Source organism: Carettochelys insculpta, chromosome 4 (genome assembly GCF_033958435.1).
Source record: "Carettochelys insculpta isolate YL-2023 chromosome 4, ASM3395843v1, whole genome shotgun sequence".
Taxonomy (NCBI): Eukaryota; Metazoa; Chordata; order Testudines; family Carettochelyidae; genus Carettochelys; species Carettochelys insculpta.
In genome coordinates, this window is record NC_134140.1 from 120,538,798 (window position 1) to 120,682,976 (window position 144,179).

At 43.9% G+C, this 144,179-nt stretch overlaps 1 protein-coding gene across 1 annotated transcript; it reads right to left on the bottom strand.

Moving 5' to 3' along the window:
- Positions 1 to 44,071: 44,071 nt before the first annotated feature.
- Positions 44,072 to 104,656, bottom strand: MMRN1 (multimerin 1). The gene is made up of 8 exons (XM_074993601.1): positions 104,149 to 104,656; positions 86,212 to 86,331; positions 80,936 to 81,042; positions 72,642 to 72,740; positions 65,289 to 65,459; positions 60,288 to 62,273; positions 52,889 to 53,035; positions 44,072 to 50,846 (listed from the first exon to the last, which is right to left on the bottom strand). Exons 1-8 carry the CDS (start codon positions 104,544 to 104,546, stop codon positions 50,425 to 50,427), a joined length of 3,450 nt encoding a protein of 1,149 aa, XP_074849702.1. The 5' UTR covers positions 104,547 to 104,656; the 3' UTR covers positions 44,072 to 50,424.
- Between the last annotated feature and the right edge of the window lie 39,523 nt (positions 104,657 to 144,179).

Below are 144,179 nucleotides of genomic sequence, written 5' to 3' on the forward strand. Positions count from 1 at the left end.
GGCAAGTTGCAGAAAAACAGCAGAGGGTTTCTACCATTTAATGAGCTGTAAAACTCAACCTTTCTCAACCATGCTTTAAATTCTGGCTGGTTCCTCTGATTGCTTGGAAATCTGCCTTCTGGGGAAGCAGAGCAGCACCAGTGATCCACATTCGGGGTCATTTGAGCAAGGGACCCCTGAGTTACAGTCTGCATCCAAACCTGCTCCCATAACAGATATTGAGGTACTATTTCTGGATGAATCACAGAGTTCACTGAGTGTTAGCCGATGGCCAGGTGAGATGCCACTATGCCCTTGTATTAATATGAGATTTTAACTGCCAGGGCAGAGCTCACTAGTGACCAGGCTGAGAGCCGCTGAAAAGCAGCTAGGTTCTTCCCTTTGTGTTCAGTTTGCACAGTAACAGGAGGAGTCAGGTTACCACTTAATCAATTACTTTGTTTATTTGTCTAACAAGTTAAGCTCTTACTGTTACAATGTTGCTTTATTTGTTTACCAAGCGAGTTAAGCTATTGTGGTTACAATTGTTACAAGGTTTATACTTTGATTACAAATAGCTAGCATGCACTCTAATTCATAGATCTATACTTGTTAAATGCGCACAAAAGAAATAAAAAGTAAAATACCTAGCAGGTCTTATCCTCACCCCTGTGTTACCAATGTGGCTTGGCCAGTTTTCCTCTCAATCCCTTGGGAAGAAGTCCTTTGTCCCTTTTTTCCAGGAGTCGGGAGTCCAGCAGGAAAGGTGATTGGAGCTCAAATAGGGGGTCTGCCGGACCCCTCTTTTATACCCATTGGGTCACGTAGGCTTCTTCCTTGGTTTAATTGAATTAAACTGTCTGATGCTGGTTCTCACAGGCAGTTCAAGGGCATAGTTCACACCTATGAGGTAGACCATTGAGGGCATTTGTTCCTTAATGGGCCTGGAGATTTTCCTCCTATCTGGGACAAGTGTCCTGGTGAATCAACTGATGGTAATTAGCCAAGGGCAGTCCAAGGCCTGGCTGTTAATTAGCCCATTGTTCTTAGCTTTGCTCCGGAGCTTCAAAGACGGTGGCTAAAATAAGCCCATCTGAGCTCTTGGACATTCCAGGGCTGGGCTATTCCTTTTAACCCTTTCATGCTCTGAAGCACCTAGGGAAGGCAAGATGGAGTAGAGCAAAAGTGGGGGTTCTGTCTGGCTACACTGAGATACACTGTTGTGAACCAGGGCTGCCCAAGATGCATGGGATGGGCCCAGGGCAACCTCCCCTAACCCCAGGTGCAGGATCCCAGACACTTCCCCCCATGCTGTATGCCCTCCCCCTGCCCCCCGAGCCCTGGCCCCTCCCTGGCCAGCCTGCCAGAGATTACCTGAAGTCAGGATGGCAGGAAGGGATGGATAGCAGCAGCCCCGCAGGGGGTCACGTCCCTTGGCCTCCCTTCCCTGGCACTTTCCATGCAGTGCTCCGGCTGGGCACTGCTTCTCCGTTGGCTTCTGGGAATGGAGGCCTCCCAGCCACCTGTGGAGAAGTGTGGGTCAGCAGCCTAGGAGGCAGTGGTGGAGCAGAGCAGGCTGCTCCTTGCTTTATGAGGTGAGTGCAAGGTGGGTGGGGGAGGCCAGGGAGAGGCAACCCCCTGTGGCCGCTGCTGCCCCCCCATTGTCCAAGACACCTGCTCCCTTCCCCACATAATCCCCCCCATCCATAGGTTGGTTGTAGCAGCCGCCACAGGGACCCCAAAAGTGCGGGCTTGGCTGGCTGCCCCTCTTCGTCCTCTGGATAAGATGGCTCTGTTGTGAACTGCCCCCCTCCCCCCCCGCCAGCTAACATAGCTAAGGATAAATCAATCACCGCATTAGGCACAAGAAGTTTGGCAACAGATGCCTGGAGGGTGCTGCACTTTGTGGCTCATGGGTGGTGGCAATTTGATTGTGATGAGAATGTCATCTGTCTGTGGGGCTGGGGGGGAATGAGGTGTGTGAATGCTTCCAGGGCAGGGGCTGGTATTAAGAGTCTGAGAAGAAATTAGAGGGAGTGGTGTGAGGCCGGGGTAGGGGTGTGGCAAGTAGGGAGATGAGTGGGGATGGGTAGGAGGGGAGAAAGATTGGGGTTCAGGTGAGGATGACATCGCACCACCCAGCTCTTCCAGTGTACCTCAGACTCCCCTACTTCTCATCCCTGCACTCTGCTGCTCCTCCAGGGGCCAGTGCACCTCTCTCTTCTCACCAGCACACCTATGCCCCCAGGCCGATGCAATGGCTAGCACCAGCAGGCACAGAGACAAATGGCAAACATACAGCTTTGTGTGCTATGAGAATTCATTCCTGAGAGAAAAACTAGTAGTGCCCTTCATGCCCTCCTGTTTCTTAAATCTCTGCCTTCCCGAACACAGCAACAGCATGCTGACAATCCCAGCCCCAGTGGCTTCAGGGGAGCAAAGATTTTCCAAATTAAAAGTTATGAAGAACTACCTGCAGCCAGCTATCTCTCAAGAGGGGCTGGGTGGACCTGCCATTCTGTCCATTGAGAAGGATGTGGCATTGACTCAGGATTACCAGGGTCTGATAGCAGAATTTGCTACAAGGAAGTCCAGGAAGATGGATTTCAGAATGTAAGTGGTGTGATACTGAGCATGATTGGTGAGAATTCTTATATAATTGTAAAAAAAGAAATACAATATAACATTATAATTATACTGTACAGCTGGGCATCATCAATATTTAACCTGCAGCCAGCAGCTGCCCTTGAAATCCACTGTAAACAAATTTGACCTGTATAAAAATATTAAAGGACTGGGGCGGATAGGTGACTTGCCATGGGCCCCACCTTCTCCTTGGGACAGCCCTGAGGGCAGTTACTATGAGGTAAGAAAGAACAGCCCTAAGCAAACAAGGATTACATCAGGGCCTTCCTTTGTCCTTATGCATGGTTCTCAGCAAAGACCAGTTTGGCTGCGCTGAAAGATGAGGGACTAGTTGTTTTAGAAAACACAACTCAAGCCACAAAGAGTTTTCTCCAGAATTTCCCTCTCACCTTTTCTACACAGGCTTTGCAAAGATGCAAAGAAATCAAGATAACATTCAATGCTTTCATTTGTGACTTGTAGTGTTTATACTGATCTCTACAGGAAACCTGATGGGAAGCAAATGAGAAATGCAAATGAAGCCACCCAGTACGTAGAAGCATGAGACATATTAGGAGAAAAGGTCATTTGGTCATCTGAGCTGAGTTTTAACTTCCATATCTCAGTATACCCTGCAGTGTAGCAACTAGCTATAATTGTTTCATGAATTATCTTTGCTTTAATAACTTTGCCTCATAAGCTTTTCTTTACCTTTCTTTTTCTATCGATGAAAAACAAATCCTCATCTCTTCTCTGATGTTCATGCTTTGACTGTTATTTACCATCTATTCATTTTTCCCCAGCTAAAAATAGTATCTCATTGGCAAAATGAGTGCCAGTTTAATTTTTATGCTTTGTCATATTAAACTTTTTTTCTCACTTTCTCCATTTCTGATTTTTTTAATATTTAAAAATTTATTTTTTCTATTGTTCTAGCTTCGAGGTCCTTGTTTGGTCTGGTACATATCATATCCTCATTTCTGAGTCTTTAATGTTCTAAGTTAACATATTTCTGTGTTTTTCCTCATGCAAGGGAGAACCAAAAACAAATCCAAACTGAGAAGGGAAGTCTTTACCACAGAATGTAATTGTTTCACTTCCTCAGCCTTACTGTATGGCTCTGTAGTGTTGCTTTTTTGCAGGATGTTTAACTGGTTTGTACACCATCTGAATGCTCTCAGAAAAGGAAACAAATCCATAAACTCCTCAGAACCTTCATTAAAACACAGTCACAAGAAATATCTTTCCCTTTTGACTATTATTCCTTCTTTTCTTCCTGAAGAACAGCTATACTATGTGTTTTCAGAGGCAGGATTTAACAGGCCACGTTTGAATGGGTTTTCATTTTAATAAGGCTCCCTCAACTGGCTTTTCATCCACATTAGAAGCACTGCAGTAGATGTTCAATTAACTGAAGTCTAAGTCAAAGATAGCTCTTCTAATGTAGTTACAACCCTGGGCATATAACTGAAATGTGTACACAGGCTTCATCAGGAATTATTCGTGAGTAGGAGGACTATTATTTTGAATAGCTTGTTAATTTTGCCTATGTGATGGAAGGATGCTGAAACATGAGTTTTTTTCCCCTTTATACAAAAGTTACATGAAATTCACAGAATGTTTCTGGTCAAATCATTTTAATTTTAATTGTTATTTTTAAGTTTTAGAGAGTTTTCACTTACATAAAAATGTAGAAGTGAGAATAATAAATAATAGTAAATAGAGGGCTAGTTTCTTAGCACTGCACTATTATTCTGCATAGCTGAGAAGGAGATGGAATAAAAGTGGTTTTATGACACTTTTTTGTCTAATTCTGGGTTACCACTACTACATGACCTAGAGATAGCTACAGGACAGAATTATCTCTATGTGGCTGATTAAGGCACCTTCTCAGAGGCCTGAATCTGGGCAGCCATGTAGATGGGATGCAGGAATGCAACTCAGCAAAGCTGGGTTCACTTGCTGGGCTGCTGAGTGACCTGAGCAAGTCACCTTATGCCTCTGTTTACCTGCCCAGGCTTTGTTTTTTCAGCCAATTTAGACTGTCAACTCTGCAAGGCAAGTCCTGTTTTTCAATATGTTTGTACAGTGCCTAGAACAAGAGGGACAGGGCTTTGAGATGAAATTGTAATACAAATCTTTTGCATTTATATAGGTCTCAAAACACTTGGCAATCATTCCTTAATTATGGCTGAAATGTTGCAGGGAGGCAGGTCAAATATTAAAATATACCTGCTGCAATATTAAAATACTTTAATCAATACTGTGCCTGCAGGTAGAATACTCATGTCATGCAGAATCAGTTATTGCACAGATTAAGAGATCTCTGATAATATGCATTGACAAGAACCGTCACAGCCACTCATCAGATATGTTTAAACTGTTGTGTAAAAGACTCACAGGTTAATGGATCTTTGCAAGTCATTGACACAGTGTAGAACTTTGGTACAATTAAGTACTTCACCTCTTGCACACCTGGTGCACAGGGCTACGTGCTCTGCAGTGTGTTAAATTTCCACCTTTGAGCATATTTTATGATTGTACTTATATTCTCACTAGCTTGACCATGCTTTGAGATGCATTGAATCCTTGGCACACACTACCATAACCCAGAGATATTTTACAGCAAGTATTCTTGACCAAAAAAAGAAGGGTGTGTGTGTGGAATCCAGTGATACAGGCTGTAATTGCTTTAAGAACACAGTAAGACCAAAACTCTACACAAAGGTGTTCCAGGACAGTTCACCACAGTACCCCTTATAAATTCCATATAGAGGAGCTGTAAAAGACACTGGTGTTAATTTAACTTGAGAGAGGTTATAGAGCCTTAAAGACCCATCCTTGTGCAGAATTTAACAATTAGTCAGAAAAGTGACAGTATGTACTCCAGGCCTCATCAACAGAGACGGCTTTTGTCTACTATGAGCACAGAGCCAGTGCAGCTCCAGGAATCTGTTTTGCTTTATGTATCACCAGCAAAATTGTTAGCCGAACTCTACAAACAGGATAGTTTTTAACTGGTGACAATATAAGAAGCTGAGAATTTCAGCTTGACTTGCCTATCACAGTCTTGAGTTTATGACACAAGAAATTAGAAAAAACAACCCCCTTTTCTGATTTGCAAACTGAGACGGGTTAGGGATAAATCAATCCCACCAAGATTTAAAAAGGAAGCAAACCAAAATTCTGTGAGTTTCCACATGGAGGGTTCATCACATTGGACATGTGTGATTTGTTGAGAACTCATCCCATTAAGGGTCCATCTCCAAACCGGGCTGGACACCAGAGCTTTCTGCATAGTGTCCCATATACCCTACCAACTCTGTTACCTCACAGCATCTCAGCTCCTTTGCAGTTGTTGCATGAGACTCCCGTTGGCTGTAGTTGTTCCCAGGAAAGACTGAAGAACACATTCCCAGCAGAAATGATAATTTAGTCCCAAGCCGAGTTTCTCTAAAAAAACTTCTGAAGGAGTAGCTCACTCTGGTCCTCCTCTCCCTAGGCCCTCTTATTCAGGAAGCATCTCCTGTACGGTCTGGAAGAGAAGAATGATGCCAGAGAGGTAGGGGAGTGCACTGTTCTCAATGAAATGATATCCTTTTTACTTACGTGATGGCCACCGTCTTAGCCAGCACTCTGAGGACTGAATATGCGACCTCCTGGGCTTCGTGCATGAACCACTAAAAATTTCAGCTAAAGTATTCTAGCTGAGGTGGTAACAGACCCTTATCTCCTCTGCCGATCAGGCACAGTGAAAGCCCCTTTACACCCACTCACCATTGGATTACACATGGATCTAAGAGCAATAATCTGTGCCTTGTTGTGGAATCCACTGAGAGAAAATAATGTGCTTACAGCTGTTTTTCTCAGTTACACCAGGCCCATATTTCAATAAGGTAATATATTGGTTTGGTAAATACATTTTTAACAGTTTTGGAAATTTTATTTAAAACACTACTATTATATGTGGAAAATTGTGTGTCAAAAGCAGAAGTAGCCTCTTTTCAAACCTGGCAGGACAGAAACACCTTTGAAATTTCAAAATATGTCCTAAGATTGGCTGGAAATGACAGAACAGTCCTTACGTGGATCAAAACATCTCAACTCTGACGTGGAGTGAAAAAACTAGTTCAGTCTCTGTGTCTGGCAAAACACTGCACTGAAGGGTGCTAAAGATGAGGGTGGTTTTTGTGATATGGATTCAGCTCTCCATAAAGAAATGGACTAATCCTATAAGGTCACTTTTATATAAGCTCCTGTATCAGATGGTAATGACTTCTTCTGATCAATAATGGCCCAAGCAGATTTGGAACTGATGACCTAGAGGCAAAAAGGCTTTGACGCCTGTTACTAATCTCCTGAGCTATCCTGTCCCCTCTGAGGTGTAGCTTTTTAATGAATATATTCCACATTCAAGATGATAAATGGTTTCAATTAAAAAAATCTGTAAGAAAACATTCTTGTTGTTTAGAGAATGACTATACAGTATTATTCATTTATCCTCTTAGGCCATTGGAGTTAATGCATCAGTTCTGTAAATTAAATGTTTTTGTGTGAATCCTGGGGAAAAGCTGCCTAAAAGCTACAGAACCTTGGCAAGCACGCAGTTCCTTTCCCGCTAACAATTAAATGAGACGTATGGGTTGGTTAGGGATTGGGGGAGGGGAGCTACTTCCCCATAATACGTGTCTCAGAGAAAATTGCACTGATATTTATAGAGTAAAAGCTCTACCTGCTCTTATGGTTTTCTAATTGTTAAAGATGTCATCTATAAAAAAGAACGATGCCTGTAAATGCTGTGAAGCTGAGGAAACTGGATAACCTTAGTAACTGTGAGAGGAAAGCCCCAGTGTTTTTCTCACTTCTGTGAAGCTGGGGAAAAGGCAGCTGTTGCAAAATTGAGGTTTTAATTGTAAATTTGCTCCCTTCATCCTTATCTCAGGGCGTTCTCCTACTGCTACCTGCTGCTGTGAAAGGCAAGTGCATTCTTTTCAACCCTTGTTGCTGGAAACAGATGGAGAGCTAATTCAAAGGTCAGAGTACACATACTGAGACAACAGCTTTCTTTGTGAGTACCCAACCATTTTATGTATGGTATGTTTTTCAGAATTAAGCCCTTTAATCCATCTATTCAGGGCCAAATCTTGAAGTCCTTGTTCAGGCCAAACTCCTAATGATGTCAGGCAAAGCCTGCAGGACCTATGATAATTTTAGCCAAATCTCATTCTCTCTCAGGCTACTTCAACATTGCACAATTTTTAAAAAATACTTTATGCAATTTGCACCATGCAAATTGTGTAAATTATTTCAAAATACCTTATTCTGAACTTGGTGCCTTCCAAATGGCACCAAATTTCAGAATAAGGGGCGATTCCAAATGTTCCATTATTCCTCATATGACGAGGGGTACCGGAACTGGAATAGCATGCTCAAAATAGCAGTGCTATTTGGGGCGCTGTGAAAAGCCACAACATTGCTATTTTGGGATACCTTTGTGTCCCTAAATAGCAGCTGCAGTGTAAACATAGCCTCACTGACTTACGTCCAGACTTGAAAGAGCTGGTACACAGAGGCTGGGGATTATAAAGACTTTCAAATCCACCTGAATGTATGCTAGGAACAGCAGAAAAGAGAGACAGAGAGGGAGAGCATAATTTTACGTAGGAATATGAACAAAGATGACTTATTCTCGATCAATATAATCCAAATGTTGCTAGTGCCCTATTTACATTGAGCTGTAGAGTGAGAAAGATGTGAAGTCACAGAAACAGTTATCACCCATGAGAGTTGTAACTCACAGGACAGTAAAGCAGTCAAGTAGCACTTTAAAGACTAACAAAATAATTTATTAGGTGATGAGCTTTCGTGGGACAGACCCACTTCTTCAGATGAAGATGAAGAAGTGGGTCTGTCCCACGAAAGCTCATCACCTAATAAATTATTTTGTTAGTCTTTTAAGTGCTACTTGACTGCTTTTTTGTTTTGATAATATATAGACTGGTACAGCTCCCTCTCTGTTACTATTCACAGGACAATAGTTTAAGTCAGCAATGGGCAACCAAGATGGGTTATTACCTCGAGGGTTGACTGGTCCTTGTCCCAGGATCAGGCCCAGTATTTAAATTCTATTTTATTTTATGGCTGGAAACCCTGATGAGCTCAGTTGGAACACTCATGCTATAGGGACTCGTATATTTTTCAGTATACTTTATTAATACATTTAGCACAGTTTCCAACATCCCAAGTTAAGAAGATAGATGGGGAAAGTACATATATATTTCTATACACTCACACTGTTCTTTTCAGAGCAACCTATAGTGTTAGCCACCATCTTCCTCATCACCTTCCTTGTCATCACCAGCGGCAAGGACAACAACCCCTTCTCCTGCTCCCTAGGCTGAGATGCCTCTTTGAAACATGTTACGTTAACATTGTTTTATTTGATTCATATTCAATAATGGATGTTTCCCTTTCTCCTTATTTGAACGTCTTCCCTTCCTAATGGTGAAATGTCTTTTTTCCTCTAGGTCAGGTAGATCATTGATCTTAGCTTATTGTTTCATCTGTGTCAATTTGTTATCCTATTCCCTTTTGCAGTTATATGTCCCGTTTATTATTTTTGTCCTATCTGGTTACTTGGTCTAGTTTTAACCAGTTATTTCAGATTTTTCCAAGTAGTGGTGTACCTGTTAAGTTTGAGGGTATTCTTGGAAGCCCCTATGCCACTGAAGGTGGTTTATCTAGGTGACAGGTCCTGAATATAGGCACATTGACTTTGCTCAGTAGTGCTGCGTCTACACTAGCAAGTTCCTTCAAAAGATTTTTTGAAAGAAGTGGACTCTTTCAAAAAATCCCACAGAGCTTTTACACACAAAAAGCATTCTTTCAAAAGTAAATGGAAAGAATGTGGCACTCCTTTCAAAATCACTCTTCCTTTCCCGTTTCAGGAAGAGCACTGCCTTCCAAAAGCTTCTGTTGAAAGAAAACGTGTATGTATGCTCCGCAGGCCCTTCTTTCGAAAGAACAGTCTTCATTTTCGATCCCTGGTCTGTTCTTTCAGAAGAGCAGGGGCTGTGTGAATGCTCTCTTTCGAATGAGCAGATCACTCTTTCGATCTGCTTTTTTGTGTGCGGAGGCACCCTTTCAAAAGATCTCTGTAGTGTAGATGTAGCCTAGGTGAAAAACCCCAGGCACGGATTTCCTAGCTTTGCCTTAGCTCAGCATAGAGGATGAGGTTATAGGCCAAACTACTTTAATAGAAACCCACAGCAACCAATTATAATACATGTGTAATCAAAACTATGGGAAAAAATAAAAGTATAAGAATTATAAATCACGATTAGCCTTATATACTACATTTTCCTTTTTGATGGGGCGATTTGTAAAATGAACCCTGTCACACAGGAACAGATGTAAATGGTCAGATGATGGTAAGGATGCTATCAACACTATTTCCCACAGTTTAGAGTGGAGGAACAGTGTCCTAAAGATGATACTTTTGACCCTGGTGCACTGTGTATCTATCTTCACTGTCCTCAATGTTTGTTACCTGTCTAAATCTCTGTTTATACCTGTTAGATTACCACCGTGCATCCTAGAATGATGAAAATAATCCCGAATCTATAACCCAACCTTTTAATCCAACATCCACACCAGGGATGGTTAAAGACTAATTATCTTCCTTCATTAATTGGGAAATAGCTTATTTGGCTTTATTCGTGTTGTTAGTAATTTCTATGAGGTAGGTTTGTTTATGAGCTAATAGTGATTTTAACTATAATTCTAGAGCAGGGAAAAGAAACCAGAAATGTGGGTGTATTTCAGACAGTTAAACCCTGATAGTCTGTAAATAACCAGCAGTTTACACAGAAGAGTGTCTGTCTCAAACACATTACATCTGCCGTTGCATTGAACCTCCACAGGTTGAACATCAGTGCTCTGGCAGGACCATGGATATTGCTGGACTAGAGAGCCCTGGTGGCTGTGAGCAGGGGCTATCTTAGAGTCCAGGCAGCTGCAGCCAGGGTAGGATGCTGGCCAGGGCTGGGAAGCCAGAGGGGGCTGGGCCACAGCTGCTGGAGACTGGTAAGCCAGCAGCATCTGGGGAACTGCGGCTGGGGTCAGAAAGCTGTCAGCAGCTGGGGCCAGGGCTGGGAAGCCAAGAGCAGCTGAGAGAAGGAGTTGAAACCAGTGCTGGGAAGCTGAAACTGAGGGTCCAGGGGCCATGGCTGGTGCCTGAGAGCAGGTCAACACCCCAGATGGGAGCCTTGAAATGGGATCAGTGGCCAGGAGGGGAGCATTGACCTCTGGCCAGGGAAAAGCCCTGGTTTGGGACCACTTAGGTGCCAAGGGTGCTGGACCAGGGAGGTCCACTTGTATTTTCTGCTCCCTAAAATTTGGTGTTTTCCATTGGGCTGTTAGTATGTACAAAGCTTATTTGTTTCGACAGTATAGGTCTCAAGACTTACACTGTCATGCTTACAGAAGGGGTAGGCAACCCTTTTCATTAAGGGAGGGGGCTGCCAGAAAGCAGTCTTGGGTTTGGGGTTTGAGCAGGAGGAAGGGTACCAGAGTGGTCTGGGGGCTCAGGGTCCAGCCGATGGCAGGGTATTTACCTGTGCAGCAACCCAGTAATGCATATGGGTCCATCTCCCCTGCTGCTCTGCTTGGCTGCAATTCTGGCCAATTGGACTAGTGGGGCGGAAAGCCTCTCCAGGAAGAGCTGTGCTGCAATTCCTCCAGCTGGGGGATATGGAGGGGGAAAGGGAGCGGTGGCACGCAAAGCCACTTCCTACCCCACCAGGTGGAACCCATGGGCTGGATCCAGCCACAGCTTACCTTCCTCCAGCTAGCAAGACTTGGGGCTCCCCACCCCACCACCGTAGGCTGGATGCTGGGGAGCGGAGCCCCAAGCCTCAGTGACTGGATCCAGACCTGCCTCACAGGATATTAGCCTGTAGGTTACTTGCATTACTGCTGAATCTAATGCAAAGCAGACTGGAAATTGAAGCTTCCATTCAGATTTACATCAAGCCTGATGTTTGTGGTTGGTAGTTCATTAATCTATGTCAAAGGCCTCTAATATCGTGATAGGCAAGCAGTAAGCTTAAGAGAAATAGGTTATTGTCCCTGTCAAAGAGCGGAACTGCTTGGGGGCAATAATCGAGCCCATTTGAAAGTCCCATACTCTAAAATGGATTCATTCTTTAAGTGCAAGTCTCAGCACATTTTCCTGCTGGATCTGGTAACTGTGCTAGTCTCTGGCATATCTGTCAATAAATTAATGTTACCATTAAGCATCTGACAGAAACAGCCCCCCTGTGTCATTTCTGAGGGACATAACAATGTATACCAACAAAAGGATGAGAACTCAGTGGTAAACCTGTTCATTTTCATTTGAAAGTGACTGTAGACAGCAATCTCAACACTAATGTATAGATGAGATAGGGAGCATAGAGAGGGTTTTACACAGCAGAAGCTCACCAATTAATTCTAAAACCAAATACATAGTACAGACTGTACCAGGCATTGTCTTTTAAGGTAATTTAAGCTTTTTCTTCATGCTTAGGTTCACTGTTGGTTAATTATATTTGGGTGTCATGTAGTCTATGTTTTCTAATCAGATTATTATTTATTAAGGGTCTAGTCAAGGCTCAGAATCTGACGTTAAATGCAGAGAAATATTATACGCAGTTGACTGGTCAGTGGAGATGTTTTTATTAATGAACTAAATGGTGAATTTTTATATTTAATTTTTACAGAAGCTAATTACTATATCAGAAAGGTGGTAATAGCAAATCTTGTTCCCCAACAAATTTGTCCCCGGGATACATTCAGAAACTTGCCTGTAGAGTTTCTTGACCAAAAATATGTTTTTTTCTACACTTCGCTCATGTTCGAGTTACCAACCATCGGAGCTGTGTCAAAGAGAGAAGAATTCTATTCTGGCTCATGGATCACTAAAAGCAATGCTAAATTTTATCTGTAAAAATCTTTGCCTACTGCTAACATACACCTCAAATGCACCTTATCAATGTCTTTAAGAAGCCTGCATTGGGTCAGAATTATTGGGAATGAATGATGATTTATTTGGGTTGTGAAGGCTTTAGGGAGGGCAGTGTGTCGTCATCTGTGTCTGACAGGCATTAACAAATAATAATGATTAATAATGATTCACAGCAATCATAACCACTGAGCCAGGTTACCTTGACTTCCAGATTCCACACTGGGGCTGGAGTGCTGGCACTGAGCTGAAATCAGCTTTACACGTCGACTGAATACTCTTTGGTGCTCATTTTCACATGCCTCAGAACAGCTTTGTATTGCTCTGTAGGGGACAAAGCAACCTAACTGTCAGCTTCGCCAGCCAGTGGATGAGTTTCCCTGTCTAGGTCAGGGTGTGCAAAGTGGGGGGCTGGCTTGAAATTTCATAAGGAGGATGCAGCACAGACAGCTGCTGGAACCCAGACTCATCTACCTCATTAAAAATGCTGAAATACATTAGTGTTTTTATACACGTGTATTCACATTTATACACGGATTATGCATTCTACATATTTTCTTACACAAACCAAAAGGGTTTTTTCTTTTCATGTGAACAGAACCAAAATTTCCATCAGTTTGGATTACATTAGATAGGTGGGGAGGAGGCCTTGCTAATTGCAGGCGTGTCAAGTGTGGCCTGATGTAAAAAGTTTGCTCACTCCTCGTCTAGGCGATCCACAGGTAGTGCTGAACCTCTGCAGTGGCTCTTACATTGCCCCCTCCCCAGTTCCCCCTCCAAGTCCAGGGGGCATAGCTAGAGAAAGAACTATGTGACCAACACATTTAGACACTCCCAGTTGCTGGCTGGCCCTTCACAGATATTTGCAGCTGAAGACTGTTCTGTTTGGCACTGGGGACCACACCAACACCACCATGGCCCCAAGATCCAGGGAGTGGTGGCTTAGATGGCTTAAAATCACTTTTGCTAACCCCATTCTTCGTTACATCAAGCACTCTTCAGTTATAGCTCAAGATCTAACACTCCATCAGTATGATCAGAGTGAAGCGGACTGCTCAGGTGTTAGGCGCACATGACACTTGCAAATCACTAACTGAAACTTGCCTCCAAAAGAGACAGAGGAGACTAAAGGTAGTTCAGTGATCCCCCTAGGACAGGGCTGTGGAAGCTGATATGGCTGCTGACGATACTGTGCCTCCTATAACCTAGGGCAGTAGTTCCCAACCTGTGCTCCATGGACCCCTGAGGTTCCGTGAGGGTACTGCAGGGCATCTGTGAAGAAGTAGAAGAAAAAAAAAAAGATAAATAAAAGTCATCATAGAAAATAAGTTTTAAATAAATTGCAAAGTTAGAATCAATTATTATTTTTAAATTAAATATCTTCCAATAATGTTATTGATTGCCATCTGAAAATCTGTGTTGTGGTTTCCTTTTTCATTTAGTGAAGTGTACATAGCGGCTAGAATTGGCTTTGAAGGGGGCAGTTTGTGAACAATATGGGAGGTGATTGGGGTCCATGAACGGTTTGTGGTGGGGTGATTGGGGGCCCACACGAGTGAAAACGTTGGGACTCACTTACGTAGGGAATTGGTAGGTAAGGCATAGATATAAGTGAAGGCATTAATGAAACTAAACAAAAGTCTTGTAAGACAATAGCTTAGCTAAACAGGACACAAAGCTTAAAAGTCTTAGCATAAGCAGCTAACCAGAAGTAACCTTAGAGCGGATGATAACACAAGACAGAATGCTATAATGTCTTAACAATTGACAGGATGCCAGCTGATACCAATTTTAGATATTTTGAAGACAGAAGCATCAGCAAATGTCTGACCACAAGAGTGCCATGGTAGCTAGCTGACATAATGGCTAAGAAGTCAGAGGTAAAGGCCTAATAACATATGGGAGAAGTGGACCCTGACAGTCATCAGCTGTGAAAACTGAAATGAGGGAAAGGGGCTGAAGCCCCCCCCTGAGTATGCATTCGGTTTAATGGTCTCAGTGTAACCTCTATCCTAGCCTGCCTGCCATGGGAGAGGCCAGGATGATGGCCACTGGTGAGGATGAAGGGGAAGATAATGACTTGCATTTCAGGTTTTCTTTCGAGGCATGGTGTGAGTATATGAATGCAGAAACACTGATTCTGTATTTCCCTGACTGAGTTGCAATGAGCATGATTGTGTTAGCTATTAAGAAAAAGAAGTCCTGTGACACCTTATAGCCAAACAGATTTTTCTGGAGCATCAGCTTTTGTGGGCAAAGACCCACTTCGTCAGATGACGTATTTGGATGCTAGGGTTTTCAGATGATGAAGTGGGTCTTTGCCTACAAAAGCTTATGCTCCAAAAAAATCTGTTAGGCTATAAGGTGCCACAAGACTTCTTGCTGTTTCTGTGGATACGCACTAACACAGTTCCCCCTCTGATACTATATATTAATAAAACTATTGCAAATGCAGAAGGTTCTGCCTAAGTGTAAGTATTGTAACTGCAAATGCTAAGATTCCCAGATCAACAACACTACCAACACTAGGCCTGGTTCCAGGACTAAAATCTACCAAACCTCAGTGTGTTAATTGGGAATTCTTTGGTAATCAATAAAATTAATACACGATTGATATGTAAAACTGTTCTATGGATAAACAGAGTCTTTCAGTCCCCAAAGCCATCTATCACCAAGTGTTGACTAAGCCCTTCCCAGAATTCAAATATGCCACAAGTGTGATAATGATACACCTCCATCCACAGGAATAACCTCTGCTTCCAGTTTCATTTAGCATTACAAAGCAGCAGCGGGGAAGAGGAGTGTGCACACACTCCTTTTCTGAAATGCTTATTGTGTGCCATTCCACAAGCCAATAGGACACAGTGGAAGAGATACAGCTGTGTTGCCACATTGTTGAATTTCACATGCACTGGAAGTGTGTTCTCAATGGCTAACCTGAGCAAGGAATGACAGGGAAATCAAAAGGTGCTGATGTATATATCGCATTACTTGTTCTACTCTTGTGTAGTCTGAGTAACAGATGCTACAATAGACTGAGAATATGGGCTTGCCTGTTTTGATTTTTATTTAGTGTCTGTAGTAGAGCCAGCCTGTTATTTCTACGGCCAGTTCTGGACAAACGTACGCTCGTCCTCCTCAGGACGGCACAGTAGGTACTGGAAATGCTCCTTACCCCCTCCAGAAAGAAAAATGCTTTGTGAAAATTGCCTTATGTCTGTTAAAACATCTAGTGCTGACTGCCCACCATGGTGCAGGTCCCCCTCTCTTTAGCCCCGCTTATAGGGTAAATGAAGGAACTTTTATATCTTCAGGCTGTCTATTATGATCCACAGTGTGGTGCCCTTAAATAGCACCCTTTGTGTGAAGGTGTAATTGGCCAATATGAAGTAGTTTCTATTGACTCCTTTTACTAAATGTACAGCACACAGAATGTGTATGCATGCAATTTATCATGTCAAAGTCATTTTATTTTACCCAGTATTGTGCCTTTCTTTTCTTTCTCCCCACAAATTATTATTCTGTGTGCATTTCCTACATAATTAAATGCTTTGGTTGCCGTTCCAAGGTCTATAAAACAACAAAGGGAAAACTGAAATAGCTGGCTCTGAAATTGGTTTACATTCAGCAGTGTTGCCTACCATTTGCTTAGACCAGCAGATGTCAGCCTAAATTGAGAAATGGAAAAGAAATACTGTATCATAACGTTAGTGTCTCAGGTGCCAGACAGGAGTTCTACACAACACGGCAGGAGCAGTTAGCCAGCAGTGGTTAAAATTCAAGTGTTTTGACTGGCAATGGTGATACTTCATGCTCTGATTACGTTTTTTTTTTTTTTATTATGGAACTTAATGTATCAGAGATCAATGATAGTTTAATTTATGAGGATTGATTTTGTTAATTCAAGCAGTTCAAAAGGCATTGTTAAAGCTTCAATCCATTTAATTGTATCTGACTTGAGCTTGGCTCGGAGTATCAGAAGATAAATGACTGTATGTAGCTGATACCTTTTAATTTTTCCTCTTTTTGTCCATTTATTTCAACATCTGTCATTTACTATAAGTTACACTTAAATGTTAACTGTTGGTTATACAGGATACAGTTTGGGCTTCTCCTATTTAGAATAATAAAAGAGTAGAACTGGAAGGAACCGCAAGAGGTCATCAAATCCATTCCCCTGCCCTCCCGGCAGGACCTATCACCATCTAGATCATCCCTATTAGATATTTGTCCACCCTGTTCTTTAACATCTCCAATGTTGGAGATTCTACAACCACCCTAGGCAATTTTATTCCAGTACTTAACCACCCGGACAGGAAATTTTTCCTAATGTCCAGCCTAAACCTCCCTTGCTGCAATTTAAACCCATTGCTTCTTGCCCTAACATCAGAAGGTAAGGAGAATAATTTTTCTCCTTCCTACCTGTAACACCCTTTTAGGTACTTGAAAACTGTTATCATCTCCCCTCTCAACCTTCTCTTTTCCAAACTAAACAAACCCAATTCATTTAATCTTCCGTAATAGGTCATATTTTTCTTTATACACTCTTTATACGTTCTTTATTTGCTCGTCTCTGGACCCTGTCCAATTTCTCCACATCTTTTCTAAAATGTGGTGCTCAGAACTGGACACAGTACTCCAATTAAGAGCTAATCAGCACAGAATAGAGCAGAAGAATGACTTCTCGTGTCTTTATCACACCACTCCTGTTAGTGCTTCCCAGAATCACATTTGTTTTTTTGCAACAGTGTCATACCGTTGACTCATACTCAGCTTGTGGTCCACTATGACCCCTACATCCCTTTCTGAAGTATCCCATCTTAGGGAGTCACTTCCCATTTTGTGTGTGTGACACTGATTGTACTTCCCTAAGTGGAGTACTTTGCATTTGTCCTTCTTGAACTTCATCCTATTTTGTCTCTGGCCCATTTCTCCAGTTTGTCTCGATTATTTTGAATTCTGACCTATCTTCCAAAGCACTTGCAACTGCTTCCAGCTTAGTATCATCCCCAGACTTCATAAGCGCACTCTCGATGCCATTATCTAAACCATTGATGAAGATATTGAACAGAACTATCCCAAATCTGACCCCTGCTCTAATGGCAACCTTCCTTCTGGTGTCATTTTAGTACTAATATGTATCTATAATAACTATTTAACAATTAAACTTTTATAATACGTAATGTTTTCGGGCAGCTATATTGTACAAGATAGTTTCTGCTCTGGGAATGGTTGTGTGTGTATGAGACACACACACACCCACCCACCAGGATTCTCCAAGAGATGATGGTTTCAAGGTATCTCGGGTTATCAGGGAGACCATAACTTCCCAAAAGCCACAGACCTGTGCCTTGCTTGCCTCCAGTTTCAATAAACACAACTGTTGCCAACTCATATGATTTTATTGCAAGCTCCATGCTGTTTGCTGTTTTTCTTACAGCCCTGAGTCCTTTTCTGAGGAGCTCATTTTTCATTAACTATTAATCCATCAATGAATATGAGGCCTATAAGGTTGAAGAATAAAGCCTGGACACTTGAACCAGAAAGTTTCAAAACCCAGAAGCAAATCAAAAGAATCCAGAATGTTTCATTTTTAAAATTCTTCTGAATGTTGAGACCTCCTTGGAGACTTTGGAATGCTTGGGCTTAGCAGTACTAAGCACAGAAGCAAAGATCATAGGCAATAATAAATAAAATCAGTGCAGGAGCTCCTTGCTTGCTTTAACTAGGTTGTTTTTCCCAGAGAAATCCTTTTCAGACCCTCTTTAGCCTAGGATCAGTTCTTTGCTGCCTCTAACTCTTGCCTAGCTCAACAAATCACAGAGAGGTAGCCATGTTAGTCTGTTTCTTCACAAAACAGAAAAGCAGTCTTGTAACACTTTAAAGACTAACAAAAATTATTTATTAGGTAATGAGCTTTTGTGGGACAGACCCACTTCAGATCTGAAGAAGTGGGTCTGCCCCATGAAAGCTCATCACGTAATAAATTATTTTTGTTAGTCTTTAAAGTGCTACATGACTGGTGTTTTGTTTAGTCTAGCCCAATAAATGGGTTAAACAGCAGTGTTAATGGAGAGCCTGCATCCCTGAACTCACTGGTGCATGCATTACACACTGGACCCAGGCTTGCTGCAACTTGTACCCTCTGAGCTTAAACCACTACAGCCAGGCAAATCAATTAACAGAGGATTTTTTCTTTGCTTGCATCTTTAATTCCAAATTTACCCTAAGTCACTACCAACTAGAGCCATGCCAAGTGTGCATTGTTAGTTAGGTGATAAACTTTGTGTGGGAGTGCAAGGAAGTAGTAAAGCTTCGCTATGTGACAGGCACTGCTGCAAGCACTATTCCAAAAGCAAATGAAACATCATCATACAGTAAACAAATGTCATGTCACAGGCAAATACAAATGAAAAGCTTTCTGAATGTGTGCTTTGTTACAACAGTACAGACAGTGAGATGCAAGAGTAGACATGCACGTATTGCTATTAAATTTGGCATTATCACTTTCAGCTAAAGACAACAGCAGGCCAGATTCTCTACTGGCTCAACCGTGGCAAATTTGACCTAATTTCATAGTGTAGACATACCCCCAATCAGAGTGGGCACTTTCTGTCCAGCAGCACTGAAATTCCGACAAAAACTAGAGAGTCTTGATATCCTGAGAATGGGTTCAGCTGGGGCCAAAGTCATGTAACTTGCAAGGAAATCAAGAGAGTTGGTAATCCTGTGATTATGCTCCAGAACAAAACAAATTGTTTGATTTGCCCGCTTAATATTAGTCTTGTCTCATGCTCTCCACAGAATTTCACCAGTTCTGGATGTCGACTCTTCTCCTCTGGAAGTAGCTGTCTCAGCCCTTCACCTCACTGTCTCTCCCCTCTTCAAATTTCAGCTGAAAACATTATTATGTTTTTCTCTTTGCTTCTGACATAAGATCCATCCATTCTCTGTATTTTGTATTAGACCCTATTTAAATCGCAGTGGGATACAATTTATGGGAAAGGGACAGTGCAGTAAAGAGTTATATTGTATTTTTGGGATGAAAAACACCACATGAAAAAAGAAACTATTTGGCTTTAAAATAAATAAATGAAGAGCTGGAAACATTTGTTCCTCTCCGTCCTCTAAAATCCTTCAGTTATACATCATGAATGCTTGATGCGGCAAACCTTTGTGCAAATGACTAACTTTGTTTATGTGCATCATTCCAGTGAAGTTAATGGCACTAATTCCATAACTGAAGTTACGTCTGTGCTTCAAAATTTGTGGGATCAGGTCCTAAATGTCTGATCACTGCATTAGAATCATACCACTAACGCTCACAAGTTCAGTCAGCAATTCACACTTTTTCTTATTTGCTGCTTGTTTTCCATGGAATCAGGAAAATAATGAGCTAAACAAGCATCTCAGATTGACTGGTGGGTCATAGCATGTCATCTTTTGTCAAAGGAAATGGCCTACCAAATTACCTGAGTACAGGGAACATCTACCCATCGTTCCATGGGAAAGAAAAATGAGCTGGAGGTAGCTGTAGTAGCTGGACAATAATTAAAATCCAAGCAGAAGTGTTTTAAGTTGTTAAGACTAAACTGCTAAGAGAGGAAGAATAGGCAAGTGGTTAGGGCAACAGACTAAGACTTGGTCTAAGTCCCTTCTGTGCCATGGACTTCCTGTATGTCGTTGCGCAGATCACTCACCTCTTTACGCCTCAGTTACTCCCTGTAATATGGGGATGGTGCCACTGTCCTACCTCATAAAGATGTGGGGAGGTCAAATGTACTAATGGTTCCATCTACACTTGCTGGAAGATCAACATGGTTGCCGTCAGTTTTCTGGGGTTTGATTTCACACACCTTGTGAGCCACCAGGCCACCACTGCCAACCCTGGTACTCCTCACTGTTGAGGAGTAAGGGAAGATTTTCTCCCATTGACCTCCCTCTATGGGGACGACTCAATAAATCGATTTCCAGTACATCAACTCCAGCTACACAATTCAAGTAGCTGGAGTTGTGTGTCTTGAGTCAATTTTTCTTCATAGTGTACATCTAGCCAAAGATTATGGGGTACTAATACCACAGTAGACTAAGTTCCCTACAGAGGTAGCTGAAGGATGAAATCATTTCTAATTTATTTGTTTCTGCCACTGTATTCCTCTGCTCTAGTTTGCTAAACACTTGTAATCACTCCCCATGGTTTCCAGAGGCTTGTGCGCATTATGAAATGGACCTCCAGGTAAGCTTTAGCCCTCCAAGAGCAAGCTAATGAATCAGTCACCTTTCTTTGTGTTTCCTGTTTTTCTTCTCACTCCTGCTGTTTTCTGTAGTCTTCTCCCTTTTCACATCTGATTCAACATTGCCTGCCAAGTATTGCTTTCCCTTTGTCACTTCCTGTTTTCCAGTTTTGCATGTTATAGTCTGTTGGCTTTGCAATATTCAGATTACATTGCAGTTTCTTCCCCTTCCATTTGATGGCTGCCTTCCCCCTACATCTTTTCCACCTTCCCCACTCCTTCTTTTAAAGCTTTTTGTCCTGAATCTCTCTCATACACGCTCCCCACATCTTGCATGTACATTCGTAGGCTCTGATCTTGCCATGCAGCCTCCTGTTACAAAGCAGAGCACAGAACTCTCTGGGGAATAGCCTGTCAAATTCATGTATTTGGCGATCAGTTACGATGGGTTGGCAGGTGGTGTGTAACTGATCACTGCATGAGCAGAAACACATAGGACTGATAGCAATGTTGCGACAATCTAAGATAGAGATGCTGTAAGAGATAGAGGCTGCAAGTCTGAAATACAGAAGGGTATGAACGCTGGAGAAACACAGAAGTGAATGCTGTTGCATAATAATTATATGTCCCAGAGTATCAGGCTTATTATAATTTAAATGTTATCTTTAATTTACTTTTTAATTGTAAACAGAGAATGCCCTTTCAGGGGCACTGGAATGAGGGAACAATACATAACATAATGTAAAGCAATCCCCCACCCCTTTTGAATGTTTACATTAGATTTTTCTTTTTAAAGACTTGTGTTATACTCTCATTCCATGGACAACAAATTGCTGGTAATATTATTGACAAGAAGGCAAAATATAGTTGGGGAAAGGAATTCTTGAGGATTGTGCTCATGTGAGAGATCACTGTTGTTTGTGTAAGAATTTGTGGATTTGATTTTTATGTGCAGTTTTTTCTTTTTCCCTGCTACTTTTTGCTATATTCAGGCCAATTAAAGTAAAATCACAAAAGTGAGATTTCCCCACATTACTACAGGAAATGACAACATTTCACAAGTAGTATTACGTTTTCCAAAATGGACGAAAGAGATTTCATGTCATGCTTTCAATTAGAATTAGTGGGAATTAAAATGCTAAAGAGATTTAAAAATTTTCAGCTAGAACTTCTGCATTGCATGGTGTTAATAGTTAGAAATAGATGTGGCCAAGTTCAGGAGCCTGCTTACTGGTGAATGGGGCACGAAAATAACATTTTGTGAATTTTTCTTTGACATGGCTGAAAATGCTTAATAGAGAAAACTAAATACTTTGTACAACTGACATCTTGGAAAGACTTAATTAACTCACTTTGTTTTTCTGAATTCATGAGGAAATGTAAAGTCTCTAATTCAGGGGTGGGGATAGCTTGCCTGGATCTGGACCCCAAGGCACCCCCTCCCCAGCATCCAGCCCATGAGAGGTTGTGGGGTGAGGATGCCCGAGTCTCATGGGCCAGATCAGGTAAGCTGAGGCTGGATCTGGCCCAGAGGCTCTGCCAAGGAGGGAGTAGGAGGTGGCTCTGTGCAGCGCTACTGGCACTCACCGCTGTTCCCCAGCCAGAGACAGTGGGGGAGTGCCACTGAACTGGTGCTGCTATGTCCCGTGGCAGCCCAGAGGGGAACATAAGAACAGCCATACTGGGTCAGACCAAAGGTCCATCCAGCCCAGTATCCTGTCTGCCGACAGTAGCCAATGCCAGGTGCTCCAGAGGAGGTGAACCAAAGACAATGATCAAGTGATTTGTCTCCTGCCATCCATCTCCCGCCTTCGACAAAAGGCTAGTCACCATACCTTACCCCTTGCTAATAGCCATCTATGGACCTCACCTCCAAATATTTATCGAGCTCTTTTTTAGAGTCCTGGCCTTCACAGCGTCCTCTGGTAAGGAGTTCCACAGGTTGACTGTGCACTGTGTGAAGAAAAACTTTCTTTTATTAGTTTTGAACCTGCTACCCATTAATTTCATTTGGTGTCCTCTAGTTCTTATATTATGGGAACAAGTAAATAACTTTTCTGTATTCACTTTCTCCACACCATTTGTGATTTTATATACATGATTTTATATATATATAGGAGGGGGGCAGGTTTTGAAGATACGATTTTATAACCTTCAGCGACATATTAAAGCAAATTTTAAGCTAAGGGCCTGTAGACTAACATAGTCAATTCACATTCACGTGTTTGTCTGTATCTTCACAAAACAAACCAGCAGTCCTGTAGCGCTTTAAAGACTAAGAAAATAATTTATTAGGAGATGAGCTTTCGCGGGGCAGACCCACTTCTTCAGATCTGGCCCAAGAAAGCTCATCACCTAATAAATTGTTCTGTTCGTCTTCAAAGTCCCCCCCTCCCTGGCTCTAACTTCAACAGGTTTTTTGTTTTATTTGTGAATATTTGACACTGGGGTAATAGAGGGTTTTTTTCAAAATGATTCCCATATGCTTCTGAAATTAGCTAGTTCCTTTCCTTTCACAGTGTCCCATGTTAATCCCTTACTTAGTCAGGTCCAAATTCTGCAATCTTTGTTAGAGCAAATCTCTACTAAATATAATGAATATATGTATATATATATATAGATAGATAGATAGATAGATAGATAGATAGATATATGAAAAAATGTAGTAGAATTTGGCCCTCAGTGTTGAATGCTTGTGTGGACTGATCTGATGGAGGGTGTGGGGGCGGACTGATGTGTTGAGATGCAATTGTTTCCTAGCTGTTGATCATACTCAAACCCATTTAATCAGTTGGCTAGATTTTGCTTTCAGTAATTCTGGTCTAAATCTGGGTGGATTTAGTCTGGCACAATGAAAAGCAGAGTCTGTTCTGAGAAGAGTTAAGGGCTTTCAGTGCCTTTGAAAAGAAGCTCAGTACCTCCTTTTGTGGCAGGAATGCAGTTGAGGGAGTCCAGATATAGACTTGAGGGGAAAATGCATGCATTCTGAATGAACCACTGACCTTGCTGAAACAAAGTTCTTGTTATATGTCAGTGTAGATCATCTGATTGAATTGTATCAGAGGGGTAGCTGCATTAGTCTGTGTACTCAAAAACAATGAAAAGTCCTTTGGCATTTTATAGACTAACAGATTTTTTGGAGCATAAGCTTTTGTGGGCAAAGACCCGCTTCGTCAGATGCCCACAAAAGCTTATGCTCCAATAAATCTCTTAGTCTACAAGGTGCCACAAGACTTCTGTTGTTTTTGATGATTGAATTGGTTTCAGTAGCACTGGTCCACTACGTAACAATGTAACACTCCCATCTTGGCATGTATATATCCCTGCCAACTTTAAAGTTTCCACATTTTGCCTCTGATGAAGTGGGAGCCATCTTATGCCCAAATAAATGTGTTTATCTTTAAGGTGCCACAGGACTTCTCAATGGCTGAAAAACAGACTGCTGGTTACTGAAGGAAAGATGTGGACTTGGAACAGTGTTGATTTAAGGACAGAGTCTTGTGGGACTTCACAGTCCCCTTGTAGTGACCTGGCAGCGTGAAAAAAAAAAGATCTTATGAGGCTGGAACTATGATGCACTAAATAAGAGAACCAGCTCTCTTCAGAGTGGGGAATAAGGAAACCTGTGCAGAAATGTGCTCCCATGATGAATTCCATCCCACTCAACAGATAGGTCCAGCAACATAAGATGTGGCAGCACACTGTTATCAGCGCACATGTGCATATGGCTAGTAGGATAACTCTGCAAAGAGCGGTAAGCATGCTCTAGGAAGATAAAAACCCAGAAAGAAATTCCTCATTTCAGTTGTTAGCTGGGAAGCAACTTCATAATTTTGTTGTTCTATCGGTAGTTTTATAGCTAATCATCAGAAAAGTAGAAATTTGGCTTTTGGTAAAAATGCTGAGTCTTCAGTTTTTCCCACCTGCCTTCCCCATCAGACTTTTCTGCTATTTTTCTCACAAGTTGAGAAATAAAAAATCATCCTGTTTTAAAAAGGTGAAAGCAGAGAATTACACGCAATATTGTCATCAGGCTAAAGTACTGATCAACACCACTCTAGTGCTATTCACCTTATTTAACTAAATAGTTCTCATAATACTCCAATGCTGGAGATTATCATTACCCACACTTTACAGATGAGGAACTGAGGCTCTGATTCAGCATCCTAGCTCTAATCAGCAACACTCAAACTGACGTAGGATCAGAGAGGGGGCTGTGTTAGTCTGTAGCTTCACAAAAACAAAATCAAAGACGAAAACAAAAAAACAGAAAAGCAACCAGCTCTAAAGCACTTTAAATATTAACAGTTTTGTTAGGTAATGACCTTTTGTGGGTAAGACCCACTTAATCAGATTTATGATGAACTAGGTCTTACCCACAAAAGCTCATTACCTAATAAATAAAATTGTTAGTCTTTAAGGTGCTACAGGATTGCTTGGCTGTTTTGTTTATTTGTTTGTTTGTGTATTTTTTTTACTAGAGAATGTGGAATGCATGATTCTGTAAATTCCTTGATATAGGGCTTTATTGGGATGTGACAGAATGAATAGAGAAGTCCAGTGATTAACTTCAAAGGTGTCAGGATTTCATGTATAATCTGTGGAATCTATGTACAATGTGATTTCCCCACATTTTTTAATTTGCAGATATGCGCACCTTGTGTGTGTGTGCACCTATAATGTGTTAGTTCCTTCATACACCATACCCTTCTCAGATCTTTGTTTTAAATCTGCTCACATAAGGCTGTCTTTTCAGCATAACTAAGCTAAAGTACCCTTGACCTAGGGTGACCACATCCCCCATCCCAAATACAAGACTGGGGAGCAGCTCCTTGGCTGCAGCTGTAAAGGGCTGCGACACTGGGGGAACCTGCCCAGCTGTCCCAGACCTCAGAGCATTGGGAACGGGGTGCCAGTCATGCTGGTGGGCTCCCAGCTTCCCCATGCCTTGGGGAGCCAGGAAGGAGGAGGCAGCCACCCCCAGTGCCCCAACATACCCCCTCACTCTGCAGAGCCCCCTGCTGTCTCCCTCTGGTGTGGTTGGAGAGCACGAGTCCATGCTCCCCACATGTTCTCCAGCCAGCAGCTGCACCTGCGCGCCAGCAGTGGGCCGAATACGGTGCAATTAGCCCCTTTGTTAAAACAAGTCGGTACACCTTCCTGGAACCTGAAATATGGGGCTAGCCCACCAAAACCAGGGCAGATGTTCACACTATCTTGACATGAGATGCTGTTGTCATTTGGCATAGATCTCATACACATGGAAAGTGTAGCTGTTTGAACAATATTTTTTACATTTATTCACAATTTTTTTTAAAGATGCCTCTATATACTAGCAACGAAGGGTCCTGTGGCACCTTATAGACGAACAGAAAAGTTTTGAGCGTGAGCTTTTGTGAGCAAAGACTCACTTCGTCAGATGCTGGTCATGGAAATCTGCAGGGCCAGGTATAAATAAGCCAGAGCAAGGTTGGGGATAACAAGGTTAGCTCAGTTAGGAAGGATGAGGCTTACTACCAGCAGTTGATCCGGAGGTGTGAACACCAAGGGAGGGGAAGCTGCTTTTGTATTTAGCCAGCCATTCGCAGTCTTTGTTTAATCCTGAGCTGAGGGTGTCGAATTTGCAGATGAATTGTAGCTCAGCAATTTCTCTTTGGAGTCTGGTCTTGAAATTTTTTTGCTGTAGGATAGCTACTTTTAAGTCTGCTACTCTGTGGCCTGGGAGATTGAAGTGCTCTCCTACGGGCTTTTGTATATTGCCATTTCTGATATCTGATTTGTGTGCGTTTATTCTTTTACATAGAGACCGTCCAGTTTGTCTGATATATATAGCAGAGGGGCATTGCTGGCACATGATGGCATAAATTATATTGGTAGATGTGCAGCTGAATGAACCCACAATAGTGTGGCTGATCTGGTTAGGTCCTGTAATGAAGTTGCTGGTATAGATATGTGGGCAGAGCTGGCAATGAGGTTTGTTGAATGGATGGACATGCAGAACTAAACAGCCTACCTCCTGGCTACAGATGGTTGAAATTTTTTTAACATTTTTGCTGTTGATAAACAAGGCATTAAAAAATCCACTACATTTTTGGTGAAAACTTGTCAACATTTTTTAGTTTTCAATGAATTTTGATGTTATTTTTTAAGATCTAAATGATTAAAATTACTTTGTTTTTACTAAAATAATTATCAGAATTCTTCATTGGTAAGAACTGTTTTTATAAATTACAAATATTAAAATTATTATTGAAATTCATTTTCTTCCTGCAAAAAAATTCAAAACCCTTTTTGAGAAACTCATCAATAACATTTTCAATTTAAATGATCACAGAACAAGCCCTACGAAATGGGCAATTTTCAAACCGTGTGAAATAAACACAAGTTTGCATTTTTTCCTAATTTCTCTTGTGCATATGTGTTTGCATGCATGCATCTTCAGGAACACTGGCCTGTAAAGAAAGCTGTAGGCGGGGCAGCAACACTTGTGGGATAGGTACCCACAGTGCATTGCTGACATAGTCGAAGCTGCCCACACTAATGGGGATGCAGTCCATCGACTTCATATGCCAGTGTGAACATACATCCTTGACTTTGCAAAATCAGGTGCTAAAAATAGATGTCTATCAGGGATGGTCTAAACAGTACTTGGTCCTGCCATGAGGGCAGGGGGCTGGACTCGATGACCTCTCAAGGTCCCTTCCAGTCCCAGTATTCTATGATTCTATGATTCTTAACAAAGTCGACCTAATTTCCTAGTCCAGATGTACCCAAAATATGCTGCTTTGGTCCCTCCATTCAGAGGTGACCGATATGAGGATTGCTGGGGGCTACCAGCCACTTACTCCTGCCACATCCCTCTCCTGCCCTTACTCTGTTCATGCCCCACTTCTTCCCTGCCTATGCCCCTCTCCCTTCCCACCCCACTTTGCCTATGCCCAGCCCTGTCCCCACCTATGTCCATCCCCCACCCAACCCTCCTCTGCCTTTGCCCTGCCCGTGCCCGACCCCTGCCCTCCATTTTTCATGCATGCAGGGCAGTCCCCCCTCGCTGCAGTGACACGGCCTAGGAGGAGTGCAAGCTAGGAAGCTTGCACTGCTCTCATGCTGCACTGCTCCAGTTCAGGTGCCCGCGCTCACGGGCAGTGCTGCGGCATTGAGAGTGAGTACTCGGTGGGGGGTGTGATGCTTTGGGGGGGGGTGGCCCCAGGTGCCCTGCCCAAGTGTCACCTGTGCCTACACCACTGATTGCAGGATGGTACCAGAGACTGTTCTGCAGTGGGAAGAGTGGGGGGAACTGCCATGGAACTTAGAAAATTAACAAGTACCCCAGGCAAAGTTTCCAGGGCATGTTGCTGCGGGATTCCATTGCCACGTTGGTGTGCAGCAACACCCTGCTTGGGCAGAACAATTAGCTACATAGGGCTACGGACAGCTCAGAGAAACACAGCCAGCCTCCCACTTGTGTGTGCCCTACACCCACCTCTGCCAAAGCCACCTACCCAAAGCAGCCCCTAGGATTCATGGTGCCCCAGGCAGCGCTTGTGGGCTCCAAGTTGAAACCCGCAAGAAAAAAGAAAAAGAGGGTGCCCAAGAAACACCTAGCGTAGAGATCTGAAGGCAGACACTAAAAGCACGGGATATAATTGGTCAGAACTGGAAGTGCTCACCCTGGACAGGGGACACTGGCGAATGGTCGTCAATGGCCTGTGCTCCGAGATGTAGGAGGGGAAGAGGCTCACTACTACTACAAAATGCAGCGCTGTTGAACTGGTGCTACCATGTCCAGTGGCAGCCCAGGGGGGCAGGTTTTGAAGATATGATTTTATAACCTTCAGCAACATATTAAAGCAAATTTTAAGCTCAGGGCCTGTGGACCAACACAGTCAATTCACATTCACGTGTTTGTCTGTATCTTCACAAAACAAACCAGCAGTCCTGTAGCGCTTTAAAGACTAAGAAAATAATTTATCAGGTGATGAACTTTCCCGGGGCAGACCCACTTCTTCAGATCTGGCCCAAGAAAGCTCGTCACCTAATAAATTGTTTCGTTAGTCTTCAAAGTGCTGCATGACTGCTGGTGTGTTTTGTAGAGCCAGTTCAGAAACTGGTAGTCTAGAGTTGTTAATTGGCTTCATTACCACTTGAATGACTCTTTCACAGGTTCAACGGTCTGCTAATAGGCCTGCTAGAAGGCTATTTCACTTTTAAATTAACTAGCTCATCTCTGAAGGAAGACCCGCTGGGCTGCGGCAGACAGGGAGCGGAGAAAGAAAGAGGCAGATGGGTAGCCATTCAGACCCAGCAGTGCCCCAGATTTTCAGCTGCATATTCTGTGTATGGGTAAGAACAGCCCTGCACTTGAACTGTGTCTCTTCCCCATGGTGTAGCTGCTGAGTCTCGCTATTCACCTCAGGAGAACCACGCTGGGAGTCCCTCATCCTCGTTTACCTCCTTATCTATTGTTTCATTGTCTGAGTTAGGCCCTCTTTCTGCTGACTTCTTGCCCTAAGTATCTCTGGGATTCTTGGGGATGAAGGTGGGGTTGCTCCTCTCTGCCAAGGATAACATCCATTTTCTCATAAAACCAGCAGGTCTTGGGTGCAGCACCAGAATGATGGTTTGCCTCCCTCATCTTATGATATGGCTGCCTCAGCTCCTTCACCTTCACTCTGCATTGCAGCCTGTCCCACACACAGCTCTGTTGACACAAACTTTGCAAAATGTTCCTGTGTGTGTCGTGGTTCCTACGGGTCACTCACAAGTGGGACCACACAGACTCTTCTCCCCACACACCGATCACATCAAAAGCTCTGTAGTGGTCCAAGCTGGAGAGTGAGTGGAGCAATAGACAGCTTCTCAGCCAGAAACCAGCCACTAGTGAGGGCTGCTGTCTCCTGCCACGCTGGCAGCAGAGGGGAGCCCTCAGCCTTTGCCTCTTCATTATGGTCCCAGGCAAGCCACCAAACACAGCAAGAGTCTGCATGTGTGTGGGAAACCCTGGAGCCCCAGAAGCTGTGCAGGTGGGAGGAAGAAGGATGGGAAGCCCCAAACCACAAGCCCTGAGTCCCTGGAAGAAGTTACATGGGGGAGGAGGGAGAGAGGGAAGCCCCCAGCCCCAGGTGCCCAGCAGAAGTGTTGGGGGGGAGACAATGGGGGAAGAGAAGCCCCACAACCCCATCACAAGCCACTTAGGAAGGTTGGGGGAAGAAGGCAGGCCCCAAACCCCAGCACAGGCCATTTGGGGAGGTCTCATCTTCATAGGGCCTCATAAAGTATAAGGACAGCTATGGCCATGGTCAGCCAGGACACTGCTCCACTCTGAGCTAGCCAGCAGGAAATGGATGGAGAGATCCCAGAAAAGGGGGTTGATTGCTGTATGCTTGGTTGCAGTTGCAACATAGTTCAAAGCACTGGCCAAGGCTACTACTTGTGGCATTGTGCTATGGCGTCCGTTCAGACTTTGGTAGGTCGGAGGGGCGGAGATGGAGTGCAACCTGGGAAGATCGTTATAGTGCGAGGGGTAGAGAGTGAGGGCATGAGGAGGGTAGACTGAGGATAGTGGCTTCAGCAGTGTTGCTGAGCATGCTCAGTACAAGCCAAGAAGCAAATCAGAGGGCAGGGGCTGGGGAACAACAGTGTCTACCCTCCTCCCCCGCACAGTACCTCTTTCCAGGGGCTACTAAGGCACTTGAAAAGCTCTCGTTTTTTTGACAGATAACTTAGCAGTTAGCTGGCAGCAGCACTGTATCTAATACCTATGGAAATATTAGCCCCACTCAGCTCTAATACTGACATGTGCTGGCATCTTGTGGCCAGCATCCCCTTTGAGATGGGCGCTTGTGCAGCCACTCGGGGAATACAAATGCCACCCAGCTGATTAGCAGAGCTCCCCTGACTAGGTTTGTGTTTCTGTGGGTCACTTGCCAGTACTGGTGTACATCCACACGTCTCAGGGCACATAAAAATTTATTTTGTGCATGGATGGAAAAGAATAGTGGGAACATTGCTTGTGGCAAGTCACATAAGGGACACTAATTAGTAGTGGTAGTAAGCCTCTTCCACACCCATATCTTAGAGCACAGTCTACTGACAACTATTTTTCAGTGTCCCCTGTCCTGGGTGGTGGTTTCCAGGTCTGACCAGGTGTATCCTGTCTTTTAAGTGTCTGCCTTCAGGTCTGTACACCAAAGCTGTGTCTACACGTGCACGCTACTTCGAAGTAGCGGCACTAACTTCGAAATAGCGCCCGTCGCGGCTACACGCGTCGGGCGCTATTTCGAAGTTAACTTCGACGTTAGGCGGCGAGACATCGAAGCCGCTAACCCCATGAGGAGATAGGAATAGCGCCCTACTTCGACGTTCAACGTCGAAGTAGGGACAGTGTAGACGATCCGCGTCCCGCAACATCGAAATTGCCGGGTCCTCCATGGCGGCCATCAGCTGGGGGGTTGAGAGACGCTCTCTCCAGCCCCTCAGCTCACTGGTGGCCGCGTGGAGTGGCCCCTTAAAGGTCCCCTCCCCCGCCCTGACTCTGCAGGAAGCTGAGGCAACGTGCAGGCTGCAGCCTGCACACGCGGGCAGCCTGCACAGCCATCAGCCACCCAGCCAGTGGCGATGGCGAGCCAGCAGCCCCCCAGTGCCCCCAGGGGACCCCCCCCAAGAGGAGCCAGGGCAGCCAGCATGGGGGGCCTATATGCAGACATTTAACCGGCTGGTGGACTATCTGGCCCCCCATGCCGCGCCGGCCGAGCCATCGCCCGCCCTGCCCACTCCTGCAGCCCAACCACCAGCTGCTCCGGCCGTCGCCGGCCCGTCCGCTGTCGCCCCACCACCCACCCGCGAGGGCCAGAGCGCCGAGGGACCCCTGGAGCCACCTGAGACTCGCCGGCACCGATACCTTCCGGTCCAGCCTGCTCCCACCCAGCCGCGGACCAGACTGCAGGCGCGGCGGGGCTCCCGGCCGGGCACGCCCAGTGCTGGGCTCTAGGGGCGAGGGGCCCAGGACGTGGCCCCTGCCTTGTTGTATATAGTTGGACCCTCTTTTTTTGGTGCCCCCGTTTGCCCCGTCCCCCCCATGTAAATAGTTCTCCCCTTTCTCCTCCCTGGTTTTCTTTTTATTATGTATGCCACACAGTTGTTTCTTTGGTTTGTTTTATTTGTGTACATATTTCTTTGGTTGAACGTTTGTACTTAGTTTTCTGTTTGTGCTTCACATATTTATTTACACCCCAAAAAAAAGGTTCGGCCAGAAAAAAAAAATTTACGTTCAGCCACAAGTTCGTGCTGTCGTTTGTCCAGGACAAGTGGGAGGGGGGGGCGGTGGGGTGCTCCATGGTGTGGGCGTTGGGGCAGGAGTGTGGGGGAGGAAGGGGTAGGCAGTAGGGGGCCTGGGCAGAGTTCACCCCGCGGCCTGTTGGTCGAAGTAGGCCCGCAGGGCCTCCCGGACCCGGGTCCCCTCGGGGTCCACCTGCCGACTGGGGGCAGCAGGTGGCTGCACGTGTGCCCTGGCGGCCTCCGCGGCCCAGCCCTGCAGAAAGGTCTCCCCCTTGCTCTCCACGAGGTTGTGCAGGGCGCAGCAGGCACCCACAAACTGGGGGATGTTGTTGGGGCCCGCATCCAGGCGGGTCAGGAGACATCTCCAGCGTCCCTTGAGGCGGCCAAATGAGCGCTCCACCACCTGGCGCGCACGGTTCAGGCGCTCGTTGAAGCGCTCCTGGCTAGCGGAGAGGTGGCCCGTGTAGGGGTGCATGAGCCACGGCCGGAGGGGGTATGCCGCATGTGCGATGACGCAGACGGGCATGGTGGTGTCCCCCAGAGGGATCTCCCGCTGGGGGATGTAGGTCCCCGCCTCCAGCCGGCGGCACAGGCCCGAGTTCTGAAAAACCCGGGCGTCATGGGTGCTGCCAGGCCAGCCCACGTAAATGTCCTGGAAACGTCCCCGGCTGTCCACCAAGGCCTGCAGGACGACAGAATGGTAGCCCTTCCGATTGAGGTATCATCCTCCACTGTGATGCGGGGCGCGGATGGGGATGTGAGTCCCATCCAGAGCCCTGAAGCAGTTGGGGAAGCCCAGGGTGGCAAAGGCGGCGACAGTGGCATGTGGGTCCCCCAGCCTCACGAGCCTGTGCAGGAGCATAGCGTTGATTGCACGCACGACCTGCAGAGAAAGCACATGGGACAACCCCAGTGAGGGGTGAGCAGGGTGTGCGTGGCCCTGCCCTGCCCTGGCCCCCCTGCCCTGCCCTGCCCTGCCCTGCTCTGCCCTGCCCTGCTCTGGCCCCCCTGCCCTGCCCTGCCCTGCCCTGGCCCCCCTGCTCTGCCCTGGCCCCCCTGCCCTGCCCTGGCCTCCCCCTGTGGGTTCTCTTACCTCCATGAAGACAGCCCCGACGGTGGCCTTTCCGACACCAAACTGCTGCCCGACGGATCGGTAGCTGTCCGGAGTGGCCAGCTTCCAGACAGCGATGCCGACCCATTTCTCCACAGGGAAGGCACGCCGCATGGCAGTGTCCCGGTGCCTGAGTGCGGGGGTGAGCCACTGGCACAGCTCCAGGAATGTCTGGAGGGTCATCCTGAAGTTCCTGAGCCAGTGGTCGTCGTCCCACTCCCCAAGCACCAGCCGCTCCCACCAGTCGGTGCTGGTGGGGTAGCTCCACAGCCACTGGCGTGTGAGGCGGGGGGTGGAGCGGGGTGCTGCAGGGGTAGGGGTTGAGCCCTGCTGCTCTGGGGGCAACTCCTCCCCTGGGGCAAGGAGGTACTCAGCTGCCTCCCACATGGCATGGGCCAGGGCAAGCCCTGCTCCTGCCGGGAGGGCTGGGTGGACCTCTAGCTGCTGCTGCTGCTGCTGCTGCTGGGGGTCCATGACTGCGGCGCCCGGGGTCTGTGTGCCTATATGGCTCCTCAGACCGCGTGCTGTGCAGGCTGAGTGTATGTGGGAGAGGCCCTTTAAGGGAGCGGCTAGCTGTTGCCCCGGAAGCGCTTGTCCGCCCGTTGACCCTGTCTGCAGCTGTGCCTGGCATCCCTATTTCGATGTGTGCTACTTTGACGTGTAGACGTTCCCTCGCTGCGCCTATTTCGATGTTGGGCTGAGCAACGTCGAAGTTGAACATCGATGTTGCCAGCCCTGGAGGACGTGTAGACGCTATTCATCGAAATAGGCTATTTCGATGTCACAACATCGAAATAAGCTACTTCGATGTAGGCTTCACGTGTAGACGTAGCCCAAGTGTTTCTTGGGCACCCTCTTGTCCTTTTTCTTGTGGGTTCCATCTTAAGGCTTGCCTTAGTGGTTGGTTTCCTGAGGGTATGCCCAATCCATTGCCATATTCTTTTCCTGATTTCTTCTGCAGCAGGAAGCTTAGAGTTAAAATTTTAATATATATTCTTACTTCATTATTAACTCTGTGGAGAGAGAGAGAGAGAGAGACGGTCGGGACTCCTGGGCTGAAAAATCTCAGGCTCTTTAATCTCTTCTAATATGGAAGTTGCTTTTTACCTCTAATGATTTCTGTTGCCCTTCTTTTTTTTTATTTAGATTGGGCAACAAGCTCTGAATGCGGTATTCAAAATGTGGGCATACCATGACCATTGATATACTTATCAATAAACTATGCAAATACAACTTAGATGGGGCTACTATAAGGTGGGTGAACAACTGGCTGGATAACCATACCCAGAGAGTAGTTATTGATGGTTATTAATGGTTTTCAATCCGGCTGGAAAAGTGTAACTAGTGGGGTTCCGCAGGGGTCTGTTATAGGACCGGTTCTGTTCAATATCTTCATTAACGATTTAGATATTGACATAGAAAGTACACTTATTAAGTTTGCAGATGATACCAAGCTGGGAGGGGTTGCAACTTCTTTGGAGGACAGGGTCATAATTCAAAAGGATCTGGATAAACTGGAAAAATGGGCTGAGGTAAACAGGATGAAGTTTAATAAGGACAAATGCAAAGTGCTCCACTTAGGAAGAAATAATCAGTGTCACACATACAGAATGGGAAAGGACTGCCTAGGAATGAGTACAGCAGAAAGGGATCTGGGGGTTATAGTGGACCACAAGCTAAATATGAGTCAACAGTGTGATGCTGTTGCGAAAAAGGCAAACATGATTCTAGGATGCATTAACAGGTGTGTTGTGAACAAGACACAAGAAGTCATTCTCCCGCTCTACTCTGCGCTGGTTAGGCCTCAGCTGGAGTATTGTGTCCAGTTCTGGGCACCACAGTTCAGGAAAGATGTGGAGAAATTGGAGAGGGTCCAGAGGAGAGCAAAGAGAATGATCAAAGGTCTAGAGAACATGACCTATGAAGAAAGGCTGAAAGAATTGGGCTTGTTTAGTTTGGAAAGGAGAAGGTTGAGGGGGGACATGATAGCAGTTTTCAGGTATTTAAATGGGCGTCATAAGGCAGAGGGAGGGAACTTGTTCTTCCTTGCCTCTGAGGATAGAAGAAGAGGCAATGGACTGAAACTGCAGCAGGGGAGGTTCAGGTTGGACATTAGGCAAAAGTTACTAACTGTCAGGGTGATCAAACACTGGAATGAATTGCCAGGGGAGGTGGTAGAGTCTCCATCACTGGAGCTATTTAAGAAGAGGTTAGATAGGTGGCTTTCAGGGATGGTCTAGAAAATGCTTGGTCCTGCCATGAGGGCAGGGGGCTGTACTCGATGGCCTCTTGAGGTCCCTTCCAGTCCTACTCTTCCATGATTCTATGACTTTATACAGACAGTATAATATTTTCTTTTTATCTATTTCTTTCCTACTTATTTCTGATGTTGTGTTAGCTTTTTAGATCACTGCAGCACACAGAGCAGATGTTCTCAGGACAAAGATTTCAAGATCTCTTTCCTGAGTGGTAGCAGCTGATGCGGACCACATAATTTTGTATGTACAGTTAGAAGTGTATTTCTCCATGTGCCCTTGTTAGCCTTGATCTCTACCTGCCATTGCATTGCCCAGGTTGGTGGGATCCCTTTGTAACTCTTTGCTGGCAGCTTTGGACATAATTATTTCCAGTAATTTTATAACATTTGCAAATTTTGCTACCTGACCGTTTACTTCCTTTTCAAGGTCACATGAATAAGTTGAACGGCACTGGTCCCTGTGCAGAACTCCGGAGCACATCACTATGTATTCCTACCCTTTATTTCCTATCTTTTTAATGGAGTACCTGGCAATGTTTCCATGATCATCTAATGAGCTTTCAGGTGCTTGAATGATAAATTCTTTGTTGTCTTCATCATGCAGCCTCCCTGTGTTTATAAACCAATCCCCTGACCCAAAGGCAAAGCTGGGAGCAGCACAAGATCTGCTGCAGATGAGAGCTGCCTCTGGGGCTAGGGTGTATCTTTTCAGCAGACCTCAGGTACAGTAAACCCTCGATTATACAGACCCTGATTTAGCAGACTTTGGGAAAAATGAATGTCCGCCAGCCCCCTACCCCACCATTGTCTCCCAAGTCCTCTCACTCGGGGCCAGTAAAATCCACCAGGCTGGACCGCGGCCACTGGCAGAGCCACCATGTGCTCCTCCCACCGGAGTGAGGCATGCACGCAGCCAGACGGCACTCTTGTATGTGCCCCACCCCTGGTGGGAGGAGCACATGACGGGTCTGCCAGTGGCTGCTCCTCTAGGCTGTGGCGGTGTTGCCTCCAGCTGCTCGGTGGGGCCGCTCTAGCCATGCGGTGGGGTCCCAGCCGCAGGTCTGGCAGCTTTAGCCCTGGCAGCAGGCTCCGGTTGCTCCTCCAGCGATGGCAGTTCCCGCTCCAGCAGCAGAAGCTCTGGTGAGTCCCTGGCATTTTCTTGCAGGGTGGGTCAGCCTGACAGGTGTGGGTGGGCAGTAAACCCTTATATTTAATGGACTTTCAGGCTTAAGGGACATGCTGACCCCCATTATTCTGTTAAATCAAGGGTTTATTGTATGAAATTCAGGAGTTGAAACTTCAAGGGGGCTACAGCTCCCCCTAACTCCCCTAAATGGCACCCCTGCCATTGTGGGAAACTTCCTGGAGGGCAAAAATGTGAAAAAAAGCCTCCTGGCATCCACACTGCATGTTTGCTGACTAGCCTCAGAGGGGTAGCCATATTAGTCTGTAGCTTCACAAAACCCAAGCAGTCTTGTAGCACCTTCAAGATGTATTAAGTTATTAAGCTTGAGGAAAGGCAAAAGTCTCTCACGGAGGTCAACATTTTTTGTCACTGAAGGTGGGCGTTTTTCATGCTAAAGGTCACACTGCAGTGTGTACTCTATCACAGTTATGCTGCCAAAAGGCAGTTGTTGGTGACAAAACTTGGTAGAGTAAATGTAGCCTTACTTATCTGTGGATCTTTTCAAGAGACATTGGAAATCACACTCTCCTCAGCTCCCCATGCAGCTCTTCTATCCCTCTCCCTCTCTTCTCTTCAGTAGTCTTCCCAATAGATTTCATAAACCTCTCTAATTTATCATTCTGCAATTAATTTTTATCGACAGGTGGCAAGACTGTCTCACTTTCATACTTTATTAAATCTTCTAAGTGCACATTATATACCAATTTTCTTTTTATTCAAATTCAGTCTTCAGTAAACAGGTAATCTAACTAACACACCAGACCTTTATTCAGAGCAGTAATAAAAGTTAACTCTGTGTATCTATTATGCAGCAGTAGACAACTGTGTTACTTTCAGTGTTGCGTTCCTGCTCTCCAAGGAAAAGAAAAGCCTGATTCAGGTTGTTTCAATAATTGTAATCCTTTCCTCTTCCAATTTTCATCTCCCCAGTGATAATCCAAACTAGTAGGCCCATGAATCATCTGAATCACCTATTTCTCTACCTACTGGTTGGTTTAGCTCAGTGGTCAGCGACTATCTTATTAAGATGGAGAATATTTTATTAAGACAGATAATATCTTATTGCCCTTATATAAAACCATGGTACGTTCACATCTTGAATACTACATACAGTTGTGGTCTCCTCAACTCAAAAAAGGTATATTGGTGATAGAAAAGGTTCAGAAAAGGGCAACTGAAATTATTAGAGGTTTGGAACGGGTCCTATATGAGAGAGATTAAAGAGACTAGGACTCTTCCGCTTAAGAAAGAGGAGACTAAGGGGGGGATATGATATAGGTATATAAACTTATGAGTGGTGTGGAGAAGGTGAACAAGGAAAAATTATTTACTTGTTCCCATAATATCAGAACTAGAGGAAACTAAATGAAATTAATGGTCAGTAGGTTTAAAACAAATAAAAAGAACTTCTTCACACTGTTCACAGTCAATCTGTGGAACTCCTTGCCAAAGGAGGCTGTGAAGGCTAGGACTATAACAGGTATAAAAAAGAGCAAGATAAATTCTTGGAGATTAGGTCCATTAATGGCTATTAGCCAGGATGAGTAAGGAATGGTGTCCCTGGCCTCTGTTTGTCAGAAGCTGGAGATGGACAGCAAGAGAGAGATCATTACTGCTTCAGTCCACTCCCTCTGGGGCACCTGCATTGGCCCCTGTCAGCATACAGGATACTGGGCTGGATGGACCCAGTATGGCCGTTCTTATGTCAGCAACCAAAAGAGCAGGAATAGCCATTTTTTTTCAAATTCACTGAAAACTCAATAATTCAAGAGCCGCAATACACATACTAAAGGGTGAATGGTAACAGAGAGGGAGCTGTGCTAGTCTATATACTATCAAAACAAAAAGCAGTCAAGTAGCACTTTAAAGACTAGGAAAATAATTTATTAGGTGAGTTTTCATGGGACTGTCCCACGAAAGCTCCCTAATAAATTATTTTGCTAGTCTTTAAAGTGCTACTTGACTGCTTTTTGTTTTGATACTAAAGGGTGAGTTATCCAACATTTCGAGATAACATGTTGTTTGCTATTTAGATATGTTATTCATTGTTGGGCTTTTAGAAGTTCACTGAAATATTGAAAATAATCAGAATTTTTTTTTTTGCTTTGCTATTATGGCACACAATTATAGCCACAAAGGAGGTTTTAAAGAGCCACATGTAACTCCAGAGCTGCAGGTTGAAGACCAGCTTAAGGATAAATTCTAACTTTTCAATTTATGCTAAATAAAAAGAGTTTGCAGTTAAAGCGTTTCATCTATTTCCTCCTTTCAACCTCATGTCCAACACACTCATTCTGCCATTGACATTTGAAGGTTATCCTCCACTTTATTGCCTGTCATCTCTGTTCTGTTATTGATCATCTATAGGCAGTCAGTAGCATGTCTTGAAATCTGTAAGGATCTAATGAAAATCTCTCTGCAGGGTGTCTAGTATTTTCCTACACAAAGAAAATTTTAGCCTTTGCTGTGTCAGCCCTTTCTCAGCAATGGTCACTGTGAGCATAGATGGTGTGTGTGTGTGTGCACAGGCGGCCACATGCACCCCCACCCGTGCATTGCCCTGAATTCGCCATGAGTGCTGTGGTACTTCCAATGAGTATGTGGACAGCTCCACCCCTCTCCCACAGTGGTGTGGCCCAAAAGGAATACTCCTAGGCTGTGGCACTCCAGGGGGCAGGGGGACTGCCCACCATACCTACTGAGAAGAGGCAGGTGGGGCTGGATCGGAGTGGGTAGAGGGCAGGGCATGGGTAGAGCAGGGTCAAGAATGGAGGAGCATGGGTAAGGAAGGGGTGCGGCATGGGCAGAGCAGGGGTGGGGCAGCTGCACTTGGCCAGTGCTCCCTCTGCAACTGCCACACCAGTTGCCTCTGATGTGGAGAGTCATTTAAGAAAAAGTTACCTGTGCAACCTGGAGTGAAACACTAGCAAATCGTAGCAGCAGAATCAACTTTGTGCTTTGCACTTACCTTACACAAATGGAATTGACTGTACCTAGTGCAAGACAAGGGAGAGTCTGTCCCAGTCTCAGAAGCGTTTACTGAGAGTGGGTTAGGATACTGTCTGCTTCCAATCAGAGAAATGTAAACCAAGTGATTGACAAATGTAATTGTCATCAGCTCTTTCCAGTTGTGTCTGAGAAATGAACCCGAACAACTACAACAGAAGTAGTAAGAGTAACAAATTAAATTTTGTGTGTAAATATATGTCGCAACACAGATCATAAAACTGTGAGTCCAAACTTTTCCCCAGTGAAGCTACTCAGAGTTTTGCCATAGACTGCTGTAGAAACTGGTTTATCCCTATTGTCACAACAGTTAACGTGGGTGAATTCACATTATGAGATGGAAACTGTTGGCTGTTTCGTGAGTTCTAAAGACCTTAACCACAAAAGTTAATAAATGGTTCTTTAAAAACAGCCTCCACAATCAGAATCTGGACCATTTTAGACACTGATCAGTTCAGAAAAGTATCCGTTCTCTCTTTTCCTAGGTGATGTGAGCATCAAAGGCACTCAACTAATTTAAAGTTGATCTGATGGGCCTAAGTGGGCTAATGTGTTGAATGGAGCCACATGCTGCATATACTTCTGTGCATGCTCACTGGGGCTGTGGCACTTCTGATGTTAGGGAAATTGTAGTGCGCATGTTTAAATAGATTATCCAACCTGCACTCAGCAGAGATTGACATTAAAATAACATGGCTCACGTGATGGCCATCTTGAAGTCAGAGAAAGAAAGGTAAGAGTCGGGAGAGGACACAAACAAAGGAAGGTGTCAGGCTGCTTGTACGCAAGCCCAGGAAGGAAATTAAAGATGGGATTCCGCACCTTCCTTGATGCAATGTGGTGCTAATGTGAGCAAGTAGGTGCTGCATTATAGGAGCCAGGTGAGATTGCAGGTGCATTAGGGAACCTGACATATAAGGGACAGAGATTGCATCTGGGTCCTGAATTATAGCCCCCAGGAGGCAGCACCATAAGAAAATTCAGCTCACTATTGAGCTTGAAACAAAATGTTTTGAGTCAGGTGAATCAAAATGTTGCATTTTAGTTGAAAATTGCTGAAGCTAACTTTTTCACATTTTCAAAATTGATTTTTGTAGAAATCTACATTCTGTGGATATTTTTAACATTAATTTGTCAATGTCTGGTTCCCAATTTAACCTAAAAACAAATATTGAAATATCAGAATTTCCCATGCAACAGATGTTTCTATTTCTGTTATTGATGACTTTTCAGGAGAACTCATTTTCAGCCAAACATATTTTGTTTTGCCTTTTTTTTCTCTATATATGTCTATGGACAAACTGCACTGCCGCTCAGGTCTCTGGGGCTTATAGCATTAAAGAGGGTGTTAAAATATGCGTTTTGGGCTAAATCCTGGGAATTAATGGGATCCTGCAGCACTCACCCCACTGAGAATATACCCCTGTGCTCTGACTTACTACTGTTTTTTGGTAAGTAGAAGCAGGTAATGGAACATTCTTTGACAGACACAACTCATAAACAACAAATATAAATATATGTTTTTACCTTCCATGATAAAAAGCAGTAAGTAGACCAGCATTGAACTCATGTTTCCTCCGTAAGGCAACTTGCAGCTAGAACCAAGTTTGCAAATTGCCCAGATAGAACCAAGGATAATTATCCTTTAAAACTGTCTATAGTTTTAGCCATTTTCAGTTTCTCCTTTTCCTGACTTTGCAAAATACAAGAAAACAGAATACACCAATAGTTGTTCAGTGTCAGGTACGACATTTCATCTGAGCCAATCAAGCCTTTAGCATGCCAAATCTTCACAGATATGAACTCTACTCATTTTCAAAAATGTGTTCATGCAGCTTTGAAAAGGCTGACGTTATTTACAAAGAACTTTTCTTTATTGCAAACATAACACTTGCACTGTATCTCCCATATCCCATAGATTTAAATAGCAAGCTTTCTGGAAGCCTTGTATGCTATTTCTAAACAGTCATTGCCTTGACTGTGTTTTGTTTGTCTTGCATTTTCTAAAATAAGAATCCCATATAACAACATAGATCTCTCCATCAAACCAATTTTCATAAGCATTTCTGCTTAGTTATGTGAAATATATGATGGTACGGTCTGTTTAGCGACCACCCCAAGGCTATGGCTACACTGTAGCCATAACTTGAAATAATTTAATGCAAATTTCACAATGCACAAATGGCACCAAAGTTTTAAATAAGTGGCTATTTTAAAGCTTCTGCTACCCCTCTTAGGACAAGGGGTAACGGAAGTAGAATACGGTAAACCCTCGAAATGCTCGATTTCAAGATGTGCCTAACTTGCATTAATGCAAGTTAAGCGCAACTCAAAATTCTGCTCCCCCCACTCACCTAGTTCAAACCCCCTGCACATGGCTCTGCCTCAACCTCCATGGTCCTGGTTTAACCCTTGCCCCCACCCAGCTCACCAGGCCTCCGCCTGGCTCCAGCCCAACCCCCCACCAGCCCGGTTCAAACGTCTCTGGCCTGGCTCACCACCCCCACGCAACTCCATCTCACCTCTCCCATTCGTGGGGCTCTGGCTGTCACACACACACACACCCTGCACATGCAGCTCCATCTCTCACACTCCTCCCACCATGTGCAGCTCTGTCTCTCATACAAACACCCCTCATGCATGCGCGTCTCCGTCTCACATCTCCCTTGCGTGTGACTCCATCTCAGCTTCCCCCTGCCCCCCTCCCCCGCCCCCCACAACCCTAATCCACCCCAGGCTTAACCCACCTGCCCCCTCCCATGGCCCTAACCCACCACCCCCAACTTACACAAAATTCAGGTTATGGGAGGGTGTGTGTAACTTGAGGGACTACTGTACTGCACTTGCAAAACCATTGCTATTTTGAGCATGGTGTTTAGCCACTGGGTTGCTATTTTTAGATACAACTGTATCCCAAAATAGCAGCCACCCTATGTAGCCATAGCTCCAAATCTAAGTATTGGGTACTAGGGCAATGAAGTGCATTTAAAGTGAACATGCTGCCGATACTATACTCCTTCGCAATTTTATTACCAAGATAGCAGATTGAATTTTCTTGCCTAAACGTTTAGAGGATGAAATGCTATTTAAAGGCAAAGGTTTATTTGATCTTATTTGTGCAGGCAAAATAGCATTTATAACACACGTTATTGCTCTAGCTCAAGAATTAGTGCCAATTTTTCACACAAAAAATGAAAAGGTTTCACTGCACACATTAAATATACAGCTATGTTAAATTCATAGTATTTTTCATTTACCAACCGTGAAACAGTGACTTGAATTAATGTGGTTCAGCAAATACAAAGGCTTCCTCCCAAAGAAATCAAGAATATTTTATGTTCTTATGCTCTTAAGATGCTCCTTTTCCACCAATTTATAGGTCTCCAGAATGTTAATGATTTCACCTGGTTCAATGTAAGATCCTTTGTGTTATATCAACAGATTGAATGGGTAGAGAAGTGTGAAAATATGATGAAATAGCTGAATAGATGAAAAACATGGACTGCAGTATCCTAGCTTCAGTCTATCTAACACCACTGAAAAGGTTAATCATGTCTCAGAAGTTACTCAATCATTCTGTAATGCACTAAGGATATGATCAGTCAATGAGCGTTTGATTTTACAATATAAAGCTCATCAAGGCAGGGGTTGTGCCTTTATCTGTGTCTTGTACAATGCCAAACACAGCATCAGTGCTAATTAATAAGAATAACATAATGTCTGCAAATTCATAGTCTTGTTAAAGACATGGGTGACATTCCTTTGGAAATAGTCTAAAATTGTCTTTTTGGCTTTCAGGAGTATGCATCTCTCCCACTCCTGTAGTTGAATTTAGCTCTTAATAAGAAGCAATTATTCTTTTAAATCACCTCCAGTCACTGAGGGACAGATTTCTAATGTAATTTAGGTACTGAAAGATGCAGATAAGGCTTCAGTAGGAGTTTCAAAAGCATGTAGGTTTCCACAGAAGAGTTTTCACAGACATGAAATAAACAAAAGGAAAGGACATGAGCCCAAGGAAGCCAATAACTCTGCTATCTACAATTCATGACAGCTATTCAGGTGTTAATTCCTGAAGCTTGTAAAGAGGAATAAGGTGGAAGGAACTTAGGGCAATGCTGCAGCTACTGAAGAAGGTGTACAGCTGGCTAGAAAAAACTGCAGATTTCAGCATGAATGATAAAAAAAAGAGGGGGGGAATGCATTTAGAGATATCTAGGTTTGTGTAGGTTAGAAAATGGTAATGCAAGCTCCAGAGTAAATTGGATGGGCTTGTTAAAGCCAAACCAGATAATGTTGCCATGGTTATTGAGTCACACAGATAAAGGGACCAATGTTCACTGTACTCTATAAAGGTTTGGGATGGTCTTTGTGATCCTTTATGAGGGCTTTTGGTAGATACTAATGTTCAGATGTGAAGCCGGGTATCTCTGTATCATCAGGGAAAACAAATCAAAGAGTTATAAAATGAAGGGGAAGGGATGTCAAAATGCTGTTGGAGCCATTATTTGTGATGATTTCTGGTAGGGTCTCATGAGACTCTAGATAGATCACTATTTTTTCTGCATAATGGGTAGATCTTATTGATACACAATTATGTTCTGTACCAAGTGCTTTATTAAATCAAGTGGCTTATATACAGAGTCACATGCCCAGAAATGAGTTTTCAAGGCTGAGGCAGATACATACACATGCTGCAGAATCTGCATATAAGTTACAGTTGCATACAGGAAATTCTACTTTGCTTAACACACATATATGAGGAAAAAGATCATAGAGCATAATGCACAAACATACCTTCAGGGAGCTGCAGCTTGGTGCATATCTTTTTGTAAAGACCAGTTATTTTCCCTCTTTACTGGTGCAATAGGAATAGCAAGACTGCTACTGCTGGGTAAGATGATTTCCAATTTATTGCTACTCAAGGCTCGGATACTAATCAGAGCTCTTGGTCCATAGCTAATGAATTTGGAATTTTCGTGGCAGAAAAATTAAAACACATGACGACCTATCAAGAATCTGGCTGCTGTGAAAATATAATTAGTGCCTATGATGCTGGAGACCCAGCTCGAAGGATTGTGTGGCAAGGGCAGCAAGGGCAGAGAAAGTCACATTAAAAGGAGATGCAATCTCTGGTGGGTCATTTGCATTTCATCTGCAGGGCAATTTCCACGCCATTTAGTCATCTCCACAGCAGGAATAAAGGGACTAAATACATTATTAAAATGACAAAGTCATACAAGGGGGAGGATTGGGGTACCTAGGCAGTAGGTTTGATAAAATTCAGTGATACAGGAGGATGAGTTAATGTCAAATCGGGGATTTAAGTGTTTACAGAAAGATGTGGTACGCTGAGGAGGAAGGGGTTGGAGCAGACACATTCAAGGTTTGTGGTGTGTTGAGGATTAGTCTCGTAATGAGAAGAGAGGATTACCAAGACCCTACACTGACGTGGTTTGCAGTTGTTCCCCACACTGTTAGCTCTGCTCATTTGAGTGTTTAGGTAAAAGAGCCACTAGGATATCATCTCACAACTTATGTCTTGTGAGACCCATTAACAAATAATTAGTGGATTTGGGACTACAATATACGCACTGTTATTGAGGGTTCTTTTCCGTCCTTGAATTTCTGATTTTTAAACTAGGTTTTCAGTGTGAAGCACAACCCTCGCTTGTTAACTATGTGGCTGAAGTGAGCAAAGAATAAGGGTCTCTCTTGCTTGCATACCGTAAAGATTCAGAAGGAAAAACAAATGCAGTAAGTCAAACTGGTCTGTGGCAGGTGAGATGAAGTTTTGGGTCCCCAAGGGTATGTCTACAGAGTGAAGTTATTTGTCTGCACAATGCAACCACTATTTTGAAATAGTGGATGCCTTATTTTGAAATTGATAAACCCCATTGTATGAGGAATAGTGCCTATTTTGAAATAGAGGCTGTGCAGACAGAGAATAGAACCTATTTTGAAACAATCCATTGTACAGCCAATAGTTCTATTTTGAAAAAAGGCTCTATTGTGTCTGGATGCTCTGTTTCAACATAGCTGAGCACTATTTAAAAATGCATTTTGTGTGTAGATGTGCTATTTTGGAATAAGCTCTTCCAGAATATCTCTTATGGAACACAACAAAACAGCATAAATGTAGCACTTTAAAGACTAACAAAATGATTTATTCAGTGACGAGCTTTCATGGGACAGACCCACTTCATCAGATCGATCTCATTTCCAATACAGACTGATATTTATAAGTACAGAGGACCAAAAAAAAAATCACAATAAAAACTGACAAATTAGAGGGGGATGAGGAGTGGGGGAATGTTAATTGTCCTTCCTGAGATAATTACAAGCACCAAAGGAAGGGAAGCCATCCTTGTAATGCGTGAGGTAATTGAGATCTCTGTTCATACCATGTGCTAATGTGTCAAATTTGAATATGAATTCCAACTCACAAATTTCTCGCGTGATTCTGTTTTTAAATTCTTTTTGGTCTAGGACACAAATTCTCAGGTCTTTAACAGAATGGCCCGCTCCATTGAAGTGTTCACTGACTAGCTTATGTGTATTTAGTTTCTTGATGTCTGCTCTGTGTCAATTTATTCTTTGGCAAAGGCTTTGCAAAGTTTGTCCAATGTACATAGTGGCAGGGCATTGTTGGCACATAATAGCTGTCTCTACACATGCATGCTACTTCGAAGTAGCGGCACTAACTTTGAAATAGCGCCCGTCACAGCTACACGTGTAGGGCACTATTTCGAAGTTAACATCGACGTTAGGCGGCAAGACGTCGAAGCCGCTAACCCCATGAGGGGATGGGAATAGCGCCCTACTTCGACGTTCAACGTCAAAGTAGGGACCGTGTAGTGGTTGTGCGTCCCGCAACATCGAAATTGCGGGGTCCGCCATGGTGGCCATCAGCTGAGGGGTTGAGTGACGCTCTCTCTCCAGCCCCTGCGGGGCTCTATGGTCATCGTGTGCAGCAGCCCTCAGCCCAAGGCTTCTGGCTGCTGCTGCCGCAGCTGGGGATCCATGCTTCAGGCACAGGGTCTGCAACCAGTTGTTGGCTCTGTGGATCTTGTGTTGTTTAGTGCAACTGTGTCTGGGAGGGGCCCTTTAAGGGAGCGGCTTGCTGTTGAGTCTGCCCTGTGACCCTGTCTGCAGCTGTGCCTGGCACCCTTATTTCGATGTGTGCTACTTTGGCGTGTAGACGTTCCCTCGCTGCGCCTATTTCGATGTGGTGCTGCGCAACGTCGAAGTTGAACATTGACGTTGCCAGCCCTGGAGGACGTGTAGACGTTATTCATCGAAATAGGCTATTTCGATGTCGCTACATCAAAATAAGCTACTTCGAAGTAGGCTTCACGTGTAGACGTAGCCAATGCCATATATAATATTGCTGGAAGAGCATAAGAATGTGCCTTTGATCTTGTAACTAACATGGTTAGGTCCAGTGATGTATCCCCAGAATAAATATGTGGACAAAGTTGGCAGCGGGGTTTGTTGCAAGGAAAAGTTCCAGGATTAGTATTACTCTGGTGTAGCCTGTGATTGCTGGTGAGAATCTTTCTTAGGTTCGGAGATTGTCAACAAGAAAGGACAGGCCTGTTACCTAGGGCCTCCTGGAGTGTACTTTCATGATCCAGAACAGGTTGTAGGTTTTTAATGATTTGTTGCAGGGGGCTATAGGTGATGGCAAGCGGTGTTCTGTTACTGAGCTTCTGGGGCCTATCTTGAAGTGTATGGTTTCTGGCTATTCATCTGGAAAAGCTTATTCTGCTGTGTAGACTTAGCCCAAGAGGCCTCCTGTTCCCCATTGGTCATAAACCTAAGATTAGAAGGGGATGGTGATATCCCTGTCTGCTGTCCCTTAGGGTTTTCATCTCTTAAAAGCAGCCTCCACCATCAGTCTCCTGCGGGCATATGTTGCCGGGGGATAAGGTGAATTAACTCACCTTCAGTACTAACCACCCTAGAAATGCCTCCACACAGCTTGTGATGAACATAGCCATGTATCTCTCCTCATCTTAATTCCTCTATACTGCACATTTAACTTTCTACAAAAGTCCCCTTTCCGGAGCGGGAGCTGCCAGGTTATGAAGCAGGCTAATGCAGCATATTACAGAAGAGACTTCTGTTTTTTTCTGGTTGTATTGTTTCCCTTAATTTAAAGTAACTACAGCTGCCCACATTTAAGGGTGACACAAACTGACTGGCATTTTTCTTAAGGGAGGATTTTTTTTGTGGGAAGAGGCCGTATCAGAGTCAGTTAGGACCACTTAAGGTAGTGCAGATGATGTGCAAATTTGGCCTGAAATGTTCATTCCTGCTAAGTCAGAGTCTTTTGGAAAGACAAGTGTGTGTCCATAACCTTTACTTACATAGAAAATCACTGACCTTCATTAAAGTCATAAGTTCTGAACTGGGGAAGTGTTCCAATACCTTGAATTCCTAAAAAATAGCCATTATGAATAAAATGCCTAGCTTTCAGCTGTATTTTCAGATTTGTATTCTACTTACTTCAGCACATTTCTTCTTTTCTTGTTTCAGATTCAGGTGTATCTACTAATGAATACTAGGAAGAAAGCTGGTATTTTGTGACTATCTTGGAGAAATGTTCCTGGCAAATGAAAGCAATATAACTTAGAGAGAATCCAAAACATGTAGCTGCTGTACACTGGTTTCTGTCAATTGACTTTAGTGAAACAGTATTGATGTATAGTAATTGAGAATCTGGTCCATTATCCAGCACTGAAAAAAATTATTTAAACAAGCTCAGAGAGAGGTATGGTCCCCAGTGCCTTGCATCCTGTGTAGGCATTTACATCTGAGAAAAGTGAAAGCCAGCTGAAAGGCAATGCTACCAAACCACAGTGCTCTATTGTTTTGTTGTTGATGTTGTGTTATGAAGATACAGACTAACACAGCTACCTCTCTGAGCTATTCATTCATGTCAGTGATCACATTTTATACCCACTTTGCACTGGCATTGGTGGCTATAAATGGTGTCAGAGAGTGGAGAATAAGGCCTACAGTTTTTAAGCCCAATATATTCAAGCTGCTACCAAAGTATATTGGGATGCATGCACTCATTTATATTTTGCTGGTTTGTCACTGTATGTCAACTTGGAATGGCTCATGCAGAAGGAACCCATCTTGATTCGCATTAACAATCAATCAACTTGAATGACATGCTGAAACAAACCAAATCTAGTCTATACATTCATAGATTTCAAGGTCAGAAAGGACCATTATGATCAATCTAATCTGCCTGGAGTTATACGGGATGTCAAAGAACCTTACTCAATAATTTCTGTATGAAGCCAGTTCTTATTTAAGGCTCAGTGATGGAAAAATCTACCAAATTTCTAGCTAAGGTCTTCCAATGATCAGTTACACTATTAAAATATTGTATCTTAATTCTATCTGAATTTGTCTAACATCAAATTCCAACCATTAAATCTTGACATGCCTTTTTCTATTCAAGAGCTTAGATACAAGACCTTGTACAAAATTATGAAGTAAATATAGTCTTAATATATAAAGATATTCACAAATCATATCAGTCTAAAAACTACAAATAGTTTTCATTTTATGCAAGAAGCTAAAGAGTTTCTGAGCTGCCAAACCGAAGCAACACTCTGAAGTAAAGGGGGTAGCATGGGGAAAATGAGGGCAAAATTTGACCCACCCCATCCAGATCCCTATCCACTCTCTTGTAAAAACCCACATGCTCACTTAAGCTAAGCATAAATGTGATCAGAGCAGAATCCTCCACTCATTCACACATATGATTTTTCATATTAATGACTCGTGGACTCTCTTGTCACAGGTGTAAATGGCTATACAAGGAACAAGTTTGCAGAGAATCAAGGCCTCGGGCTCTTGAAATTCCACTTGTCCTGCTGAATGTGAACATCTTTTGTAAAGAAAATTGGTATTATGCAATGGAATGTATAGGGTTACCAGGTAAAAAAGAAGATACTTCTGAGAGGGAGTGTATCTGTATCACAATCTAACTCATGTAGTATTAATGTGTTGTAATATACTATGGCTCCTTTTCATCGCGAGAGACAATGGTTAGCAGTGGCAGTGAGGATCTATGAGTGTGCAGCTTCTCTTGTGGCTTATCCATCCAATATTGGATTTGCACGGTCGATTACAATAACCGCATGTCAGTCTATTTCTGAATTCTGGATTCTGAGAGCTTTTCCTTCTGGGACGAAGTTCTTTCATGTGGCTTGCACATATACTATCAAAGGATGATGTGCCCTGTTGTAGCAATCATCACCAGGTATTTCGATCTGATGATGTAGATTCCCAGGATTTTGGATCGATGTTGAACTTTTTCATGGCGTTTTTGCACATACCCAGGAATCTTAGCTTTGGTTTTCCTCTTGTTCTCAACCCGCATGACAGTTCACCGAAGAGGATTTCTTTGGGAAGACGTTCGTCACCCATCCTTCTCACATGACCAAGCCTTTGTAGTCTTCTGCTATTGAGGATCACTATGAGGCTGAGTATGCCAGATCTTGACAGGAGATCTGCATTTGAAACTTTATCGTAAATTAATATGACGTGAGTTGGTAGATACTGATACAGATTCGTTCTCTCTCAGGGTCGTCCTTCTTTTTGAAACGTCAGATATGGTAACCCTAGGAATTTGCGTTGCAGGAAAGGAGGAAATTCAAGGTACAGATAAGTTATTCTTCAGGCTGCTTCATTCAAAGATGGTATTTTGCACTAATGGCTGATTTATGTACGGTACAACAAGTAACCAGCAAATGTAGTGACAGGTGGATACTTGGCTGGGATGGAGCCAGTTGCCAGTCTGAGCCAGACTTCTTGACCATAGTTTAACTCCAGTAAAGCATGCCCAGTTACTACCTTGTCACTGTACTTGTTACCACTGACATTTTCAGACTGGAAAGCCAGTTTGTCTTGTCCATCAACCACTAAATAGCCAGAGATGCGAGGACTGACAGATGCAATGGTGTACTCAAAAACATACACTCCAAGATATGGAACACGGAACTTTCCACTTGCGGGGACATAGGAAGATCCATAATTCACATCCAGATTATTAAATCTGATGGGGCCAGGCGTACTCATCCCATAGGTGTGAGAGGCAAAGAAAGCCACCATAGGTGCATATCTGTAAGATCCTTTGGAAAAATCTGTGAAGAGTAGAGAGTATTTTTAAGAGATGTTTCTTCATTTTTCCCTCATATTCCCCGTGTGTTGCATATTTAAAAAGGACGACTCATAATACATGTCAGAGTTTGAAGTAGGAATTGAAACAGACACAGGGTACAATCATTTTTCAAGGCAGCTCGTCAAGTAGCTTCAGCAACCAGAACAGAATCAGAATGAATCTCTATGCACTGCAGAAAACATAGTTTCCTCTGCAGTTAGTGCCAAGTGCACCTACAAAAGCTATATGTCAGAAACAGCAAGGGAGCATCGTTATTGACTGCCCTGCAATATTATTAACAAAAGCTTTTATTTTTCCTCTTGCCCCCACTGCAGGGTCTCTTTCTTTCTTTTTGTCACAAATCTTTACCTGGTATATATGGGTATTCTGAAGCCAGAAATCATGCTCACAGGCCCTAGATAAGAGAGATTTAGAGCACTCTTGCCAACAAATGGGTGAAATAAAAATGTGTCTTTTTCCATTCCTGCTGGGCATGCACACTAATATCCCTGAACTGTAAAAATGATTTTACTCACTATTTATATGTAGTCGTGATTGAGAAGCAGCCAAACAGCAGCGGCGAGCAGCATTTAAATCAGATTCATGTGGCTCAGATGTAAAATGTCTATTTATTTATTTTTAAGCTTGGATGAACACATATAATTTCTCCTGTCCCTGTTACCAGTAACATTTATGTGGCTCTCAGGGTCCAGATCATTAGGTGGCCTAGTAATTCCTCGCATTTGATTGACTGGCTGAAGATCTGCCACAGACTCATTCATTGCTACAGGGATCAGAACACCCCAAGAAGTGCTGGGCCCATCATTTTCCCACTGGCCCTGAAATAGAGGCCCAATGGTGCGAGGAGGCCACTGGGGAAGTGGCCCAGGGAAAAAGGCAGTGAAGGGGAGAGAAGAGGAAGGCTTCTAGCAGAGGGTCCCTGGGCCAGTACTCAGAGTAGTGGGCAGGCCTGAGTCCCTGCCCCTTCAACCTTGTACTGTACTTAGCCACACACCAGAGTACCCCTAATAGACTGTAGTCTGCCCCTGATGTGAGGTGGTAGACCAAGGCTGCAGTGGGCCACAGTGGTGGGTGCCCTGAATTGAAGCCAGACTGCTGAGCCACCCCTCCTGGAAGGGAGCAAGGGATTAGGAGAGTGGGCTCTGCTGGAGGGCAGAATCCTGAAGCGGAAGCCATGATCCAGACAGCAATGAGGTTCCCGAGCTGATCTTGTGGAGGGAGCAGCAGTAGACAATGCACTAGCCAGAAGGAAGTGCCCTTCTGAGAAGAGCATACTAATTCCTTGATCAACCAGCTGCAGGCACCATGGCAATGAGTTGACCCTGTTACCCCCTGTGATATGGGCCATATGAAAATAGGGGATTATGGGTCATCAGCAGTTATTAAGTCCTTGGCCGTGTCTACACGTGCCCCAAACTTCGAAATGGCCACGCAAATGGCCATTTCGAAGTTTACTAATGAAGCGCTGAAATGCATATTCAGTGATTCATTAGCATGCAGGCGGCAGCGGCACGTCGAAATTGCCGCGGATTGCCGCCGCGCGTCTCGTCCAGACGGGGCTCCTTTTCGAAAGGACCCCACCTACTTTGAAGTCCCCTTATTCCCATCAGCTCATGGGAATAAGGGGACTTGGAAGTAGGCGGGGTTCTTTCGAAAAGGAGCCCCGTCTGGACGAGACGCGCGGCGGCAAATCCGCGTCAATTTCGAAGTGCCGCTGCCGCCCGCATGCTAATGAGCGCTGAATATGCATTTCAGCACTTCATTAGTAAATTTCGAAATGGCCATTTGCATGGCCATTTCGAAGTTTGGGGCACGTGTAGACGTAGCCCTTCAGTGCTAAAACACTGGACTCTGCTACCTGAGCTAAAGGATTAATTTTAAGTGGTACCACTAGTAGGCCCTCATGCTCAGTGAGTCAGTCTCTAGAAGGGGCTACAAACTATTTAGCCAATTAGTGCATGGTACAAAATACTCATATGCTGCCTTGCTAAATACCATACTTGCCTACGGTCACGGCATTTTCCTCTGCCAGCTTTATACTGCAGTTGACTCCTCCAAAGGGGTGACGACAAGCACAAATAAAACTCTGCTTTCCATTGATGCAGGTTCCTCCATTCTGGCAGGGGGAGCTCGTGCAGCCCATGTACATACCTGTTTTAAAGAAAAATAAAACCTGAATGGATATGGTTGACACCTTCAAAACTGTTAATTACAATGACACTGACTGGGTCACACCTGCGCTGATGCAAAACTTTTTCTACCATTCCCTGAATCAGGTGAAATTCCCCTTCTGATTTGTATGTGAAAGACCCTCTGAAGGGTTCAGTCAGTGCAGGACCTTCCCTGTCAGTCAGTCAACCTGTTCTACCAACACATCTACATTCCAGTCAGACATTTGCAGAAGCATTTTCACTCTCTCCATCTCTTGGTCACACTCTCTCACACACTCTCACCTCCACATTGCTTATCAAGGTTGGCGAGATAACGTAAGATGGAAGAAGTTACAAACCTATTTGCTGTGGGTAGAAGACCCAGACGCATCTAACACATTTACAATTAGGACATGGGAAGTAGGTGTATTGATGGCCCTGAATCACTGTTCATCAGTCCACTGCAAACCATCTTGAGGATGCCCATCACTACATTTGGGGACCAAGTTCCCAATGGGCCAAGATGGGCACCAAGTTCCTGTGTCCTGGAGTTCTGCCAGCTGTCACTCTCTTATAAAGTCTGTAGGATTCCACTTAAATTCTAGAGTTTGGGGCATGTACCTATAGAGACTGCTTTGAACATTTCTTCCCAGGATTAAAGAACATACAAGATTTGTACCCTTCAATGGAAAGTGATGAGTATTAAGAACTCCCACACCATCAGAAGTTATGTACTTTTCTGAGCAGGGAACCTTGCAATATTTTTCTTCTCCTGTTATTTTGGTCAATTAAAGTAAAAAGCCTTAAAGAAAAACATTTTTTCTGTGCTGTATTGCAGTGCACTGGTTTGAACCATTCTATATAACAGACTCAGGCCTTTAGAGCTGAGGCTAGCTGTTGAAAGTGCGTATAATCCTATGAAAATATAGGAAGTTGTGCAACTTCCAGGCATGAAAGAATAAGGTGGAAAACTTAAAGGGGTGATTGGGAGATGAAAGGTCCTTTCAAATAAGCTCTGATTTACCAGGGTAAATGTATTGTCTTTTTTTCATAGATAACTCTGTGACTGTTGAGTGGGTATTTTTAATTCCCAGCACAGCCCTTTCAGACGCTACTCCATTTAATCACATTATTTATACAAGGAGTTTTATTTCACTGAACAGAATGTTCAAGTTTTTTTTTTCTCTTTGTGAAATGTCTCAAGTTAAGACTGATCAGACTTATGGCCTGAAATACCAAAAAGGATCTTGTATGTCTTGTGTAATTTTTTTCCTACAGTGAGTATCCATCTATCCTACAGTGAGAATCCATCACAAAAGTGCCTGAAATAAAGCAATATAAGATTGCAGTCTCAAAAGTCACAACACAAGAAGCTGAAGATGAAGCACTTGTTTGCTCCTGCCAGGATAATCACTTTGCTCTAGATTTAATTGAAGTGACTCTTGACTCACATTTCTCAGCTGCTCACAAGTGCTTGGCCACTCAGCTTTTGTTGCTTGTAAGGAAGCATGGATAGAGTCTGATTGTGCTATAGTTCAATACCAGCTCCTCAGGATGGACAGGCTCGTGCGCATGGGATTCTGAACAGATTTCAGACTGTTAACTGTCTTTTGTGCCTTGCTGCTGAGGACAACCGAAAAGAACAAACGCATCCGTGAAGCAGCCAGGAAGAGAATCTCATCAGGAGAGAAGGGTTAGTAAGAGATGTGCAAAGAGATGAACATGTGCACTGTGTCAGGAGAAGTTAAACTCATCAAGAGAGACCCTAAGCTGACATATTGGCATAAATCAATGGAGTTACACCAATTTATAGCAGCAGAGCAATTCCTACAGAGGGCCAAGCCAAGCTCTTCAGTCAACCCCACAACAAGAGGAATTTTCCAGAAGGAGCTCATCCTGTAGCTGACTGCTGCAACACTGTTGTGCTTGTGTTGCCTTCGAGCACACTATAACCTTGTCAAACCACCAAATATTTTCCTTTTCATTGAACCATTCAGCACTACCTGACAGCCCTACACACAACTGCCATATTACACACCTCCTCTGAATGGAGTCAAGTTGCAGACAGATTTCACTTAGAGGAATATCTCAGAGCATAGCATTTAATCACTTTTTATTTAAGCCTTCACAAGTCACTAGGACAGGTATGTGGAAGAGAGACATGGCCAAGATAGATAAATGAAAGGTTTAAATGACAGGAATAACTGCATAGGATAAGATAAATGAGGTTACTCTAGTGGCAGGCAATACAATGGGATGGAGGACAGATGTAGTAAAAAGGCAAAGTTCTGCTGCTTTTAGCAAAGGCACACAGCCACAGTCTCTCTTTAGGAAATGATCTACCAATTGTAGTACAAATAAATCTTCAAACAAGTAATGAAACTCTGTCAGTATCAACTAAGGTACTGTTTAGAAAGAAAGCAGATATTTAATAATCTGATGGAACAGATTATTGCATTTGGCCTGTTTATGAGTCCATGAGTCCAATCGTTTGATTTGGGAATGGCTTAAGAGGAAGGAATTTAGAAATAATGTACCAATGCTTGGTTTTCAGTAACTCTGACTGTCCCGCTACCTGTGACCCCACAAAAGGTGGTCAGACTTTGGGATTCTCTTGCGCTAAATTTATTTCTAACACTCTCATAGGCTGTCATACCACAACATAGTCACAATGAGTTCAGCAGTCTGCATCTGGCTCAGTCTGGCAGTGATAAAACTAGTGGCTGTTCAATGACATAGGTGAAATGAGTTCCTGGTCTCAGTCCATGGGCGAGGTGGCCATCGTACAAAAGACACCAATTTATTGACTTCCCTGCTAACAGTCTCAGCAGAGAGGTCAAAGACTGCATGGGCGTGGAGCCAACTGGAATTACCCTCTTGCCTCATCCATAGCCTCAGGGTCTCACTCTTTGATTGTTACCTTGTCATGGTGAGTGGGCTTGTGTGTTCCAATGCACCCGAGAGTGATGCCATAGGGAGTGTCATACTCCCATCAGGGTCACACGTGGTGGCAACGTCAAAGGGGAGGGTCCAGACAAAGAACTATCCTAAAAGCCCTCAATGGCAGAACAGGTGGAAGATAGCAAAGGTAATGCTACTACGGCTGTGAAGGCAGATGAAGGCTGCAGCGAACAGGAGGCTCCCAATCATTGTGGATCCCACGCCACTGGACCTGAGCCTTATATCCATCAAGAACCATGTGGTGGCTGCAATGCAACAGTCCCCCCACATTAAAAGATGTCAAGCACAGGCATCTTCCTCTGCATCACAAATAGTAGGGTGACATGAAGATGTCCTACTTGTTGTCAAGAGACTTCCAAGGGAAGAGGGCCTCAGGGTTGAAGCACATTGGCCTTGCCATGGAGAAGTTGCTTGTACTGCAGTAGTTCTATCCTTACTGGTTCTTTTTTAAAAGAGACAATGTGAGTCTCCAGTACTTCCATTGCCTTTTGTGAGGCAAGGAGGGATATGGCAGAGGTCTATAAAATCATGACTGTTGTGGAAAAAGTGAATAAGGAAAAGTTATTTATTTGTTCCCATAACATAAGAACTAGGGATCACCAAATGAAATTAATGGGTAACAGGTTTAAAATCAGCAAAATGGAGTTTTTCTTCATGCAGCACATGGTAGGCTTGTAGAACTCCTTGCCAGGAGATGTTGAGAAGACCAGGACTTTAACAGGGTTCAAGAAAGAGCTAGGTAAATTCATGGAGGTTAGGTTAACCAACAGCTATTAGGCTGGATGGGTAGAAATGGTGTCGTTAGCCTCTGTTTGTCAGAAACTGGAAATGGATGACAGGGGAGGGCTCACTTGATCACCTATTCTGTTCATTTCCCTTGGGGCATCTGGCATTGGCCACTATTGGAAAACAGGCTACTGGCTTAGATGGACTTTTGGTCTGACCCAGTATTGCCATTCTTATGTGAGCACTACATAAAAAAAAAATTATTGCTGTTCATCTGTCTATTATTCTATCAAACTAAATATGAACAATTAAAGTATGACGAGTCAAATTGAATTAAAGTAATGATCAGTCTCATGCCATCAGAACACTTAATGCAAAATACAAATAGGCTTATTTTACTGCAGGCTTCAATGATAAAGCAACAATGGAAGCTTAACTTTTCTGTCTGGAAGAGTGTACTGTTGTTATCCATTATTACACAACATGCTTCCAGGAGTCTGGGCCAGAATCAATAAGCAGGAAGATAGGAAATAAAGTGAAAATATTAATGAAACCTCAATAAAGTTTAACTTTGTGCGTGCTTGATTCTCTGATGAACTGTGACTGTAGTCATGTGCATGGGAGTGTACTGGGAAGGAAACTGAACAGAAAACATTAACTCCTTTTAAAACAGAGACTTGTATCTCAGTGGTGATGCTAACAATTTGTATTTGGAGACTTTCATGGGCCTGGCACAGGTCACTTGTTTGGTATGGTTTCTTAATGTATGGAGAGGAGGCACCTTTCTGGAGGAGAAAAATCAACCCCACAAGGAACAGAACAGAGTGAATCAGATACCTAAGGGAAGATAATTAGTCTCTTTGTAGAACTCCACAGTGACCGTCCTAAATGGTTATCTACAGTGCATTCAAAAGCCTCAATAGTTTTTAAAAATCCAATAGAAACCTTACTTTCTAACTCTACAGAAAAATGTGGTTGAATCTCTCTAGTCCAGCACACTTAATATCTAACTGGTGCCAAACGAGAGAATATGCAGGACCACGTGAGGTCACTATTGTCTGGCAGCAACAACAGATCCACTGCTTACTGAGCTCTTAGAAGATGTTTAGAGGTTGTAGTGAGCAGAGGTGGCTGCTCTCTGACCAAGAGGGAGAAGAATCCCTCCCTGAATCTTGCAGGGGTGAACCTAGCCCCAGCCCCTCACCTAACCAGAAGGTGAGGGGATGACTACCTGTATAAAAGCCCCAGCCATAACCCCTGTTGGGGCCCAACCACTGGAGGCATACACCTGGTTTTAACAGCCCTCTGCCTTGCGAGGATGCTAACCTGAACAGTTGCTTGTTTGTTGCCTTGGACCTAGTGACTCTAACCGGAATGGATGTCTGTTTGTTGCCCCACCTTGAACCAAGGTGTGGACCTAGCCAGGCCTGGGCACAGTCCCGAGCCCCAGGACTAACCCTTGCTGAGTAACAGACCTGAGCACTGTCCTGAGCCTAGGACTAAGCTTGGTGGCTGACAGGGATAAATTACAGCTAAATAACAGAACTGAACACTGAGAGCCAAGACTGGTGGCTGTAAATACACTTTATGGGACTGCAGGAAACTTGGCCACACCTGTGATAAGTGGCGATCCGGCGAACTAAAATCATGCCAGATTACGCATGTTGCCAGATGAGAGAGTGGCAGACTGGAGGCTTTCAGCCTATATCTGCAAAATTTCCTACTTTCTAAAAGTGGGAGCACAGCCAAAGTTATCAAGAAAGCTATTATTTAAAAAAGCATGTGGAGATGCGCCGCAAGGCCTTCTTTCAAAAGATGAGTCCTCATGGTGTCAGATTTTTGGATCCCTGGCCTGTTCTTTCAAAAGAGCAGGGGCTGTGTGGATGTTCTGTATCGAAAAAGTGGATCGATCTTTCGAGCTGCTGTTGTGTGTGTGGACATGCTCTTTCAAACAAAGTTTTTTCAGAAGATCTTCCAGAAGAACTTCTTTTGAAAGATCACTGTGGTGTAGACATAGTCTAGTAAAGGAACTGGGAGAAGATGGGTTAGAAAAAAGGGTGGATGAGTGATGCAGAGAGACTAACCAAAACTAGAGTGCATATAAACAGGGACATCTAACATGGATGTTTTCATTTCCCTTACCATTGCCTACTCATCACAGACTTTTTAAAGTGCCCTAGTGACTTAGGAGCCTGAGTCCCATTTTGAAAAGTGACTTGGGCTCCAAAGTCACTAAACCACTTCTGAGGATTTTATCCAGCATCTTATTTTTTTCAAGTGATATATTCTATGCATTTGCTTGTATTATTGATTTTCAGTCAAATCTGGTGCCCAATACTGTATTTTATGTTTTTATTTTTTGCTATTAGACCTCTGACATGAAGCTAGGAAACCCTTCACTTGTGGTTCTTTCCCCAAAAAGTTTCTTTGTAAAAAGGCCTCTTATTACTCATAACAATCTGCTTTCTAGATATATTCAGTCACACCAGTTTTACTGTCTAGACTAGAGCCCCCATCATGCAAATTCTTAGTCATATATTTAACTTTGAATACATTACTTAAGTTTAATGAAGTTTTGAAGTAGCTAGCAGTAATCCCATAAAATCAGTGGGACTACCTGCATATTAAAGTTAAAAATACGTGTAAATATTTGCAAGGATTGGGGCCACGTTACTTTTTTTTTTCCTGTTAGTACTGTGAAGCTGACAAAATGCCTGAAGAGCAAACTGGATTCCTTTTCTGCTTTTCTCATCTTTATTCTGACATCCAACTGCAGAATCCTTATAGCTGATGCATTAGCTGTACTGCTACTTGATTTTCAGATTCACAGATGAATTTGAAAGGCTGGGCTGGTATTTTACAAACTATCCCATATTTACTTTTACATCCTAAACTGGGCAGATGTGGCTTCATCAAGGGAAAAAAACACAAGACAGCAGAAGGTCTTTTGTTAGAAAATCCATTCCTAGATGATGAATACACTTTAAGAGCGTGTCTACACAGTGCAGTTAGACACCTGCAGCTTGCCTATGCCTGCTGACTGGGGTTCAAAGGACTTGGGCTAGCTAACTGTGGTGTTGATATTCAGGCTTGGTCTGCAGACCAAGCTCTGAGACACTCACTCTCAAAGGGTCTCAGAGCCTGGACTCCTACCCATTCTTGAACATCTATACTGCAGTTAAACAACCCTACAGCCCAAGCCCCATAAGCCCAAGTCAACTGGCACGGGCCAACTGCAGGACAGAAATTGGAGTATACAGACATCCATTGTCACGGGTATGTCAAGATGATTATGATGAATTATTTACTGCTAGTCATTTTTAGTCAATTTCTCCAGCCAACTCTGTGGGGACTCCTAATTGACTTGGTTAGTCACACTGATTACATAAGCCTTTTATAGTAGAATTAAAAACCCCGTTTGATATTATATTTGATAATATGTAGAGTTGATAATATGTAGATTTATAGATAGATAGATAGATAGATTTAATATTATATAGACTACCACAGATATCTCTCTGTTACTATTACAAACCCCAGTAGTTAGTGTTTGTCAAATGCATTACCTGGTTCTACAGCATTGTCTGTGTTCCTCTGACTTCGACCAGCCACACTTGTGGTGGTGGCATTCACTGTCCCTTTTTTGGCCAGAGATGGTTTCTTTACAGCCTGTTTCATCTGCTTCTGAAGTTTGGTAATATTGCTCAGAGCATCAGCCATGGACTTGTCAACATACCAGGTTAAATTAGACAGGATAGTCCCTGTTTTAATTTCTAACACAGACTCTATGAGCTCTTTCAGGCCCCTCTGCAGCAGAGGGATATCAGGTTGAGCAAGTTTAATTAACTGGGGTACACTAGCATTCATGTTTCGAATGCTGGCTGAGGCGTCCTGACACAACTCCCATGCCTCATAAGCAGTCTTGTTCAAGAGGGGAATATTATTTGAGAAACAGATAGACTTGGCTTCCAGTGCTTTGAGTCTAGAACTCAGTGTCTGAAGCTGGAGAGACACCATTTGTTCTTGTGGTGTTGAAGCAGCTTTGCCTTTTTTTAGAGAAACACAATTATTCACCAAAAGCTTGCTGATTTTGGACTCAATGCTCTGCAGCCGAACTTCTTGATCTTTTGATACCTCTGTAAAACGTAACAGCTTTCCTTCTAGGAGACTGATGTTTTGTTGATGCTCATCCATTTTAAATGATGTTTCATTTAAAACCTGGTGAACGTTTTTGAGGTCAGGGAGGCTTTTTTCCACATGCTCTTCATGTGGAAAATCAGAAATGCCCTGAATTGCTTTTGAAATATGTTGGTGCCTTTGATTGTCATTGACCAGTGTCTGAAGGGATTCATTCAGTTGCTGGAGATGGAGAGTAAATGCCAATATACTATCCATCTTCTCAGCACCACCACAACAGGACTCAGTTTTATTTTGCAGAACGTTCAGAGTATCCTTCAGGACATAGTTATCCTGAATGGAATCAACAGCATTGTTTAAAATTGTCATAGTTTTATTTAGGCCATCTTCTATGTCCATGAGGCATTCATCAATACGTCTCTCAAAGACTTCCTCTCGAATCTGAGCCTCACTTTTAAGTCTCTCCTGACTTTTGACAATATCTTTGATGGTGGAACTCAGATTATTCACTACATTGGTTAAGTTTTCCAATTTCTGGCTGATTGCCTCTGCTTCAATTTGCTGTTCATAATCTGCTGTCAGACTAAAAGGTGGTCCCTGCTCAATCAAGGGTTGGAGGATCTCCATGTCATAACACAAATCATTAATTTGCTCATTCATTTTGTCCATCTTATTGTCGAGTGGAAAAATGACAGCAGCTAGGGTTCTGTTTAAGACATGCATGTTCTCTTCTGTGCCTTTTAGCTTTGTCTGGAAATCATTCCGCCACTTGGATAACATGTCTTCGCATGTTGAATGAACAGAATCTCTCTGAATCGCTAATCCAAAAGTAAGATTACTGATCTTGATATCTTGTTCTCTTAAGTCGTCATATAGCTGCAGCACCATTAGGCCATGTTTCTTCACTTTCTCCTGTAGAGTGAGAATATATTCCGTAACATTATCATCCACTTTTTTATCTACTGCAGAGATACTTTGGTCTGACATCTGTTCAACTGATAATAGTTGCTCGTGGGCCTCTTTCATCTCTGTAAGAGTCTTATTCAGAGATTCATAGTAAATGGTGCTTTTTGTCTGCTCATGCTCCAAGTCAACTTCCAAGGATTTTTGCTTTGCCTGTAATTCTTTGATGGGCTTGTCACAAGCAAAGCTCATCTCCTCTTTTATCTGTAGCAGATCACTCTTCAGCTCCAGGATTTCATTCTTTGTTGGCCGGTCTTCTTTCTCCTGGGAAAACTTTTGTTGGGTCTCATTCAGCTGTTTAACTAATTCCTTTGTGCTCTGAAGATCCTCTGATAAAGTAGACACAGTCTTGAAAATTTGGGCCACTGTCTCTTGCGTGTCATGTTGGAAGACTTTAAACTGCTCTCTGATAAGGTCTTTGACTAGTTCACTGATACTTTTAGACTTGAGACCTAAAGACATAGAGAAAGTGAGAAACAAAACAGGGCTTGGTTTAGAGACATCCAACATTCTTCCATTTAACAGTATGTTATAAGGGACCGCAGTGTAATTAATGGTTGGCTCATTGTGACCTGCTAACTTGTACATTTAATTTAATATGGTAGTAATACAGTTGCCTATTGGTGGTTGAGGACCTAAGCTGTTCCCAGTGCAGTCAAAAAGAGTTTTACTAATGATCTCAATAAGTACAGAATCAGAGGCTGCATGTATGGGATCAGCATCCATCTATGAGCTTAGCTTAGTCCCAAACAGAGTAACAAAGAAGGTAAGCGTGTTCCCCTGAGAAAAATCTTATCCTTCCCCTAAACTACCATCTTTAGAAGATTAGGAAGAGAAATACCATTTTGCCTTGGCTGTGTTGGGGCAGAAATAAAGAAAATTCACTGTAGTCTTTCTATCCTACATGGAGAGTAAATAGACCAAAGGAGATGGGAGGAGAAAAGGGAATCAAGACGGAGGGGATAGATATTTCTAGTTTTGGTGTTACCAACACTTTAGAAGTTGTAGGCAGCAACAGAACCTTAAAAAAGCTGGTGCTTTGCAGGTCATGTGTTTACCTAGGTGCAGTGACACATCTTGTACTGTTAATATAGTTTACATAAGTACTAACTCTAGAAGGAACTAAGCCAGTGGAGTTCAACTGTGGTGAAATTTGGCCCTTGGAACAACACTGGTCATGCCTGACACATGGCTCTTACTGGGTCTTACATGGAGCCAATTGTCTGCAAATGCCACAAAGGCTTTTGGTTCTTCCCTATGAAATTTCTGAAAATTATTTGGGCTGTAATTAGGATATAAAATTAAAACTATTTCATTCAACAAACCTGACTACGTAGGAAGCTGTTTGCTTTAAGCATCTTGAGTTCTGTGTGTATTTCCAATTGGAAAAGCAGTGAGCTGAATTGGTAATAGTAGCTTTTTAGGAAATAAGAACAGACCTGCTGTATAGCATGTCTGGTGAAATGACTGACAAACACCTCAGCTGCTCAGACAAGTAAGCTGTCAATAGGTCAGATAGTGGCTTTTCTAAGCCCAGAGATATAATTGGGAGGAGGGGCAGAAGAAGCAAGAGTATGAAGAGATGCCATTAAAGAAATAGCAGGAAGTTCTCCTGGCAATTTACTCACTTATATATTGTATTCTAGGGTCACAGATGTTAGGGTGATTTTTACAAATAGAAGAACAGAGCAAAGGAAGAAAATCAGGCTGCCCACTCTTCACCCTCACAAACAAGCTGAGAGAGTGTATAGATAGTACATAGTCGCTAAACTGCTTGGCACAACTCTGCTGTCGCAGTAAAAATTAGAGATGAGCGTGGGAAAACCTGAGAATTAAATCCTGACGCATGAAGAACTGAAGATGTGGTTTAAGAACAAATAATTTACGTACCCAAAAGGGGGTGTTCACCCAGGATTCAGTAAAGTTGCTTCATTTGGAAAAATGACCAGATTTTGAAAAGACTAAACAGGAGGGCGGGACAAGATCCTAATGGCTATGCAGAGGGACAAGGTGCTCCAGTTTTGCTGATATTTGGATAGGAGTCCATTTTAAAGAAAATCTGAGTGCTGCAGAAAGAGCTGTTTGTTATGGGCTACATGTACCTTTATCTGCCTGGGTTTTTTGGTGCTCCGCCTCACCTAAAAGCAACCGGCCTTCTGTGGCGTACAGCCCCTGCTTTTCAGCTATGCCATCATTTTCAAGCAGCTGGGCAAAGTGCAGAGGCCTCGTTCTGCCACTCCCACTACTGATGGGCATGGATCAGCCTTCACAGTGCATTCCCCTCCAGTATCCAGCTCAGACTGGAGTGCTAATGATCTTAGCAGTGGACCAAAGTCTATAATGAATCCTGGGCGCATACCATGTGAGACTCACTATGCATATGCCAGGAAGAAGACTGCTGCTGACCAGGGTAGTTGGCCAGCTCCTCTGCAAGGAGCAATCTGCATCCTTTTAGTGGCTACCATCACTTTTTTTTGCAGGGCAGGAATTGTGCTTTTGCAGGGTTTTCTGCCTCTGAGTCATAGTACCTCCCTTTTAGGGCTACTCCTTAGGTGAGGCAGCTTATACAATCCCTTTGCCCATGGCTATGCTGGAAGATGTATGTTAGTTCACTTGTAAAATCAAGGCCCCTGCTACTGGTGATCTGGAAAGTTCCTGGTTATTTTAGCAAGATTACAGTTTCCTGGCCACGTTCCAATTTGGGTACTTGATTGCACTCTGCATCTATAAAATCTCTTTGCAGTTGCAACTATTATTGAAGGAATAGTGCGTATCGGAGTGTATATGCAAAGGGGCAGGGTTAAGGGTTTTTTGATGTCCATTTGCAACTGGCATTTTGCTTTCTGATTAATTAAATTTTACTGCCAATTTAGTGTTTTAAAAATAACACAAAGATACAGTTACAATAATAGAAGGAAGAGGGGAAAAAAGCAAATGGAAGAGCAAGAACATAGTTTGAGGGAGAAAATGGATGCAAAACCAAGACAAAATATATAGGGAAAAATGTTCAGAGGGAATAACTTGAACATGAAGGATGGGAGATCTGGTAATATGGCGAAGACCAACTGAAGAGATCTTTCTTCAAAGGTTTCCATCAAACCTGCATAGAATGTGTACTGCAAATCTATTATTAAGACTTCTCAAAAACACAGCTTGCAAATTCTCCCTCTCCAACAGCTGGCAAAATGGAGAAAGTGCAAGGGAAAGGAACTTTGCAAAAGCAGTAGATAAACTCAAATGCCCTAACTGTGACATGGTTTAACTTGCCTTGTAGAGTACACAACATGTTGTAATAAATTACTTGTTATTATTAGAAAGACCAAAATTAGGACCTTTTAAAAATTCTACTCACAAAAGAAACAAGGAAAGAATTTTCTCTACAAATATGGAATAATAATAGAGGCAAAAGGACATTTTTCTTAGCACCTTTAACAAGGTGAGTGATTGCATTAATTTCTTTCTTTTACCTTTTAGGAAAGACTGGAAGTCTTTATTCTTATCTTCATTGATTTTGCCTTCCAGAGAGGAGAGTATCTTGCTCACATCACTCATGGTAGCAGAAATGTTGTCAACCTTCTTCTGTAGAAAAGTCAGTTTCATCTCCTGGCTGCTAATCTGCTCATTTATTTTTTGTGTAACTGCTTGGTAGAAAAATAGAGCAGAAAAGAAGTTGTATTAAATCACCAGAAAAAGAGGAAGTGGAAGAAACAGTCTGAAAGAAGACTGAAAAGTTTCTGAGTTACAATTCATGAGTTAGTCATCTTGATTTTTTTCATATATCATGTATCAATGACATTCAGCACCACCACAATAACTAATTACTGAAGCATTATCAAATATTTATTATTCTGGAAGAGCACTTTGAATGGTTAACCTATCTTAATCAGCATAATCTGTCTTCTCCCACCTACCATATGGCAGTGAATTCAGTTACCGCTGTCTCATTAATTCTCTGTCCTTCACTAGCATCATAAAGATATTTATTTTCACTAATAATTTACAAATCAATAAACACATGTAGTTTAATACTTCAATCTAAAGAAGATACATGGGGTCAAAAGAAGGCCCCTCTGATCATGGTAACTAGAGCTACAAGAATGAGAAGTAGAAAATAAAAGAGAAAAATAATACAGGCTAGAACCATTATAGTTCTGACACTGTCATTCAAAAAAAAAGCAAATAATCTAGGCTGGGAAGTTCAGTTATTAAAATATGAACCTAAATTGCCCCTCCCATGTGTTTGTGGTGTATTGAGATTAGGGGATGTCAGCTTTTAAATTAGCCAGTGGAAAAATAAGGCCCTGATCCTGAATTACTGGGGCGTCACAATGTGTTCGTGAATATACATGCTTTAGACATCTTGTAGGAATGGGTTTTAAAATTGGGATTTTCAAGAACCTGACAGAGTTAAGCACTAAAAATATGAAGGAGTTGGGTGCCTAATACCCTTGGACTCCTTTGAAAATCCCACCTAAATGACTATGTTAAAATACAGAGAGATAAATACATATGTATATGTGCTACCCCATATGAACCAAACCACATTTTGACTTAATAAACCATCTTGAAATGAATCCATACAAATACTTATTAGTGGAAATCTATAATATTAGTATTGAACTTCTGTCACTTTTCATTATGGATATGGAGTCTTTTTCAATGGCAGCAAATGGCAATAAGCAGAAATGTTAGGAAAGGTTGGAGGCATAAGGGCAAGCCAAAGGAAGTAGCCTGCAAAGGGGAATTTTCTTTCAGCTGTGCAGTGGTGGAATGGGATGGCTCTTTTGCAGAATTCTAGTCAGCAGACTTGGCGTTCACACCATTTGTTTTAAGTGTGAGTCTGCGTTTTAAAATTACTATTTAATACTGGCAGTTTCTTATGTAACAGTTCTCCCCCGTGGCTAACCTTATGGTATTCTTACCAGGGTATGATTACCATAAGCGTGGATATGAAGCTGCAGCAGCCTGGGTTTCAGCAGAGGGTGTACATGTCTGCAAAGGCCCTGGGATTACTCAGGTGACTAGCTTCACTCTGACGCCTGTGCTACTGCAGCTGCACCACCATCACTACCTGAGCTATCTAGAATAAAAAAGCTTGTACAGGTCCGTCTGTGCTGCAATTACACCTGCACTGAGGTGTAGACGTGTTTCATCAGCTACTGCCTTTAGTGACATTAATAAGAAATTTTGACTACTTTTCATGCCAGTTTGCACTTCAGTAATAGGAAATCAAGTTGAATTCAATTTTGGCTCATCCATAATTGAGAGAACTGTTCACTAGGTTGCATCTGCAGTGTTTCTCCTTGGTTATGGTTGTTGATCTGCCTCTTCACTGCCCCTTATAGACAATAGAATTACATAAATATAATAAGGTAGTGGTCTATAGACAACAGGATTGCATGGGTGTAACTGAGAACAGAATGTGCCATGCAGAATTGGTGTACCTGGTAATGAGTCATGAGATGGGAAGATTTTAGTGTTGTCCCAGGATGTGTTTGCAGGGCTGGCAGTCAGAAAAGATATTGTTTTACTGGCCAACTGTGCATACCTGATCTAAAAAAGCACTGAATAGTAATACACATGGAACCCTAAGATAGACTCTTTATAGACTCATTTTTCTGGGTTGATTTGCACTGTACAAATTTAGGAGTGAAATAAAATAGAGGAGAGGTATGCACTGATTTACCTGTTTATTTCCATTGATAGATTAACTAGGGTCATTTGCCTCTCTCCTCTCCTCACCTTTCTGATCTCTCCATTGTCTATTATTGAGCTCTTTGTCTTTTCACATCATCTCTCTGTTGCTGGCATGAGAGCCGACTCCTCTGTCACTCCCACGTGAAACTTGCCTGTTGTACGCCTGTACAGCAACCAGTCTCTTTCCTCCCTTCTGTTCCTTTTAATTTCTTTTTTACTATTGTTATTTAAGGGGGAACAGACAATATTCTCCTGTCAGAGGAGCACAACAGGTTTGAATTCTGACATTCTACTCACCCTGGCTACGTCTACACGTGAAGCCTACTTCGAAGTAGCCTATTTCGATGTGGAAACATCGAAATAGGCTATTTCGATGAATAACGTCTACACGTCCTCCAGGGCTGGCAACGTCGATGTTCAACATCGACGTTGCGCATCACCACATCGAAATAGGCGCAGCGAGGGAACGTCTACACGCCACAGTAGCACACATCGAAATAAGGGTGCCAGGCACAGCTGCAGACAGGGTCACAGGGCGGACTCAACAGCCAGCCGCTCCCTTAAAGGGCCCCTCCCAGACACACTTGCACTAAACAGCACAAGATACACAGAGCCGACAACGAGTTGCAGACCCTGTGCATGCAGCATAAATCCCCCGCTGCAGCAGCAGCAGCCAGAAGCCCTGGGCTAAGGGCTGCTGCACACGGTGACCATAGAGCCCTGCACGGGCTGGAGAGACAGCGTCTCTCAACCCCCCAGCTGATGGCCGCCATGGAGGACCCCACAATTTCGATGGTGTGGGATGCGCAATGACTACACGGTCCCTACTTCGACGTTGAACGTCGAAGTAGGGCGCTATTCCCATCCCCTCATGGGGTTAGCGGCTTCGACGTCTCGCCGCCTAACGTCGATGTTAACATCAAAATAGCGCCCAACACGTGTAGCCGTGACGGGCGCTATTTCGAAGTTAGTGCCGCTACTTCGAAGTAGCGTGCATGTGTAGACATGGCTCCTATGTGCAAGGTTCTCCCAAAGGAAAATGCTATACCGATGAATGAAAATTAAGGGGCTGCCTTTCACCTGCAACTATTATTTGACTTGGCAAAGTGTATTGGGATAAAAGGCCAAAAGCAGAGGTGATATAAATGGAGAGAGAAGTAAAAAGGCACTTGTTACACCCTGACCTGGTGCAGGCATGTGTAATTCAAACACCAACAGGACCAAAGAACAAACAACTAACAGATGGTTATACAAAACCCCCTTAATCTAGCTTTATAGCTGGCATTTATTTCACACTGTAGTGAGGTGTGCCCCCCAACTACAAGGAAAGGGCTAAGGAGGGTAGGAAGGAGTCTGCACAGTTCCCCCAGCCAATGAGTGAATGGCTTCTGCAGCAGAGCCAATCACAGGGCAGCTTTCTGGAGCAGCCTAGCATAAAAGGAGCTGCTCCAGCAGAGCTGTGTCAGTCAGGTCCAAGCTAGGGAAAGGGTAGGACTAGTTCTGAGACAGAGCAGGAACTTCAGTAGAGTGGTGCTGGCTAAGTGGGCTAGGAAGAGGCTCTGGCCTGAGGTCTGCAAGGCTGCTGGCCTCAAAACAGAGGTCCAGAAGATGCAAGGAGACCATAGGGGAAATGGCCCAGGGAACAAGGCAGTGAAGGGGAGAGTAGAGGAAGGCAGGACCAGGCTGCTGCCAGAGGGTCTGTGGGCCTCAGTCCCTCACCTTCACCTTGTACTGTACCTAGCCACACTCTAGAGTGGCCCTAATAAACTGTAGTCTACCCCAGAGGTGAGGGGATAGACCAAGGCTGCAGTGGGCCCCAGGGGTGGGTGCTGTGAATTGAAGCTGGACTGCTGAGTTCCCCAGAAGTGGGCAGGGGCCTAGCTGAGTTGACACTGCTGGAGCTCAGCGTCCTGAAGAGGATGCTGCAAGCTAAAGAGCAATGTGGGTCCAGAAAATTGATTGTGCAGAAAGAATGTGCAGCAGACAGCACACCTGCCAAAAGGAGGCACTGAGCAGGAGACCGAGAGCTAATTCCTTCTTTGAACTGCAGGAGGTGCAATGGTGGTGAGTTGACCCCATTACACACACCCCTGGAATTTCTCTTCTGGCACTGCACCATCTGTTATCAGTTCATTGCCACTCATGCTGACTTGCCAATGTGTGGGTAACAGCACCATAAAGAGGAGTAAATGGCTTGCTGCAAATTTATCTGGCAAATGAAATCTTGTTTTGCTTCTTGAAAATATCATAGTTTTGTAAAACGTATCCTTTGTTCCAAATATTCACACCTATTCAGAGATTTTTTTTAAAAAATAATCATGCACCAATTGTGAGCAGATCTGTGACATACACAAACTGTGTTGGTTAATTGCAGCGCCCTCCTAAGTCACAGTTTATTGGATGTGTTTGTAATTCACCCACGGACATGAATAACATTTGGTTTCGCTGACTATTTGTACAGTAATGCAAGGCACCTTCTTTCTCTTGTTGGTCTTCACACTTCCCCCTCTGGCAGTGGAAGAGTTCGGGTTAAATCAGCCTCACACTAGGCAGTGTTGTCTTCCCCCTTTGTATTTTCTCAGTATTTTCAAGGTAGACCAATGCAGGCCCAAGAAGGGTCCGTCCAACAAACACGAAACAAAAAGGCGGCACCTTTCTCCCCACCATATTTGCTGGGATTATCCTGCTGTTATCCCCAGGGTGTCAATCCTTCCCTAAACAGGCGCCCAGGTCTGAGGGGTCTCCCATTAGGGAGGATTGCAGCCTAGCTCCCTGCTGCCACTAATCCTGCCACTTCTCTTTCCCCTTGCTAATAAGAGGAGGGGCTTTTAAAGGTCTCAGACAGCCATTAATTGGCCTCAGCTGACCTGAGGTAACCCTTCTCAGTTTGTAGAAAAAAGAGCTCTTCTCATTCTTGGCAAGGGCTAAAATACTGCCTTCCATCATGCTCTTGCTACCAGTCAGCTTTGGATGGGGAGTATATCAGGGCTGGCTGCTGTCAGGTGAGCTGTATACTCTGGCCATTAAGCCCTTCCTTTGCAAGAGGTTGACAGGGTTGGTGCTCCATGAGCCAGAGAGGTGGCTGGTCCTGTTGACGTATGCCGATAACATGCTTCTCATGATCCAGGGCCTGGGTGGCCTGGTGTGGGTTGAGACCTGCCAAGCCATTTACTTGACAGCCTCCTCTGCCTGGGTCAACTGGGTCAAGAGCTCTGACCTGGTGTTCAGGGCTGGGTGGTGGGCAAGCTCAAGCCATCTGGTGAAGCATGGGTCTGCGCTTTATCGCAGCATCTCTTTTTCTTCCATGCATTCCTCCCCACTGGAGAGCTGGAAGTGTTTAGAGGGTGGCTGGGCAGTTGCAGAAGTGGATGGGACAACTCCAGTGCCTCTTTCTGTAAGAGAGGGGCCCTGGTGCTTAACCAGCTGGTTCTGTCCATGCTCTAACACTGTCCCAACACCCTGGTCCTGACCTAGGATTTTCTGTTTATCCTCCAGAAGCTGATACTTGGGTTCTTCTGGCCAGGATTGCACTGAGTTCCTGCAAGGGTTCTCCATCTTCCTCTGGAGGAGGGAGGGCAGGGCCTGATGTGCTTGTGCATGTGGGTCCATATCTTCTGCCTTCAGGCCTTGCAGAGGTGTCTATATAATGCAACTAGTCTGGTGTGGAGCATAGTGCACGCTTTACTCTGCCGCTTTGGAGGCCTCCAATATTTTCCCAAATATTTGCCTGGACACCAAGTGGTTGCATCTCTTGCCAGCTGTACAGGTGGAAGCCCTGGTGGGCCAGTCTGTGCTTCATGTTGGTCTTGCAGCCTGCTGGTGACTTTGGTTGGAGGATCCTCCATGGTGCTGTGAGCACAGGCATGTACTTGGTGCAGTTCAGCCCATCCCCAACACTTGTTCCTTTAGTAATGTGAGGGAGACCCTGGTGCAGGTCTGTCTTGAACGCGCCAGGCTACAACTCCTGAAGAACCTCTGGTTGGGCTTCTGGCTGCACTTCTTCCCACACCTACTGATCCTTGCATGCTCCATTTGTAGGCCCACAAAATTGCGGGACATCCTGAAGAGCCTCCTCCTGGTTATAGCCAAGATGGCCATTTCCAAGACCAGGGATGGGAGATTGGCTGCTGGGGGGAAGACCGTAGGATGGTCTTTTAGCTGTGGGCAGGCTTGCATCCACCCGCTTCTCAGATCCCACCAGGATCATGGTCTTGCAGCTGCCGAGCCTGAGTTTGTCAGAACACTACTATGGCATTAATTTTCTGGCACATTTGTGCTCATAAAAATCCAACATGAAATAGTAATCAAAAATGAATTACAAAAGACAATTGAGCATTTGTCAAAGTATATTTATTCAACACTGAGAGAATATAATATGGGTTGGGCGTGGGCAGCCTTCCTAACAATCTAGCCTTATCAATATTTCGCTCATCTCTGACTTTAGCTTACTGTGTGTATAAAATTTCTTATTGCTGGTTGGGGTCTGACTTGGCTAGGTTCTGCCTGCATGTGCAAAACAGAGCTAATCCCTGTCCCTAAGTCCCCACAGCTAACAGGTGGTTGCAACTAAGAACAGAGGAACAGGAAGACAGCTATGATTAGCACGGTAAACTGTGGCCACATCAAACTCTCTTCAGAGCAGAGCTGCAAAGTACTATGGTAAAGCTGGCCTAACTCCATTTGGGAAGGTGACATTCAAGTGACACCAGACCCCTCACACCAGCTCTGGTGGAAATGCTGTTGAACTGATTTAGAATAAACACACCAGGCTGAGAAGAAAAAATTCGACAGAGAGGACTAAATTCCTAGCTGAGGTAAATCAGCATAATGACCCTTTCTTCTGTGATACAGTGGGAAGTTACTCTGCCTATGGATCTCGCCTAGTAATGTATATTTTTTTTAATATGGCCAGTGACCAATTATTTTAGCTGCATGCTCTTAGACACTCCAATCCAGTGATCCCATCCCCTCCCTTCACCATTCTTAGAGTAGCACCAACAATGGAGAGAATCTGATGATCCACCCCAGAGCTTTTCCACAGGTGGGGATTTCTACTGCAGTGGCTTTAATAAATAGTGTTGACAATGATTGTGTTAGAGATGACAGTAATTACATAGACTGACCTGGGTCATTGGGATCCTGCTGGTTTCCTTGTGTCTCCCCATTGATAGCTGTGTGGCTCTCAGCTTGGTTGCTATGTATAAGCAATTGATGTTGTTGGTCTGAAAGAGAGGGAGCAAAGAAAGGAGGTAAGCAAACATTCAGCATGACTACTTTAATCCAGGACACGGCAACATTTGGTACTACTCTTCATTTCTCCATTCAATCTCCACGAAAACCCAAATGACTGTGGTGATTTCTGAGTTAGCAACTTAGCCCATACGTTTCATGGCATGGCTTTAATTTGGAGCAGAGAAGATTATAAATGTCTCATTAAGGTTGCAATTTAGTGTGATTTGTACACGCTGCTGCTCATATGAGGTTAAACCTCTCCTATCATTAGCAACATTCAGAAATCTGGATTAAATTTAGAGGCTTTAAAGACAGATATAAAACAAAACTAACATAAAAATATCTTGTTTTTGCCCGATGGCTAACTAACAAGGTAAAAGCCATTTTCTATTCTTTCTTAGACACCAGCTGGAAAATTTTTAAAGATCAAACATATATAAACACCCAGAACTGTAATAACAATGCATTTTGTGAGCATCGAATTAAGTACAGACAGATAATGAAAGTTGCCTTAATTGAATATTGGAAGAGTAAAGTCTAAGGATAGAGATTCTGTACTCAGACCTGGCACTGTCTATCTTTGTGACCTTTGAGTGACTTTTCTGTCCTTCGGTTTCCCTAGGTATGGCTGGGGTTTGTCTATGCTTTTCCACTTTAAATATTTTGAGAGCAGCGCATAAATGTTCCAAATAAATGGAAGGCATTATTATAACTCAGACATAATCAAGGTAATTAGATACAGTTACCAACACCTATGCTACAATGGGAAAAAGAGAGCTGCATTTGAATTTGAATGGCAGGATGAGAGGAGGGAGATTTGAGATGAGGATTCTTACGTGCTGCATGTCCCTTGGAAATGGAAAACTTTTTTGGCCTGACAGGACTGGTGATATGGAAGTAGTGCAGGGCATTTTTCTATAAACCAACCACAACATTTAATAAAATGGCCCCTTATCTATTTAAAGAGATTTGTTAAATGAAGAAAACATTTGGTAATCATGTACTTAAAACACAGTTTGTTATATTAGTTTCCTTAGAACAAGCAATATTAATGGCAATATTTTTTAGAAGTGAAGGGAGGCATCTCAGCTCAAATCTTCAAATGAATGGAAACTAAAATAAGGATTTAAGATTAAAAAGGATTCAGAATAAGTAGTCCTTCTCTACTTCCTCCCTGCCCCCTTCTCTTTATATGAGGATGTCTATTGGGCTGTCTGGTTTCCTCAGAGCTCTAGGGTTGAGACTCCCCAAGGGCCATGGGCCAGGTAAGAGATACTTGATAAGCAGGGCCCCAAACAGCAAAAAGTCTAATAATGAAGGGTCACAGCAGTGTGAGACACCCACAACTCTCTGGCAAGAGGCCTTATCACCAGTGTAAATTCAAAGTGTGAAGTATTACTGAGATGGAGAGGCATGATTGTGAAATGTGCTGATTCAGTGCATGACATGGGCAATCTTGGCTGGTACAATTCCTACTGCCCCAACTTTAATTTAAAGCTCACCTCTCGCTTTAGACTCTGTAATGCAGGCTGCCAATGCAAACTCTTTGTAATCTCCTAAAAGGGTGATCTCAAACTCAATATGAATGAATCTAGCCAGATTCATTCAAGGGATCATCTGACTCAGGCAAGACATGGAGATGGCCATAGATGAAGGCAATATTTGGCCAGAATTCAAAGGAATATTTAGACTAGTGATCTTTACACCTTAGTCTAGCATACAAAGTCCTTGGGCTCATGGAAGAGGAGCTGAGAGTCTGGCTGCAGCGAAGTTATGGACAGGGTAAAGTAGAAGGATCTGCTCTGAAAGAGAGAAGAAAGGCAGTGGCAAGATGGACAAGGGCAGAGACAGAGACCTGAAAAGGTTCAGATAAGAGTGAATGTCCAAATTTTATAGGAATTGTCTGAAAATTCTGAAGCTTGCCCTTTATTTGTATAACTAACACTTACTTTTTGAAACAGAGAATGGTGTTCTGTATGGGTCTTCATAGAGATTTAGAGCTATCTTGCTATCTCTGGCAATCAGACCAGATGATTCTATAAGTTTCAGACTTAGAATCTGAAGGGATGTGAGTGTGCCTAGATTTGCAGAACTAATGGCAGGGATAGTGAGGTTCTGCAAGGACACTTTTAAAAGTCAAGTGGAGGTGGTAACTTGGTCTGAGGTTGATTTTTTGATTGGTATTTAACCATACAGGCAAATCCCAAAAAGGAGGCAAATCTGGAAAACATCTACCTGTATTGGCAAGGGGATGGGAACTCCGTCCATTTATGCTCCTATGGGGCACTTTTCACATGTGGATCTCAAAGTATTTAAACAAGGAGGCAAATTGCATTATTCTTATTTTACAGGAGGGGAACCAAAAGCTCAACAAGGTAACTGTCTTACCTATGCCAAATAGAGAATCACAGGTAGGGTCAAGAATGGAACCAAGATTTCCTGCCTCATAGCCTTCCATTCCAACCACTAGGCAATGCTGCCTCTCTTATGCCTGTCTGACTGTTGAAATCAGTAGAACTGTTTGCAGTATAAAATAGTACTTGCACTGAGTAAAGGTGGCTGAAATAGATACTACACATCTACTAAATATGCAAAACATTTCCTGAAGAAGTTGGCTCTAGTTGGACATGTCTTGACAGGAACAAGAGTGATAATTTCGTTGCTAGGATGCCTGACCCCAAATACAGTATAAGTGCGAAGGACTATGTTTAGGAAGACTCTTCTCCCATATGGACTAAAGTCCAGTTTGGTTGTAAACTGACTCTCCCAAGTAATTGAATGTAATGAAGTATGTATACAAGTTTCTGTACATTCCATCAGCCTTGTAGCAACATTTATGGTAAGCAGTAAGTTACACTGAAGGAAGATACATTATGTGGTAAGTGAATTTGGGGAGTAACAATTAGCTATTGTGCTGGTGCTCACGACATCAGATTATCACCAGGACTGTTGCATGGCACCTCCTTTAAGTAATACTAGGTAGGAAAATGAAAGGTCCATTTATGATTTCAATAGCTTCTCTTATCTTCCTCTGACCACGGGTGTTGACAGACACTAACATCTTAGATTCTTCCCAGTTCATTATATAGGATTTACCCAGTGTGGCTGTGATAGTATCAGTTACTCCCCAGTGACAAAGGACCAGCTGATGGACATCTTTTTATTCTTTCATTTACTATTCTGTCTGCCCAAATGCACACACCACCACGCTTACTGCTAAAGACACCAGATTTTTCAGACAATCAATCTTATCTTTCATCTCCACCATCAAATCAAGTAGCTTGTTCGCTGCATCAGATAGGTTGCACATTCCTGATTCTTTTCCCCTTTCAATTTATTGCATGAATATTGTATGTTGTCAATTTAATGCGTGCAAGAACAGGCACACAGGAATTGGCATACACCTCAAACTAGTGGCCCCTCTAGTCCATGTCCTGTCTCCTATTGTAGCCAGGACAAAGATCTTAAGAGGAAAGTACAGCACAAGAAAATCCAGAGTGCCCAATTAAGGAATAACCTGCTCAGATGGGACAAATCCTTGTTGGTTAACTTTAGAAATTCAGGTCTTTCAATCACAAAGCCAGTTCAGAACAGATAGCAGCAAGGTGACGTGTCTGACCCTGTCCCACTGACACGTCTCAGTCCAATTCTGAAGGAATCTACAGGGATAAGATGGTAGCTGATGACTCCTGCTTATCTGTTCATTGGACGCAAGGGTATTCTAACAAGGGTGAAAATAGTGCTGGTTGTAACTTGGCTGAAATCACTAAATTTGTTCCATATTGGCCAGGAGTCACCAAATGGCAAAAACTTTGCTTTCTACCCATACCTTTAGCTCCCCGTGTAATTGGGAGAATTGGCACATGTATAAGGCAGATTTCTTAGCCAGTGTGGCCTTTAATTTTCTGTACAAACTGTTCAGGCTGAAATGAAGAAAATGCACATATGGAATTTGAAGCAGTGTGTGAAACTTTTCTAACATTGTTTAAATTTAGGTCAAGAGCTTCAAGAATACAAGACTGAGATTAGGTTCTTAAATTCACTCATAGCCACAATAAATAAAACAGGGGTCTGTTTAAAAGTTCTGGGCAACAGCAGCAGCTGCTGGGCACTCAGAATGGCTGAAAAATCAGTCACTTATTCAGGAGGCCAACATCAGACTCCTATGTTTGCAAATCTTGGGAAATGCAATATCTTGCTATAGGTATTTTTAAATACATATATGCATGAAATGATTTTTCAAGAAGTATTAAAATATGGAAATTAGATCTTTTTCTCTGGTTATATTTTTGATGCAGCAGGAGCAGCTAAAGGGAATCACTATGGGGAGTTTCTGAGTTTCATTACAAGAATCCTCCCCATCCTTATTATAATCCTTCTGACAGTCTGTGCTTAAATTTGAATTGCTGTCCTTTGTGTCTTTTTCACTAGGCTGTGGCTTACTTACAGGGCGTTTTAGAGCCATCTGCTGGAAAAAGTGTATTGCTGCAGACATATTTAGCGTTAACAAAACAAAAAAGCAGTGAAGTAGCACTTTAAAGACTAACAAACTAATGTATTAGGTTACAGGCTTTCGTGGGACAGACCCACTTCTTCAAGCTTCTTCTTCTTCAAGTGCTACTGGACTGCTTTTTTGTTTTGGTAGAATACAGACTAACACAGCTATCTCTCTGGCACTATTTAGCATTAATAGTTATTGTATTCTCAGAAATTCTGAGAATATTGAATGCTCTAAGCCACAGTGAGTAGATGAAATAATTGGGGTGCTGGGGCAGGAGGGGGAGACATAATTAAATCTATGCACTTGAAATCAGCTTGCCTTTCACTGCAATACCACATTTGGATGCAGCCTGAGCTACACTTCTGATTGTTCAGTTTTCCCTTTTCAGAAATGATTTGTGGTGCACAATGTATAGTATATAAGCAGTGGAGAGCAAAAATCAGAAGTACTACACTGAGGAAATTCCGATATTTCAGCCTTTGACATCATCGCATATTGGGCTCAAAAGGTGACAATTTTATTTTATGGGGTGTTTTTTCAGACCAAAATGTTACAAAATATGTTGATGTGGACCTGGTGAAACCTTTTGGTTTTGGCATTCTTCATCAAACCTAAACATTTCAATAGTCCATATCAGAATCTTTTGTTTTGAACTGATCTGAAGCATTTCACTTCAAGTCAATTACATTTTCTTAGGGCACTACATTGCTTTATTAGAGTTATAATTCAGAAACCCACCAACCTCCTTCCTTTCGGTTCAGGTTCCCACACTCAGCTATATTTCCCATGGTACACTCATAGCCATGTGACTCCCATACATCTATCTGACAGCCATCGTTCTACTGCATAGTGTGGGCCAGGTCAGGAAAGGCTACCTGTGTGGGATAGAATAGTGCATAAACAGCTGTGTGAAAGTTGTGGCCACGTGGGCTGTGGGTTATAGTTGTGCAAGTTAACTCCCAATGGAAGGCAGGACTCTGGAATCAGAATAACAATTTTCAGACAAGGCCAACTGCCTGGTGTCCTTGTGAGATGTTGTCCCATTTTTCTAAGTGACATGGTGAAGTGATGGTCTCAGTACAAGATTTGGGAGTAAAAACCAGGAGTTCTGATTCTAGGTCACCAGCTGTAACCCAACACAACTTCCTTTTCCATTTTTCTATGTTAATAGTCTGGGGACCCCACCACACGGGGGGAAGCCCAGAGGACTGGGCATAGGCTGGGCTTGCTGGGGTGGCTGGGCAGCCAGGGGTGTATATGTGAGGGGCATGGGAGTGGGCAGGCTGCAGTGTGTGAGCTATGGTATGTGCTATGGGGTTGAGGGTATGTGATACATGATGCGCTTTTGGGGGCAGGAGTGCATGTGGTGGGAGCACCCTGGACTTGAGGGGTGCAGTGGCTGAGCATTGGTGGGAGAAGGGTGGTGGTGAGGTGCATGTTGGGTATGTCCTGTGGGGTCTATGAGGGCTGGCTGAGTACTTGGGGGATAAGTGCTGGGAGCATGTGTGTGTGCTGTGGTGTGGGAAGAAATGGGGGCTTGCTGAGTTCAGGGGGTCAGGGGTATGAGCAGTGGGATTCACTTTAGATTGGTGGGGGGCTTAGCATTGGAGAGATGGAGCTGCTTGTACCTACAGAGGTATTGGAATCTCAGCCCCTAGAGGTTTTTAAGCCCCAGCTTGACGAGGTCCTGGCTGGGATGACTTAGATGGGATTGATCGTGCTTTAGGCAGGAGGCTGGACTCAATGACCCTTCCAGCCCTAGGATTCTATGACTCTATGAATTCCCATTGCCTTGACGCTGGATCGGTTCCATTGATTATATTCCACCTCCTTTTTAAGCCTTAATTTTTCGTCAGTTTTTGGTTTTGGTTTGGTTTTTTTTTTAATGTCAATGCTGACAATATCAAACAGGAGTTTTGAATACAAATCATGGTGATTGACCATGCCACATCAGAGCCGGACTCAATAGCCGCTAGCTTTCAGCATTGCAAGATATTTTCATGACTGCTGTTTTTTTTAGCTCTTCAGTATTTCCCTCTCCCAGACATGAATGGCTGTGGCGTCTTTACATTCCCCTACATTAAATTTTAATCAGTCTCTACTCTACCACTGTTGATTGAATTCCCTACCACATCTAATGCCTTTCTTGTAATAGTCATTCATTTAAAATATGTATGCTAATGCCATATCTTATTTTTCAAGGGCAGTTTGTTTAATGCCCCGGGCAAAGTAGTAGCAGTTACACTGATGTTAAATGATAGCACATTGTCATATGTTTGATCACTAAGACAATGGTAAATGTTACATGCCTTGTATTAATAGGGCATAGTTATATGCAGGCCATCTATAATATCCTGTGTTGCCTTTTGTAAAAGTCAGCCAGCAGGGCACCATCCTGCTCCCACTGAAATCAGTAACTATTTTTTATTGACTTCAGTGGTAAAAAGGATTGGGCACATCATCTTATCTCCTGGCTGGAATATATTCCAAATGGCTGAATCTGAAAAGGCAAAGGCGTCAGCCTAATTTAGGTTGATTAATTCCACAGTAGGGACTCAGTGTAGAACCTTGATTTAATATCCCCAAGCCTGCAGTTCTGTGTGCGCTCTCTGCCGCCCAAAGAGGTGAGATAGAAATAGAGATGCATTTGATGCAGATTCCAGGTTCTGCACATTTAGAGGCAGATCAGGATTCCCGTATTTAATGAGGGAAGAGGTAGGGAGGTAATTTTCTTCTCCCCCTTTCCATCTGAATAATGTGGTATAGACAGTAAAAACTGAAAGCAGGAACAGTAAATAAATATTCCCAATATTTTCAGCCCTATATGAACTTTTACGATTTTAATGGATTTCATTCTGGTAGGAATGATCTGAGCTGGACTCATTTTCATCTGGGACTTTTGGGCTACGTCTACACGTGCACGCTACATCGAAATAGCTAATTTCGAAGTAGCGACATCGAAATAGCCTATTTCGATGAATAACGTCTACACGTCCTCCAGGGCCGGCAACGTCGATGTTCAACTTCGACGTTGCTCAGCCCAACATCGAAATAGGCGCAGCGAGGGAACGTCTACACGCCAAAGTAGCACACATCGAAATAAGGGAGCCAGGCACAGCTGCAGACAGGGTCACGGGGCGGACTCAACAGCAAGTCGCTCCCTTAAAGGGCCCCTCCCAGACACACTTTCATTAAACAGTGCAAGATACACAGAGCCAACAACTAGTTGCAGACCCTGTATATGCAGCACGGACCCCCAGCTGCAGCAGCAGCAGCCAGAAGCCCTGGGCTAAGGGCTGCTGCACACGGTGACCACAGAGCCCCGCAAGGGCTGGAGAGAGAGTATCTCTCAACCCCCCAGCTGATGGCCGCCATGGCGGACCCCGCTATTTCGATGTTGCGGAACGCGGATCGTCTACACGTCCCTACTTCGATGTTGAACGTCGAAGTAGGGCGCTATTCCCATCCCCTCATGGGGTTAGCGACTTCGACGTCTCGCCGCCTAACGTCGATTTCAACTTCGAAATAGCGCCCAACACGTGTAGCCGCGACGGGCGCTATTTCGAAGTTACTGCCGCTACTTCGAAGTAGCGTGCACGTGTAGACGCAGCTTTGGTGTTGAATCACACTGCCTGTTCTTCCTTCAAAGTGAGTTGGATTCATCTCAATACAACTCTGACGCACCTTTGGGTTGACACTTTTCTCCACTGTACCCAGGGCAGCACTTCCATTCCAGTGATGTCACAATCTTATGTTTGATTCTGTAGGCTTGGCGAGTCATCATCTGGGATCTGGAGATTAAGAAAATGTTGGAAATCAAAAGTTATGAGTCTGTCTCAGTGACTGAATCTGTAATCAGCACATGACACTGCACAGGATCATCTATGAATTTTTTTTACAACTACTTGGGAATGAAAGGAATTGAAAAATCCCAGCAACAAAAACCATAAACAAAACCACTTCATATATTTTCAATACTAATTACGGATTTTGGGTCCCCTTCTTCAGACATCTGAGGGGCCTGATTTTCAGATGATGCTTTCTTTAAATAAATATTGCCCCTTTATGGTAACATAGATTGGGTGCCAACAAACTCAGGAATCCAAAATGTCTAGTTATTTTGGAAGATCATGGCCATAGTGTATGCTCTGCTATATACAACAAGATATATTCTGAAGGGCGAGATCGTGGCCTCATTGAAGTCAATGCAAGTTTTGCTATTGATTTAGATTGGAGTGGGATTTCAACCAAAGTCTTTATTCAGATCTTGTTCATGCAGAAACTACTGTGAGTAAAGATAGAATATAAACTGAGTAATAACTCTAGAACTTGGTCCAGTGTTATCTTGAAACAGACTTTGTATTAAAATTTCTCTATGAAACTATGAAGAGGTTTCCTCTGTCTTTTATACGCGCGCACACACACATATAGAGAACAATCTCTAATACCTTATGGTTTCATTAGGGTATTTGTCCCTTGGTGGAAAAAATTTCTATCAGCAGTTTCCAACATTTTTTGAGACAGGGACCCATTTTGACAATTCAGAAAGACTTTGTAGTCCAAGGCATTTCAAGAATGGGGAGAGGGGAGGAGGTTCTTCCCTGGGGAAAATGCACCCCCCACAGCTCCCTAGCTTAAACCCCTCTCAACCTTTCACTGCACTCCTTCCCTGGGCCACCACCACTGTCTCCTCTGCATGGCTTGCCGCAGCCCTCCTACTCCCTTCCCCCACCTGCGGCGCCGGTAGTTCCCTGCCCTGCTTTGCTGAAATGGGATTCATTTTAATTGGTTTAATGGCCAGATCCCACCTCGCCATTAAGCCAATTAAATTGAGTTTCACTTCAGTGTGGCAAAGCAGGGCAGGGACTGGGAGATGGAGGAGAGAACAGCAGCAGAGTCACAAATGGCTGCTGTAAGAGCCACATGTGACTCAGAGCTGCCCAGCTGATGACCCTTAACAAATCTAATTGTGACCCATGTTTGGAGCCCGACCCATAAGTTGGGAATCCCTGCTCTATATTAATGCAATTGCACCACAGTAAAGAGCCAGTATCTGGACTGTCCCTTTTCTTGCATGCAAAGGCCAGCTACTGTTGTACGTTCCTTGCTGGAGTATCTCAGATTATTTTCTGACAGACTGTCCAAGGTATGGATGGGGAAGCAAACTCTAGTCTTTCCAGGAATTGACAAAGTGGAAAATCTTGAGAAGCAGAACAGAGATGGAGTCTTCAAGGGACTCTTGGGTTATGGCTACACTATAGCAATCCTTCAAAATAAGTTCTTTTGCAAGATCTCTTCCAAAAAAACTTCTTTTGAAAGACTGCATCCACACACAAAAGCAGATAGAAAAAATCAATCTCTTCCAATAGAGAGCATCCACACAGCCCCCAGCTCTTTCGAAAGAAGGAACCAGGGATCAAAAAATTCTGACACCACGAGACTGCTCTTCAAAAAAAAAGGGGGGGGGGGCGGCATCTACACACACAGTTATTTTTTTTGAAGAATCTTTCGAGAAAAAAAAAAAGGTGCTGTTCCTGATCCAGGAGCAGAAGAGGGCTCTCAGACAAAGAACTGAGGTCTTTTTATTTACTTTTGGGAGAATGCATTTTGTGTGTAGATGCTCCACATTTTCTTTCAAAAAAGGGCAGGATTTTCCAAAAGCAGCTGCTAGAGTAGATACAGCATTGATGAAAAATTAAGGGAGGATGGGAAGGGAGAACCTGAGAGCTGATCTAAAAGTTCAGTGAACGTAAATGTTCTGTGTAATTGGGTGCCTCCATTTGGAACTGTGCAACTAAGAACAGTGCCTAGGAGCATGAAAATAGCCATTTTGTTCTTCAAGCTGCTGTGAGAGAGTCAGCACACACATGCCATAATTGCTCTTGGACACTTTGTTTCCTTTCATACAAGAATCAGTCTAGTCTGAAACCTTGTGTGTGTTACAAATTTATATATGTATATCTAAAACCTCCTCTGCCCTTTTCAACATTCCAAGTATAAACCCCAAACACTGCCCCCAAATTCATCTGTCTTTTGTAGAGCTGCACAACCTCAATCAAAAGGACTGCTAGAAGAGCGCAAACTTGAAGACTAAAGTCAGAAAACATCTTCCCAGTGAACTTTAAAATGCTATTTGGTTTTGCTCTCCGGTTAATCTCAACATTGTCTCACAAAGGAGAGTCTTATGTAGTCTACTTTTCTCCAGCTGCTAGAAGCTTGCCCTGTGTCCTGTCCCCAGTGGCTGAGCTGACTGGGAGGGTAAAACCACATACAATACTTACTTACACAACCAGCCTCAAGATCATATTTCCTACAAAGGCAGATTAAGTCAAAAATTTCAGGATGCAAAAATAATTTAAAACAACCCCAAAGAGGAAGTATTACAATTGTAAGGTTCAGCACTGCATACTATTAACATGTGGTATGGCCTTCCTCTAGCAGTCACTTAAAGCATTCCCAAAATGCTGAGTAGTTTCCCTGTAAAACCACAGGCAGACTCCAGCACATAATATTTTATTCAGTAATAGGGAATTACATGGATTTGTGGTCAGAGCCAAATGAGTCCCACATTCTGGGTTTAGAGCAACTCCTACACACTAACTGGATTTTACCTGCAACAAACACCAAGTAGCTGTACAAGTGTGATGGGAAACCACCAAAGCCCCACCAGGCCAACTTCAGAAGGATTCAGGTAACAAAACTTTTTAAGAACAGCCAATTAACCTTGGATGGAGGGTGTCATAATCAAGGAGCTGAAGGCAAGATAAAGGGCAGCAGTGCCAAACTTCAATCTCTTTTGTACACAATCCTGCCACCAACTGGACAATGCAGCTACGTCTACACTAAGAGAAATCTTTGAAATAGCCATGCAAATGGCCATTTTGAAGATTACTAATGAGGCACTGAAATGCATATTCAGTGCCTTATTAGCATGCCTCCAGCCACAGCTCTTCGAAATTGCCGCTTTTCGCTTCTGCATGTCTTGTCCAGGTGGGGGTCCTTTCCAAAAGGACCCCTCCAACTTCAAAGTCCCCTTATTCCTATTATAAAGTGGCAATTTCGAAGAGCCGTGGCCAGCGGCATGCTAATGAGGCACTGAATATACATTTCAGCGCCTCCTTAGTAATCTTTGAAATGACCATTTGCATGGCCATTTCAAAGTTTTGTGTCAGTGTAGACATGGCCTGCATGACAAAGTCCAGGTCAAATAGCAGGTCTGGAAGATAAAGCTAGTCAAAAATATCAAAGTCTGAAACTTTCCAATAAAACAAAAGACAAATGTTTCTTGGATTTTTTTTTTCAAAAATGGCATCCCATAATCCCACTCCACCCAAGTTTTACTAGTAGGATACTGAAACCTATTATTTGCAGAATCCTATGAGGTGATCCAACTATAGCAACACCAGTTGGAATAGACCATATGAATGTGATGAACACAGTGAGAGGGCCCTAATCAGTAAAGTGTGCACAGGGCTCTGTCTTTAGCTAACTCCTGCTGCAACAGCTCTGAGGACGTGGCTTTTTTTAGCTCTCTCATTCAAGAATGTTCCAGACCCTAAAGACGCAATGCTGTACAAATAATCTGCCCTACTCATGTAACACGATGATCAACAGCCAGCACGGGCCCCAGGGCAAGGTGGGAGGGCACCCCCCAGAAGGGATGGGGTTCAAGGGCAGAAGGGGCAGGGCCTAGGGCAGTCAGTCCCCAGCGCCACTTAGACTCTGGCATTGGGTTCTCTCCCCTCCCTCCCTCAGAGGCGTGCACAGCGGCAGAGCCACACTGCTGAGCATTCCAAAGGGGCCTGGATCTCCAGCCACCACCGCTGCCACAGTAACAGTAGTGGCTGCCAGATCTCCAGGCCCCTTTGAAATGCTGGGCTGGGAGGTAACTGCCTCATTTGCTCCCCTCCCCGCCCCCATTAGCTGGCCTGTGTAAGACAGTGAAATTTCAATAGACTTTAATAGTAGTTACAATTGCTCACCCCAGATTTGAATTTGCAGCATACCCCACCAGTGTAACTCACACACATTTTGCCCATCCACCAAATAGCAACTCTGCTTGACTAATCCTACGCGCTCCTCTTTCCTGAGGATATCACACCATCATTTATATCAGAGCTAAATCTGGCCCCCTGCTCTCTGGCCACATGCTGCCCTCACCATTTGCGTGGAAGCTGCGGATGTGGTGAGCTTGAAAGGAAGCTGAGTGTGAGAGGCTCTGGTAGCATGGGTGCTTTAGAGCTCTGTTCTAATGTGCCTTTCTTTAAGACAACCTGGGATGATCTGGGATAGGCTGGGATCAGACAGCAGCCCTATTAGTTGTCCTCTGTGGAACTCTCTGTACTTGAAGACAGATTGCTACATTGAGGGAATGAAGGTGCCACAGCTGGTTCTAGTATGGAGATACACACATCTCATAGAGCTGGAAGGGACCTCAGGAGGTCATCAAGTCCCCTGCCCTCTTGGCAGGACCAAGCACCATTACTGACACATTTTTTTTAAACCTATTTGCCCCAGCCACCTAAACACCCTCCTTAAGGATTGAGCTCACACTGCCAGGTTTAGCAGGCCAATGCACAAATCACTGATCTATACCAGTGCCGCACAGTTGTGCTGCATCCAGTGAACCAGCCATTCCCTCGCATGGGTTCCTTTCCTCCATAAGACCTCTTAGCAGTCTACACAAAACCTTTAACCCTGACTTTGTGGGGGGCTGTTGAAGGGCCAGTATTTGATCCTCAGCACAGTAACTGAATAGCAATTTACCAAAAGTTATCTCATATGCTTTGCTTCAGAATTGTACATTGTTATGATCAAAGAATCATACACGATGATTGTTCCAACATATTTGTCTAAGGGCTATACACAAGATGCTAGTTTCCATTCAAAGTAATAGGAGGTTCTGTAATCATTCATAATTACAGTTCATGCAAACACGATTTTGGCACAGCATTACTCACCTCACAGTACAGGCGCCAGTAGCCCAGGTACATGGCTTCGCTTTTCCTGATGTCAAGGTTTCCAGGTTGTCCACTACAACAGTAGGTAGGAGTCTGGTGTGAACGTAAGCACACCAGTTCCTGTGTAAAAGAGAAGGAAAAGGATTAATTTATTTTTAAATCAATGACATAAAATCCAAATAACACTTCCCCAAATAAGATGGAAACATAATCCCTCGAGAGAGAGAGGATGGTCTTGTGATTCTTACGATGTCTGGGATACAAGAGATTTGGGTACAGCACCAAGCTCTGTCACAGCTTACCATGTGATCTTGGGCAACTCCTTTCATCTCTTGCTGCCTCAGCTCTCCATTGTTAAAATGGGGATAATAATTCTTGTCGCCCCTCTGTATATTTTGGGGCATGAACTGTTGCTTACTAACTGCATGTAGAAGACCTCATACAAAAGGGATCATAATACCAACCGAGGACTTAAGTTGCTACACGTGCACAAACAAACAACACTTGAGGTATATTAGAACAGGCATTTTCTAGCTTTGAGGCCATAGAAATGTATTTTCTAGGAATCCCAGAAATGGGTTGATGAGTTTCAGAATCTTCATATCCAATAGCATTTCAATTTCATTGATGGGATTTCACAAAAGTTTTTGCCCCACATTTTTAACAAGTTCTTATATTTACCCACTTTGTAGAGTAAAAGCTCTGTTATCCAGTATGTGGGAGGAACGTGGGTGGGGGAGGTCAGTTAACTGAATATTCTGGTTAACTGAAAGCTATACTTTACCGATGGAATGCCAATTTGCAAAGAATTAGCTTACAAAAGTAAAATGTAAAAAGTATAAAATAGTACGCAGGTACTCAGCAATTCAGTAGTAGTTCTGCACTGCAGATCAGTTGCTTTCTTGAAACAAGTACTAAGTGTATGTGGGTGAAGTTTTCTATGGCAACAGGTTACCTTCTGGCACTACACCTCGCTAAGGGCAGTGCACGGCCTACACCCAGACCACTAAAGATACACAATGTTAAAACCATACTGACCGTAATTTAAACTGTCTTGGGTGATTCAAAAGACACTTAAGTATCTTGCAGTGTCTCAGAGTCATCACTATCAACCTCAATTATCACTCCACATATCGGACTGAATCTGTAGTGACCGTATGACACATTCTGGAAACTGCTTTTTTGAATAAATCTCTACTATCAACTCACCTGATTTCCATATCGTTTGCATGAAAATAGAGTGCAGAACAGGCAATTGCATAATGTGCTGGCCGGTATGCTTTTCCTGGTCACTAGACTGGAAATTTTTATTGGGACACATGAGAAATGTCTGTTAATTGAGCTTCCTGGTCAAGGGAGTGCTGGATAACAGAGCTTTACCATATAGTGCTTTGAGAACCTTACAGGAAAGGTACTATGTGTACTGAGTATATGGTGAGAGCCACTGAGCCCAGCTGCATTTGTGACTGCTGGACTATAGCGATTTCATATCCACAGAAACTGCTCTCTCTTTCAAGAGGATACGTGACACTCTGAAGCACTTATAGCGCATTATGGGGCTCCCACACACAGCCATATCATATAATTATTGAAGATGTTCTTCATACAAGAGCTGTCGGGTAGGTTTTTTTTATCTTGTTTCTTGAACTCATGTTATGTTTCCATGTGGGTTTACAGCAGGAAAAAGATCTGTTTAACTACGGGTGTAAAAACTCTTTGCTGTCATATGACGCTCTGTCTATATTCTCTTTCAGCTTCGACTTGTGGCTTCATTCTTTTGTGTCAGTTAGCAAACTCTGTCATACATATTTGGAAAACATAAATGCAGATTCCAACAGTTAGTGTAAGGGGCAGATTCTTCCCACCAACAGAGGATGTAATTCAGTAAGAGGTCTATGTATGTGTATGGGGTTACACTCATGCAAAGCTGGTGTAATTGAAGAACCAAACCTCCTAGTTGTAACAGAGAATAGATGATAAAGTCATTTACAACACCCCTGTGATTATATGGAACATGAAAATACATCAACACAATGAGGAAACAAGGAAATAGTCAGAATAATAATAATACTTTTGCTAGTCCTTCCCTGCATTAACCAGGTGAGTTAGGCAAGTGAGGAAAGAGGCACAGGTAGCTTCTTCCAGCCCAGACTACTTATACAGTGGTAAGAAAAAATATGCTCCTAGCAGTCTATTGCTATTGAGTGGTAGGAATGAGTTCTGGCTATTGCAACTCCTGGCGCTCTGATCATAAGGGAACACAGCCTTATGTGGATGGACTTGGATAGGCATCTTGCCTTCCTACTGTGCTTATGGTGTGGTTGGCAATGCATGATAAGGTGTGACAGGTTACTTCCATTCATAACAGCAATTCTCAGCATGCACCATTTCAACATCTGAACCACCAGACTTTGCAGGCCCAATCCTTGCACCCACATTGCCCAAGGGAGGATTCCGCCTGGATAACAATGAGATCAGAGAGAGTCCTTTTTTCTGATGCACAGCATAAAGATGAACTAAATCTCTCATCTTGTAAGGGGTTTATTTTCTCCTTTTGTATTGATATGGAAAATAAGACTGGACCAAACTGTGCTGCGGTATATGGAGATGGAAGTTCCATTGAAGCCAGTGGTTTATGCTGAAGATGAATTCAGCATGTTGCTGGTAATGTTGGGTGTCCCACTTATGACATGTAGGGCTTGATTTGCAATAGTGCTGAACATCTTCAATTCTCATCGTTGCAGGTATTCAAACTGTCAGAAAAACTGTGCCTCTGAATTTCTGGCCTCCCAGAAATAGAGGCACCAAAATTAGAGGTAAAATTTTAAACTTTGGCCTGAAATAACTCACTTAAAGCTACAGTGAGCCTCTGATAATGTTAGACGTTGAGAATTCCTGATTCTCACCCTCGTGCTATAACTGCTAGATTGGCCTCCTCCCCACAGAATAAATACGATAAAACGGGTAGCAATGTTTTAAAATTAGATACTGTTTTTACATTTGAACAAAGAATAAAATGAAAAAGCAGCCACAAGAATGTAGCCTACTTTTTAAAATTCATATTGTAAATCCAGTAATTATCATAATTTATGAGTAGAAGCGTTACTGGAACTCTCTCACCCGGTTGTTGCTGGATGGGAAAGAACACAGCCAAGTCCACTTCAAAATCTTGGCTAAGCACTGTTTTTGTTTAAAGAAAAGTCAACCTAAATCTCTGATCTCTGGACAAAATTTAAGTCTGGCAATACTTGCAAGGAGCATTTGAATTTAAAATGGTTAAACTGATTACAAGCTGCACCAGGGCAACGGCTGAAGTGGTTCTCTCCGAGCCCAGCAATCTTTGATCAGCCTAAATTGGAGGAAATATGGTTGGCAAAAGGGCCCCTGGTGAGACTCATAATTACGTTTGTGCTACCAATGAAATAAGCTCATTAAGTGGTGTTGACAATGTAAATATAAGTTTGAAGCCAAATAGTCTGAAAAAAAGACATAGGTTTAAAAATAGAAGATGAAGCATGACGGAAGGCTGAGGAAAGGGAGGGTGAAAACTGAAGCAGCCGCTCACAACTGTTTGCATATAGAGAATTTAAACCTGAAAATCCTCTTTACCTGTCATGAAATAATGTATTCCAGATTGGACATACTGACTTCAAAACCTGTGGGCTTTGGCCAGACCTGTAGTAGCTATTGGACTCCTTTTGCACAGACTTAGATTTAAATTGTGAAAGATCTACATTGACGAAAACACCAGGAGACCCCTGCATGACATAAAGTCTGTGTAGCAGCTTCTCACAGGCCTCTTGCAACCCCCAGCCTGACGGGGTTGGGGAAGGGGTAGATGGACTGTTTGCTGGACAGAGGCTTCAATAAGTTGCCCTACACTCCCATTGTTCCTGGCTGCTAGAACATTCTCTTAATGGAGTCAAATTTAGGGGGCTGTTTGAAGGCAAAGCCCAACTTTGCTCCACAGCCATTGGGTTCTGCCCTGAGCGCAGATCTGAGCATTGGAACCATATGAATTACTGACAAGGACTTTTGCCTAGGTAGCAACAATGTATCAAATTATAGTGCCCTGCAGGAAGCCTCCCCCTCAGCAGTCCATACAACAGGCAGCTGTGCTGATAGATGGGCTGTCCAACGCTCCTCAGGGTGCATCCCAGGAGAGTTTGGGGTTACTGAGATAATTCATACTGGACCTATAGAAAAGGTTAGCAAGTATCATTCCCACTGGCAGCAGTGCAATCGTTATAGAGATTCTGGGTCCAATTCTCCCACCAATGCAAGGTAAGAAGCAAATGTAAATAATTCTTATCTTGTTGTGGCTTGGGAGTGGGACTACTCAGGCCCATGAAATGTCCAGGCCCAACCTCTCATACACCAAGCCCATTGCCATGCTGTAACAAATATTCCCTAATAATACATTGTCCCGGTCAAAAGGTGGAACTGTTTCTGAAAACATTAAATTAGCTGCTCGGGACGGATGCTTAACCTTTTGTAGCTGCCTGAGCTGTCTCTGGGTGCTTTGAGAGAATGGTGTGGTGTATGAGCAGCACGTTTGAACTTGAAAATGACCCAGTATCCAGATAAATGCTCTCTCTTTCTGTGGTATAAGAACATGTAGACTATCTCACCCTAAGCTGTCATCCATTTTTAGCTGCTAAAAAGCACCTGACATGGCTGCACACATTATTTACTGTAGGTTTCGTTGACTTTTTATAAGAACATAAGAATGATCATTTAGAGTCAAACCAACGGCCCTTCTAGCCCAATGTCCTGTCTTCCAACACAGGCCATTGCCAGATGGTACAGAGAGTAAGAGAAGAGGGCAATTACCAAGTGATCCATCCCCTGTCATCCTGACTCAGCTTCTGGCACTCAGAGCCTCCAGGGCATAGGGTTGCATCCCTGACCAGCTTGGCCAGTAGCTCCCGTTGGACCTGTGCTCTATGACTTTAGCAAATTCTTTTTTGAGTACAGTTGTCCTTTTGGCTTTCACAACATTCCCCTGGCAACAAGTTCCCCAGGTTGACGGTGCATTGTGTGAGGGAGTACTCCCTTTTGGTTTAGACCTTATGTCTGTCAGTTTAATTGGGTGGGCTCTGGTTCTTGCGTTATGTGAATGGCTAAATAACACTTCCTTATCTATTTTCTCCACATTGGTCATGGTTTTATGGTAACATTCATAATGAGGATCAGACTTAATTCATTGATTGTCTGAGCTTGTATATGTTGAAGAAGAACCATTGGTTAAAAAGCAGGATAGCAGGACTAGATATATGCATCTTGAAAGTAAAATGTATGTTATTCATTCTTGGGTCCTTTGGGATCTGCACTTGATTAAATCCATTGGTGAACTGGAGTTTAGCAATATTGCCCATTCCCCTTTGTGGGGTGGTTGGTACAAGTGAATTTCTTTCCAATATCCTAAAGCCGGTTAAAAACTAGCATAAGGCTAGTAAAACATAAACTTTGCTCAGGCACAGGGTTCATTGGTGAAAATCTGCTCTAAATTTTTTTTGTTTAAATCTATATCTTTGTCTAAGTGTTGAAACTCTCCTTTTCTGATTTCCTGATTTTCTTTCAATTTCTGTATTCAAATCTTCGCTTTCAGTATATAGTACTCTATTTCACTCATTAACAGCAAACACCAGTAGGTGGCAACCTTTCCCAACACACACAGCTGAAAGAATCAGGCATAGCTGTATTGCACACCATTAAATAGATCAGAATCATTAACCTGCAAACTCCTCTTCCCCCGCCCCCTGCTGGCTTTCCTTCTATTTGTTTGTGTAGTGTGGTGTGTCTGTATGAAAACCTTACATTTTGCTAAAGCAGCTTCCCAGAGGAATAACATTTTTTTAAAAATGCATATAAAACATTTTTACACTCTAAACGTCATTAGAAAAAAATATTTGTTAGGTTCCTGGCAGCTGGAGAAATAGCTTTTCCAGTCAAAGTGCCAGATCCTCCAAAGGAATAGACCAGCAAACTGCATGGGGGGGGGAAGCAAAGGAGAGGCACCAGTTTACACCAGATCTGGTCTCCTTGTGGGTGATTGGTTAGCCAGAATTTCGTAGCTGCACGTTGTGGTTGTGTAAAATTTGATTCTAGCCATAAAGGTGCTCTTAAGCACATCCATTAACAAGATGCATTGCCTTGGCAGAGCAGAATGTGGCCATGCATCTTATTCTAATCACACTGCCAACCCAAGAACAGTAGGAAAGACAGAGATTACTGAACCGTAATTTAAAACAAGACAAAATATTCTAGTTAATTGCAAAGACTGCAAGAAAAAAGGGCTTTTTTTTTCTTTTTTTTTTTTAGTGAGTGCATGTGTATAACCTGCTTTGAAGCTGGTCAGTCAGCCCCCTTTCTAGGGGAAAAAAAACCTAACCTTGCAAAATTGTCATGGAAATTTGTCAGGCTTGTTCAGTGTGAGACTTGTGCGAAAGGCCATTGAAATGAATGGGAGGAGAATATCTAAGGGTTTTGGATGAAGCCCCTTATTACTATGATGACTAGTGCTAATGTAAAGTGAAACGTAATTTATTCAACCATCAAACATGTTTATTTCCCTTGGGCAAATGGGAGAGTGGATGTTTCCGAGACTGTAATAACTTCTTCCATATCATGTTGACACTGTAAATATATTGCAGTACAAAAAAGAACATGCGGTGTCAGCTATGTAACTTAGAGATTTGGTTCCATTTGCTCAAAAGCACAGACAGTGCTTCCGAACAATCCTTGCAACTGTTCCTAAACCCCTGCAAGAGACACACTACCATTAACCCAAGGCCCAAGGAGCATGGATTTAGTTCTGCTCTCTTACTCAGTTTGTACTGCTCTCTTACTCAGTTTGTACTGCTGCTGGGGTTTATATTTTATCCGCAAGTAAATTAGATTGACGAGCTTTTAACTGATACCATATTGAATCGGCACAGTTGAACTGTGTTGAACCATGGGCGTACTGGGTAGTTGAAGAGATATGAAAGGACTTAGATCCAGAGCAGGGGTGGATAATAAGCTAAATGGAGTTCACCTGGGTTAGCTCTTGTTGGCCTGTTGGCACTTTATTTACCTACAAGTCCACAGGTACACCTGCATGCAGTTCCTCTTGCCTGCAGATCTCCATTCCCATCCAATGGGAGCTGTGGGAAGTGATGTCCAAGTCTTCACCACTTCCCACAGCTCTCATTGGCTGGAAATGGCAATCTATGGCCAATAGGAGCTGCAAGTGGATGTACCTGCAGACTGGCAGGGTAATTAAAGTCCTGGCAAACTGCATGTGGTCTGTGGGTGGCTTAGTGCCCACGCCTGATCCAGAGTTTTAGTTAAAGGCAACTCATGACTCTGTGATTGACTCAGATGATATTCATTGTATCCATTGCATACAGCAGAGTAGGACATACAGAGCCTAATTCTCCACTACTTTGCACACTTTGGCTGTGTCTACACTACAAAAATAACTTCGAACTAGAGCGTCTACACACACCCTACTTCAAAGTTAAACTGAAAAGTGGGACGCTACTCCATTCCCGGGAATAAAGTAAGGACTTTGAAGTTGGGCTTCCTACTTCAAAGTTAACTTTGAGGTAAGGGAAAATGTGTGTAGACTCTCTGCTGGCTACTTCTATGTAGTGCTTTACTTCGAAGTTAACATCGAAGTTATTTCCTAATGTAGATGCAATCTTTGTGTCATCATTCACACCAGTGCAAAATAGTTGTAAAACTGTGCCACATGAGAATGGCAGCATGTTACACCTGCTGTGCACTGACATATATAAGTCTAGAATGCAAGAACAGGGGTGTTATATCCAGTTACTGTATTTTAACTTGTGAAACCTCATTGTATCTCCGTAAATTCCCTGTACAGTTTCAAGCTGGATATGAGATTCTTCACTTCCTTTCTAAGGTTCCAATTCAGCAAAAGTCATAAGCACATACTTTAAGCTTGTGAACCTCTCTATTGACTTCCTTGACTGAGTAGCATGTTAAAAGATATGCTGTAACACAAAGAAAAGTTATGGACTTGATAGGAAAATTATTGGATGAGGTTCTGTGACTTATATCAAGTAGGAGGTCAGATTAGCTAACTATAATAGCCCCTTCTGGCCTTAAAAATCCCTGTATTTTGTTAGTCGTAGCTGAAAGGTAAAAATTGCTTATATTTGCTAGAAACAGACTATAATAAGTAAAATTGACTAATTTATCTTCCTCGCCCATGCTAAATGGAATGCAACAATGAAATTATAACTAAAGAAATTTGCAGAATTCCTTCAGCTCAAATCAGTTAGCATGTAATGGAACCATATGCAATGGAGGCTGTCTTTTAAATATGTAGATTTTATCCTGAGAGACAACACTCCTGCTAATATAGAAGAATAGTGGAAAATAAATGTATACTGTTAGTTTTCTCAGGGTTGAAGGCCCTGACATTTTATCCTGTGTACTTCAACAACACATGCTTTTCTGTCATCATTCATTTCCTTTGTCACACATAACGTTGTAATCTTGGGCAGGGAACAATCCTTTTGAATTATACAAATTTTGATGTGTTAGTATGAGCCATTAAACCATCTTTCCAGAGTCAGTCCACAGCTTCTGCTGACTTAGTAGCTGACTGATACTGACTGACAGCTGGATACCAGCTGTCCACTAGACATCAAGACATTGAACACTACCCACTGAGCCTGACAAGCTAGCTAGCTTTCTGTTCACCTTATTGTTTATTCATCCAAGCCGTACTTTTTTAACTTATCAAAAAGAATACGATGGGAGACTGTATCAAAAGTTTATCCATTGCTTTTCCTGTTTCCACAGCGCCATTTATTTCATCATGGAAGGTAATTAGGTTGGTCAGACATAACTTGCCCTTGGTGAATCCATGTTGACTGTTCCTGATCATCTTCCTCTCCTCCAAGTGTTTCAAAATGGATTCCTTAGGGACCTGTTCCATGATTTTTCCCTGGATTTTTCAAAGGCTGGCTGGTCTGTAGTTCCACAGATTGTCCTTCTTTCCCTTTTTTAAAGATGGGCATTACATTAGCCTTTTTCCAATTGTCCAGAACATCTCCCAGTTTTCAAAGATGACGAGTTTTCAAAGATAGTGGCTAATAGCTCTGGAATCACATCAGCCAACTCTCTCAGGACCCTCAGATGCATTAGATCTGTCCTCATGGACTTGTGCATGTCCAGCTTTTCTAAATAGTCCTTTACTCATTCTTCCACTGCAGAGGGCTGCTCACCTCCTCCCAGACACTGTGCTACTCAATGTAGCAGTCTGGGAACTGACCTTGTCTGTGAGGACCAGTGCAATAAAGCATTGACTATTTCAGTCTTTTCCACGTCATAGGTTGCCTTCCCCAGTAAGGGTCCCACACTTTCTCAAACATGCTTCAGAAAGCAGACTTTGATTCCCTCAGCAGGAGACTGATGGGCAGACATGTGAGGGGGAAAGAAGTCAAGGAGAGCTGACTGTATTTTAAAGCAGCCCCATTGAGGGCACAGGAACAAACCATCCCAATGTGCATAAGAATAGCAAATGTGGCAGGCGACCCAATTGGCTTAACAGAGAAATCTTCGGTGAACTTAAACACTAAAAGGAAGCTTACAAGAAGTGGAATCTTGGACAGATGACTAGGAAGGCATATCAAACCATTGCTTGACCATGCAGGGGCATAATCAGGAAGGCCAAAGCAATAGTGGAGTTGCATCTAGCAAGGGACATGAAGACTAACAAGAAGGGTTTCTACCAGTATGTTAGCAGGGTCCATATTCTGCTGCTCTCCTCCGTTCTTCCTTTAATCAGGATCCCAAACTCAGGCATCTCGTGGTCACTGCTGCCCAAGTTGTTGTCTACTTCTACTTCCTCTAGCACTTCTTCCCTGCTTTGTGAGCAATAGGTCAAGAGGAACATTATGCCTAGTTAGTTCCTCCAGCATTTGCACCAGGCAGTTGCCACCAACACTCTCCAAAAACTTCCCGGATTGTTTGCGCACTGCTTTATGGCTCTCCCAGCAGTTGTCTGGGTAATAGAGAACCACATACTGTGATCTGGAAATTTATGTTAGTTGTCTGAAGAAACCCTCATCTACCTCAGCTTCCTGGTCTGGTGGTCTACAGCAGATGCTCACCACGGCGTTGCTCTTGTTGCTGTGACCTTTAATCTGAGCCCAAAGGCTGTCAGCAGGCTTTTCTTTTTTCATACTCGAGCTCTGAGCAATCATACTGCTCTCTTACATGCAAGAAAACTTCTCCACCTTTTTCTCCCTCCACCTCTCCTTCCAGAATAGTCTATACCCACCCATGACACTGTTCTAGTCATGTGTGTTACCCCAGCAAGTCTCTGTTATTCTAATCCTTGACTGTCAGGACTTCCAGTTTTTCCTGTTTCCCAGGCTGCTTGCCTTCGTATACAGGCCCCTCAGATTACTAGCCAATTAGCCTACTGTCTCAGTATGAACCAGGAGGCTTCCCCTATTGCACCTTTCTCTTGGGTTTCCTTCCAGTAGTCCACTTCTCCGCTTACCACATTAATTTTAGGAATTAGTGCGTATTTCTAAAATGCTCACTGCATTTAGATCTGTGAAAGTTCATATTCTCTGTGCAAATTTAACAGATGTTACAGGCCAACTCATATGGAATGCAGAAAAAGTTGAACATCAGGCCTATCTGAACAGTTTGGAACCACATTTTAACACTAACTGGTCAATTTGTTGGTGCAATCTTAATTAGCATAGCGGGAAGGCATGACATTAAATGTGAGAAACTTGGTGCTTGCATGTAATGTGAAACAAAACATATGTTGACCACTAAGACAAAAGGCCTGTTGCTAAGACAAGGCCTATAACTAAATGAACTAAACTCCTACCAAACTTTAATGTCCATAATAATGTTATGTTGTGCAACGGTTACTAAGAATTGAATGTTTTGTAGAATATCCTGTGTATCAGTGGTTTTACTGCAAATTGTACTAACCACGTAACTAAGGAAAGTAAGGATATTACAATATGTACTTGTAAACTTGCAACATGTACCAGAGAAAAGGAGCCATACATAAATGTTATGTGTTAAAAGGAAGTTATGGTTTGACAAGAATCTTTCTAAGAAAGATTAAGTTTCAGTTGCTGATGGAAAACAACAAGAAGTGCTGTGGCTCCTTATAGACTAACAGATATTTTGGAGCATAAGCTTTCATAGGCAAAGCCCCGCTGCATCAGATGGATCTGACAAAAAAGATGCATCTGACAAAGGGGGTCTTTGCCCACAAAAGCTTATGCTCCAAAATATCTATTAGTCTATAAGGTGCCACCGGATTTCTTGTTGTTTTTGAAGATACAGACTAACTCGGCTACCTCTCAGTTACTGATGGGACAGTAAGTGGACTAGATTGTCATTGGCTAAAAGCTTCAGTTCCCTAAAGGTTTGGTATCATGCACCTAGCTACTCCTAAATAATATAGGTAACTGTATTAACAAATGCAATCAAGCTGGAATATTCTTGTCTCACTGTTTTATTGTTACTAAGACCAAACCGATATGTATATCTACATTCATCCCTCATTAAATGAGTACTTTCTTACAGGTACTCGCTTAAATGAGAGACACATATACTTACCTTTGTTCACTAGATGAGTGAACTCCCCCCCTACTATTACAAGCTTTACCCTACTCCCCACTGCTCCAATCTGCCATACTCTGATGCCCCCCCCGCCGGCCCTGTGGCCCCAACCCATAGCTACCTGACCCCCACCAGCCTGCAGATCAGCCCCAGCAGCCTTAACCCCTCACCAGCCCCGCAGACCAGCCCCAGCACCCTGACGCCCCACTGCTCCACAGCCTTAGCCTGCGGCAGCCTTAACCCCCTCGCCAGCCCCACAGACCATCCCCACAGCAGCCTGACACCCCCACCGGCCCTGCTGGCCCTGGGAGCCTGACCCAATCTGTGGCAGCCTTAACTGCCCCCCACTGGCCCTGCAGACTGGCCCGTGGCAGCCTGAACCCTCCCTCACCTCCTCCACTGGCCCCTCAGACCTAACCCACCACAGCCTGTCCCCCACCACCAGCCACACACCCAACCTCCAGTAGCCTTACCCCCCACACCCGCCCCACGGACCCTACCCCCCAGCAGGTTTTAACCCTCATTCCCACCCATGGCCCCAAACTGCCCCCAACCTTTAAACTTCCCCCCCCACCCAAGGTTCGCTTACTTTTCAAAAACAGCACCACATGCTGCCACTCCTCCACCAATCAGAGACTTTTATGTGTATCTTAATGAGAATTTAGCATCCCTCTTATGAGTGCTCACCTACGAGCAGAAAGGTGACAACCAACTGTGCTTGTATAGCGAGGGATGAGTGTATATCTATACCTATATCTATATATCTCGTGTGCTGTCTTTATATACAGAGATAGTGTAAATACATATCTGTAACATTGAAGTAGCTAGTATAATGGGTAGAATGGGAGCAGTTATTGGCTACGTCTACACATGAAGCCAACATCGAAATAGCTTATTTCGATGTAGCAACATCGAAATAGGCTATTTCGATGAGTAACGTCTACACGTCCTCCAGGGCTGGCAATGTCGATGTTCAACTTCGACGTTGCGCGGCACCACATCGAAATAGGCGCTGCGAGGGAACGTCTACATGCCAAAGTAGCACACATCGAAATAAGGGTGCCAGGCACAGCTTCAGACAAGGTCACAGGGAGGACTCAACAGCAAGCCGCTCCCTTAAAGGGCCCCTCCCAGACACAGTTGCACTAAACAACACAAGATACACAGAGCCGACAACTGGTTGCAGACCCTGTGCCTGCAGCATGGATCCCCAGCTGCGGCAGCAGCAGCCAGAAGCCCTGGGCTAAGGGCTGCTGCCCATGGTGACCATAGAGCCCCGCAGGGGCTGGAGAGAGAGCATCTCTCAACCCCTCAGCTGATGGCCGCCATGGCGGACCCCACTATTTCGAAGTTGCGGGACGCGCAACGACTACACGGTCCCTACTTCGACGTTGAACGTCGAAGTAGGGCGCTATTCCTATCCCCTCATGGGGTTAGCGACTTCGACGTCTCGCCGCCTAACGTCGAAGTTAACTTCGAAATAGCGCCCGGTGCGTGTAGCCGTGACGGGCGCTATTTCGAAGTTAGTGCCGCTACTTCGAAGTAGCGTGCACGTGTAGACACGGCTATTACCTCCTGAAAAATATTGTAGGCTTAGGAAAGTAAAGTCATCAGCATTTAGAGCATAGCTTCATTTCAATGCATGCCTGCTGATGAGGGGCACGGGGACAGTTACAGAGGGGCCTGGCATTTCAAAGGGGCTCAGGGCCACAGCTGCTGCTACTTCGGCTACTAGGGTTGGTAGGTGCAGCACCACAGTCTGAGCAGCACTAAAGACTGACTGCATTAAGCCCTGCCCCTTCCACCCTTGGCCCACCCCTTCTGGAGGCAGGGAGCCAGGTCCTCTTCCCATCTTGCCCTAGGGCCCGAGGTGCCTGTCGGTCCCACTGGTTCAATGTCACCTGAAGAAGAAACTTAAGTATCCCAATTTGGCCTCTTACAGAAGCAGCTAAGGGAAGAGATGTACTGAGAGTGTTTCCCTGTAATAAATTTCTAGTTCATGTTGTAAAAATATAACTGCCTTTAGTACTGCATTGCCAATGCTGGGGAAAACAGTCTGCCACTCTAACAGTAATTTTAACCACTAGGCTGAGGCTAAGAAATGCTTCATTTTAGATCTTATTGCTTTTCTAAACCATGATGCTTGTTTTCAGCAATTAGTTTTTTCACTTAAGTTTTAAAATTACCTCCTTCCTTCTTGCCTTCCTGAGTGGTCGGGCAAAAAGACAAGTGAGTTTTTAAGCTAAGCCTGCTACCTATAAAAATTGCAGAGCAGAATTCCTCCAAGAACCCCAAGGAGCCTTTCCTTTCACTAAGTCTGCCATACCCCAAAAGTGACTCATCTTAAACTTGGTACTGTAGTTATCCACAGCATACATATCACAACTGAACTATATCACTATTCCATTCATTGCATGCTTGGGGCACTCTACTGGGAGTAATCATCCATAACACACCATAATTCACTGTAGTACTGATGCAAATAAATTAGTCCACCCCTCCTCCCTAAACTGCATCAACCCTATTTAGCCTATCTAAAGGAGAATATCCATGTAGGTTTTCCTTACACCAGCATATTTAGGGACTCGTCACTACTTAATTGTACTAACCTTCCACTTCCTATTCAGCAGTGACTTTCCTGTAAGCACTCCCCGTTATCGTTCTATTGGGAAATGAGTGTTTCCTTGCCAAGATGATACAGTGAAGTATCAAGTAAGTACAAGGACCAGCTGCAGAAGTGCATATTTATTCCTAATTCCAAGTATCCAACATAGTAATGAATTGGTGAAATAACACCTATTCCTGTCCCAGCAATGTGCTCTGGTCATTCGGATCACAATGGTAGTAATTGTGCTCAGTTCACACAAATAGGAAGACTAAAAGGCATTAGATCCAGGGATTAGATACAAGGTTCAGGAATACTGTCAGGCTCTTCAGGTCACTGGGGGAAGAAAAGGTATGTTGCAGAAGTACTGGACTTGGGCTCTGAGAAGAAAGAATGAGCAGCACTTCTCCTCGAGTATCTCCTGCTAGTTATTAGAGAACCTTAGCTAGGAGGCCTCTCTCCATACAGACCATTGTGAAATTGCAGTAATTGCAGATAAAATGAAAAACTGGGTTTACAGTGGTGACATTTTTAGAGTACATACATAACCAAATCTGAAATCTGCTCAAGGATATTTCAGTCCATTGAATTTAAAAATCCAAACGTCCAGATTGCTCACTGTAACTCTGGAAATGAAATCAGTTAAACTGGGTTAGGAAGCTGTTTTCTGTCATTGAAGCAGCCAGATGGATCTGGTGAGCATTGTTCATCAGCTTTCACTTCTATATGCACTATGCATTCCTCCATGGTGATGTAACAAAAAATACACAGAGAATGGCTGAGAATTTCAGAGCACTGGTCATGTTTATGATTTGTTGCAGCACACACATCAGCTATGACAAACTGAGCAAATCCATCATTGCTGTTGGGTTTATTAAACCTTTCTCTGCTTAATAAATGGAATAATAGCAATGAATAAAAGTATATTCTGTGTAAAAGGGTAGATTTACAGATATAGTGGAGGCACTTCAGATATTTGCCAGTATGCCCAAAGAAATAAAATCCATACACTACCATTTGGAATGAAATATTGTAATAATCTAGCTTTTGTTGTAAGTTAATACATTCAAGTCCTATTGGACCCAGTAGTGTAATTCTAAAACAGTTCTTCATTTAATTTTGATTGTAAATGTCTTGCTTATAGCACTATAAATATTTAAATAACTAGTCCTAAAACAGTAAATTGCTCTTAATTTGGGGGGTGGAGGGTGTTAACACTTGCAGCAGTAAGACCCTGTAGTAGTTGTCAATCAACAGTTTAATATTAAACTGCATCTCTGTCTCTTTCTCCAGGGCATACTGAATAGCCACGCCAGGCTAGGATATAGGATAAATGTAACAAGATCTTTTTAGCTACAGTCATGCTGCCCACAAAAAGTCAACTGAATTACACAAAATTTACACGGTAACTGAGAACAGAATTAGACCCTAGGGTTATGTCTATATGAAAGAGCTATTCCGGGATACCTCGGTAACCCAAAATAACTGTTCCAGGTCTTTGAAACTCACCCATTATTTCGAAATATCTTTTGCTGAAATAACAGGAATGCTATATCAGCATCCTTGTAATCCTCATTGCAGGAGGCGCAAGGACTGCCTCAAAATAGCACTTTATTTCAATATTTAGCACTGTTTAAACAGTGCCAAATGCCGAAATTAGCCTGTTTCAAACTACACTTGAAATAAACTGTGATATTTGTGCTACAGCTTATTATGAGTTTAAGCTGTTGTGTAGCTGTAGCTTAACTGAACACACAAATTATCTAGCAAGTCAATTTGATCTGGAAAATCAGCATTGGTCCAGATTGTTCAATTGTCCAATCAACTAAAATTTGCCATATGTGGAGTGAACAGTAGTAGTGTGCTTCACTAATTAATTAGTTTAGTAGTTAGCAAGGACACACACAGAGTCTCTGACCAGTGATCAGGGTTTAACTTTTAAGGTGAGAATCTATTTCTTACTGCTCAAGCCCACCTCTACTTCTACAGTACACATTAAGGGTTCAGTTGTGGACACCCTGAAGTGTGAAAATAAATAAAAGGACCAAGTCCTATTCTGTCACTCAGACATTAGTTTGAGTTGCCAGTGACCTTTGATATAGTGACAAAAGAGGTGGAACAAACTATTAAAAACTATTCAGTGGATACATTACATCCCTCTTAGAGACTAATTTCTTCTGCTTGCCCTAAAAGAAAAGAACTCCACTGAACATAATAAAAAAACACGAGTACTCTAGATTTTTCCCCATTGGGTTGCTCTGTGAATCCCATCTTCAAAGAGTCATTCCCTGAAAGTGAAGGTGGCAATTAAAAAGAAATACAAGGAAATAGTTTTATACAATATAAAATTAGACAGTGGAACTCGCTGCCAAGCAAAGTCACTTGGACCAAGAGCTCTACAAGCTTCAGAAATGCTTTAGATATTTAATATGGATAACAGGAAAATTAATAAATAAAAAGGGAACTCCTTTTTAAAAAAGGGTTTTGAATAATACCTTATTGGGGGTTAGGAAACAATTCTTTTTTGAAGCAGAGCGTCCCATAACTGGCTACTGCAAATCTATTTCAGCGTAGGATCCTTTTGGTTTTGTGCTGCCACATTGTTTGACTTTCTACTATTTTTTATGGATCTTTATAAAGAATTTTAATTTGTTTTGAATGTCTGCACAGCACTAAGTGGCCTGGTGGGGGGAGTATTGTCTAAATAAAAATGATTACTGATAATGGTATAGACAGCACCTAATTATTTAAAACTATAAAACTTAATAAAATATTTCTCACAGTCAAAGGCCGGCACAAGCATATATTCACACAAACATACAGGGAACTGGTAGAATTTTCCCCAAAGCTGATTTGGTATTTTTGGTGAAATTTTAAATAGTGGCTGAAAGCAATGAATATTTCATTAAAATGTTTACAAGCAAAACCCATTTTTCATCCTCTCTAATGTATATGCACTGTGTTTATATGCACTACAAAGGCTATTATCTGTACATGTGTCTTAAGTGTCAATGCATATATTCAGATAATCACAGTTAGGTATTACTTAGGGAATTTTTATTGTAGTGAATATTCAGCTGGGAACAAGACAGTAGTTTAGAAGGCAGAGTAGTTAATGAAGGCTGTACTGTACATATATATTGTCTATCCTGGGAAAGACACTGATTTGACAACTCTGGAAAATAAGTTCCTCTCTCCACAAACTAACTTTATTTATCATATAAAAAGTGATGCATGATTTTTCCTTACTATCTCTTTCCTTTCCTCAATGTCTCTTCCTATTTTCCATGGGCCAAAACAGCCAGAATAGACAATTTACAATAAAATGTGTGTTGTGGGCAACTCCTTAAAACCTTGAAGTGTATTCACCTCAGATAACTGTTATTCCATCTTCCATTCTGACTTCAAAATAAGTATGCCAGGCAAAACCCTGCAGTCTTTACTCAATCACTACAAGGGGAGTTTTCATGATGGTATGAGGCCATGGGACCTTGGAAATCTTGAGTCTGCAGGTGTATGAGCTTGGCTACACTAAGTAGAGATTTACCCAGAGTAAGGACTAGAGATATTAACCCTGGCTTATTTTTTTCCAGCCTTCCTCAGATTCTAGCCCTATTGAAATCAAATGGAAGTTTTGCTTTTCAGTAGGATCAGTGTATGGTCTCTTTAAGCAGTAAATAAGATGAGAGAAGAAAATAAGAAGCTTTTCTTACTTTCCCCGGGTAGTTTCAAAGCCCGATTTTTTGAAGTCAGCATCCTTCTTAGTGCTGATGCTGGCGGCGCTGTAGTAAGACAGCCTAGGAGATCTGTTCCCTGTTCTTGGTTGGCTTTTAACAGACTCTTCTGGGAGAGGAGTCTTTCTAGGCATGCTCTGCAAAGAGGTCCCCGTGCTGTTAGATAGGGCTCCTTGCTTTGCATCAGCACCACTGTGATCGCTGTTTCCACTGGACTGTGTTGTAGGAGTGGAGGTTTTCTTCTCCTGAGTCCCTGGCAGGGTTGTCAACCCCTGAGCCTCTTCTGCAGATGGAGGGGTGATTTTCACAGCATGTTCCCATGAGGTACTTGGCGCAGCTGTTTGCATCTCAGAATGGATGGATACAGGGGTTACCATCAGGTTTTTGAGGTTGTGCTTTGCAGTGGGAGGCGAAGTAAAGTCTGCATGGCTTGGTTGGGTTTCACGATCCCTAGTCCTGGGCTTGCCGGTAGTAGTAGATCCCAGGATGTCACTGTGTAATTGTGATAGAAGCAATGAGAAGATTATCGCCTTCATTCTGTGCTGGTTTGTACAAGGCATGAAAAGTCTCATGTCCTTCTTGTATTCTGCGGCTTCTCCTCCTCCTGAGCTGCAGCTAGTGAACCTGCACCAAGAGAATTCCGCCAGTTTTGTTTCTGCAGAAAAGGAAACAGGTTTTCAGTGTTTCAAAACTCACGGAGGAAGCTCAATTTCCTGTTTCTGTATGTTCCTCTGCAACCTGTGACCCCTTGAAGGGCTAAACCCTGGAAGCCTAATGGGAAAGAAAAAAAAAAAGATTCTCTGCAGAAGCTACCGGATGAAGAGTAATGTCACAACGTGAATGTGGAAACATTAGTGAAATCAGTTTGAAGGGGAAAAACATCAAAATGGTTAAGTTATTTCCCTTTCGTGTGTGTCCATGCACAGAACAGGAGTCGCTTGCTGAATGTGGTCAGGAGTCAGAACAGGAGTCGCTTGGCTGTTCATGTTGGTCATATTTGAGTTCCCTAACGAGAACTTGGGTGGACTTTGCTACACTTCGTTATGCTGGTGCATTAAGTAATGTTGGCTATGTTACTCACTGAGGTTTGAATATTCAAGCAAATAACAGGAATGGAGTGGGTAAAGCAGAGATTGCCTTTATCCTAAACAAAAAAATATAAAGGAATACAGTAAAATCTAAAATGTAATATCTTCATTTATGTGCCATTGGCTGATACTCATCCCATCCTTATAACACTAGCCTTCAGGCCCAGAGCTTTGTGAAGTTTATGACAGGGAGTGCTATATTTATAATGAAAGTATGAAGGGTTGGCCCAGAGAGACCCGCCTTGAGACTGTCACCCAATGTGCTGATCATACCACTGAGCCTAGCTGCCCTCTGTGGCACTTCACCACCCTATACTGCTGGGCCAGAAGCTCTGGTGTCCCCGCCGCCAGCAAAGGAACAGAGTTAGGGTAACCCTTCCCTAGCAGAAGAACACAGACACTGATAATAGCTTAGCTCTGGGATGGCTCAGATTCAGGGACTTGACAGCATCCAGGAGCACAGTTCACCAAAGGGACCAAACTCCAAATAAACCTGTCTTACTCTGTAGTAAAGTTTTACATGGAGAAAGTTCATGGAGTTTGTCCCCTTTACCAATGAAAGAGAGAGATACATATCTGTTGTTCCCCTCTTCTCACCAGGTGACAATTATTTACACTGGGTTTGATAATAAACAAAAGTGATTTTATTAAGTATAAAAAGTAGGATTTAGGTGGTTGCAAATTGAAACAGACAGATCAAAGTAAGTTACTAAGCTAAATGAAACAAACATATGGCAGCTCAGCCTAATACACTGATACATATTCACCTCAGCACTCCATTAGTAAGCTCATCTCCCCCTGATTAACATGCCCCCTTTGAGGTTAGGGGCAAGTGTAGACAAGCCCTAAGAGAAATTGTTACAAAACAATTCTTCACCCTAGCTTTTATTTCAGGTAAAATTCTTCAAGCTGGAGCTGAAATTTTCTCTGAGCCATGTCTAATAGCTTCTTCTGTCATTAGAATTCTTTTTTTCCAGGTCTATTCATGCGTCCAGTTGTGGAGGGGAGAAGTTTTTAACATCAGCTAATGACAATCAATTTTTGCTTCTCATGCCTTAAATAGAATTTCCTCAAGTCAGGAATCCTTTGTTCAGTTTTCCACCCTCTCTGGGAAAGTACCAAATTCAAGATGCATTCCTGTACCACGTGGAATGATCACAACAAAACAAACAAAACCATTCAAAGATCATTGTTTTGAGCACTGGACCATTAAGTTCTTCAAGTACCACTAATGTCTCTCTTTTATGACCTTATTAACTACTCAGGGATCTGTTCAAGTGCCAGTATGTTAGCATACGGGCCATATGTTCCTCAACCACAGACCCTCTAACCAGCACTCACCTTCCTCTCCCTGCATATTCCTGATCAAGCCTCACATACCAAAAGGAGCATCCATGCTAACAAGAGAAAATTCCTGTGCCTGGGTTAAATGTTCTGTTTGCTCATGGCCCTCTCTGACCTTTCACAGGGTGACTCCAAGTCTCACTGACCTGCCCCATGGGCCTGGTCGTATATTTCATGCCACAGTCCTCAAGCAGCTCACAGATCTTTTCACCCACAGTCTTCTTGCTCTCATTCCATCTGCCTGTCCAATGTCGTTTCACAGTTTTTCCCTCTGTTACTGCTGAGCTGACATTAGACAACCTGTAGTTTTTTCAGCTGCCCTGAGATGGTGGAATAGGCTCCTTGCAGATAATTCATCTTTGTTTTACATCAAATAATGAGTGTTTTTGTCTACACTGAAATCCCAGGAATGTCACTTTCTTTTGAACCTTGTTTTTTCCTTATTAGAAACATTGTTCCACAGAAGTCAGGATTTTACACATAGGCTATGTCTACACTTGGGCAAAACTTTGAAATGGCCATGCTATGGCCAAAACGGAGAATACTAATGAGGCACTGAAATGAATATTCAGCACTTCATTAGCATGCTGCTGGCCGTGGCACATCGAAAGTGCCGAGTTTTGCTCACACAAGGCTCATTTACGTGGGGGACCTTTTCAGAAGGACTCTGCAAACATCGAAATCCCCTTATTCCTATCAGCTGATAGCATGGCCATTTCAAAGTTTTGCCCAAGTGTAGACATGGCCATAGAGTCACATAGGAAGGACTATTTCTGCTGAAGGAAAATATCAGTGAGCATAGGAAGGAACACTTTAATTTAGAGAAAAACAATAATCTTGTATATTAGCAATTTAGACTAATTTCGTAGAGGCTGAGGTGGCTTGTTATGTGTGTGCTGTGCTTAGCTCAATGGGGCTTCTAGGTGTTACCATGAAATACGTAATGATCACCAGGCCTGATAACAGACAGGTGTGGGTACAAAGGAGGCAATTGTCTTGGGGCCTGGGACTCCCAGTCACTGCCACTGCTACCAAGAGGCTCTGAGTATTGCTGGGGAATGGGGGAAAGAGGGCCACCACAGCATGCTCCAGATGGCACTGTGTGTGAGTGTGGCTGCCCCAGGCCCACCCCTTCAACCTAAAGCCCCATCCCTTTAAGGATCATGGAACCAGTCCCCCCACTTACCTTGCTCAGTGGCCCAGCAAGTCTGCTTGTCCCCTGATGATCACAGTTTAAACAGAACAGTATGTACTTTAAACAAAAACAACCACAGGGAGGAGGAAGACAGTCCTGGGCTTGACATACTATGGCCTTGCATCTAGGTTAGCCATTTACTACTGTGCAAAACAAGAGTCTTGGGGGTTTGGGCATTATCATAGTTCACCTCCAGCATGTTCTTTCTGGCTGTTTCTGTATTTATTATACAAGCAAATGTGATTATCAAAAACTGTAGGCTAGCACTGACACACAGAGGTCTGATGATCCAGAATTAACACGTGTGGGGTACACAGGCCTGTGTTACAGTGCATTTATCTGTCTGCTTTAATTACAGAGGACGTATACATCAGTATTATTAGGCAAATAATATAAACATGGCTTCCGAGGTAGAGGAATTGCCAACAGACCTAGGTTAAAACTTGAGTTAGACTGGGAAGGATTTGGCCCAATGAGTGTACTAGAGACAGCGCTTTTACATACTGAGATTCTGTCTACGCTAGGGAAGTTTGTCAAAAATCGCTTACAATTGCTTAGGTCCATTGGGAGACCCAGTGTAGACAAGACTCCAGTATGGTCATCATCACTGAGAGCACTGAGGATGGACTTTTGAAGGGGGCTGAAGTGACATGGGACTACAAGATCAACTGAACAAATTGCTAAGATATTTTTATTTTCTCCAGCTCTCATCCTCAATGCTTAGAAGCATGAGGGACATGAGACCGTCCCCAGGATTAGGAGAGTTACCAACATTACGGACATTAATGGTTAAAGTTCTTTTGCTGTAAATTTCTCTGATTTCCAAACTCACTGCCCAAAACACCTAGCAAGAATGATGCTCTTTGTTTTCAACAAATGTGTGCAAAGAAAGGTCAAACAATCTGTTAAACCACAAAGCTAAGACACAGAGTCCCACGCTGCTCTAAACTGTTATTTCCTTCTGAGGTTTGTATCTGATATCTGAGACAAAAACAGAAGAAAGACGCATGAGAGTAATAAACAAGGTGCCTGAAAAGAAGCAATTTGAAATCTCTTTCAGAATGTTTAATTAAAACAAAAGACTTGTAGGCACTCTAACCAAATGCTTAGCATTATTTATTGATTATTTATTAGCTCTTTTAAATAAAACATCCCATCAATCATTATTCAGTGAAAACAATGCATCAATTATCCCACCAACTTTCCAAAAATACCTATAGCAACCCAGTTTTGACTAAATGTAGGGTTACCACATTGCTCAATGGCAAATACAGAGCACCAGCTTCTGGAGATGGGGGAGCTGATCTCCCATATCAGGGCTTCTTGGTGAGGGGGACTACTGCCCCATGGTGAGGCACTGGAAATAGGGTCTCCACAGCCTTCCAATGAGAGGCAGTAGAGGATGGGGACTCCACAAGCTCCTGCTGGGAGGGGGTGCTGAAAATAGGAGCTCTGCAGCCTCCTGGCAAGTGTTACCAGGGAAGGTGGCAGATGCCCTGCAGCAGGGATCGCTGGCAGCAGGGGCTGCCACACTGGGGAATGTGGTAGCTGCCCCATGGAGCAGCTTCCCCGCAGCAGAAGCTGCATCTCCAAGGCATGAGATGCCAGGGGATGAGGGAGCCTCCCTCTGCCAAAGCTCTCAGGCAGAGGGGTTGTCGCTGTGGTGTGCCATGGAATGGGGCAGCTGCCACACAGAGGAGCTCACATGCAGCAGGAACTGCTGCCCCAAGGTTCAGGGCACCAGGGAACTGGGCAGCTGCCTGCAGTGGAGGTTGCTGTCCCAAGACACCGGGTACCAGGGAACAGGAGCCTGGCAAAATACAGGACAATTTGCCCATTTTCTTGAAACTGTCGGGACACCTGTTAGACAGCTTAAATAAGGGACTGTCCTGGTAAAAACAGGACAGATGGTCACTTTGATGAAATGTGTGGTCAGTTTAGCCATGACCAATGGAGGTCATGTTCAAATGCGTGTGCTAATAGCAGCTCACCATAAGGGAACATAAGTTATCTTACCCTATTGAAAAGAAATGAGGATGGATTAATACCTAAACTAATGCGAGCCTGTTTGCAGCAGAATCATAGTTTTATATCTGTCAGGTTTATTGCTGTGGCATGAGCAAGGCTTGGAGTTTTAAAGAGGTTTCTATACACAAAGAAAGAGTATACATGATTTCTGAGGGAGATTTCCGTTTGATGAGATTAGATGTGCAGAGAAGAGATGAGATTTGTAAACTTATGTTTTGTGTATTTTTTGCTTCCTAAAACTGCAGGTTGTTTTGCTGCTGGGATAAATTCTGCACTGGATTACACCTCCCATCATGAAAGCCTCTGAAGGCAATGAAATTTCATTTGTGGTTAGAACAGCGAATAATTTGTCAGCCTATTGTTTCCAGTGCAGAGCAATTGCCACTAGAGACATGAGTCTCAAGGCGTTAATGGACAATTTGTGCTCAACTCCTGCAATGGTAAACAAAAGGAGCCAGGGAAGGAAAGAAGGAGCCTGTTGTATTTTCACTGCAGAAGCTGTGTACATTTGAAGTCCATGTGCTCTGAACATTACCCCAATGGGAGAAGAATAGATCATGACCTTGGAAAGTTGTCAGAGGGGTTATAAAATGCATCCTTTTAAGGGTTGATAAAATAGCCCATATTTCCTGGTTTGGTTCATATAAGCTGGACTGATTCAGGAGGCATTGTCAACCCAACTATGCTCTCTGGTCCCCTTATGCCAGCTCAACATGCAGTGGAATCAGAAAATGTATGCACAGAGCATGCCCTGAACATGTGGTACATAGAACTATCTCCCATGTACTCTGTATTTTTGGAATAACCACCGTGTTTTCTATACAATATAAGCAGTAATGTCTTTCAGGAAAGAGTACTTTGGTGGAATGATGTTGACACTGTTTTAGTATGCCCTGAATACCGCTCTTGAGATGGCAATACTGGAAATGAAAGTAGAGTAAGCCCTGATAATGAGTGCATAACAAGTCTACCTAATGTGTAGTTTTTATACTGGCTAGCCATTCTTGAGTAAGTGGTTACATAACCCTGGGAGGACTGATGAATATAAGTAGCTATGTTACTGTTCTTTTTTATGTACCCTGAATTTTTCGATGTTTAGAATGGTGCCTTGTGCTGAAAATGGCTATCATTTTGTACATCGTTTTATAGAGACATACTCTGATCTCCCACTTAATGACTGCACTGTCCTTTAGACTTTCTTGTTGTGCTCTTTTGTCTTTATTTAAAATTTCAGTCCACATTCATGTCAAAAATATATTGCTACCCTTTGATAATGAAGAGATATGAGATAGCAAAACACAAAATGCATTGTTTAAGATAATTGAAACAACTGTTCACTGAGATCTTCCCTTTCCAGTCTATAAATTCCAGATTTTGAACTAAAGATGTTACGCACATTGGCATGGATTATCTTGTTTTTACAGAGGCTCCAAGATAAAATGAGAAGCAAATTAGTTGAGATCTCTCTCACATACTGAATGTGAAATGGATTTTAAAAAATAATTGAAGCAGCAACATATTCTCTACATAAATAAAATCTGATGGTTTGTTTAAAAAAAACAGAAAAGAAAGCTTTTTAAAAATAAAAGCTTGGGGCCAGACTCTTCTCTGAGTATCTCCATTTGAAATTTGAATGATTTCTACTGAAGCGAACAGAATTATTTCAGATTTATGCCATTGTAAACTAGTGCAGTGTATAATCTGGCCCTTAGTGGGTTTAAATATAACCAGGATCATTTCCTTGCATAAATATTGTTGAGTGAGAATTTAATGTTTACTTGTTTGTTAATCACATGCTTGTAGGGTTGACTAAACTACAAAATTCTTTTAAACTTATTTTACTTTAGGTGAGCAACCCCAGGACTGTCACCATCAGTACTGTAATTGCTCGACACTCTACAGGCTATTGCAGACTAAGGCTAAAAACCCAATAAGCTGTAATTTCCTGGGAGTGGAACTGCATTAAATCATTGTTGTGTACATTAAAGTTAGTAATTTCCAGCTATTTTATTAAAATTATAATTTTGTTTAGGTTTAGACCCATTCAAAGTGGGTTAACCGGATAGTCCTGAAGATTAATTTTAATGGGAATTGTGCATCAAATCCCTTTGTGCCTCTTTGCATAACTCACATGACAGCTGTTGGCCCCAGAAACTTCAGTAATCTAACTCACCAGTAGTTCAGCCTTCATTACTACCCTGCAACAGTGTTGCCATACAAGGAGTGACCATATCTATGGGGCTTCAGACTCCACTTTTGCACAGTCCTGGGCCAGTCTTCCAAGACTGTCTTGAAAATTGCAAATTGTGATGCAGACACTGCTTTCCTAGGCCTGATCCCAATGTAGCACACTTCAGCCATCAAATCATTTGCTGGAGGCAATGGTTTCTGGTCTGTGCTAGAGCAGGGGCGTAATATTAACCGAACAAAGCTACTTAGCACATCTTTAAAATGCTTTTCAACCAAAACATTCGCAAATTACAGTTTCATTATTAACCCCGTTCCAATCTCTTCTAGCCTGGCTGGGAGCCGACCTGGTGACCTATTAGTGAAAGGCTCCAACCCCCTGTAGTACAAGACATAGCCCACCAATGGCTAATTACCCTTTGAAATGTCTATTCTACCTGTCCTCACCAGGCGACAGCTGCGTTATTTTTAGCAAAGTGGACAGCCACTTCAGAACAGCCACCACGTGTTCTCAAACTTACTTTATGAATCACTTACTGTTTTAGTTAATGTGACCCACCTTGGCAACACTCCACTTGGTACAACCTTGGAACCGTAGGTCAATTGTCTTGTCCCCAGCATGAATCAGAACAATTTGGAGCTGTCGGTAGCCCCCAGGAAGCATTATTCTGACAACCTTGAATTATCAGAGTATAGAAATGTTTAGCCATTTCCCTCTCTGCAGCTGTGCCTCTATACTGAATTTAGGGCTGCTTTCACCTAGTGTAGATACATATGCAAATGCTAGCTCCAGTGTGAGTGAGAGAACTTAGATTCTGGTAACACTTTATGGCTACGTCTACACGTGCACGCTACATCGAAATAGCTAATTTCGATGTAGCGACATCGAAATAGGCTATTTCGATGAATAGCGTCTACACGTCCTCCAGGGCCGGCAACGTCGATGTTCAACTTCGACGTTGCGCAGCCCAACATTGAAATAGGTGCAGCGAGGGAACGTCTACACACCAAAGTAGCACACATCGAAATAGGGATGCCAGGCACAGCTGCACACAGGGTCACAGGGCGGACTAGCGCTTCCGGGGCAACAGCTAGCCGCTCCCTTAAAGGGCCCCTCCCAGACACACTCATCCTCCACAGCACATGGTCTGAGGAGCCATAGGCACACAGACCCCGGGCGACGCAGTCATGGACCCCAGCAGCAGCAGCAGCAGCAGCAGCAGCGGCAGCCAGAGGTCCACCCAGCCCTCCCAGCAGGAGCAGGGCTTGCCCTGCTCCATGCCATGCGGGAGGCAGCTGAGCACCTCCTTGCTACCCCGGAGGAGGAGCTGCCCCCAGGGCAGCAGGGCTCAACCCCTAACCCTGCAGCACCCCGCCCCCCACCACCACCTCACACACCGGCGGCTGTGGAGCTACCCCACCAGCACTGACTGGTGGGAGCGGCTGGTGCTTGGGGAGTGGGACGACGACCGCTGGCTCAGGAACTTCAGGATGAGCCAGAAGACTTTTATGGAGCTGTGCCAGTGGCTCACCCCTGCACTCAGGCACCAGGACACGGCCATGCGGCGTGCCCTCACAGTGCAGAAACGGGTCGGCATCGCTGTCTGGAAGCTGGCCACTCCAGACAGCTACCGATCCGTGGGGCAGCAGTTTGGTGTCGGCAAGGCCACCGTTGGGGCTGTCCTCATGGAGGTAAGAGAACCCACGGGGGGAGGGCAGGACAGGGGAGTGGGGCCCGGGCAGAGGAGGGCAGGGCAGGGGAGGGGGGCCCGGGCACAGGAGGGCAGAGCAGGGCCACGCACACCCTGCTCACCCCTCATTGGTGCTGTCCCATGTGCTTTCTCTGCAGGTTGTGCGTGCCATCAACGCCATGATCCTGCACAGGCTCGTGAGGCTGGGGGACCCAGAGGCCACCATCGCGGCCTTTGCCACCCTGGGCTTCCCCAACTGCTTCGGGGCTCTGGATGGGACTCACATCCCCATCCGCGCCCCGCATCACAGTGGAGGACGATACCTGAATCGCAAGGGCTACCATTCTGTCGTCCTCCAGGCCTTGGTGGACAGCCGGGGATGTTTCCAGGACATTTATGTGGGCTGGCCTGGCAGCACCCACGACGCCCGGGTTTTCCGGAACTCGGGCCTGTGCCGCCGGCTGGAGGCGGGGACCTACGTCCCCCAGCGGGAGATCCCTCTGGGGGACACCACCATGCCCTTCTGCGTCATCGCAGATGCGGCATACCCCCTCCGGCCGTGGCTCATGCACTCGTACACGGGCCATCTCTCCGCTAGCCAGGAGTGCTTCAACGAGCGCCTGAACCACGCGCGCCAGGTGGTGGAGCGCTCATTTGGCCGCCTCAAGGGACGCTGGAGATGTCTCCTGACCCGCCTGGATGCGGGCCCCAACAACATCCCCCAGATTGTGGGTGCCTGCTGCGCCCTGCACAATTTGGTGGAGAGCAAGGGGGAGACCTTTTTCCAGGGCTGGGCTGCGGAGGCCGGCAGGGCAGACGTCCAGCCACCTGCTGCCCCCAGTCGGCAGGTGGACCCCGAAGGGACCCGGGTCCGGGAGGCCCTGCGGGCCCACTTCAATGATGAGGCCGCGGGGTGAACTCTGCCCAGGCCCCACACTGCCCGCCCCTTCCTCCACCACACTCCTGCCCCAACACCCACACCATGGAGCACCCCACCGCACCCCCCTCCCACTTTTCCTGGACAAATGACAGCACGCACTTGTGGCTGAACTTAAACTTCTTTTTCTTTCAGAACTTTTTTTTTTAACTGTAAATATATGAAACAAGAACAAACTATATACAAACATGTGGAAACAAACTAATATGTACAAAAATAAAACAATACTAAGAAGCAAGTGTCCTCATGAATAAAAAGAAAACCAGGGAGGATAAAGGGGAGAACTATTTACATGGGGGGGACGGGGCAAACGGGGGGCACCAAATAATAACTTTAAACTATATACAAGGGGGGGGCCACGTCCCGGGCCCCTCGCCCCTATAGCCCGGCACTGGGCGTGGCCGGCCGGGAGCCCCGCCGCGGTCGCAGCCCTGTCCGGGGCTGGCTGGGGGCGGGCTGGACCGGAAGATATGATGCCTGGTGAGTCTCAGGTGGCTCCAGGGGTCCCTTGGCGCTCCGGCCCTCAGCGGTGGGTGGCGGGGCGACGGCGGATGGGACAGCGACGGGCGGAGCAGCTGGTGGTGGGGCTGGTGGAGCAGGCAGGGCGGGCGCTGCGGCGGCCAGCGTGGCATGGGGGGCCAGGTAGTCCACCAGGCGGTTAAAAGTCTCCATGTAGGCCCCCCATGCCTCCTGGCGCCAGGCCAGCGCCCGTTCCTGCAGCTGCAGGTGCTGCTCCGCGACCTCCAGCTGCCGTTGGTGGATGGCCAGCAGCTGGGGGTCCATCGCCGTCAGCTGGTGTTGGTGCGGGGTCTGCCGTCTAGCCCGCCGTGGGGCCGGTCGGTCCTCGGCCGAGGGGCTGGCCTGGAGCGATGGTCCCGGAGGGCTCTCCGGGACCACTGAGGCCTCGCCGGCGCTTTCTTCCGGTCCTTCTGATGGTGCAGGTGCGGGACACAGGAGAGGAGGGGGGGAAGAAGAATGGAGACAGGCGTTAGTGTGGGCCCCGAGCCGTGGCCATTGTCCCCCCAGCCCTGTGCTGCAGGTTCCCCATCCCCGTCCCTGGGAGATGCTGCTGTGATGGATGGGGTTCAGGGGTCCCCCTGCCCTGCACCCCATCCCCTGGTGGGAGCGACTCTCACTTCACCCCGCAGGGTCTGACAGCAGGAGAGGTTTCTTAGGCCACAGATGCCCAGTTTCTCCCAGGAGTGACAGCACCAGCTGTCGGAAGAGACAGTCCTTCCAAACCGTTGTGGGGAGAAGACCCCAAGGGGGGCCCCTCTGGGATGCAGCTTTCCCCCTCCTCAGGCTGGCTGCCTTCCAGCTCTCCCTTCCCCTAGCCTCTACCTGTGGCCCCCGCCCTCCCCCCCCAATTCCAAGCCAGCTCGGCTCCTCCCTCCTCTTTGTTCAGGGCACAGGTGTAACCTGCCAGCTGTAGCCCCAGGATCATCCTTTGCCCCTGGGAGCTATTCAGCTCTTGGTGCTCATATGTAGCCTGAGTCTCCCTTTTGCACTCCCCGCACTCCATCACATGCTGCTGCTGCGGGGTGTCCCACCCCCTCCTCCTGGGGGCCCCTCGAGGTTCCGCTCCCCCCTGGCCCGGGGATGGGGCATAGAACTGTCGTGCGGGGTCGGGGGGGGCAGGGGCTGATGCACTGCTGTGAGGGCCATGGCCCTGCTGTCCTTGGGGCCATGGCCATGTGAGCATGTGGGGGAGCCTGGACACATATCTATTACCCCCTGCCCCTCAAGCCCAGGGGTGTACACCAGAGGGGGGTACCTACCTGTCGGTCCGCTCCCACGGTCCAGAGATCCCCGGGGGGGGTGGAGGCCCAGCTGCTGCTCCGGGATGGCAGGAGGAGGATCTGCAGCCCGGATTCTGCAGAGGAGGAGCCCCCCTCCTCCTCCTCCTCCTCCTCCTGCCGTGATGTCCCAGGGGTGGGCTCCGGGGGGGGCCCCTGGGATGCAGGGCTTACCTCCGGGGCGGACTCCGGCTGCAGGGCCTGCTGGGGCTCGTCGGCCAAGGTATCAAGGGTGGCCGGAGGGGAGGAGGTGTGCCGGGGGCCCAAGATGTCCCTGAGCTCCCTGTAAAAGGGGCAAGTGACGGGGGCGGCCCCAGATCGGCTGGCCGCATCCCGGGCCCGGGAGTAACCCTGCCGCAGCTCCTTCACCTTACTCCTGACATGATCAGGAGTGCAGGCAGGGTGACCCCGGGCAGCCAGGCCGTCGGCCAGCCGAGCGAACGCATCCGCGTTCCACCTCTTGCTCCCCATTACCTGGAGCACCTCCTCCTCACTCCAGAGCCCCAGCAGGTCCCGCAGCTCGACCTCCGTCCAGGAGGGGCCCCGCTGCCGCTTGCCAGCCTGGCTGCCCTTCTGGCTGGGCTGGCTGCCCTGGCTCCCCTTGGGGGGGGTCCCCTGGGGGCGCTGGGGGCGCTGCCGGGCAGCCATCGCAGCTGGGTGGGTGGCTGAGGGACGTGCAGGCTGGCCACATGTGTGGGCTGCCGCCTGCACGTTCCCTCAGCTTCCTGCACAGGAAGGGAGGGGGAGGGGACCTTTAAGGGGCCGCTCCATGCGGCCACCATTGAGCTGAGGGGCTGGAGAGAGCGTCTCTCAACCCCTCAGCTGATGGCCGCCATGGAGGACCCGGCAATTTCGACGTTGCGGGACGCGCAACGACTACACGGTCCCTACTTCGACTTTGAACGTTGAACGTTGAAGTAGGGCGCTATTCCTATCCCCTCATGGGGTTAGCGACTTCGACGTCTCGCCGCCTGACGTCGAAGTTAACTTCGAAATAGCGCCCGACGCATGTAGCCGTGACGGGCGCTATTTCGAAGTTAATGCCGCTACTTCGAAGTAGCGTGCACGTGTAGACACGGCTTATATCTCCTTGGCACAGCTGACTGCATAAAGCAAAGGGCAGCAGAGAATCTAGCTCATTGTTACTTCAGAGGATCTTGTTGCATGAAACAGATATCATAATTGCTTTCTCACTGCCAATGTTAATCAATGATTCTCATTTTAACATGAGCCCCGCAGTGTATTATACAATGCCCTGTTGCCTATCAACTTGATAAGTAATACAATTAGGATGGGGGATACAGCAGCATTTAGGAACAAGCAGATGAACCAGGAGAAGAAATAAAATATTGCTATGTTAAGGCACGTCTTCCTCTAGGTATTAGTTAGTCAACTGGTTTTTATACATTCTGGACTAATGGAGAATAAAAACTGCATGACCTCTTGTAGACTGTATAAAGACCTCTAGAGTCTTTCTTTAAGAGGAAAGAAAACGAAAGGCCATGGTCCACAGGTCAAATCTTCCCTCCAGGCATACAAAGATCACAGCATTTGCCTGGATATTAACAGTCTGGTAGAGCAGATTTTTTTCTATAATGAGCACAACTCCTTTTGCCCTATAGCATATCTTTTACGGGTTGTGTACGTAGAAATTAAAAGAAATTTCACCTTGGAGTCCCAAGAATCTTAAAGTTTTTGAACACAGATGTGCATGATGAAATAATATTTTTCCATAAAAATAAAATATATTAATAAAACCTTGAATGACCAATGTCTACAATAAATTCAGAGGGATTAAGGGCTCCAGTGATTACCTACTAATTTATATAAGTAAAGGAGATTCAAATATAGACTAGTATGATGCATAACAAGAAAATTGCTGAGCTGTTGCCAGACTGGGAGCTCTGAGAACAGTGTTTTTGTACAAAGGGGATATCTTATATTGTGGAGGTAACAACAATGAAGCTTACTGGTTTCACTGTGACCAATGTTGTGATATGGTTTTGGGGTTGTGGTTGACTGATAACCTAGCTCAGATAGCAAATTCCACCATCACTTTCATCTGTTAGCAAAATGAAAGGTATGTCTAAAATACACAGCTTTTAGTGACAAGGCTTTGTCGAGATATCCCAGTCGCCAAAAGTCAGCATGTGTGAACCCTGTTTGCTGGAACATTTGGTGCCAAAATAATTCCACCGCCCAAGAGCAGGTTTTGTTCTGGTGGAAGGAGAGCCCTCCTGCTGACCAAGCAGCATGCCCTTGCGGAAGGCAAACTTTGTCATTTGTGGGAGAGGGAGGTCTGAGCACCAATGGATGACTAAAGTCTCATCAAGCAAGTACAAGTGTAGACACAGCTGAAGCAAACAAAATATAGTATTGCTGTGGCAGAAGTCAACAGATGGTGCTTTAACACACAGTCTTACAAGCTCATGTTTGTATGCAAGAGCAAATATTTAGTCTTGGCATTACTGTTTTTCTACTGTGTTTTTTTTAGGGGGAGCAGTGACAATGAGCAAGGAAGTTTGCTCTCTGTCTGTGACTCAACTGGATTCTTGGGATAGAATTGCTGTCTGAGAGCTGGTCATTCATATTGGGCTGAAGTCCTTGGAAGATGGGATTGCCTCTGTGCTGTTGTAACTTCTCTTTTTCATGGTTTCTTACTCTTTTAAGTGTGTAAATAAAACATGTTTGCCCTAAGAATTTAGCTACCTATATATTGCATTACTTATTTCTCCATAAAATCAAGTTTAAATTACTAACTAGATCTCAGAGAAGAACATAGTTCTTCTCATGGGCTTCGCTGAAGTCCAAGAGAATTCAATATTATGTTCAAACTCCTCTGTACTTTTTGCTGTTCCAACATGGAGTCTCGAATTTCCAAGAACTACAACAATGGGAATCTCTAGCCGGCTCTTTGCACTCAATTGTGTCTCCTTTGTCCATCTCCAAACATGGCAGCTGAGGATTCTCCCAGCATGGGGGAAAGCATTGGCTAGCATAAAGCTGACAACTCTAGTCTGATCCCTTTTATTGGCTTCCCAAGTATAAGAGAAGGTGGTAGGGGCAGGATAAGGCATGGCTGTTGCTACCTCACTCTAGTGATCCCTGGCTAGCATCGTGGCCTTCTCGGGGCTGTAAAAGCCGGGGTAACTTAAAGAAGCCTCAAGCTTGCTCCAAATTATACTGGAGGGCAAATTATACCCCATGGCTTCAGGGAACAAAAGAAATGCAGGGTAATGGAATATGGCCATATCCTGCACTGAGCGGAGCTCAGGCAGATCAAAAGATTAAATCTCTTTAGGTACAAGAAAGTGAACAGAGAAAGGAAAATAGTCTCATAGTGGTAGCCATGTTAGTCTGTAGCTTCACAAATAACTAGCAGTCCTGCAGCACCTTGAAGACTAACAAATGTTTCTAGGTCATGAGCTTTTGTAGGTGCATTTGGTGCATTCACAGGAATGGGACACTGCCTACTTAACTCAATTTGTTTCATCTACTGGTCCTATTGGTGACAGGTAACCCCCTTGTTTTTCCTCCTTCCTTCTGCCCTCCCCCACCATATAAAACCTCCATTCTGTCTCTTCCTAAATTGGAGGAAAAGCAACCAGGGGTCCTGTGGCACCTTATAGACTAACAGAAATGTATGAGCACAAGCTTTCAGGGGCAAAGACCAACTTTGTCAGAAGTGGGTCTTTGCCCCTGAAAGCTTGTGCTCATACATTTCTGTTAGTCTATAAGGTGCCACAGGACCCCTAGTTGCTTTTGGAGATCCAGACTAACACGGCTACCCCTCTGATAAATTGGAGGAAGTGGGTAGTACCCATGAAAGTTGATTACTTAATACATTTGTTAGTCTTGAAGGTGCTCTGGGACTGCTTGTTGCTGGAGAAAGTAATGTGTGTCATGTCAGAAACTGTAAAACATTGGCTAGTCATTTCTGAAAGGGAAGTACCTCCTCCCAGCAAGTTGAGAAACTACTCAAGTGACCTTCTGCTTTAGTTTATCTTAAAACTTCCACACTGATAAAGCCTCATTAGCAGTTCTTTTTGTGAAACAAACCAGTGCTGAAAGAGACATAAACCACCCAGATAAACAGAGCAGAGTTGCTTGTGCTAACTCACTTACTAGTGTATCAATTAGTACTGTTCTAGGACACAGGAAGGCAGCCAGATCAGTGACAATGGGCCAAAATAGTACGAGATACCTCTCTTCTTGTTATATGTTAAAATGCAGGCAGCTAGGTTTCCAGGAAGAAGGTGGCTCCACAGATGAATAATCGTTATGCAGCCCAATGAAAACATGCAACAGTGTCTCAGAACAGCACTCAGCTGAGCACTACAATGAGTCAACCCCATCAGTCTATTATTATGGTTGGATCAACAACTCTGATTAGAATCGGACAGTGCTAAATCCCTCCCAATCATACATATCCTGCAGAGTCTAATGAAAACATATAGTGTTCAGCACATGGTTGTTCGGTGATCCTGTGTTGGTCCAATAGTTATTCTGGCTCTATTTGCTGTTACTATTACTGAGGAGCAGAGGAAGGGCCACGGGGTAACATTTTCTCTGACCTGTGTAGTAGGAAAAAAGAATTCATGAGGAAGTGAGAGAGAAGTGACTGGGGAAGAATGGACCATCAGAATGAAGGCAAGTAGAAGAGGGAAAGAAGGGAGAGAGACAGCACAGAGAGGCAGAGGGGAGGATGGCAGGGCAGAGATCAGAGAGTGAGTGAAAAACAAAGATGACAGTGACAGGAGAGGAGGCAACAGTAGAGGGGACAGAGGGAGGCTGCAGATTCTGGATTTCAGTCTTGGTCTAGGCTTCCTCAAAGTTCTGAGGAGCCCGATGCTGGGCTTCGAACTGAACCCCTACCAGATCAGAATGAAACAAAACTGGAGACTAGGCATCCATAAAGGGTCACGTGAATTAGAGATAGCTCCAGTGCTTCCTCTTTGAGAGAGGTTTGTAAAGGATAATACTCTGCTTCTCATCACATCTCTGTATCTGAATAGGCAGGGATGCTCCACTGTCTGAGAAGCAGAAAGCTCAGAGCATGAAGTATGTCGCAGTAGATTATGGCTACAGCTCCTTGCAAAAATGAGGTGAGTAACTAATGTGTAGTCCCAGTGAGCCAAAGTTCACTCTCACCCTTTCTTTCCAGGCCTTCATACCTCTGGCTCTCCCTACATTTCCTGCATTTGAAGACATAGAGAAGAACCAGGACATTTTAAAAGTAACAACAAGCCATACCACCAAGATTAATAGTCACATTAAAACTGATGGGTCTACTGACCTGTATAAGGAGTAAGTTGGTTACTTCTCCAATATAATAGTAGGATGATTTAAGTGATCATTCATAGTCCCCTCATTTTGACTTTGTCTACATTACTGCAATCTTTCCGAAGAAGCTCTTCTGGATCTCTGCTGAAAGGACTTCTTTCAAAAGAGCACATCCACACACAAAAAAAACAGATAAAAGAGTGACCTTCTCTTTCGAAAGAGAGCATCCACACAGCCCCTGCTCTTTTGAAAGAATGGGCCAGGGATCAAAAAATCAGGCTCCCTGAGAACTGCTCTTTCAAAAGAAGGTCCCTGTGGAGCAGCTACACACATTTTCTCTCAAAATAAGCCTTTGAGGGAAGGAGTTCTTCCTGAAATGGGAATGGAAGAGCGCTTTCGAAAAGAGCACTACTTTCTTTTGATTTACTTTCAAAAGAACACTTTTTGAGTGTAGGCACTCCACAGGATCTTTCGAAAGAGTCCCCTTCTTTTGAAAAATTTTTCGCAGGAACTTGCTAGTGTAGGTGCAGCCTTTAGGTCTTACGGTTGCTGTTTCCATGGCAAAAATGCAAGCTATACTCAAGCATCCACCTCCTTTATCAGTTTTTTATAGCTATATATTTCATGGGACAATAATTTTTTTTAAGTAGCTTAGTATAGTGTGAGATTCATGGGGTCAAAAAGATACAGGAGAAGGCAAGTCAAGCCTGATTCTGAATTCTTAGTCATGGCTCAGTTGCAACATTAAAGCGTTGTAAGAGTGTAAATGTAAAAAGGGCAATCAGTTACTCCCAAATATTCATTTCATCGGTAGGGAACATAGTACAAGAGAGACAAAGAACAGTATTATAAGTGTATGGCCGTGTCTACACGTGCCCCAAACTTCGAAATGGCCATGCAAATGGCCATTTCGAAGTTTACTAATGAAGCACTGAAATGCATATTCAGCGCTTCATTAGCATGCGGGCAGCAGCAGCGCTTTGAAATTGACGCACCTTGCCGCCGCACGGTGCGTCCACACAGGGCTCCTTTTCGAAAGGAAGCCACCTACTTCGAAGTCCCCTTATTCCCATGAGCTCATTTGCATGGCCATTTCGAAGTTTGGGGCACGTGTAGACGTAGCCTATATGTGATTAAGAAAAAAAGTCTATTAAAAATCTGTCCCTTTCACTAAAGATAACGAAGTGTAAATTAGATTTTAACATTCATCTGCTTGATTTTTTTTTGTGGGGGCTAGTTCATTCAGCTAGGACATTGGAACTAGATTAATCATTTTGACTTTGTAGTCAGATTCACTTTCTTGTTCTTATGGATGGATTAGAGCAGCATTGCCCTAAGCTTTCCAACACTGACACCCATAAGAACAAGAAAGTAACAGTACATAAAATCAAAGTGAGCAATCTCACGTCAGTTGTCCCAGCGGAGTCAAAGGCAAAAACATCCATTTAGTTTACTAAAACCTGTACAGGTTTTTAATAGACAATTTGTCTTGGTCAGATGCATTCCTAAAGCCATTGCTCTTTGTACATCTTGCACTACGTTCCCTATACTTTTAAACCATATTTCCCATAAATATAACAACAGATGAAACTTCTGACAAAGCACAGGAGCCTTGGGCCTAATCCTCTTTGCCTTCTCTGTCTGCTTTTCACAACCCCACCATTCACATAATAGGTCAAGTTTATCCCTGGTGTAACATCTATGTAAGTCTGTAGAATAGAGATTAAATATTTCAGACACAATGTTTTTTATTCAGAAAGAGCTTCTTAAAATAAAAATTTCACCAAAAAATCATTCATTTAAAATTGTTTTCAAAGACTCAGAATCATAGAATACTACAACTGGAAGGGACCTCAAGAGGGCATTATGTCCAGTCTCTTGCCCTCATGGCAAGACTAAGCATCTGCTAGATCATCCCTGGCAGATGTTTGGATACCCTTCTCTTAAATATCTCCAACAATGGAGATTCCACAACCTCCCTAGGCAATTTATTGCAATGCTTAACCATCATGACCTGAGAGTTAGGAATTTTTTCCTAATGTCCAACCTAAAGTTCCCTTGCTGCAATTTAAGCCCTTGCTGCTTTTTTTAACCCCCTGCTCCATGTAACAACCTTTCAGGTACTTGAAAGCTCTTATCATGTCCCCTTCTCAGTCTTCTCTTTTCCAAACTAAACAAACCCAATTCTTTTAGTCTTCCCTCATATGTCATGTTTTCTAGACCTGTAATGGGTTTTTCTTCCTATTCTCTGGACCTTCTCCAATTTTTCCACATTTCTGAAAATGTGGTGCCCAGAACTGGAAACAATACTCCGACTGAGGCCTAATCAGCACAAAGTAGAGCGGAAGAATTAATTATCATGCCTTATACACCTGTTAATACATCTCAGAATGATTTTTTTTTGCAACAGTGTCACACTGGTGACTAATATTCAGCTTGTTGTTCACTATGATCTCTAGATACCTTTTTCTTCTGTTCCTTCCTGGACAGCCACGTCCCATTTTTTTGTGTGTGAACTTGAATTTTCCTTCCTAAGTACCTCTACAGTAGTTCTGTTGACAGAGGTTCTGCTGAGATTTCCTCTGTCGACAGATTTCATCTATACACAACTTGCTTTGTCGACAGAGGACTGCCAGACTGCACTGCCCCCTAGTGCCAGAAACTGGAATGGCAACTGTTCAAAGAGGGCTGCCAGGCAACCAGAAGTCCTCTCTGTCAACAGACATGTCTAGAGTGCAGTTATGTCAACAGATTTTGAAAGTAAACCCCATATTTGGCCGTTTCTACCCATGCCACTTTCTCTGAAAGTGGCATGCTAATAAATGGCCCGAAATATGCTAATGAGTCATGGATGCAAATTCCCCGTGCCTCATTAGCATAAGGTCACATGATTTGGAGTCCAGAAGACTCTCTTCCAGACTCCAAAACAATGTGTAGAAGTGTGCCCCCATGGGGTCTTCCAGAAGGAAGTCCTCCTTCTGGAGGCCCCTTCTTCCCAAAAATTCAGAGAAAGTGGCATGTGTAGAAACGGCCTTTGAAAGAATCCTTCTTCCCTTTTTTATGGGAAGAAGGGTTCTTTCGAAGATGGGGTTTACTTTAGAAAGAGCCGTGTCTACACTGCTTTTCTTCTTTCAAAAGAAGCTCTTTTGAAAGAAGAATATGCAAATGAGGTGCCGGATATGTAAATCTGCACCTCATATGCATTTTCAATTTCTCTCATTGAAGGAGGAATGCAAGTGTAGAAGTAGCTGTGTAGACATAGCCCATTGGGGGGATAACTCTGTTGAGGCAACAGCACAGTTCTGTTGAGACAGGAGGCTTTATGAGTATAGACACTCCGAGTTCCATCAACAGAAGACCCCTTCTGTTGGCAGAAATCTCCAGTGTAGACATAGCCTACATGTTCAGGACTGTGCTAAAATATAATGACTGTGACTTATGACAGGCTCTTCATTCTACTTAAAATTTAGTCATGCATTTTAACACCTTTTGTAGTAATCTGGGAAGTGAGCGCCTAAGATATTTGTGAACATATTTGTGAAGTGTGTTGATTCATAGTACCAACTCACCTCTTTCGCCTCCCTTTGGGTCCACTTGCTGCACTTGAGCTTGTTTACACCATTTCCTTGATATCCGACTCCAGCTATTTGGATCCATTGAAACTGAACAAAACATATAATAGATTTCTGACACACAAGGGTGCTAGAAATAGACAATGGAATTTTCCTGGCCCAGTTTCTGAGTTTGTGGTTATTGCTATTCGGCATACTATATATATACACAGAGCAGCATGCAGTGGTCCATGCCTTGGCCCATAGGTTGAACCTCCCTAATCTGGCACTCTGTATTCTGGCAACATGCATTGTCCAACATGATTTTAGTTAGGCGGGTGCCCACTTACCATGGGTGTGGCCAAGTTTCCTATGGTCCCAAAAAGTTTGTTTACAGCCACCAGTCCTGGCTCTCAGTGTTCTGTGCTGTTGTTTAGCTGTAATTTACCCGAATGTCTTCTCAGAGCCCAGTAAGCAGTGAAAGTGTTGGTAATGCTGCTAGAAAATACTAACCTCCCATGGTATAGCAAATTCTCTCATTTGGCATCAGTCAGGTCCTGAAGGTGCTGGACTAGAGAAGTTCAACCTGTACTAATTAAACGAGCATAGAGTCCTGCATTCTATAGCTGTTGCCATGAAGCTATTGCTACTCATGAAAGAGAAACTTCTCAGTCTTTTTGTCTCTGAGGCTATGTCTACATAGGCAAGTTATCCTGAAAGAATAATAATGGGCTCCAATGGCATTATCTCAAAATGCACAGTGGACCCAGAAATGCTATTTCAAAATAGCTGGGTGCTGTTTCAAAATGCATTTTGTGTGTGTGTTTCACTTTGAAATAAGGCTGAGTGACTGATTTTGTTTACTTAACAGAAAATACTGCATTCATGGAAGGTGAATGGGAAACATCTTAATCCAAAGTGAAGTTACATCAAGAGCATCACAAACACTAATTTGCCAGCTCCACCTTTTCAACAGTATTCATCAGGTTTTCTTAAACTCTGTCCATTGTTTTCCTCTGAAGATAAGGAAAAATATTTAGGACTGGAAACTTGGGAGTTTGATAGTTTTTGGCAGAGAATGGAGCAATAAAAGGGAAGGATGTTAAGGCAATGGATACTGAGTATGTTTTTCTATGAGCTACATTACTCTGACTTGTGCTAGGCATATGCTACCACCATTGATGCATACTCACATTTGCTTCTGCTAACTCTACCCCGTTTAAACTGTCCATGCTGCTGTATGAATAATGAGAAGGACATGGGGATCAGAGCAGAAGTAGCTAAAGAAGGTGCCCATATACACTAATGTTTCTGGCTCTGTTTGTATATCTAAAGTAAATAAATACTCCCATGATAGCTGAATGCAAATTGTTATCTTGCTTCTAGATGTTTGTAGAGTGGGAAATTAATATATACAGTGGAGTTATTATGGAACTATCTTCTCGTTTTAATGAAGATAATAGAGTCAAATTCCGTGGCTTGTATTGTAAAGCATTTCCTATTGTTATGTAAGTAATCAGCTACTGTTAGGTCCTTTTCTTCCAACATTAGCCACAAAATAGGTATAATGGGGGTGCTGCTCCCAAGAATATGTATTCACGGTGAAAGGAAAATGCTAATTTTTGAAAATAAAATACATGTCACACTTATCCTTTACATAATAAATGCGGCCACTGGGATAGGTCATTCCGACAGACAGAGTTAACAGTTTTACAGGATAAATCCTCCCATTTTCATTAGATGTACTAGCATGTACACAACCCCATAAGAGCCTGAACTCATTTGTTCGTTCCTTTAAGTGATACATCACCAAAAGACCTTTAAGAGTTTTATTCCAAATAAGCGTCAGTACAAATCTGGAGAGAATATAAAATTCTGCCTCTGGCTCAGTGCTCATTTGTCAGACACCTATACTGCAAGAAGGTAAACTACATGAGCACACACAAAGGAATAATGTTCAGGCACAGCACACTGAACCCACAGCAAGTGGTACGGCGTGAGTAAGTTCTAAAGCAGTATCTTGGACACCGTTTGTACTGTCATGTTTACAGATTGCCCAGAGCAGATAATAGTGTAAAGATATGAGAGAGATGAGCCAAGCCTGCAGGAAATAACAGTATTTTAACCTTTCACCTGGGACTCTCAGCCTCCTGGCTGGTTTGAGAAAGTGTTCCTTACCTAGGCCAGGGGTGAACAAACTTTTTCCTTCAGGCCCCATTTTTTGTTCCTGCAATTAGCCCAACGTCTCTAATGTAATCCAAAATTTTGGTTATGTTCATTTGAAAAACAAATCATTTCAGGATGCATAAGAAAACAAGTCTGTAGAATGTTAAAACTTTATTAATCCATATATAAATGTGAACAGACACACACACACACACACATAAAAACAGTAGCATATTTCAACATTTTTATAAGATGGATGAGCATGAGATCCAGCAGCTGATCATGCTGCGACCTACTTATGAAATGTTATGCCCTCTCAAAGGGGCCTGCCCCCCACTTGTGCACCCTGAGCTAGGCCATTGTTTTACCTTCCCTGCCTGGTTTCCTTTAAAAAACCCTTTTCATATCACACAGATACTCTTGGGGTATATGATATTAATGAAAATAAACAAGCATTTCCCAGTTGTCTCCACTGTGTGCCTCTGTCCTATTGACTGAAGGGTATGCTAGACACCCACAAAGAATAATTTTAAACAGCTTCCATCCTCTTTGCCTGTTCTTATGATTCTGCTGCCACGCATTACTCCCTGTGAATTCTGTTGCCTGTACAGTAAACTCTCTTTTGCTGTTTTGTGTGCTAGTGCCAGGCAATGAGACTTGAACACACCTCAGTGGTCACCGTGTGGCTGCTTTGCTTTCAACACTTGCTTCTGGCTCTTGCTCTGCCTGCGTCATCCCTGCTTCCTGTTTGTAGCTCACTCTGATCTCTCTTCAGAATGGGTGTGGACAAAAACTAAACTTCAGCTGTCAATGACATACTGTGTCTGTCTCCCCTTTCAGCTAAGTACCTTTGCTGTATGGAGCTCAGCTTCAAAATGTCGCTGTTGTTGGTCACTGTGCTGTGCTACCATCTTCTCTATTACTTGCTGTAGGAGAAATAAATAGCCTGAAGCATGGGCCTGGTGTAATAACTGAGGCCTAAACCAAAATAAGTAAGAGTCGTGCTATGAATAACAAGCAGGTCTTGTCAAAAGCAAATGTTTGCAAGTCCATGTCTGGGACATGAACTCAGCATCAGTTTAAAATGCGTGGAACATAAATACATTTCACCAGGACAGTACAAGGCTGCCCCAACCTACCACATGAGAAAATAGTTTGACAAAAGTGATGAATAGTGATATTTTGTCTGAAATGTCAGGAGTGAAAGTACAACAGCAAGTAATGAAGCAAGTAATGAGTAGGAATGTGTTGCTTGAAATATCAAGAAGTACAAGATGTCATGAAATGTGCAAGATGATATGTAAGATGTGCATCGCAGATTGTTTGTTTAGGTCTATAAATGTTGGGATACCTCAGCTTAACTCTTTGTCTGGCCTAGGGGACAGTGATGAATCCTATGTTGCTGACTGAGCTGAGTCCATTATAATGAGCTTACATGTGTTGGCCTAACTATAGACATCTGATCCAGGGAAGCTAGGACTGGTCTTCATTTAAAACAAACCTGACCCTCTGCTTTTAATCCTTATCTGATTTTGCAGCCTTTGGGGACTCTCTCAGAATCTGCAATATGGGCAGTCTGCACAGAGACAGTACAACATACGGAGGGGGGCATGCGTGCAGCCAAACAATTATCATTGGACAGAGTAAGATACCTGTCAGAGAACACCACACCTGCTGCAACTTATCTTTTTTTTCTTTTTAATTTAGAAGTGAATCTGAGTCATGACAGAACAATGGGACTCAGAACACAACACTGCCTTTTTGCCAGGCTCCACTTGCTATGGTAGAAGTCAATGCATCAAGTTAAAGGACCCCATTACTGTTGTTTCAGCATGGATCTTTATTTGGCCCTGTGGCAGATGCCTCCTAATTCCTTTCATTTTACAAACATTTAGCCCGATCACAAAACTGATCGGTTTTTCGAGGATAATTTTGCTTAGGTAAGGATTTCAGCCTTTGCCACTGCCATCCCCTTTCCTTAACACCTACTGCTTTATTCCCACTATTTCCATCACAAGTCCCCCAAGTATCCAGTTCAGGATATTCAACGAACTATAGGATGTGAGAATGCACATATTACCTGAGCGCATGTGTCAGCCCAGTCATGCAACTGCAAATGCCAAATATCAAACGGTCTTTCTTGCTGGGTTATATGTTTGAATGTACCTATGTTAATAAAGAGAGCCTTTCAATTAGAGCAATACCCTGTGAAGGGCTTTATCTGTTGTCCTGCTCAGCTGCGCCTCACCACACTGCATGCGCCTGGCCCAGCTCTCCGCAGGAAGCTGGGAGCACCACTCCCTGTTGCCGTAGAGAAGCAGGGCTCCTCAGGTCAGGAGGTGGGGTACAGAGGAGCTGAGCAGGCTGCTGCTTATGCTGTCTGGCGAGTGCGGGGTGGGGAGACAGCGGTGGGGGAAAACTTCTGCTGCCGCTACTGCACTTTGCCCCAGGCAATCCCCAGCCTGGTTGGTCAGGGAGAGTGTAAAGGGGCAGAGTGGGAGTGGAGTGGGGGAGGGGCAGGGCTGGGCCAGCGGCACACGGGGTTGCCTCATGCCCTGTGCCTGGGGCACTGTGGGGGTTGCTCCAGGCCATACCTCCCACCCAGGATAGCCCTGTATGGGTTATGGTCAGCAAAGTGTTACTGCGGGGAGGGAAGGAGATAAAGAGAGGTGACCCCCTGCTGCTGGCACTGCTGCCTTCACCCACTGCCATCCCCTGCCCCAGGTAGTCCTCCCCATTCCCAGCCACGGGATGGCAAGGGTGGCCACTGAGGGCCCCCCAAAAGTGCAGGGGCCTATGGCATCTGCCCCTCCTCCTCCTATGTACAGGACAGCTTTGAACTCATAAATAAATACTCTAAACAAAGCCTCCTCGCCAGGTTTACAGCCTTCATGTTCAGGTCCTATTTCATCAAAGCACTTAATCCTGCTGTAAAGCATAATCTTAAATTATGCTTCGAGTACTCCATCTGACTCCAGAATGAAGGGTTCATAATCTGTTCCAAATCTCTCACCAAGGATTAAATAGAAAAAATACTCTGTGGTCCATTGCTTCAAAAAGACTTAATTCATTTTTATTTTCAGCAGCAAAACAAATTATTCTTCTTCAAATACGCAAACTCAATTTTATCTGGAAGTTGCTTATATTCTGTGATGATAGATAACAGTAGGAAACCTTACAATAAGTGGTAACAAAATATTACAAACTGTATACATGCTAGATAAAATGTTGATGTACCTGCAGCTCTTGTGACCTTTTTATAATTGCAGCTACAAATCTTACTCCAGATTGAGGCCCCATTTTAGGAGATGCTCTAGTATCACTCACGGGCTACGTCTACACGTGAAGCCAACATCGAAATAGCTTATTTCGATGTAGTGACATCGAAATAGGCTATTTCGATGAATAACGTCTACACGTCCTCCAGGGCTGGCAACATCGATGTTCAACTTCGATGTTGCACGGCACCACATCGAAATAGGCGCTGCGAGGGTACGTCTACACGCCAAAGTAGCACACATCGAAATAAGGGTGCCAGGCACAGCTGCAGACAGGGTCACAGGGCGGACTCAACAGCAAGCCGCTCCCTTAAAGGGCCCCTCCCAGACACAGTTGCACTAAACAACACAAGATACACAGAGCCGACAACTGGTTGCAGACCCTGTGCCTGCAGCATGGATCCCCAGCTGCTGCAGCAGCAGCCAGAAGCCCTGGGCTAAGGGCTGCTGCCCACGGTGACCATAGAGCCCCGCAGGGGCTGGAGAGAGAGCATCTCTCAACCCCCCAGCTGATGGCCGCCATGGAGGACCCGGCAATTTCGACGTTGCGGGACGCGGATCGTCTACACGGTCCCTACTTCGACGTTGAACGTCGAAGGAGGGCGCTATTCCGATCCCCTCATGAGGTTAGCGACTTCGACGTCTCGCCGCCTAACGTCGAAGTTAACTTCGAAATAGCGCCCGATGCGTGTAGCCGCGACGGGCGCTATTTCGAAGTTAGTGCCGCTACTTTGAAGTAGCGTGCACGTGTAGACACAGCTACGGAAACTTAAAAAAAAATGTAAAATGGCCCCAGTTTAATTGAGGCATGACTTTTACTTTGTAATATAATTTGTAATATGCTAAATACTCAGATCTTTCTTTGGGCAAGAAAGCTGAACAAAACACTTAAAACAAATCAATTAACGAGAAACTCCTTGCTCAGTGCAGATTTGCTCTTGATTTTAATGAACTCCAGTTTATGTGTTTATTAACAGTTTTACTTTGAATCATGGGACTGGAAAGGACCTAGACAGATCATACAGTCCAGTCCCCTGCACTCACAGCATCACTGAGTATTATTCTTGGTATATGTGTATTGCATCTATCCATTTCGAAGATTACAGAGGAATTACATTAAAAACTATGCTAAAATATTATAAAGATTGCAAAGTCAAGCACCCACAAGTTAGGAAATGCCATTTTTCAGAGCACCATAAGCAATAGCAATGACATTGCCTGAGTGGCATTAATTCAACATTCTTGTAAATTATGGTACAGTCTTTACTAATGTGAACATGTATTATTTTTCTGTCGGAGCCTTACACCTTAATGAATTCAATGACCTAATAGTGAGTTAGCAATTTTTACATTCATTCATTTAATGCACTCCATTTACGCCCTTTACTGAAGATAGAATTATGTACTTTCTCTGAGTTACGTTTGTTTGTTGTGCTCTGTCCATAGCAGCTGTGCATCACAAATATGAACTTAACTGCATAACATTCCCATATTATTAGGTGGTATTTTACAGCTGGAAGAACTGAGGCACAGAAAGAGTAGGCCAAAATTATTGGAAGCGTCCACTGACTTTTGTTCCCTAGGCAAAATACTTAGTGCTTGATATGCTCTAAGTACTTGATATGTTCACAGCAAAGCTCCAGTTGACCTCAGGAGCAAATGAGAGAGTTCAGCACTTCTACAAATGATGGACTCCTGGCATCTCAGGCTGAACACACAGGAAATAAGGAATGCACTACTAGGCCTGGTCTACACTGGTGGACAGTGTCGAACTAAAGTACCCAGCTCCAGCTATGTGAGTAGTGCAGCTGGAGCTGACATACCTTAGGTCGAGTTGCTGCGATGTCCCTTCTGCAGAAGTCTACTGAAGAAACTCTCCCATCCACTCCCGTTATCCTTCTCGCAGATGTGACATACTTCCCTTTTCTACTGAGTTTTCAAATGAACATACGCAGAAAAAAAGTCACAGGCACCTTCTTAGAGTATTTCTATGCTTACTGGAAGATCAGCTCCTTCAGGGTTGAGCTTCCTGGGTTTGATTTTGTGTGCCTAGTGGAGATGCACTAAATTGAACCATTAGGGCTCTACAATTAGACCTGGTGAGCCTTATTGTCAGGAGGAGTAAGGGACATTAACGGGGGAGTTTCCTCACATCAATCTCCCTCTGCGTAGATAGCCAGAAAATCGATCTATGATACATCAGTTCCAGCTACATAATTTTCATAGCTGGAATTGCAGAACATAGATCGAATTATCACCCTAGTGTAGACTTGGCCTTGGTGGCTGATATCTGAAAACTGGTCTTTATGAGAGCCAGAGGGCAGCTTCCTAAACAGACTCTCAATGTTGAGGGGGAATTCTAACTAGTTCATCATTCCAGTCTCAGGTTTTGAATTCCAGGCTGCAGTCATAGTTTGGTACCCAAACTCTCCTCTCCTTCTGAGATTACGTCCAAACATTTAGTCAACAAAGTGGCTGCTTCGTTGCCACTTTCTTGCCTTGTGTCTCTAGGACATACAGAACGTATAACCTTCAGATGCAAACAAACATGATTTGTGATCTCCTTTCGGTTCTGAAGGAGACCATCTTTAGGGCTTGTTCATCTTCAAAGCTGGCAAATAAAGCCTATGCTATCTCCACAAATTTCTTTATCCCTTCCACATTTCAGAGACACACACAACTTTACCCAGTCCTTAGGGCTCAGAGGAGGACCCTGTAGTTCCTAGGGCTCAGGCCATAATTCCCTGCAGGTATGCAGGATCTGTGCCACTGAAAAAAGCCTTACACAGTGATATTCCTTTTCTCTATTTATTTAAAATTACCAAGAAAGCAGTCCATATCATGCTCACCAATCTTCATAAAGGCAAGCAGACTTCCCCTGTTGGGACAAAGTCAGTCTCTGGATCCTGGTTGCTGCATCTCAGGGTCTGGCAGTTCTAGTCTTGGAGGTGAGTCTTCCCAGGTTTTTACCTTCTTCTTCCCGATGTTCCTTTTCCCTTCCTTCCTCCTTGGATTCCACCTTAAGCAGTGAAACTTTACTCCTTCTCAGCTATACCTTGACCAATTATTTTAGTATAATTTTACTAACCAATCACAACATAGCACAACAGAATTACCTAACCAGTCATACCCCACCACCTTAATTTGATTTACACTTAGCAAAATTAATTTTACAAAATGCTGCTAAGCTTTTTTTTTACCCATCTTGAGATGTGCTTTCATTTATTTTGTGACAGTGGGTGGCATTAAGATGTGGTTTCCTTCTTAACATCCTGTTGTGACACTATTGTAATGAAATTTAGATGGACTATGACTATGTGGCCTCTTGTTTTAGAATTAATGGCTGCTGCACTTTATTCTGGCTGCAGAGGAACTCTGGGCCTCTCAATATGGTTATAGAAAAAATATATTTGTTATACTGTTACACCTATATATGCACAGGGAACCACCTGTGTGATGAGCTCCCAAAATAATACATTCTAACCTGGAGTTTAATCACTCTTGGGGCGCACTGCAAAGCTCTGAGAAAATTTTCCCATGTGACCAGATAGAGAGTGAAGCTTGTAAGTGGTAGAATTCCCGATTCTTTTCCTGCTTACATTACCTTTACACTGCTATAATCCAGTGCTGTTACTTTTACGTACACTCATGTAAATGAGAGCAGAATGGAGCTCCTTGTCTCCAATGGCCATTGCACCAGTTTAAACTGAGGTTGAATTTGATGAATGCTTTGTATTTAATAACTGTAATGATGGTATGGTCCTGCACGTAACACTGGTTAGTAAGAACTGCTTTTGTTGATTTTACCAAGGTACAACACATTTTAAAAGAAAACACCTAAAGTTCCACTAGTTTGGCTGAAATTATACCATCAAAGATTTTCTACATCATCAGTAGGAAAAAAAAACGCCTCAATTTTATTGCTTTCATTTTGCATAACTCTAAAAGTATCAGTAGCTATATCCTTTATAGCTAATATGAAACACTTCTGTGCCCTCTTACTGATGGTAAAGAAGAGAATGATAAAGTATGACATAAATAAAAATGGTTGAATGGGAAGTGTTACTTCAGACTTGCGGCATAATAATAGGGTCACTGATAATATTATGAATTGATAAGGAAGTACATATTATAAAAAAGCAATAATCTGGTGCAATCCACTGTCTATGATTTTAGCAATATGGGAGACTACATATGTACATTTAGTAGCTTTCAATATTTATCTTATGTTTTTTGTACAAATCCCCCCTCACACAAAAAATGAGTTGACATTAAGGATGTTAAAGTTTAACTAGTTAACTGATTAGCCGGTAAGCCTCACTCTAAACAGTAGAGGCTGCAGCAGCTCCCCCATGGGTTATTCCAGCCCCATGGGGCTGCTCTGGGTGAGGGCATTCCAAGGTGGCTGGAGCAGTTCCCATTCACAGTGGCTCCATGCGTGCCCTGGGTGGGGTCACTCCATCCAGGCTGGTGCAGTCCCCGTTTGCAGCAGTCCTGGGAGGGAGGTGTAGCCAGACAGAACCCCACCTTTTCTCTACTCCATCTTGTCTCTCCTGGGTGCTTCAGAGCACCAAAGGGTTAAGAGAAACAGCTCAGCCCTGGAATGCCCGAGAGCACAGATGTGCTTATCTCAGGCACAGTCTTTTTGATGCTCTGGAGCAGAGACAATGGGCTAATAAACAGCCGAGCCTCGGCCTGCCCTTGTTTAAGTACCATTAGTTGGTTCGCCTACACAAATGTCCCAGACGGAGGAAAAATCTCTGGCCCATGAAGAAAGAATGCCCTAAAATTATCTCCACCCCACAGATGTGAACCAGCCTTGTGAGAACTAGTGTCTCGAGACAAGTTAATTCAATTGGCACCCTTTTAGATAAGGAAGAAGTGTACGTGACCCAATGGGTATAAAGTAAGGGTCCGGCAGCCCCTCTAACTGAGCTCCAATTACCTCTACCTGCCAGTCAGGAGGGTCTTTGCCTCCCGAGGTCCTAGGGGATGCCTGTTTCCTCGTCATTATTGCTTCTTCCCAAGGGATTGAGTGAAAACGCTGGCCACATCACGTTGGTAATGCAGGGGTGAGAATAAGACCTGTTAAGTGTATTGCTTTCCTTTTGTTTTCTTTGTGCACATTCGATAATAGATCGATGAATTGTTACATGCTAGCTATTGGCAACTGAAGAACAAAGTGTAAACCTTGTAATCTTTGTAACAAAGTATAAATCTTGTAAGCTTGCAACAACGTATATATCTTGTAATCTTGTAACCATAAGAGTTAAGTCTCCTTAGTCGATAAATAAGTAACTGGTTAAGCTGTAACCTGACTCTCCCTGTTACTGTGCAAGCCAAACACAAAACAAAGAACCCAGCTGTTTTTCAGCTGCCTGGTCATTGGTAAGAGAGTGCTGAGAGCTGAGGGCTGAGTCACGCTGCCTCCACGGAGCATACTCTCTGGGGCACCCGTCAGCCACCCTGGCTGCCCGCTGTGAAGGGACTTTCTCATCCTAGCAGCTAAAGATGTGGGTGTGGGAAGCTCTCAGTGCAACCGTTGAGGCACCTGTCAGCCTGTCCTGGCTGCCTGCTGCAAAGGGACTTTTCCTGTCCTATCAGTTAAAGACTTGGGTGTTAGGACCTTGGGGCATCCGTCAGCCTGCCCGGGCTGCCCGCTGCGAAGGGACTGTCTGTCCTAGCAGTTAAAGACTTGGATGAAAATAAGGGCATAGGTGGCATCTCACCTGACCATCGGCTAACAGGAGGGCAGTTAGAAGGATGGGCATCTGAGGAGGCCACTCCAACCCGGCTGGGATACAACCTCCCCTGCTCCAACTCCATCCCATTTAATTGATTAAACCTCATGTTTAAATGGTTAACTAATTAAGTGGGATTTACATAGAGTCATAGAACCATAGGGCTAGAAGAGACCTCCAGAGGTCACTGAGTCCAGCCCCCTCCCAAAGAAGGACCAACCCAACTAAACCAAGCTGAGACTTAAAAACTCTAGAGAAGAATATTCTAGGTAACCCATTCCAAAGCTTCTCCACCCTCCAAATAGCCAACTTAGACCTCTTGCACTGCAGCTTGAGATCATTTTTCCTCATTCTGCCATCTGTCACCATTGAGAAGAGCCTCTCTCCACCCCCTTTGGACCCACCCTTTAGATAGTCAAAGGCTGCTCTCAAATCCCCCCTCACTCTTCTCTTCTGCAGGCTAAACAAGCCCAAATCCCTCAGTCTCTCTTTACAGGTCACATGCTCCAGGCCCCTAAACATCTTTGTTGCCCTGTGTTTGACTCTCTCCAGTGTGTTTGTGTCCTTTCTGTATTCGGGGTGGGGAGGGGGAAGACAGAACTGGACTCAATACTCATGCATTGGTTTCACTAGTGCTGAATAAAGGGGACTAATCACTTCTCTAGATCTGCTGAAAAGGTTCTTTGTGATAGGACAGTTGCCCTGCACTGGTAGAGAAAGGGTTAAAAACAGCCATGGGAGATGGCTGTCCTGGGAACCAATCAGGGGTAAGGATTGTGGCAGCCAGTCAGAGCCCAGAAGGGCTCTATAAAGGAGATGGGTGGACCAAGTGAACAAACACTCTTGCTCTTGTCCTGAAGGGAGAAGGACCTAGCTGGCTGTTAGAATTGGGTACCATGGACAGAGCAGTGCTGAGGATAGGCAGGGTGAGCGAGGGGAGCTCTGGGCAGGCAAGCTCCAGGCTGCAGGGCCTAAGATAAGGCCTCAGGGTCCTAAAGCAGCAGAGAAATAGCTAGGGCAGCATGTCCAACCCCTTACCAAAGAGGAGTGGCCATTTCAGACTGCGGTTTGCCCCTGAGGTAAGGGGCTAAATGGAGACTGGCAGTGGGTCACTGAGGCAAAGTGGATATATATGGCTTGGGGTTCCTGGGAGGGGAGGATCCCAGAATAAGGCAGCAGCAGGAGAGATGGTGGGCAGAAGAGGGCACTCCAGAGGTTGGATGAGCTAATTTCATGTGACCAGCAGGAGGTGCTGTGGTGGTGAGTTGTGCCTTGCTACACACCCCCAATGCACCCTACTATGCCATTAGTCTCCTTGGCTACACGAGCACACATTGACTCATGCCCAGCTTCTCATCCACTGTAATCCCCAGAACTGCTGCTTAGCCAGTTGGTCCCCAGAATGTAACACTGCTTGGGATTCCTCCATCTTAAGTGCAAGACTCTGCACCTGTCCTTGTTGAAACTCATCAGATTTCTTTTGGCCCAATCCTCCAATTTGTCTAGGTCACCTTGCACCTCATCTATACCCTCCACCATACCTACTTCTCTCCCAAGTTTAGCGTCATCCACGAACTTGCTGAGGGTGCAAACCATCCCCTCACCTAGGTCATTAATAAAGATTGTTGAACGAAACTAGCCCTAGAAGCGATCCTTGGGGAATTCTGCTTGAAACCGACCACCAGCCAGACACTGAGCTTGGCATCCCAGGAGATTCAGGTGCTGTCCAGGTGACTGGCAGAGCACCCATTTGCTGCCCACACCTGGCAAAGCATGTGTTTCTATTGGTGTTGTACATCTGCACATGCTTTGGTGCATGTAACAATATTTATTCTGCCCCTGAATGGAAAAATAGAGGGCACTCTCTTTGTAGGTTTTGATGGATAACAGCTGAATATGAGTTCCCAGTATCAAAAAGATCATGCATGAAGAGTGGAATCTCAAGTAGAAAACAGAAGTATTTTACATTTGTATTTGACAATCATATAACCACTGCTGGACTACTTTGTTCCGTTCTGAAGCCCCAGTTCAAGAAGGATGTTGATAAGTTGTAGACAGCTCAAAGAAGAGCCACTAGAATCATAGAAAAGATTAGAAAACCTGCCTTACAGTGATTGATATCTTTGAGTCCGTTAAGTAGAAAGGTTAAGAGGTGACTTGATCACACTCCATAAGCACCTACATCGGAAGGAATATTTGGTAACTTGAAATTACATGCATTGCTGGTACTGGTGAGCAACTGTGTAAGCAATGCTACAGACTGGATTCATGAATATTCATCTCCACTCTGGGTGCACCATTGCAGGCAGCTCTGGTAATATTCACACTGGTACAGATGAATTTGAAGTGTAAACAAGTCATGTGGGAGACTAGTTCCTTGAAAATAAATGGACATCTTCTCTGGTCTTGGCAAATGCATACTGATTCCATTTCTGCACAGATCACTTTTCTGGCTTTTCCTTTGAACGATGTCACCCCTCCCTTTGCATCCCTGAAGTGGTTCCCCCTTGTTCATTACATCCAGGATAAACTACATATCTTCAGTTTAAAACTCTTCATGCCCTATCCCCACCTGAGCTACCCTCTCACATATGGTCTCAATGTGTTGGCTTCTGCTTCCAGCCTGCCTTCATTTCCCCCACGGTAAACTTTCAAACACTTCCATGCTTTCTCCCATACTGTTCCTAATGCATGGGAGGAGCTCCAGCATGCTCTTCTCTTTCAGCTCACACGTAAACCATTCGTTTGGGATAGCTACAAAAATGTGACTGAGATGAGACAGCTGGCACGCTGCAACCACTATCTCTCATGTTGATCATTACTGTCTTACTGTTTCCTTAGGCTTTGTATCTCTCTGTAGCCATTTGGTGACTCTTGTATTTCAACTGTTGGCTGTCTGGGGCAGGGCCTGGCCTTTGTGTTGTACAAAGGCAGCATAATGGGATTTTAGTTCATGAGTGAGGCTGCTGCAGACTACCTCACCAACGATATTTTCATCAAACTTAAATTAGTCAAACAATTACAAATAAGACCTGTTTGGTGATCAGCAGAGTAAAAAACCCTCATCTAACACTTCACTTCATTCAAGCTTGAGAAAAGACATTGGGAGATATTTCAGTTCAAGTTTAAGGGATCCATTTATCTTATTTGGAAGGTGAACTAAAGTAAAATTCATCTCTCTTCTGTTGCTCTGCTCAAATACCTTTCTTACTACAGGTTTGTTCTCCTGAAGTGCTCACTGTGGCCAAGGTTAAGCATTGTGTCCCTCTCCAGCAAAGCATTTAAGCATATGCTTAAGTTTTTTGTGCTGCTAAATCCTTAAGTCTGCCCTTAGAGTTAATGGAGGCTAGGGACACCAGTCCAGCTAACTAAAATGTCTTTACAGAGATTTTTATTGTAAATTGATGTGACATTACTTTCAATCCTACACATTTATTTTGTCTAGGAAGAAAGTTGTTCAGATCTTGATCTCAGCAGCACCATTGTAAATCATCTTCAGAAGAAAACTCTCTGAATTGAAACCAGCATGACTAAGAGTAGACTGTGGCCCTGGACATTGAGGTGGGAGGGAGAATCCTCACACGAGAGATCTGCAATGCTGAATTTGTGGCCATTTATGTTGTCTTTCCTCTGACTACATAATGGTAATGAAACATTCTGTTTGGATTGTCTCGGCAAACAAAATGATAGGTATGCAGAATACTTATGCTGTACAGATAAGGCAAATGAAACAAAATGAGGCATTCTTCCTTCCCCATCTGCAAAGGCTTTGAATTCCACCCTAAAAACAGGGCTTTCTTCACAAGGGTGTGAGTAAGATGCTTAAATTGAGTCCCCGGTTTTTAATGTCTGCAATTTACAGGGACAAAAAAGGAGACTAGTATTTGTAAATCTGACCGTTCTGTGGAGGCAGCTGGGGTGGGCAGGGAAAAAGGAGTGGTTAGATAAAAGTAAGTGTATTCATCTTCTCTGGCAGCTACAAAGATGCAGTGGGTGTAGCAGTGACTAACCTCAGTAATGAGGAAGGCAGCTGCCTTAATGTAGACAGTCTCTTGTGCAGAGATTGTAGGTTATCTGGATAGCAGTATCTGCACTTTCTCAGAAACTTAGATTTGCTGCAGGTCTCTTAACAGCTTCCTCTGAAGCATGTGTTACTGACCTCAGGGACAGAATGTTGGACCAGATGGTCCCTGGGTTGGATCCAGAATGACAGTTCCTGTGTTCCAAACATTTAACTGAGTGCTGCCAGTTAAAACATGCCTGCAGGTGTGGTATGACCTAAAGGAAGCACGTGTTCTCTCTCCAATTTTTTGTATGAGCGTGTCCTCACCATGTGTTTCATTTTACAATATTGATGTGTTCTGTAGTGGGAGAGGCGATCTAAGAAAATTCTGGACTTGGCAGGGATCCTTAGCTTACTCTAAACTGGAAGCACGGCTGTAGCCAGGTAGACAGGCTGCCAAAAGGCATCTCTGCTGGAGTAGTTCAGGTAGTTCTACTCACTACAGAGTTTACAGTAAACTCTTTCATATCTGGAAGCTCCAGGACTAGGAGGTTTCCAGACGTTCAAATATTCTGGATAATAAAGAGGTGTACCTAGCAATGTGTAACACTAAAGAAAAACAAGATTAGATATTAAGAAACAAACAAAAATGTATGCAGAGTTCTTTATTTACCAACAGCAGTTGCATTGTACAGTGTAAACTTATACTGTATTTGCTGTATTTATTTGTATTTACTTTCACTATACTGTACTTGTGGAAAGCATAACTAACACTTACTCCTAATTAAAATGCAGGTTATTTGAGAGTTCCGGGTGATAGAATGCTGGATATGGAAGAGTTTGCTGCATTAAGGTTGTGCAGCACTGCTCACTATCAGACCCCATTGTCACTTATAACTTTGACAAACCTATTTGGGCGGAAATGCTCCATACCCAGGGTCTTCCAGAATATTTTTTTTAAATCAGCCAATAATAGTGAAGTTCTTTCTGAACTGAAACTAGGTGAAAAATACATTTTGCACATTGTAAAATATTCTAGAAAAATACACTAAACAAAATGTTCCACCTATTTGGCTCGGCTGGAGCCAGGTCTATGCATCTGAAATGAGAGGGGTAGTCTGTTTCTGTTGTGTGATCTTAATTATCCCCTTGCTAGGCCCAGACAGCCTAGAGGGTGAAGCTGCTTATTTCAAGACAAGAGCTGGATGTGTGTGAACAGGTAAGGGGTAGATTGCAACAGGAAGCCAGTGGGAAACTGGCAGCAGGGGGCAGAAACAGAGGCAGCCTTAATCCTGGCATGTCCTAACTCTTTTGAATGACTGGCTTTGCCTTCCTAATCATCAAAGGCAGGTTTTCTGGTCTGTTTTTACATGCTCATGTATTTGTAATTTGTCTGACATTTGGGTAAGAAGGGATGATGCTAGCACCTAGTTATTGCCAACTGAGTTTTACACTGTATCGTCTGTGAGTTTCAGCGGTGCTGGTGGTACACTTCTGAAAGAGTTTGCTGTCTGGTACTAGTGATTAACTCACAGTGGGGTGTGCTGTTACCCAGAGTTCCACCGTCAACTATCTGCCAATGGTCCAATAACAGTAAAATTCCACCCAACACACACAAAAAAGAGCATGCTTCATTATACAAAACTGCCACTCTCTCCTAGAGTGATGCACCGGTAATGATACCTTACCAGATCCTACAGCTGCATTAATCCAAAGTTTTTAGTGGAATTTTTCTAATAAAAATGAAGTTACTATCAGGGTTTTTTCAGCTATTAGAGATGCTCAGTAAGATACCAAAACCAAACGTGGTAGATTTTCAGATACCTTGTTGCTGGATGGCAGCTTTATAAATATCACCTTCCAGACAGAAAATCCAGGCATTTTAGACTAGTTATCCAGTATCTAAATTTCTTGAAACCAGAAATATTTTCCTTTTAATGATTTGCCACAATAGCCTTAAGAGAATCAATACCAGCTTTAAATGAATTAATTTTTAAACACTTCTTTGGGAACATCTCACCATTTTTCTTTAAAGATTTCCTTGAAGCATCTCACTTATGGCTTCCATCTTTGAGAACCTAGGGGGCATCTCTCTCCACCTTAACCTCCAAGCGGGTAATCACAGCGAAAAAGGCCTCTAACAAAAGTTGCCTTGGTGGTATTTCTGCACCAATGGGCCTGCTATTCACCAGGTGTCAGAGTGGAGAGAGACACTGCTGCTTTCAGCTCACCCTGCTTTCCATTTAGTCTTATCTGGAAGACCAGATCCAGGGAACACTATAAGGGTGACAGGGTCGGGGGAGGGGGAGGATTGGTTACCAGCTGGAGCAAGGCAGGGGCCGGGGACGAGAACACAATGATGTGGGGGCAGGGGACAGTCTCTGAAGTGAGGGAGGGCCTGAGAGTACAGGCAGCAAGGCTGGGGAGGGGGAAAATGGGATCTTCAGCCAGGAATGGCCATGGATCCTCCATCCGTTACCAGGGCAGTCCCCAGAGGCCTGGAGCAGCACTGGCTGGAGGCTCCATGTCTCGGAGCCCCTTTCCTTGTGCAGCAGGCTGCCTGCATGCTGGTGAAATGACAGGGAGGGGAGGTGTGGAGAGAGGCGCCGCCAGCCAGCAGGCTGAGACAATCAAAACTGCTGTGGATGGTAAGGTGGGTGGGTGAGGAGAAGCTCTGGGTCAGCCAGCCAGGAGCTCAGGGGAAGGGTCAGGTAGGAAAACTGAAGTGTCCCCATCAATGTCTACCTTATAATGGTTAGTCCCATGGGCACCGGCTTTCTTTGTGCCTGCAGAGTGCTCAGTCCTCTGCTCTTCACCAGACCCTTTCCCAATTTATCCCCTTCCCCTAAGTCCACACCACAGTCCCACCTGTTCCTGACCCTGTTCTGCCCCAGGCTATGCCCCCATCTCTCCCTTCAAGTCCCGACTCCTGCTCTGCCTCTCCCTGCTTCTTCCCAGCCCCTCCCCTAAGTGTGCCCTGTCCCTGCTCCTTCCGCTTTCTCCCAGAGTCTCCTGCACACTGTAAAACAGCTGATCCGCAGCAAGGGGTGGCTGCTGGGAGGGAGGTGGAGGAGTTAATTGGTCAGGCTGCTGGCAGACAGGCAGCATGAGGGGGGAAGAGGGACCTGATAGGAGTCAGCACCTATGATTAGTTCAATGGACAAAACATTTGCCTAGAATGCAGGTAACCCACCTCAGTGAGAAGACCTCCCATTAACATAGCACTGTCCATAGTGGGGGGGGGCGGAGTTAGGTCAGTATAACTTCTGATTTTTCTTACATTTGCATGTGACTGACAAGTTTATAGTGTAGATTTGACCTAAGGTCTTGACCCTGCCAAGGCATAAGCTTGTGCATAAATCATTAGGGTTGGAACATTAATCCACAATCAAGCAAGCCACTTGTGAAATGCTTAATTTTAATCATGAGTCATTTCTTTACCTTCACCAGACACTGCTTAAAGTTAACAGTCTGAGGCCTTGAGCCCTCTAATTGTCTCTTTGAACAAGCAGTAATGTCTGCATGAAGTCCCAGTGAAGACAACAGAACTCCACATGAATGCAACTTGGGGAATGGAATAGAAGCACAACTTGTCCAAGTAAAACAATGCAAATTTTGAATAGTGAACATCAGGTGACTCATGAGGAATCCAAAGGCTGAATTATGTTTGCATAAAACCTGGTCAAATTTCACACAATCAATAAGGTCATGAAAATAATGAT

Excerpts from the sequence above, each read along its gene's own strand:
- MMRN1 (XM_074993601.1), bottom strand. The coding sequence starts at position 104,546 with ATGGTAACCCCTGTATCCATCCATTCTGAGATGCAAACAGCTGCGCCA. Across the intron at positions 86,332-104,148 it reads TTTGAAACTACCCGGGGAAA|GAACTGGTGTGCTTACGTTC; the intron begins GTAAGAAAAGCT and ends TCTTTTACACAG. Across the intron at positions 62,274-65,288 it reads CTTCCAGTCTTTCCTAAAAG|GTCTCAAGTCTAAAAGTATC; the intron begins GTAAAAGAAAGA and ends CTATGTCTTTAG.